Source organism: Tachyglossus aculeatus, chromosome X3, assembly GCF_015852505.1.
Source record: "Tachyglossus aculeatus isolate mTacAcu1 chromosome X3, mTacAcu1.pri, whole genome shotgun sequence".
In the NCBI taxonomy this organism is placed as follows: domain Eukaryota; kingdom Metazoa; phylum Chordata; class Mammalia; order Monotremata; family Tachyglossidae; genus Tachyglossus; species Tachyglossus aculeatus.
In genome coordinates this window covers 27,715,502-27,859,680 of record NC_052099.1, presented here as the reverse complement: position 1 = coordinate 27,859,680, position 144,179 = coordinate 27,715,502, and positions in this window count along the sequence as shown.

Here is a 144,179-nt window from a genome sequence, read left to right as displayed (position 1 = left end):
AAGTTGACAACATTGGTTCCCATCTGGTAAATATGGGTAAATTTCTCAATCTAAGCACCCAACCTACACTATTTTCTTACCCTTTCTACAATCCATCCAACAGATGTCAGGCTATTGCAGCCTATAATAATAATAATACTAATAATTATAATAATGATGGTATTTGTTAAGCACTTACTATGTGCAAAGCACTGTTCTAAGCACTGGGGAGGTTACAAGGTGATCAAGTTGTCTTGGGGGTGCTCACAGTTTTAATCCCCATTTTACAAATGAGGTAACTGAGGCACAGAGAAGTTAAGTGACTTGCCCAAAGTCACCTAGCTGACAGTTGGCGGAGCCGGGATTTGAACCCATGACCTCTGACTCCAAAGCCCGGACTCTTTCCACTGAGCCACACTGCTTCTCATATAATATACAATTATATATTGTCTGCTATGGAGACAATCTCTCAGAACCCTGCTAATAAAAAGTAGACAATTTTTAGTGACTCATTTTTTCCCCTTCTCCCATAGGGCCCCTCTTCATTTAGTAGGGAACATCTCCTGATTTACCTCTTTGGGATTGTGGAGATTTTTCAATTGTTTTGCTTGCTGGCACATCACTCAAATAAAATGTTTCTCATAGAAGAGTCTGGAGTAGCCTGAGGAGCTTCCTTGACTCATGAGGAAATCAGTGCCAAAACAATACCACCAGATTTAAGGGGTTTAAGGAGAAAAAGAGAAACCTGGGAAAAGAAATCTGACTGAAATAACAGCAAAGAGGGAGGGAATTTTCACTGGAAAAGACTAGGTATTTATCGGGCAGAGAAAGGAAAAGAAAAGAAGTATTAATTGTGAGATACTGGGAGAGAGACTATTACGATTTAAAATGATATTTAATCCAACACTAGAGGGGCTTCTGGAGAGAAAACATTTGGAGATTGATGACCTAATTGATTTGCAGGTTCAAGAACCTACTTCTGGAGAATTCAGGTTCCTAGTCTTTTCCTTGGGTTTAAAGAGTAGAAAAAAATATGCTTAGATTTTTAATAAGGTTCTCTTCACAGATGGAAAAAATACACTTTCCCTAGAAATTGCACCTGGTGAGTGTACTGTTTCTTTTCTTTTCATTATGGATTAAAGGTGCAGTAAAACTGGTGTTTAGCTAATCCCCCTCTTTGGTAATTCCAATTCGGGAAAAGAATATTTTTTAACTTTATTAGAACAGCTGATATCATTAAAAAGGTTATTATAATTAGCAAAGGATATTAGTCTTTAGTTCTTTTAATAATCATTGCACACTGAAATTATTTAGATAGCACAGCCTCTTGGAAAAGGTCACTGAACTGGAACTCAGAGGATGTGGCTTCTAGCCCTTGGATAATGCCATCAATTGCTGTAAGATCGTACGCCACTCAAATAGCTCTGTGGACCCAAAATTCACCTAGCTGTCTGAAACAGTATAATAATACCTGCCCCTTAGCTGGACTACATTCCTGACTCAAAACAAATATTGAGTGGAAAGGAGAAACAATCCAATGGAACTGGGTGTTGAGTGGAGTTGGAGGGAGAAGCATTGTGGCCTAATTGAAAGCACACACGCCTGGGAGTAAAAGAATCTGGATTTTAATCCAGCTCCTCCACTTGTCTGTGGTGTGACCTTGGACGAGTAAGTCACTTGACTTCTCTGTGCCTCAGTTACCTCATCTGCAAAGAGGGGATTAAGACTGTGAACAACTTTGTGGGCTAGGAACTGTGTCCAACCTGATTTTCTTGTATGTACCTCAGGGCTTAGTACAGTGCCTGGCAACTACGAAGTAGTTAAATACCACACACACACCCATACACGCACACACACAAAACAATCTGAAGTCATCCTTATTTATTTTACTTGTACATATTTATTATTCTCTTTATTTTGTTACTGATGTGCATCTAGCTTCACTTCTATTTATTCTGATGACTTGACACCTGTCAACATGTTTTGTTTTGTTGTCTGTCTCCCCCTTCTAGACTGTGAGCCCGTTGTTGGGTAGGGACCATCTCTATATGTTGCCAACTTGTACTTCCCAAGCGCTTAGTACAGTGCTCTGCACACAGTAAGTGCTCAATAAATACAATTGAATGAATGAATGAATGAAAAGGAATCTAGAGATGATAAATGAGATAATATATAAATATTTCAGAAGTAAAGTAGTACATATATTCCAATTGTCCCAGTGAGAATACTACTACTGCTACTACTACTAAATATGAACAAAAATCTATTAAATCATCAATCGTATTTATTGAGTGCTTACTATGTGCAGAGCACTGTACTAAGCGCTTATATATATATATATATATATATATATATATATATATATATATATATATATAAATATAACTCCCCCCTACTCTAATTGTGAGCCCCAAGCAGGACAGGGACCTCATAGAACCATTTTATCTTGTGTTATATGGAACACTCGGAGGAGTGTTTGACACATAGTAAATGCTCAACATAAACCATTAAAAAAAAACAACAACCTCACGTAAAATCTTACAAGGATAGTCTAGAGCATAAATAAAGTGATATAAGTATAGGTGTGCCAGAATTTCTTTTTACAAGTTTAGGCCTGCCAGAATTCCTTTCCCTCAGAATCTGTATTTTAATGTTATTTTTAAGAATATAAATTATCCCATTATCCAAACTTCAGACTATTGGAAAGACCCTCCAGTTTACCCTTTTTTGAGAGTTGCAGATGTCCAGCTGAAATCCTAGAACCAGTTTCAGTTCAGCTATCTAGGAATTTTAAGAGTTTTGGTGGAAAGACGAAAAGGTAGTGCTCCAGAGCGAAAGCAAAGCTTTAAGGATGGATTTAGAATATGGTAAAACAGAGTGACACTTCAAAGTACTGTGACCAACCAAGAAGGATGGGAGCCTAAAGAAGGGGGAACAGTAAAGGAGTTAGCTTTTGTCTTTGAACAAGCGAAAGTGCCATTGTACCAGACTGTATCATTCCCACCTATAACTTCACAGACACTGACTAAGGCCTTTCAAACTCATCGAGGAAGTAGAGACAAAAGCTAAGCACTTACTGTGATCTTTCTCTACTTTGAATCTGGATAAAATGAATACAATTCTGGCTTTCTGAAATCTGATTGTCAGATTTAATCCTCTTGGACTAAAAGTTAAATATGGTTCATAGGCACATTCATATTCCCTATCTATTCTTGGGTTTTCCAAGGTTTAGAATCTGACAAGTTTTCCTCTGGTGGATAGTGGATGTGACACAGAGTTCTAATCCAGACATGGAACATGATCATTGTTGGAACTTCATTGTTGGAGGGTTTAATATCATTTTTCCTAAATGTAAAATGACCACAGTAAACCCTACCTCTACCAGAGAGCATTGGGAGTGTTAATCAAGTAACATGTATGACAAGCTTTAATAACTATGTATGCTAAAAAAAGAAATTAGAAAGCTGCAAGTTATTTTTCTGCTGAGAGATACGTAACAGTGGCAGAAATCCTTCCAGAGAGTCCTTTCAGGAATCTTCTATTGAAGGCCATAGCACTGCATTGCATTTGAATGATTTTTAGTATCTGGTATGAGGAAACAAAACCTAAAATACATTGAGCAGCAAAACCCAAATTTGTCAACTAATGACTTTTTATAGAAATAGTCGAGCAAGCACAATATATTCCCTTACAGAATGCATAGTTTTGTTTTAAAATCAGTAAAATTCCATTGAGTATGCAGAGGAACTGGCAGAGAAACACAAATCTCGTATAATACATTCCCTACATTATACACCCAAACCCTTTGGTCTGTAGAATGGGATACAGAAATAAAATTTCCACATCAGCATTTTGAAGAATAAAAAACTTACAAATGAGTTAAGAAATCTCAGTTCAGCTCAAGGAATTATTAAAGTTACTTCTTCCTGTATGTAAAGTACTTGGGAGAAGTAAAATCACTTTTGTAAACTAGTTAACTCTCTGAGCCAAACAATGACCTTCAATGTCCTGGAGCCTTAATTTACTAAATCTTGAAGTAGTAAATTTGGAGTAATTCAGAATGATTCAGCTACATTAAATTGCTCTGTAGTCTATGGATCTGATAAGCAGGATTTAGTAAACTGACTCCTCAAAGTTCATTCAAAGCTCCTGAAGGGCAAGTTTGTGCCTATTTTACTCTCTCAAACACTTCATATGGTGCTCTATGTACAGTAAGAACTCAATAAGTATCAGTGATGACATTTTACAAATGATCAAATTTACAGAGAAATTAGCAGCGTGGAAAATCCACCAAATAACTTTGAGTATAGAGTTTTAAAGAAATCATGCAACTGATTAGGTGAAAATTGATTAGCCAGGGAAATTGATACCAATGGGGAGACTCCACCCCTTGGATTCTTCTCTGGGACTAGGGAACAGACTCAAGGCAGGCTCAGAAACAGTGGGAATTTGGGAGAAGCAGTAGGATTACTAAAGCTCAAAAAAATGGAAGAAAAGAGAGGACAAACAGGATAAGAATTACAGCAGTTATAGACAGAAAAGACAAAATGAGAAAGAGGATCTGCAGCAGAAGTAGAGAAGCAGGATGACCCAGTGAACAGAGCATGGGTCCAGGAATTAGAGGACCTCTGTTCTACTCCTGGAAATGCTACTTGTCTGCTGTGTCACCTACGGCAAATCACTTAACTTTCTGTGACTTGGTTATCTCATCTGTAAAATGAAAATTAAGGCTGTGAGTCCCATTTGGGACATAGATTGTTTAGATTCTGTCTAGTTTAGCACATAATATCTTGCCTGGAAAATAGTAAGCACTTAACAAATACCATAATAAAGGAAGATAGAAGCACAAGGAGAAACCAAAAAAGGTGGAAATGGATGGGTCTGATAGTTGTGGGTTAAGAGTTGGGTAAGTTAATGTGATAGGGAAATGTGATAGGGAAAAGTCAGTTAGAGCAGATAGATTTAGTAGAGAGTGGGAAATAGCGTGAGGTGAAAAGATGCTGGCAAAGAAAGGAGAAGTCTTCACAGGAGGGAGGGTCTTACCAGAAGGTTTACCTTAAGAGACTAGAAGACCAGACAAAACTGAAACACTTAGCGAGACCAAATTCTGAGGGTTAGTTTTCAAAATACCTCTGCATTGCTCCTGTGAATACAAAACTCCACTGACTAAATCTCCTGCTTCTGCAGATGGCTGAATCAGATAAGACACTAGCTTGGTTCACGAGACACCTTCAATGTTAAACGACAGAAGAGGAGTGGTTTGAAGGCCTTTCAGATTTTTTAATGTTATCTAAAGGGAACTCCAAACTCAATTTTTCACCAAGAGAAAAATAGTTTATACTTTTTGTATCAGGACCTTCTCCACTTAGATTTTTCATATGTATTTGTTGAATAAAGGAGAAAGCATTTTACTCAAGTTTAAGGCATCAGGGATTAACTTCTCGGAAAGTGAAACATTGAGGCAATTTCATTTGAATCCTGATTGAGACATTTTGAAGGAGAGGAGGGAGTTATATACCACAAAGTTGGATTAATGTAAATTGTTTTGTCCAAGGTTATTTGTTTAGATAATGGAGGTAATAGAAGGAGGACCCAAGGTCTCAGAGAACTGATGCCCTGAGACATCCCATCCTGTCATCATGCTCAAAGCAAGTTCACATCAGGTCACACTCCATTTAGACAGAGAAAATTCAATTAGGATCATTCCGTGGACTGAAGAGTCCCAGTGGGAATCAGGAGGGCCAATATTCAGATTTCATTGTCTTAACCAACTGTATGGCTTACAAATGACTTTTTTGGCCCAGCGTTGGGCTTCCTCTTGTGTTGTTTCTTACAGTTGTTAATATGAACACCGTTTGGTGAATCAAAAATGCATTTCCAATTTATACTTACATGAGTAACTGCTTTATGAATTCATTTAGGCATATTTCGTTGCAACAGACATTTATACATTCTATTTTTCACTTCATATCTTGATCAAGGAGCGATAATAAATGGCTCTCAGGACACCTTGGACTTTTTACAAGTAAAATAGTCTTAAAATACTTCCTCTTAAGACAATGAACAGTGTTTCAGGGAGAAAGAATACCTACACCTAGTGCTTCAGCTTTAGCACTTTTGTGTTTTGTGGTCCCAGTGGCCAGTTTGGCTGGGTCATTTTTTTCACTGAAATCTGTATTTTTGATTGGAAAATGTCTTAATATAGTAATGTTTAAAGCTGGCTAACCTGGGTACAGTAATGTAGTGGTAGTAGTGGTATTTATCAAGTATTTACTATGTGAAAAGCAGTGTTTATAAGCACTGGGGAAGAAATATATGAATGAGGGATAAATAAACTTGGCTACCAAGGGGCTCACGATCTAAGTATGAGAAGGTGAGGGTGGATGATAGTGACTCAAGGCACATAAGGAAAGGAGAACAAAAACACAAAAGACAAAGATGCCGATGTATGTGAAAGGAGCATCGGGATTCCGGTCTCCTCACTGCTCGGATCAACATTCTACAAATGGAGGAAGCCTCCTGCTACCTCCAGCCATGTCCTTCTCTAGATGAAGCAAGAGTTGATGGGAATTCCAGTGTTACACTGTTTTCTTTTCCCTTTGGTAGCACCAGGAAAGTTTGGCAGCCCTCTCCCCTCTCACTCCATCAGCACCAATGACCTCTTCAGTTGGGCAAAGCCTCGGTTTCTCCCTGGGGTAATCCAAGCCTGCTGCAGTCACCTCATGGGTGCTGAGTAACTCTTTCACCAATGGCACTGTAGGAGAGTTAGTGAGCACAGCAGCATGATTTTCATACAATGTTCACCCCAGGTGCGGAGACTTACGCAGAACTGCTCCAGTCACAAACAGGAAAGAACATTTCTTTGCCCACTCACTCTGGATTTACTGGGAGAATGCATGGTGGATTAGGGTTCCATAGCAAGGAATGAAATGGCTCCTTTCCTCTAAACTCACGGTATCAAAATATTTAATAATGAAAATATTTCCAATCCAACAAATGGGTCTCAATGGATCCCAGTGAAATTTTACTACTGGCACATAAACTGGCTAATATCTTGGCTGGAAACTGTTGCATGGCTTATTTTTGCAATCTTTATTCTAACAGTTTTCAAAGGGGGAGGCAGCATGGAATGAATACAGGACTGAGACTCAGGTAACTTGGGTTCTAATTCTGACTCCACCACTGCCCTGCTGTGTGACCTGGCCTCTCTGGGCCTCAATTTCCTCATCTGTGAAATGGGAATAAGAAAGGGGAACAATGTTTGGGACAGGAAATTTGTCCAATGTCATAATCTTACATCTACCCTAGCACACAGCACAAGTGCTAAAAATATTTTATTTTGTGGTGCATCTACTGTATGGGCACTGGATGAACATTCTCACTAATTGTTGGAGAAGGCCCATAAAGGAAGTACTGATCTGATAGTCCATCCATATGCATAATGGCTGGGTTAGAAGTAGACCAAATCAGTAAAACACAGATATAAAAACAATTGGCATGCTCACTGGGTAATTTATAGATTTTGAGAAAAAAATGACCCAGGTTATTCATGATTATTGTCAGTTTCTTGGCAAAAATACGAAGTCAAGAAACAAAACTTGGTTAGAGGGAAAACATTAAACTGGTGCCACTAATCTTTGTGGAGAGACATACGGAAAATCGGAAAGCTTTAAAAACTGTAAACCACGTTCAAAAACAATTATGTCACAATGAAATATCACTCAAAGGCCCTAGAACTGAATAGGTCAAATATTACACAACCTTTGGGAACATTCTGATTTTACCCAATGCACTTCGTAATTTCAGACATTTGGAACATTCCTGACTGCTTAGGGGAGACTTTCTTGCTCAAGTCCCTGTTTAATATCTATGTTATGCCAATTTCTGGCTTGTTTTATGGCCAAGAAGTTCTTCGCCTTTCCTTGAGGCTTAATTCACTTCCTTTGATAGACTATGCAGCAGTTCTTTCTAATATTACATCAAATGTTATTTAGTTTCCAATTTTTAACTAAGTCCATATCTCTAGATCTGGCTTCTGGTTCTTAGTGTTAAATTAAACCATCATCCCCCAACAACTGAATTTTTTTCCAAGATGTGACTTGGCTTATAGAATTTTTGATTTCCTAGTCTCCCTGAATTACCATTCATTTGTGACAACCAATGGCAATTGGATTGCATTGATAGAGCACAAGAAATGTTCTCAAAGTTTTTCATTACAATTATTACAATAATAATAATTATCAACTTGCAGTAAGCACTTATACTCTGCAGGACCCTGCAGTCACTACTAGAGAAAGGTCCTCGTTTTGGGGGGAGAAAATGTCTACCAATATAACATGTCTGTTATACTGTACTCTCCCGAGTTCTGGGGGGACAAAAACTCAGATTATGCACAAACACATTGCATCTACCTTTATTTCCTGACATTAGGACAATATAAGAATATAAGAAATGGAAAACTAGGTCAGATAAATGATCTACTCAGCCTACCATTCTGTATTCACCACAAGATACTTGGAGGAACAGCATGATGGATGAGCCTTGCCATCCATCTTCATGGTTAGGATACTTTCTAACACCTTTCTCTTTTCCCTCCTAATATCACATAGTTCCCTATTATGATTCTATCTAAACTCATCTAAAGCCAATCATTCCAGTTGCAAAGTTGGCAGAGATCCACTCAAATCTTCCATTCCTCATTCCCCAACTTCTAGCTGTCTTAACCAACAGCAAATTTTATGAAAGTCTACATACTCTTGGTTCAGTCTGGGCCTCTCTTTCAGCATCCCTGCCTGTTGACAAGGGGACCCAGCGAAAAAGAAACCATGATCACTTTGAAGTCATCCCTAAAGCTGATATTGCTTGTGACACAAAGTTGCTTCTTCCCACCCCATCCCTTTACAAAATGAGTTCGCTGGTCCCCAGGTCAGAGAATGGTCCCATGAACCCAGCCCAAACAATGACAAAAATCTTTGGTGGGGGTGGGAAGAGAAGAATAGATGACTATTAAAGACCCAGTTTCCAAGAACACCTTGGGTCAGGAACATCTCTTTTGGCCAGTCGAACTCCACAGTCTATTGATAAAGGGGATAGTGCCCAAAAGGGAAGCCAAAGACAAAATGGCTCTTGATTTGGGAATTTGAGATGTCACAGAGGGAAGAAACTGTCCAAATGCCATTCAGCTGAGGTTTCCAACTCCCACTAAGGCAATCTCCCTATGCATACCGTGTCCTAAAACAGCATCAACCCACCTGCTGCAAAAACATTCAGAATCTCCCGGCAGGTGTAAATTCCCATGAAAACCCAATATGAAGCGAATCAAAAGAAGTGACAGAATACGTTCAATTCCTTTCAGGCTCATGACCTGATACTCCTTGAAGCCATTGTCCTGTTTTCATTATTCCTGCTCTGATTTCCTTTAGGCCTTGAGCAAGTTGTCCAGTGTATTTTCATGGCTGATTTAGTAATACCAGCTTAAATGTCTGTCAAAATGACAGCTTGCAAGTTCATCATTAAAATTCCAATTCTCCTTTTCAATCCTGTTCAAATACGTTTATGTCCTAATCATTTTCTTGGAAAAGTTTCTTGGTGACCCATTTGGGTTTTTCTTGCTTGGCAGCTCTCTACATCTCATCATTTTCTTTGAGTGCCATTTTCTAATGACTGGAATTCTCATTACTGAATTTAATATAAGTGGTTTGTTATGATTAGCAATATTTTTGATGTAAACATTAGAGAAAATTCAATATTTTTCCCAATCCTTTGTGCGTATAAGTATGCACGGTTATGAAATGGTGAATGATGTCACAAAACTGAGTACCCTAAGTTGGCACTATACCAATCCTTTGGCCTTTGTGACATCCATTACTATGATACTGAATTATGTTTCAGAAGTTGGGAAAGTGGAATGCTGACGAGTTGAAAATTTTAGAAAAAAAAGTAACTATAAAGTCAGTTTTATATTAATGAAAAACTTTAAAAGTTAAATCAGCAGGCCTCTTACTGATTAATTCTGGTCACATCAGCATAGAAAACACTTTTGGGGAAGGATGGTTAAGTTAGGGAAGGCTAATGGTTAATTTGGGATTATCTAATTATATCTGCTTCCATCCAATGCCATGTAAACCAAGAGGAAAAGGAACAATGGCCATTTTGTCATACATCTCATTTTAAAAATCTTTTAAGAGAAACTTTGTTTGGGTTTAATGTTCCATTTAATTTATGAGTACAATTTTTCTTTAAGACAGAAGGGTAGTCTCCTTTGCCCAAAGTACCCATTGAATTTAGAACACAGAACTAGAATCTACCATATGTGATGGGGTAAGAGAGAAGTAATCTACTCCAAATAGTCTTGGCCATGTATCCTGATTTAGTTGAATAGTCTCCCATTCTGAAACGAAATCAATAAATTGATTGATAAGTGCTCAATAAATATGACTGAATGAATGAAGGGGCATCACCAAAAATGAAGCTGAACTATAACAAAGAATATGTTAGCATAACTTTGTGTCTGCCTAGTACTCTTAGGGACTACAGTAAGAACTGCCACTGATTGATTCAGCTGCCCAGGAGGTAGCTAATGAGGCATGTAAGTGTCTGGAATATTCCTTCATTCGAACATATTTATTTAGAGCTTACTGTGTGCAGATTAGCAAAGTAGATCAATTAATCAGTGGTATTTATTGAGTGCTTACTGTATTCAGAGGGAAAGCACAATACATTAGAGTTGATAGGCACAAAACCCGCCTTCAGTGATTTTGCGATCTAATCCAGGGAGGTTAGGTTTAGGGCATAGAGGATGTCACATTTTTAAAAAAATGGGGGCGGGGGGAAGGAAACAGGGTCTTAGATAAGGAAAATCTGAGACAATGAAAGACAAAATGTGTTTCAAGAAGTGAATGATGCGGTGATGGAGCTTAGCATTCCTAAGTGACTTTCGGTAGATGCCTAGACATATAAAAGTAAAGTCTTTTGTGAAAAACTGTAGCCAATCCATATTTTAACAGCAGATCTATATTTCATCAACCTGACTCAAAACTTTGCTAAAACTTCACCAAACTATTGAGAGACTATTTATTTTCACTGATGAAAAGAGATGAAGTATAACTTAAAGACTCCTTGGTCTCACACCAGGAAATCCAAAAACAGAAATAAGGTACTTTGAAAAGAGTTGAGGGGGTACATCATTTTTCTTGCTGCCAGCAGAAATGATATAATGACCTTTGCATTTCTACAGACAATAGGCAAGTCATTCATTCAATCGTATTTATTGAGCGCTTACTGTGTGAAGAGCACTGTACAATTGATCAGAATTGTTCTCCCTTCAATTTAGGTCATGAGCCCCATATAAGGAGCTGTGTCATATCTACCTTAGTGTTTAGTACTGTGCTTGGACACTTAACAAATACCACGGTTATCCTTATTAATTGATCCTTACTAAAAAGAAGATAGTTCTTCTTGGAAAATGATACAAACCTGAATCTGAAGAGCTGAACAGGAGTGCTTAGGAACTAGCTGGGGATTATTCATTTATTCAATGGTATTTATTGAGCACGTACTTGCATGCAAAGCACTGCTCTAAGCACTGAATTACTGGGCAATCATGAGAGTGGGAATTTCGGGGTGTTTGGGAAGTCTCAAAATTGAAGAGGATAACATCTAGAAAGGTAATAAGAGTTAGAGAGAAGCAAAGATTATTTAGTCTTTGGCAATAAAATAAGAAGGCCAGCATGTCCTTCAGGAGACTCAGAGAGAGATTGGCAGAATGAGAGATTACGTTTTGGATCAAACTGAACGTCTATAGAATTGTAGTGCTGTCGCTTTCTCATTGGCTCTCACTGCTTGAATAAGACCATCAGTGTGGCTCAGTGGAAAGAGCCCGGGCTTTGGAGTCAGAGGTCACGGGTTCAAATCTCGACTCTGCCACTTATCAGCTGTGTGACTTCGGGCAAGTCACTTAACTTCTCTGTGCTTCAGTTACCTCATCTGTAAAATGGGGATGAAGACTGTGAGCCCCTGTATTATCAGCTACATCCACCTTCTATCCTCAATATCAAATGGCCAGATAGTATCATCACAATGGGGTCCAAGAAAGAAATCACTGTACCAACACCGAAGCTATGCTCACATAGACAAGAAATGCTAGGCAAGAAATGTGTGTCGAATTCATTCATTCGATTGTATTTATTGAGCGCTTACTGTGTGTAGAGCACTGTAATAAGCACTTGGGAAGTACAAGTTGGCAACATATAGAGACGGTCCCTACCCAACAGTGGGCTCACCGTCTAGAAGGGGGAATAACAGCAGGTAACCCAAACAGCTACATGATGATGGACTGAAATAGAGCACCTGAAAGCTTGGACAACAGAGGAAATGTTTAAGGATTCAGTGAAGCATAGCCTCAGACATCGTAGCATAACAGCTAAATGTTGAGAATTAACTGTGACACACAGGCCAGCCCAATGTGGGCAAGGATTGTCTCTCTTTACTGCTGAATTATACTTTCCAAGCACTTAGTTCAGTGCTCTGTGCACAGTAAGGGCTCAATAAATACGATTGAATGAATGAATGAATGAAGGGGCATCAGCAAAAATGAAGCTGAACTATAACAAAGAATATGTTAGCATAACTTTGTGTGTGCCTAGGACTCTTAGGGTCTACAGTCAAATACAAACGGTTGAAATAATTTTAATTCATGGATTGATGGTATCTTCCATTGATAGACTGCTGGGAAGACTCTCCAGATGAATTACCCTGCACTTCATTAGTGAGCTACAACTCTTTAACGTAGTCCACCAGGGCAGAAAGTGACACTTCCCTCACCTTTGCGTAAAGTGCAATGGTACCTTGATATAAATACTTTCAAATGAAGGACTTTCTTTATTGATTCTTTATTGAGCCATGGTGTCTGGAAAGATATTTTCTGACTTTAATCTTTTCCTCCCTTTCAGCTGAATGTAAGAAGAAAAGCTTTATGTCAATCGTTCTAATTCATTTTTTTTTAAATCTTAAATTCACTTAATAAAAGTACTGTGTGGAGTTTCAATTGTGTTCTGGACAGTAGCACTGTTGGGTCCTATTCTAAGTGGTGGTATCTTGGTAGCTAGCATAATCACAATTAATCCCAATCAAGTGTCTGAAATTCACCCTTAGGAACATGGGAATAATAATGATGCTTTCTTAAAATCCTAAATTTGAAATACTTTGGGAGTACAAAGTATTATTCATGAAGATTATAAATCTAATCAATACCTCATTCTCTTGTAGAAACTTCCTTTTGAGAATTTTGAATGAAGATGACAAACTACTTTTTGTGGTTCTAAAACTGCCGAGAAATTAACAGATACAGAAGAAAATTCACAGTACAAATATACTAAATGTAGTATGCTGAACTCATATTTAGCTTTGGTCTTCAAGGTTTTCAATAATTTTTCCTGATATCACCAATAGTTCACGTCTTTAACTAGATCCATAAATTACATTTTAAATGGAAGAGATTGGGATGCTGCAGGGAGGGGAGTTTGGAAAAATTTATCTCGGGTCAGTTGCTGAATAAGAGTCTGCAATGAGTTGTTATTGAAACGGCTAACACAGAACTAGAATCTACCATATGTGATGCAGGAAAAGGGAAGTAATCTACTCCAAATAGTCTTGGCCGTGAATCCTGGTTTAGAAGAATAGTCCCGCATTTCTGAAAGCTGATTATACTCTACACAGTGCCCAGTTATGCTCATGAAACATTCAAAACCATGTGAAGAGGAACACCTTAACTTATGATTAGAAGAAGGTCAAGAATTTAAGGTTGTTTAACCTAAAGATCAGAAGGCTATGAAGGTGTCTTAATAACAGTTTTCAAGTCTGTGAAGGGTTTCCTGGGAGAAGACTGAAGAGTCATTCTCGACATCTTCTGAAGACAGAGCAAGAAGAAAGGGGCTTAAGTGAAAGCATTGGATGTAGTTGAATATAAGGAAGAACTTCTTGACTATCAGGGTGACAAAACACTTGGAGGAGCTACTAAAACGGTTTTGGAGTTTCTATCTCTGGAAAAATTTAGAGATAGTAGCCATCCATGCAATAGGGAATGGAGGATTATTCTGAAGTCTCAGGATTGAGGTTTATTTGCCTTTCTCGAAGCGAGACTACTTTCAGAGAGCAGAGAGCAGAGAAATTTTCAGGAGCATGATGATGATGATGATGATGATGATGGCATTTGTTAAGCGCTTACTATGTGCAAAGCACTGTTCTAAGCGCTGGGAAAGATACAAGGTGATCAGGTTGTCCCATGTGGGGCTCACAATCTCAATCCCCATTTTCCAGATGAGGTCACCGAGGCACAGAGAAGCGTGCATGATGTAGCTGAAGTTTAATTTAATATTAGGCTTACCAAATAGCATTGTCAATAAACAACTCTGGAAAATTAGTATGGATAATCAGGAAATGCACTGTCACGGCCATCCTGAGCCCTAGTTAATACTCAGTTATTTGTGGAATGCTGGTGTGGATCTTTATTTACCATACGGACGACTAGGTAATGAAACAGTGTTATGGTCATAAAGTGTGAAGGTTAAGGCTATTGCACTTCTGATATGTAGGTTAATTTAAAAGGTTACATTAGCATTATCCAGGGGCAGCGCTGATTTGTGCCGCAATCATTTTTACCAGCTGCCTGGATTTTTCCTGGCAATTGACTTCACTGGGGCCTTCCCAGCATTTCCATTTTGATTTCATACACCTCCTGCTTGCAATATACAAATTTACAGAGGATTAGCAGATCGAGAATTTTATATCGGATAGTCGTCTTTTAAATGTTCAAATCTTTTGGCTAGGGTACCGCAGAGCAAAACGTGTAGCGTTGACAAAGAGAATCCATGGCTGGTGAGCAGCTAACGGTACCCACTCCGCAATTACCCCCTTACCCACCCTCTGTCTAGCTGTAGCTCAGTATTCTATTCCTTCTGCTCTAGTGATGCACCAGACCTCTGCTTAAGCTTCATAATTGAGTTATAGCAGTCATCCACATATTAGATTTCAGGCTGAGCCTTGGAAAGTCTAAGTAATAGATTGAAAAATACAATTATTGCTTACCTACAGAATTCCTTTGCTCGGGAGGTAAGGCATATATATCAGAAAAGTTGTTGTGTGTTTTTTTTTCCCCAGGCCTATTCAATAAATGAACGTTACACCAGAATTTTTACCCAGAGTATCTTTGAAATGGGTTTTGTATTGATTTTTGTAACTACCCTGTTAGATGACGTTATCCCTTAGCGTGTCATGTTTAGATGGGTCCGCCCGGAGCAGGTCATTGAGGTGATAACTGTCATTTGGAGGGACAGAAAAGCAATCATAGCTTTTTCATTACTTACTGTTTTCCCCCTGCAAGTGTGGGATCATTTGACATATTATAGCTTCTGTGATTTAAGCTGCATTCTGAAATTAAGTGCTAGAATATCAAGCTGTGGGTTTAGAAAAATAAACTTGATGTCAAAAGCACCACATGCCCTGTAGGTCACTCATAACCGTGATCTAGTGGTCACATCCTGGGAAAAGGGAAAAACAGAGTGGCTGTTCAAAAGCAGTAAAGAACATATATGCTAAACTTTTTAAACGTTGAGAAAAAATACCATGAAAAATAAAAGAATGTGCCACCCAATCACTAGAGGTGAGTTTTAGAGGTGTGCTACTAAATTTAGGGGAGGAATGAAACATGATAAGGTTGAGTCACTGACATAAAATAAATATAGTCTAAACCTGAACTGAGGAATTTGAAAATACCACCAATTTCTGTTTCAGTGGTACCTTGCCTATTAGGATCACATTTTCCCCAACAATATTCATGAGATGAAAGAGCCTTTTTTTAAAACAGACAGAGTTTAAAAAGGCTTATAATGATACGCCTGAAACTCAGAATGCTGAACTCATGCTAGAAAGTCAAATGTTGTTTATCCCGCTAGACTCTAGCCTCATTATGATCAGGGAATATGTCTACCACCTCTGTTATATTGTTACATTGTACTCTCCCAAGCACTTAATACAATGCTGTGCATACAGTAAGCGCTTAATAAATAAGATTAATTGATCTGACCTACCCAAACTGCTTGCCACCCAAGTATAAAGATAGAACTTTAGGGAAAATCCTAAAGCTATCCAAGAACAGTGAGAAGCTATTCAAGAACACTGAAAAGCAGAATTGCCTAGTGGATAGAGTCTGAGCCTGAGTGTCAGAAGGACCTGGGTTCTAATCCTGGCTCCGCTACTTGTCTGTTGTGTGACCTTGGACAAGTCACTTAACTTCTCTGTGTTATCTGTAAACTGGGGATTAAGATTGTGAGTGCTATGTGAAACAGGGACTCTGTCCAACCTGGTAACCTATACCCAGCACAGCACTTAGTACAGTGCCTGGCACATAGCAAGTGCTTAACACCATTAAAAAGAAATAATAATAATAATAATAAAAATGATGGCATTTATTAAGTGCTTACTATGCACAAAGCACTGTTCTAAGTGCTGGGGAGGTTATAAGGTGATCAGATTGTCCCACGGGGGCTCACAGTCTTAATCCCCATTTTACAGATAAGGTAAGTGAGGCACAGCAAAATTAAATGACTTGCCCAAAGTCACACAGCTGGCAATTGGCAGAACCGGGATTTGAACCCATGACCTCTGACTCCAAAGCCCGGGCTCTTTCCACTGAGCCATGCTGCTTCTTCAAATGTGAGCCCACTGTTGGGTAGGGACTGTCTCTATATGTTGCCAACTTGCACTTCCCAAGCGCTTAGTACAATGCTCTGCACACAGTAAGCGCTCAATAAATACAATTGATTGATTGATTGATTTGAAACTGCTTTGTGATTATAAAGCAAAGATAAATTGAAGTGCTGTATACATGGTACACATTATAAAGCCATATTTGAAAACCTCAAACCCAACTCTGTGGAATAGAACACATATGACATCCATCATGAACCTAGCTGGGTGTTACTTCCCCTAGGAGTTGCCCCTGCTTTAAGCAGTAGTTGGAAGGGATTTCAAATTTGTCAGGAAGTAGGCTTTTGTTTCAGCTACAAACACCATTAATTTAAGCCAACAAACAAGAAGAGTCAACAATCTCCTCTTTAAAGTAAACCTGCTCCTTTGAAAGCCTAGTCTTCAGCTTGCCCGAACAACTAAGGGAGATGGCAGTTTAGGAAGGGGAAGCTTGTTTTCAAAGGAATAAAGAAAATAATCTTGCTCCTATGGAGTTGGGGACAGTTTGAGGCATTGGCTGCCCATCCACTTCCCCATCAAACGGCAACTGCTTATCATCGCCTTGAAGGCACTTTATCAGCTCTCTTTCTCCTACTACAATTCAATCCACTGCACAGTTCTTGCCTCTGAACACCAAGATACTCTCTGTATTGTAAAACTGTAAACTTGTTATAGATAGGGAATCTGTCTGTTTTTTGTTGTATCGTACTCTCCAAGTTCTTAGTGCAGTGGCCTGCACACAGTAAGCCCTCAATAAATATGACTGGATGCATGAATATTTTGGCCTCTTCTGTTTTACTGTCAAACCCTTCCCCATATCCTTTCTCTGGCTTAGAAGGACCTCTTTCTTCATTTCAACCCACATTCTCAGCCTTATTAAAATCACAACTCCATCAAGAGGCCTTCCTTACTAGGCTCTCGTTTCCCCTATATACCATCCCTTCTCCATTACTTTTTTCACTTAATAATGGTGGCATTTGGTAAGTGCTTACTATGTGCTAGGCGCTATACTAAGTTCTGGGAAGCATACAAGCAAATTGGGTTGGATACAGTCCGTGTCCCACTAGGGGCTGACAGCCTTAATCTACAATCGACAGATGAGGCAGCATTGCTCAGTGGAAAGAGTCAGAGGTCATGAGTTTTAATTCCAGCTCTGCCACTTGTCAGCTGTGTGACTTTGAGCAAGTCACAACTTCTCTGGGCCTCAGTTCCCTCATCTGTAAAATGGGGATTAAGACTGTGAGCCCCACGTAGGACAACCTGATCAGCTTGTATCCTCCCCAGTGCTTAGAACAGTGCTCTGCACATAGTAAGCACTTAACAAATGCCATCATTATTATTATTATGAGGCAACTGAGGCCCAGAATTGTGAAGTGATTTGCCCAAGGTCGCACAGCAGAAAAGTGGAGTTGCCAGTATTAGAGCCCACAACGTTCTGAGTCCTGAGCCCGTGCCCTATCCGCTAGGCTACACTGTTTTTCCAATCTGAATGCCTTTAAACATTTGGTGTTCAACCCCCCATCAGCCCCACAGGTCGGAAAAGAACATTACTTAAGGAAACTTCTTCAAAACACTGGTGACGTGGATGTCGCGTAAGGGAGATTTTGCCCAATCTCACAATTTGGGGTTACTCCTTCTCTCCATGGGCAGTGACGGTTACCCGTTCTTTCCAAGGTTTAATTATCTGCCACAACTACATTTCCTGTCAGGATTCTGCTTTTAATAACATGAATTGCCATCTATGATATTCTGGAGAATTTCTCCAAGGTAGTTTCCTAACTACAACTACTAGAGATTTCCCACTCTGATGGACTTTTCCTCACGGGAATATGGAACAGAAAGGTCACCAGAATTCAGGTATTGTACCATATAGACTCGGGTTATTATTGAACTGTGGGTACAAACTTTCATCACAGGCTTGTTTTTTTCCTGAAAATTTATTGGGTGGCAAACTCTACTTTGACCCTTTCCTCTTCCTTTCCAGTTTCTCCTGGAAAAAAGCTACCCACACAAGGAATCCACTCAACTAATTCTATATTGCATCACTTTTACACTGTAAGCGCTGTGTGGAGCAGGGACTGTGTTGGATCAGATTGTCATTCATCATTCCCAGCTCCTAGCCCAGTGTTTGGCACAGAATAAGTGCTTAATACATTTCATGATCCTCATTACTGTTAATTATTATTTGACAATACTAGAATAAAAAGCAGCTTTAGTTGGTGGGTAGATGGGCCTAGGAGTCTTAAGGACCTGATTTCTAATGCCAGCTCCAGCATGTCTGCTATGTGACCTCGGGTAAATCACTTTTAACTTCTCGGGTCTCAGTTGCCTCATCTGTAAAATGGGGATTAAGAGTGTGAGCCCCATGTGGGATAGGAACTCTGTCTTACCTGATGAAATTGTACTTACCCCAGTGCTTAGTACAGTGCTTGGCACATAGTAAGTGCCTAGCAAGTACCATAATTATTATTATTTGCCTAAATTGGATCCACCAACTGTGAATTTTCAATAGCAATTTTACTGCATGAGGCAGTGAAAATTCTCCACAGAGCTATTCACTTTCAATGTGGTGTGGAATAAAACAAAGGGAACTGGCTTTTTTCAAGAGCAACAATGAACTCGAGATTGTGTTAAATGCTAAATTATTGCTTTACCATTTATATCATCTATGACATTATATTCATTTCACCCAGGGTTCATTTTGGCCAAATTGACCAAGCAATACCCTCTCCTTGACTTGCTGAGAAAAGTTATTAGCTAGTTGTATTTGCAGAGTATTGCCTGCTGTATAATGAAATTAGGGTTTTCTCTTCCACTAATTAGGAGCTAAATATGAAGGCAAATCCATATTGTTTTTATTAATTCACTTTTTAAGATACCTTTTTTGCATAAGTTCTTTTTTGAACTCTCACCAATTCTTTCTCCTTAAGGGGAAAACAGCAATTGTGACAAGGAAAAGATAACTTCTGACTACTACTGAAAGAAACTTTCTTGCAGGCTTAGAAGATTCATCTTTCGAGTGCAGCTGAGTAGAAACCATTGTGTTTGCTTAGCCATGTGTTTTGTTTCCTGGAATATCATTTTCCTTGCTCTATCTCGGCTCCATTCAAAGAATATTGATTTTCCCAAAATATCACAAAGACTACATCCTACAGCATTCAGCTATTACAAAGCAAACTTGCCTTTACACATAGTCACCGTCTTAGTTCTGCTTAGTGCCAGGGATATTGATTTTTATACATCAAAGAAGTCCAAATAGTTTATTAAGGCCATTCATTTAAAATAGTGTTTTGTTATTGATGTCAATATTTCAGTTTATTTCCATTATACACTGGGCAGTGAGGTCAGTTATAAAGAGCTTCTGTCTCTCTCTTCGTCTAAAGTACAGTCCCAGAAAGCCACAAATGGCCTGATGTTATCTCTTCATTACCCTTAGGAATATAGATTGCTGGAATCTAGCCTAACCCTCTTCATGCATCGCTGAAAATGCATCCTCTCTACAGAGAGACTGCATCAGCTAAAGGACAAACTCACCATCTCAACGCAACCTCTGATCTAGTCTGTCCATTTGTGAAATCAGTTCTGCACTGGCCTTCTGCAACTTTACTTAAAATGAAAAAAAAAAGGCTCTGAAACTGACCATCAAAGCTAAGCATTTCAGGAATGGAAACAATTCATTTAGATCCAAAGCAGTTAAGTACCAATCACCATTGATGACTAGATGGCTCTGGTTGAGCATCACACATGCCAGTTCCATTTTAGTTGTCAGATTTTGCTTTCCATTCAATACGTTGTTAGATTTCCCTTGAGCTCATTTGGATCCACCCATCAGTGTATTTTGAGGGATTTCCCCAGATTGTCGTATCAGCTAAGTAAAAATAAGAACTAACGAAGGATGGTTTGAGGCATCCTTAGCATGTAAGTGAGAACCGTGTCCTTTATGAGCTGTAGATAATGATTCTCTACCACCACTGGTATACAAGCAATGTTGCAATAGTGTGGGGCAGAATTCCCCATTTGACACACCAAACAGTCCAAGCATGTAACCTTGCCACATGTCTGCTGCAAGTGGATGATATCTGCTGCAAGTGGATGATATTCCTGCTCCCTCTCTCCCAGGGAGCCTGTTTAAGCTTCACTGGGTTGTTACTGGAAAGAGCACTGGCCTGGGAGTAAAAGAGGTGTTCTTATGCCACTTCTGCCACTTGCTTGTTGTGTGACCTTCCTCATCTATAAAACGGATTCAATTAGCCTGTTCTTCTCTCCTGCTTAGACTTTGCACCCCATATGGGGCAGGGACTGTGACCAACCTGATTATTCTTAACTATCCCAGTGCTTGGCATATAGTAAGCACTGAATACCATAATAAATGAATAATTAATGAGCTGCGCTAAGGGATAAGATCTGATAGTGTAGTGCTACTCACCTTCCTGTGAGTCCCTCTTCCACAGTGGCATGAACTTTAGTGCACACGCTATTTCGCAGTATTGTGCAGTTATTAGCAAACATGAAACATGAAATACTTATTTTTAACATCCTTGACTGGATGGCTATCTTTAGAAATTAATATGTGGATGGAAAGGTTCAATAAAGAATCAGAATCTCACTGCTGAGATGAACCTGGTGGTTAAGGTTGGGAAGGGTATGAATTGTTAACCATGGTTATTCCAGTAAATTTGGCATTCCCAAAGGCAAGTGACTGGGGCTTGGACTATCTATAGTTCCTGAGAAAATCAATCAATCAATCAATCAATCAATCATATTTATTGAGCGCTTACTGTGTGCAGAGCACTGTACTAAGTGCTTGGGAAGTACAAGTTGGCAACATATAGAGACAGTCCCTACCCAACAGTGGGCTCACAGTCTAAAAGGGGGAGACAGAGAACAAAACCAAGCATACTAACAAAATAAAATAAATAGAATAGATATGTACAGGTAAAATAAATAGAGTAATAAATACGTACAAACATATATAAATATATACAGGTGCTGTGGGGAAGGGAAGGAGGTAAGATGGTTACATTGGGTTCAGAATGCTGAAACCTAACAAGCACTGAACAGTGCAGGGAATCTGGTTAGCTGTCTTTGGAAAGACACAGTCAAATGGGAATAAACAATCAAGCCAATACTAATGAGAAAATAATTAGGAGTCTGTACTGTGTGGAAGCATCATAATTTCAGTGGAGCTTTCTGAGCAGCTACTTTACAGATTTCCCTCCATCTCGGTGTTCTTTCTCTAGTACCTTACCAGAGGGTGTCTGAAAAGGCTGAAAAATGGATAAAATAACTGTAATCTGAAAGAATTTGAATAGGTAGTTAATAATAATAATAATAATAATAATGGCATTTATTAAGTGCTTACTACATACAAAGCCCTGTTCTAAGTGCCGGGGAGGTCACAAGGAGATCAGGTTTTCCCACGGGGGGCTCACAGTCTTAATCCCCATTTTACAGATGAGGGAACTGAGGCACAAAGAAGTTAAGTGACTTGCCCAAAGTCACCCAGTTGGCAGTTGGCAGAGCTGGGATTTGAACCCATGACCCCTGACTCCAAAGCCCGTGATCTTTCCACTGAGCCACGCTGCTTCTCTAATGTTTTCTTAAGAAAACACATAGCGTACCCTTCAGTGACAAAAGGTTTCTCACATAATTGCACATCTCTACCTGAAAATGGTCAGGCGATTTTCTAGTTCCACATTGCTACTTATTTCAGTATATTTGTAAGTATTAAATCAATCAATCGTATTTATTGAGTACTTACTGGATGCAAAGTACTGAACTGAGCACTTTGGAGAGTACAATATAACTGAGTTGGTAGATAACCTTGACAACTTGTACTTCCCAAGTGCTTAGTACAGTGCTCTGCACACAGTAAGCGCTCAATAAATACAATTGAATGAATGAATAAGCTCCCTGTGGAAAGTAAAAGTACTCATATGACATGTTAAGGGGTTTTACCTTTTTTGTTTTTGTTTTTTTGAGTGCTGATGGAACATAAATGACTGTGAAGTCTTGATCCAGTTGCAAAGATTTTAGGACCAAACAAAGTTCAGTGAGCAAATAGGAAGGCTGAGGTTTGGCAGACTGCAAAGGGTCTGAAATAATTTTAGATATAAAACTCATTTATGACCAAAGCGACTACAGCAGAGTGTTTATTCTGCACTGTAGCTACTCACAGAATCAACTGGTTTCCAGGATAGCTGCCTCAGTGGCCACTGGAGCACTCTGCCATTCATGTTATCCAACTATTTTCAGGATTCATTCTGAGCTTGTCCACCTTCTTCGATTTTAATCCTGGCTCTGCTACCTGTCTGTTGTGCAATCTTGGGCAAATCATTTCACCTCCTGTGTCTCAGTTACCTGATCTGCAAAATGGGGATTCAGACTGTGAGCCCCATGAGGGGCAAGGACTATGTACAACCCCATCTTCTGGTGTTCACATCAACACTTAGTACAGTACCTGGAACATAATATATATGTATATTATATATGTATATATGTTTGTACATATTTGTTACTCTATTTTACTTGTACTTATCTATTCTATTTATTTTATTTTGTTAGCATGTTTGGTTTTGTTCTCTGTCTCCCCTTTAGACTGTGAGCCCACCGTTGGGTAGGGACTGTCTCTATATGTTGCCAACTTGTACTTTCCAAGTGCTTAGTACAGTGCTCTGCACACAGTAAGCGCTCAATAAATATGATTGATGAGAATAAGCACCTAAATATCACAGTTATTATTATTAGATATAGTCACCACTTTCAGTATAGCCCTGGATGATAAATCTTAACTTCTGCCTGTTTCAGTCCCTTCCCCTAACCAAGGTGAGGAGTGTGTCAAACTTTTTTTTTGTTTTTCTAGTAGACAAATAATCCAAAGGTATTTGAACATTTCTATTTGAGGAATATTTCCCTTCATCTATTTCCTCTTGGGGTGAAATAACAATGAGAAGCAGCATGGCTTAGCGGCTAGAGCATGGGCCTGAGGCAGAAGCCCTGGGTTCTAATCCCAGCTCTGCTGCTTGTCTGCTGCGTGACCATGGGCAAGTCATTTAACTTCTTTCTGTGCGTCAGTTACTCCACCTGTAAATGGGGATTAGGACTGTGAGGTCCATGTGGGACATGGACTGTGTCCAACCTGATTATCTTGTATGTACTTCACCACTTAGTACAGTGCCTGGCACATAGTAAATGCTTAACCAATACCATTTAAAAAAACATTTTTAAAACCATGAGGAACTAAGGCTTGGCTATTCAGGAGATCCTTACTTTTTCTTTCTAATCTCTAAATTAAGAAAAAATAGACTAAAATTATAAAAACTCTCTTAGGATAGTATTCTCAAATTAGATTATAAGAAACAGTGCAAATATATTGCAGATTCTTTCAATGCAAAGGACAATTGTGAGACTTTTTCTCTATGCCCACCAAGACTGTGAGCCTGTTGCTGTGTAGGGATTGTCTCTGTTGCTGAATTGTACTTTCCAAGCACTTAATACAGTGCTCTGCACACACTGAGCACTCAGTGAAAACGATTGAATGAATGAATGAATGAATGAATGAATGAATGAATGAAAGAGTATATCCTGAGCTATTGTGTCCTTTCATTCTTCCTTTTGTTTAAATATTTTCATATTTTCCGCAGTCATCAACTGACGGAGAAGCAGCATGGCTCAGTGGAAAGAGCAAGGACTTGGGAGTCAGAGATCATGGGTTCGAATCCTAGCTCCACCACTTGTCAGCTGTGTGACCTTGGGCAAGCCACTTAACTTCTCTGTGCCTCAGTTACCTCAACTGTAAAATGGGGATTAAGACTGTGAGCCCCACATGGGACAACCTGATCACCTTGTATCCCCCTCGGTGCTTAGAACAGTGCTTCACACATAGTAAGTGCTTAACAAATACCATTATTATTATTACTATTATCAACTGTTCTTCAACGATGGAAATGTAGAGGCTGAGTCGAAAAATATGTTTACTTATTCTAAAACCATCATGTTTGGATGGCTTCAGATGCTTTACGGTTCTGAGTTTCACTCTGGAAGTATCTCCAAGGCCATCACTGGCTCTTGTCTTTGACAAGCTGATGCTGAGGAGACTCAAAGAATAATTACATTATATTTTCTCATTAGGGTCAGAGCAATGCTGAATACTTTCAACTTTTCCATCACTTTTCATTGACAGGCATACCCTCAATTTTTGGGGTAAAAAATGCCTTTATAAGCCAGAAAATTATATGTGTATTTCAAAATATTTCATATGAGGGTTACTTTTCATATTCATAGTAATAATAAAGCAATGTTCTCCCAGGAAGATTCCTCAAAGGAGCAGGCTGACACCTATGTACTATCTAACTAGAAACAAATTGATAAACTTCTGAAGCGTTCTTTGAAAATGAATGCCAGTACACAAGACTTCCCATAACTGCTTTTACACCTCATCTAGGAGCTCTGGAAATCTGCTGTCAAGCTCCATTTTATTCCATGTGGGGCCTGACAGTTCTAAGGTGGAAGTGTATCCTAATTCCTCCAAATAAATTAGATTTCTGCCATTTTTTAATGAAAACACAGCCTCTTGCCGAAGTCATAAAGAGACCCCATTGAATAAAGTATCAACACAGGCTCACACTGTTATCTATAGCACAGGTTCTGAACTGTAAGACAGCAATAAGTTAATCATATCTCTGTAGTCTCAGTAATGTGAATTAATCAGCAGTCAAATAGAATGTGAAAGTGGATTTATTCTACAGAAAGTGTATCACATTTTTCTATGAAAACACCAAGGGTTTACTTTGGAGACGGAATAGAAATGCAAGTTTGGGGCGAAGAAACGAAGAATTACATCAGTCTAATTTGACACTGAGTCAATAATCACGAGTTATTTTTTAATAAATAACACATTCAGCAGGGGATGCTTCCCAATTATTTCCCAACCTCCTCTTGCAATTGATGTTCCTTTGTTATGCCTAGATCTATTTCTATGTATATGCCGAATGTATAAAGTGTTAGATGCCAGGGTGAGAGAAGGCTGAGGTATGAAAACTTCCATATGAAAGAAGTAGTCAGAGAATCTTTTCCGTTTGTCTAATGAATGTTTGCGGTTTGAAAAAAACTTAACAAAGGATATTTAACAGAACATAAAAATGAATCAAACTTGTGATTGCAAACTGAGAAGTCCAAGTAAACGTTCTGAATACTCTGATATGTGCTTTTGAGAGAGCCAAAGTGCTTTTTATTCAAAGAGGCAGCCAGCCTGGGTAGCTTAGGCAAAATAGTACAAATAAAAGAAAAAGGTTGTGGATAAAGGTTTATTAGCCTCTATGGCTTTAATCATTTGACCTTTGATAGTTACTCAATAAAGATATTGTTAAATGACGAGATATGAATCAATTTTCCAATTAAGCCCTAAAAAATCCCAAATAATAAAAAAGATCATTTCTTCTAAGTGCAGATGATATAGCATGTCTTTTACACTTCATACATTCCAAAAACAACAGTTGCAGTTATAAAATAGAGTTCATGAGTAAACTATCTTTCCCTCTCAAATCAAATCAAGACTCTTGCCCCAGAATAGAAGCAATAGCTACAAAGAGATACAAACAGCTTTGTTTGATACCAGCCTTGATCTGTAAGGAATGAAAATTTAAGTTGAATCTCTCAGATATCCTGATGGAATAAAGGGAGAATGGTAGTCAACATGTCACGACAGAACCATCCCTTGAGGCTTTGCTCCACCTCTCCTAACAGTCGCAAGGGAGACCGAGGGAAGATGCAAGATAGTTTGGAATTTGCAAAAATCAGTTAGTCATGTTTGAATGGTAACCCTACAAAATCTTAAGGAGAGGTTTGTCTAGAATTTATGCTTAAAATATTTCTCTTGATACCAAAGAATATCGAGTTCGTTTTACCTTCAAGCCCTCTTCAAGTGGACTCATGCATTTCATGCCTTATTACTTATCTACTTTTCCTCTTTTAATATATATTGTCTGGCTTCCCGAGATTTAGAGTGGAAAACAGAATGATGGAACTGGAAAGAAACTTAAGACATCACCATGGCCAGGCAAGCAGGACTGCCTCTAAGCATACCTATGACAAATAGTTGTGAACCAAAGAAAGGTGATGAAAATCTCCATTGGAGACTATAGCAGTATTCAACCCTTGCTGTCGGGAAGGAATTTCTTTCGGATCTGCTTCCTTCATGTTGTGATCTGCTTCCTTCCTGTTTCAAGTCAAGGAGTTTTCTTCTTGATCTAGTGTCAGTGAAAATGGGCAACTTGTCCACTTTATAAACTCATGCATGCTGAGGGATTATCACCATGTCATGAAATTGTGGAGAAAAACTGCGCATTTTCCAGTTTGGGCATCAGGTCAGGCCACATTCTGACCTGAAAGAAGCAGCATGGCTTAGAGGACGGGCTTGGGAGTCAGAGGTTGTAGTTTCTGTTCCCGGCTCTGCCACTTGTCAGCTGTGTGACTTGGGGCAAGTCACTTAACTTCTCTGTGCCTCAGTTACCTCATCTGTAAAATGGGGATGAAGACTGTGAGCCCCACGTGGGACAACCTGATCACCTTGTAACCTCCCCAGCGCTTTGAACTGTGCTTTGCACATAGTAAGTGCTTAACAAATACCGTTATTATTATTATTATTCTCATGTCCCTTTTGTATGGAGAATTGACCTAATCTTCCTCCAGTGTCTTCCTGCTTCCAGGCCAACTAATGAAAAATATATGAATCAATGTGATATGAATGAATACTATAAAGTGGTATGATATTTTCTTTTTAGTTATATACATCTTCATCTCAAGGAACTAAGACACTTTGAAATTTTCCTATCTTCATTCTCTTATATATTCTGAGAGTGAACGACATAAAATACTGCATTTATTCCTAGCATCTGGGCCCCTAAACAAAAGAGTTTCCTGTGGGGCAAATTTTATACCAAAAATCACCCCATAATCTTCCCGGAGGAAATATATTAAAAGCCAACTGTTCTCCAAGAACTTCTACCCATATATTATATTTGTGGAACCTGGGGATTTCACATAGTTTTGAATATACGTGACAGCCTGTTCAGTACAAATGATATACATATATATGTGTACTTTGTGGTATTTAAGCACTTACGACATGAGAGGCACTGTACTAAGCACTGGGGTAGATAAAAGCTAATCAGGTTGGACACAGTCCCTATCCCACATGGAGCTTAATCCTCATTTTACAGATAACAGGCTCAGTGAAGTTTGGTGAGTTGCCCAAGGTCACACAGCCAACAAGTGGAAGAGCCAAGATTAAAATTCAGTCTGTGCTCCGGCCATTAGACCACACTTGTTCATAGATCGATATGTAAATGTGTAAACTCCATGAGTTCAAGATCCAAATGCAATTCACTCTGCCTTCTTACTACTCTATAAAGCCCTTTTTTATCCAGTGCTCACCGTCATGATATATGTCAGGCATGATTGGGGCCAATTAGATTTTTTTTTTAGACACATGCAGGCCCAAGATCGTGGCAGTAATGCTGCACCCTGATTTAGAATTACAACTGATATAAGGAAAAGAAACATCTGATAAGGCCCAAAGCCACGTAGTAATCAGTTGTCATCATTTTTAATCATGAAAAGGTAAAATGTTGTCCAGGATGGCAGAAGAAATGTTAAGAGAACTCACAATGTAACCATATAACTGCCAATAGAAATCTTCATTGTTTTTGAAATAATTGCTTCTTTGAAAAGAAGAGCCCTCCCAAAATAAGACAATTTGAAAAATCAGGCAGGCAAAGAGATTCAGTGTCTGGAAGAAGCGCTATGGAAATGAAATTCACATTTCAATGCAAAGTCTCTTTAAAGTGTCGTTCAGTGTTAGAGTATGGTAACAGGTCTAGGCCTATGACTTGCAAATAATTTAACATTAAAATGCTGCACACATCTAATTTCTCATGACACATACTCTTCTTTGTGTGTGTACTAGAGGATGTCAGTTTGTGTAATGGCTGACAGCCCAGACCATTACCATTTTTTAAGAGAAAGGTCCATCTAAGTTCTTTTCATTCAGTTTGCATTTTCATTTTTCTGTTCAAAAATAAATGAGAAAATACTTTTTTCCATTCATTTCTGATGGCAGGACCTGTCTCGCTACTACCAAGATTTGGAGTTTCTAGCCATCGTGAAGTAAAGTCATTTATCTGGGTCTTTAAGTTTTCTCACATATTACTCCCCCCGGTATTTGAGAGCTGACCATGTGTAATATGGCACTGTAATATGGAGAAGCAGCATGGCTCAGTGGAAAGAGCATGGACTTTGGAGTCAGAGGTCATGGGTTAAAATCCTGGCCCTGCCAGATATCAGCTGTGTGATTTTGGGCAAGTCACTTAACTTCTCTGTGCCTCAGTTACCTCATCTGGAAAATGGGGATTAAAACTGTGAGTCCCCCGGGGGTCAACCTGATCACCTTGTAACCTCCCCAGCACTTAAAGCAGTGCTTTGCACATAGTAAGCACTTAACAAACATTATTATTATTATTATTATTATTATTATTATTATTATTATTATTGTTACAGGCTTGGGAGAGGACACAACAGAGTTAGTAGACAAAATCCCTGGCTACAAGGAGCTTGCAGTTTAGAGTTAGTACTTGAATAGCCAAAGAAAATACAGGCACAAATGCAGAGAAGCAGTGTGGCCTAAAGAATTAGCAAATGACTGGCAGTCAGATATTCGGGCTTTGCCACTTATCTGCTGTTAACTCAGTTAACTTCTCTGCATCTCATTTCTCTCATCTGTATAAATGGGGATTAAATTTCTGTTCTCCTTCTCTCCATTCAACTGTGAGCTCCATATAATGATGGTAATGATCATATCTGTTTGGCGTGGGCAGTGGAGGAGAGGGGAGGAGAGAAGAGGAGAGGAGAGGAGAGAAGAGGAGAGGAAGAGGGAAGCTAGGAAAAGAGGTTTATACTAGCTCTAAGTTAAGATCACCACTTGTGTTCCCATAGAATTCAAATTACAAGCCCAAGCTTCTTTTTCCTTTAAATTATAATTTTTTGTACATGTTTTTACACATGGAAGCCTTGATAGCATCTTCTGAGAGAGCATCCTAGAATCTGTTAAAGTCTTTGGTGAAAGGCATTGCATTTGAAGACCTAATGTTAGTCTAAGGATACTAATGAGAAAACAAAAGATAATTATTTCATCATATACATCCAAAAAAATCGAACTACATAGAGGTAACAGTGCAGCTAGTTTCTGCCTTTTGAAAGGGAGTAATTAAGAAAAATATGGTTCTGAGTAATTTTTCTGGAAAGTGAACTTTTTATCTTAATTAATCAGAAGATGTTCTCTTTTAATGCAAGTCAATAGCTCAGTTAAGAGGCAACAAATGAAAGGGCATGCTAACAAAATCAAGAAAGCTGCCTAATTCTCAGAGGGAGTATAAAATATGTATTACCTGCAATATGGCCTGTTCTCATATAAGATTTGCTAGATCAAAAGACCATCCTATTTAAGGCACTTTTCTTGTGTCTAACACTATTTAACTGGTGAAATCAGAAGCTTTATCACTTCCAATTTCTTCAAGGAATAAAACTGACACACAGGCCAACTATCTTGGACCACTAAATAAGCTAAGAGTGGAGGAACGATGAGGCTTCTGACTGCCTTTACTCAGCAACAAGCCCAACCTCCACAATTCTTCCATAAAGTAGCCAGCCTCATTAAATTAGGGTTTCTGAGGGTTTCTCTAGTCCTCAGAACTTAGAATAATAGCTTCAAATGATGGATTTAAACTGGTGAGAATACCATTATTAATATCATTTGAGAAATATGTTGGATTTATCAACCCAATTCATTCCTTTTATGAAGTAGCGGAGTAAGGAACCACAACTGAATTCTATGGCACAAAGGTGTACTTCTCTCACAGATAAAACAATAATGTTTTGGACAAATGGAAAAGATTTTACATGATACTACCTTAATAACCACGATATGGATTTTACTTCTAAAATTTTTGTTGCTAACAGTTTCAAAGGGAATTGAGCCCTTCAATATACAACAGCAGTAATGCTTAATTTGGGCGAATAATTGAGCAAAGTGATTTCTTAAGTCCTTACACTAATTTCTCTCCAAGCCAAAAATCTCTCCACATTGAAATTTTTGATAAGGCTTTTTTCACAGCATTTTGGCTACTGACAAGAGACAAATATATCCAAAAACCTTTCTAGGCTAGAAATACTTTTTCTGTTATGAGGCATTTATGCAGAAACATCTGCCCTTCTTCCACTGTCGGTGTGTATCCCATAATTATGCAGTAGATATTATTAATATCTAGAGAAGCAGCAGGGCTTAGTGGCAACAGCACGGGCTTGGGAGTCGGAGGTTGTGGGTTCTAATCCCGGCTGTGCCACTTGTCTGCTGTGTGATCTTGGGCAAGTCACTTAACATCTCTGTGCTTCAGTTACCTGACCTGTAAAATGGGGATTAAGACTGTGAGCCCCACGTGAGACAACCTGATTACCTTGTATCTACCCCAGCGTTTAGAACAATGTTTGTCATATAGTAAGCACTTAACAAATACCATTATTATCATTATTAATCATATACTCAAAGTAAAACCAAGTCAAGGAACAGGTGGGATTCTACAAAGCTATGTTTTGGCCACAACAGTCGCTGAGGAGCCCAAATAAGTTGGAGATGTGATTTTAGGTAAGCACATGCTTACTTAATGGTTTCTTTAATACCAAAAGGACTCAAGTTGGATCTCTAGTACTGTGTATTTGAACAAGGTGTGCTTGTTCTTCCAAGGGTAGACCAATAATTCAAGGTAATCAGCAGAGTACATTACAGAGGAAATTCGGAACCAACAAGCTGTACAAACAGAATAGCAATCAGAAGATTTAATGCATTTCTGATGTACATTTAAGGCCCTGACACTGGGCCACAGATGTACATGTGTTGTGTTTTATATTGCTGAGATATGGCCTGTGAGAACCTATTATAGCATATCATCATCCACAACTACTAGGCCTCGGAAAGGAAAAATTCCATCACACATTACTCCTGCAGATGTATTAGAGAAACAAATTGTACTCGGAATTGAAAAGTCACAGGCTTATTCTGTCTTAATAAATTCCTGCCAAAAGGCTAAGTGTAAGACTAGAAATACTTCCCAAATGTTGTTACTGTATTATCATCTTTGACATCTCAAGGGCTGTTCCGGGGATCATCCTGATATCTTCAGAGTTCTCACAATAAATTTGCTTTTTAAAAAAAAAAACAAAACTGTGCTTGATTTCACGAAGTCATTTTGCATTGGCAGTAGCAGAGATTTAAACATCCTTTTTACTGAAGACAAGAGTTCTTTGGCATCAAGAGTTTTCCCATTTTGACAGCCTTATTGCACTAGTTGGACTACACATAATTATAACTGCCAAGTTTTATTTTAATTTGATTTTCCTTTAAAGGGATACATGGTTTGGAGTTACAGCTAAGAATGGACAATGGCAGTACTAGTCCAGTTTCAGCCTCTGAGACAGGACGTATCAAAAGCTTCAGGTGAAATCATTAGCCACAAACACTCGATCTTCAGTTGTTAACTGCAAGGCTTTCATGAAAACACCATTCCTCAGGTTGGTTTCAGAGTAAGAATGACAAATAAATTAACCCGGCCCCTACCCCTTTTTTAAAATCCTAAACTTTTGCTCAAATAATGTTGATCTGTTATCTTTGATCTGAAATTAGGGAATAGAGCTTCTCTAGCCATTGTTTTGGGGGCACTAGTTGGTTGTTAAGTTCAGGCTTATTATCCATATCATTGGATTTGCCACTTTAAACATTTAAAGCTGAAAAACAATCACAGGGTCTGGGAAGACTGACATCAGAATGCCAAGACATATGTTGGCTGACCTCCTGCCTCCTACATCTTCCTTCTAGGTCTATACTTCACTCTGCTGCCTGGATCATTTTCCTAAAATATCATTCAGTCCATGTCTCTCCATGCCTCCAAAATCTCCAGTGGTTCCCCATCCATCTCTGCATTAATCAGAGTTAACAGTTATGAGAATAACCACTGGCCCTTGTATTTGTACCCTAAATGGAACTGGTATAGCCTGCAAGGAAATAAAAATTGTCCTTCAAGGCTGTGAGAGGTTTAATGCACTTGACCTTACTATTATTTTTCTTTGTTTTTGTTTTTTTCTAACAAATTTGCATTAATGGGAAAAGGAAAACTCCATGTACCTGCTGTAGGCAAAGGTTCATGTTCTAATAATAACTATGACATTTATTAACAGCTTACCAGGTCCTAATCACTGAGTTAGATACAAGGTTAACAGATTAGACCCAGTCCCTGTTCCACAAGGATCACAAATCACCTTATTTGGGGAATATGGCAAGCAATTGCAGACTTTAGAATGATGTAGAAAGTAGCCTTAATAAATCAATCCATTAATTGCAGTGTTTACTGTGTGCAGAGCACTGTACTAAGTGCCTGGTAGAGTACAATATAGTTGAGCTGGTACATTCCCTGCTCAAAACTAGCTTGCTTACAGTCTGCAGGAGGAAATAAATATATATGGACAGTATGAAATTTGGACACAACATTAATACTGGCCCAATAATTTTTGAAATCCACTTATAAAAGGACATATATATTCCCACATATGCATATATGTGGAATATAATTTAATATGGTTTCCAATATTAATCTTGTTGTCTCAAATGCCAATAATAAAAATCTTAAAAGTGGAAAAATTTACAGAAATCACCTTCCTAGAGCACTACATTAAATCACTTCTTAGATGAATCTTGATAAACACAATTATATCCAATTACTGTCTGCAAGCAATATTGTACAAAAAAGAATGCTAAAGGAAACAACATTAATCTGGACATAGATGAAAGGAAATTCTGAAAAGTAAGTGAAGAGCATTACACTCATAAAGAAAATGTAATCAACTCTTTGATGCTATCAACCTCATGTTATTATTATTATTGTTATTATTTTATTATTACAATAACAATAACGGTGACAATAATTGTAGTAATTGTTAAGTGGTCACTGTATAACAAGCACTATTATAAGCACTGGGGTAGATACAAATTACTCATGTCAGACGCAGTCCCTGTTCCACATGGGGCTCACAATCCAAGTAGGAGGGAGAACAGGAATTAAATCTCCATTTTATAGATGAGAAAACTGAGGCACAGACAAGGTTAAGTGACTTTCCAAAGGTCACATGGCAGGCAAGTAGGGGTGCTAGGATTAGAACCCAGGTCCCCTGAATTCCAGGTTCTTGTTTTTTCCATTAGGCCACGATATTTTGTATATGGATTACAACAGTGAAAAAAAGAGTGGCAAAACAGGTCCCCTGAATTCCAGGTTCTTGTTCTTTCCATTAGGTCATGATATTTTGTATATGGATTACAACAGTGAAAAAAAGAAAGGCAAAAATAAAATGTAAATTGCTTAGCTTATAGTCCTCAATTTATATCTCTTTGTGAAGTCTCAAATACCAGTACAGTGCTTTGCATAGTGTAGACATTCAATATATGAGAAACTGCATGGCTCAATGGAAAGAGAATGGGCTTTGGAGTCAGAGGTCATGGGTTCAAATGTCGTTCCGCCAATTGTCAGCTGTGTGACTTTGGGCAAGTCACTTAACTTCTCTGTGCCTCAGTTCCCTCATCTGTAAAATGGGGATGAAGACTTTGAGCCCCCCGTGAGACAACCTGATGACCTTGTAACCTCCCCAGGGCTTAGAACAGTGCTTTGTACATAATAAGTGCTTAATAATAATAATAATAATAATAATAATAATAATATATGCTACTAATGAACGAATAATAGTAATATATGCTGTCCACCCACTTTGTGCAGTACACTGCATGTACTAGGCCCTTGAAAAATACTGAATAAAGAAGTCTAACGGTGAGACAAAAATATTTACAAGAATGGTCAAAATGAATAATCAATGAAGCAAGAGTTAGGGTTATAGAATATGCCCTTGTTCAGAAAGGGGCAAACAATTGGCGCTTTTAAAAAGCAGCTTATTTTCCAATCCCACTCTTGTTTTTGAAGACAGAGCTACTGATGTTTCAATCCTGCCCACGTGGATGGATGTGGCTGAACAGTTCTACTGTTAGAGGGTCCTGTTATTTTATCTCAACATTCTTCTGTGGCACTACTCAAAAGCCCAATGGCCTTCTCTTTTTGACTTTAGCTCCTATGAGTAAGGTTAATGGCACATGTCATATCTGTTCACTCAGTGAGAACAGGGCTATCTCGGCAAAGCTCTGCTTCTCGTACTCTGTTGCTTTCAGGAATAGATTTCCCCTTTCCTCTCAATTGCAAAAAGAACCCTGGTCATTGGTATAAAGGAAAGCCTGCAGAAAGCTCCTGAGAGAGAGAGAGAGAGAAGAAGAGAGAGAAAAATACAAATGCAGCCTTGATTCTATCACTATTGTCAGCATCAATATCTGAGAAAGCCCAGAAAACTGACTGGAAAGACAAACACCAGTGGATACTTTCTCAAACGCACTTAAGTCTACGGGGGCCCTCAGAGTTTTTTTTCAGATGATGAAAAAAAAAAGGACTACGGTTAGTCAACTGTTAAGAAACTGGCTGAGAACGTACAACTTGTCAACATAACTCACATCTAGTAAATGAATGAAAAGTAAATTGATCATTAAATTCTTTGATCAAACACCCAAGCAAGACACTCAGGAATCACAGGCCGTATATGTCTTTAATGTACAAGTTTCAAGTAACATGATTTCAGTGCAGACCCCTGCAGACCCCTGTGCAGTCTTCAGATCGTGCACTTTACTGTAGGTCAAGGCTGTTAATCACCAGAAAGCCTCCGGGCAGCCACATACAGCCTTATTTATGGGCAAATCAAGAAACTGAAATACTGAAGCGTGCCTGATTAGCTGCCCTAATATGCTACTTGTGGCTAATTTCTGAGCTGCTTAACTCGCAGGTGTTTGCCCTAGCCAATAAATCATGCCTTCCACCTCCTCTTTGCACTCGTGCTCCTTCCGTGAATATGTGGAGCCTTTTTCAGTGACAGGCAGGAAATAATTGATGGCATACTAAATCACTCGGGTGTTTAGTGAACTGGCTCTCCTTTGAAATCGGCCCTGTTCCTTTCCCTCTCTCCAGCCCATTTCAGATGTTATTGTAACCCAAGTCCTCTGTGCCACTGCCTGAAACCTTTCGAAGGTACAAAGTGTACATTTCCCCATTTTTATTTGTTTTCCTTGTAGAGCACACCCTTTGCATAAGACATGGCCATTAAATTTTCCACAACAGCCAGCACCGCAATGGAGCAGAACAGAATTCCAATGACTTACAAGTTGAAATGAAACTCTCACTGGGAACTTTAGGGAACTATCACCTTCCATTTCCCTTTTAATTTATTTTTTTAAATTAAGGGCTTTCATGGAATGGTGCTAAAACCAATCAAAATGGAGTTTGGATTTGAAGAGCAGGAGATTTATTTTCGACATTTTTTTAACAACCCTGGTTTTCCCAAGGTTTTATGAGTGAATATACTAAAGAGTAGCTACATAAGCTGACCTGTTGCATGTGATCTGCATGCAAATAGTAAATGGAGTAAAAGGCAATATGGTATTTATAACACTTTTGAGAAACCAAGATGTTCTTACTTGGAAAACACTATTAGGGAGTAATATTAATTTACAGGCTCTGGATGAGATTTTATAGATAAATATGAACCTGAGGAAAAAATAAATAGGTGGAACAGAACTTCATAACGTGGTTTCTCTGAATCAGAAAAATAACAAGCAGAAAGATAAATCACTTGTGTCAGTTGTGGTGCCAAGGCAAACCATAGTCAAGGGAGTAATAATAATAATAATGGTATTTGTTAAGAGTGTACTGTGTGCCAAGCACTGTTCTAAGCATTGGGGTAGATACAAATTAATTAGGTTATCCCTCATGGGACTCACATTCTAAATCCCCATTTTACAGATGAGGTACCTGAGGCACAGAGAAGTTAAGTAGCTTGCCCAAGGTCACACAGCTGACATCTCTATATGTTGCCAACTTGTACTTCCCAAGTGCTTAGTACAGTGCTCTGCACACAATTAAGTGCTCAATAAATACGATTGAATGAATTGAATGAATGAAGTGGCCAAGTCGGAATTGCAATCAGACTCCCAAGCTCGTGCTCTTTCCACTAAGCCACTTTTACTCCATTTTCTCTGAGAGGTGGTGAACACTAGGAGCCTTGGAAGCTAGTCTTAATTTCCCACTGCCATTTCTAAAATTGAAAGTGAAATCTATGGGATTTTTTTAACAGGGCCAGTTTCTTTCCTAAAGTTTTCCCTTCCAGGAAGCTATTCCTCAAGGAATGGCTGCAAGAATACACTTAAATTAAGAAATTTATTGCAGAAAGCTATGATTCTTCTCTCCACCCCTGACCCTCCAATTTGCTGCCACCTGGGAAAAAAGAGTGTTCACCTGCCAGTGCCCAAGTGATCACATTTCACAGTTCTAATATGAAGAAGCTACCATGCCCTGTTTTGTTGGATTTATTCTTCAACATTTCATCTTTTTGGATAAACTCATGTGAATGCTCCAGAGTGAATGGCTTAAAGGAAAGTAAAGGATGTGGAGGGAAAAGTCGGGTTTATTAAATGATAGGTGGTGAGATAAAGTGTTCTTGAGTCATGATGTCTCAGGTCTTGGGTCTTACAAAGCAACATTGCCTAGTAGAAAGCATGTGGCCCTGGGAGTCAAAGGACTTAGGTTTTAATCCTGGTTCTGCCGTTTGTCACTTCCCTGTGCCTCAGTTTCCTCATCTGTGAAATGGGGATTCAATATCTGTTCTCCATTCCCTTAGACTGTGGGAGTGACATAGTGTCCAATATACTTGTACTGCATCTACCCCAGGTCTCAGTACAACGTTTGGCAGACAGTAAACTTAAGAAATATCACAATCATTTTTGTGATTGAGCTGTAAATTCTCCAACCACTTTTATTTTTCCATATGATCCCTCTTTCTTTGTGAATTCAGCAGTAGTTTGGTACTGAAGGAAAGAAAAGGGGAATGGGATGGTAGGAAGAAAACACAGGAAAATAACAACAGTATGTTTGTGAAAAGAATCGATCAATCAATGGTATTTACTGAGCATTTACTGTGTGCAGACCACTGAACTAAGCTCTTGGGAGAATACAACAGAGTTGGTAGTCACATTCCCTGTTGAGAGCATAGTCACAACCAGCTGTCTGTAGAGTCATGCATTAATGCAAATAAATTATGGATATGTACACTTTTCCACCTCGGTATCTGAAGTTGTGGAAATCTCTCATCACCCCTAATATTCCATTCTGAAAGCTCTACTAGAAGAAAGGTAAACGAAACCTAAAAAAAAATGTCCCTTTATGCCTTCTTAACTGGACAAATTCCACCCTAAAACTATCCAGAGTCAGACTGAGCATGTCCTCTTCAAGAAAATAACACCCCCGTCCTAACTTCCAGTCCCCAAGAAAAATAGCCCCACTTTTCTATTTTGGCTGCAAGATTCTGGTTTTCTGCTGAGATCACAGTAGTTTGAGACATGGGTCAAGGAAAAAAGTCTGGTCCCGTGGTAGAGAAGCAGACGCAAGCTGGTTGAAGCCATGCCACCCTCTTCGTTTCCCAACTGCCACCGCAGGGAAAAGGCCCTGTCCTACAGGGCTTGGGCTAACAGCTTTCCTAAAAGTTAAAAAAGATAATCTAGACTGGAGTCATAAGGGGATCAGGGAATTATTTCCCTCCTAGGAGTAATGAACTCTTGACTTTACTGTGGTCACAGATTTTGCAATATTATTTCTTACGGGATTTGTCCAGTTACTGTGTCCGACCTGATTAACCTCAGCTTTAGTACTGTGCTTGGCACCATGTGAGTGCTCAACAAATATCACATTCATCATTATTATCATTTCTTTCCCAGGGTGTCAGTCATCTCCTCCTTTTAAACTGTGAGCCTCATGTCTGAGTCAACATCCTTGAACCGTTCCCTAAACTATTAATAACGTTGTGATCACCATCTTCAACGTGATTATTCCTGTTATTATTATTTTGCTAAAACAACACCTGGACAGAGTCCGTGTGCTTCTGAGGTGAGTGCATAGAAACAGTCTGTTCATGACTCTTCAACTCTTTTTTATCTGACCCAGTGATTTTACCATCTGTGCTTTGATTGGCAGAAGAACTGAGTGACACAGTGGATATTTTGGCATAGTCTGTGACCTCTATAAGCAGCCAAGGATTTTGGTTGCCTGTTGAAGAAGCAGAGGTTGCCCATTCTGTTCCATTTTGGTCTTCTGAGTAGTTTTTAAATAAAACCCCATGTGGGGAAGGGCGCTGAGCTTCTTCGGGTCAAGGATAATAATAATAATAATGACATTTATTAAGTGCTTACTATGTGTAAGGCACTGTTCTAAGTGCTGGAGAGGTTACAAGGTGATCAGGTTGTAGCACGGTGGGCTCACAGTTTTAATCCCCATTTTACAAATGAGGTAACTGAGGCCCAGTGACTTGCCCAAAGTCACACAGCTGACAATTGGTGGAGCTGGAATTTAAACCCATGGCCTCTGACTCCAAAGCCTGGGCTGTTTCCACTGAGCCATGCTGCTTCTCAAGGATCATGTCTACCTACTAATTAATGTCCCCTCCAAAGTGCTTAGTACAGCATTCTATGCAGAGTAAATGCTCACTAAATACTACCAGTTGGGTGAGGATAGAAAAATAGGCTTGAAAAAGGGTCTGCCTCTTTCAAACCAAACCAGCCTAACCAGTAGATTGCAACCAATGAACTTTGTTATAGTATTTGTTAAGCACTTACTAAGTGTCAAACACTGTTTTAAGCACCAAGGTAGAAATGAGTTAATTTGGCCGGCACAGTCTCTGTCCTACATTGAGGTTCACAGTCTAAGTAGAAGGGAGAATAGGTAGTGAAGCCTCATTTTACAGTTGAGGAAACTGAGGCACAGAGAAGTTAAGTGGCTTGACTAAGGTCACACAGCAAACATTTTGGCAGAGCCGGGATCAGAACCTAGAACCTATGACTCCCAGGACCATGCTGTTTAATAATAATAAGGATGGCATTTATTAGGCGCTTACTACATGCAAAGCACTGTTCTAAGCTCTGGGGAGGTTACAAGGGGATCAGGTTGTTCCTTGAGGGGCTCACAGTTTTAATCCCCATTTTACAAATGAGGTAACTGAGGCCCAGAGAAGTGAAGTGACTTGCCCAAAGTCACAGAGCTGACAATTGGTGGAGCAGGGATTCGAACCCATGACCTATGACTCCAAAGCCCGGGCTCTTTCCACTGAGCCACGCTGTGGCTCTTTCCACTAGGCCATGCTGCTTTATTCTTGTGCTAAAGCCTAGAAAAGATTATAGCAATCCAAAATACAAATCTTCTTAGTAATAGCAGCATGCAATGAAAATAGCCCAGGAAGAAGAATGGCACTTGACTACATAGCAGTCAACTTTATAGTTCTGAGAGAATCGAGAATTCCTGGTGGACAGAACACTTTCAGCTACCGGATTCATCTTCTTCTGGAGAGGTCTTCCATTCTCCAGAGTAATGACTTCTAAGATGTTGGATTTGCAATCAGAAAATGGCTTCTCTCAGGTCTCCAAATCTGCCCCAAGGGACGTGAGAACTAATGATTCCATATCTATCTTAGGAACAAATGTGCTTTGCTGCTATCGACCTCGTCATCATCACCCTCAGAAACGACAAGCGCAGGAGTATTCGCTAAGCATCTATCGGGGGCAAAGCACCGTTCTAGGCATTCGGAGAACCTATAACAGAAGATGCATTCCCTGACTACAAAGAGAATGCAATTTCATGGCAGGAGCAAGCAGATAAAAATGACCAACTAAACCGTAAGCAAAAGAAAAGATATGAACATATGTAAGTAACAGAGAGATAAACTGATAAACACATGAATTCTAAGTATCTTCACAGCAACTGCATTCATCAAATAAATGTGAAATAAACACTTGTAATAAACTATCATGGATCTCAAAGTAATCTAGTGTAGCTCATGAGACTGGGGGGTCAGAAAACCTGGGTTCTAGCGCCAGCTCCAGGACTTGCTTCCCATGCAATCTTCTGCACCTTAATTTTCTCATCTCCAGAATGGGGATGAGGCTGATTGTAAACTTCAAATGGGACAGGCCCTGTGTCCTGTTTGATTGTCAGGAATAAACCAGAGAACTTAGCATGGCGTTCGGCATGAAGTATTAGATTAATAAATACCATTATGCTTTTGTTTCAGGAACTAGTCACTGAATAATTCTAACCATGGGCTCCCGTAATCACAAATTGTCTTTAGATTGCAAAACGTAGCACATTTTATCTTCGGTGTGTGTCAAACAGAAGAGAAGTTCGTGTTGTTTTCAGGATCTTACAAAAGGGTCTAAATCTTACAAGTAGACATGAATTCCAGATAACATTTTGTAAGTGTGGCTATTCAGTGAAATTCATCGAGATCAAATGGGAAGTGGTTCCAACTCAAGGGGCTACATTTGTCATCATAAGCTTTACTGGCGGTCACTACAGAGCATATGAAAACAACTGCTCTAGAGACACACAAACAAGACATGAAGATGATTTAACTACATTGCAATGGGCAGCACACCAGTGCAATGTTAATACCTTTGTAATCAGCTGAGAGGGTTTTTATCAGTGTTTCCAGATCTTCATAATGTTCTATGCTTTTTTTTTAATGATATTTGGCAAACGCTCACCATGTGCCAGGCACTATACTGAGCGGTGGGGTAGATACAAGCTAATCAGGTTGGACACAGTCCCCATCCTACATAGGGCTCACAGTCCTGATACCCATTTTACAGATGAGATAACAGACACAGAGAAGTGAAGTGACTTACCTAAGGTCACACAACAGACAAGTGGCCGAGCGGGGTTTGGAACCCAGGTCTTTCTGACTTCCAAGCCCAAGCTCAATCCACTAGGCAACGCTACTTCCTTTTCAAAGCAAATTCACTTCATTTAACTTGTTATCATTGCCCAGGTTGGATTATTTTTGAAATTATTACAGCAATGTAACAGTAGCAATGAACTGTTGTAATACTGGTGACTGGCATACTGTTCACTGTAACAGGGTTAGCCTGAGTCAAACTGTGGCAAGAACACAGTAAAGGCTGCCAAGGGATGACAATTGTTTCAGGATTTTTTTTGTCAGAAGTCTTGCCTAAGCAACAAGGAGTGAGTTTCACATAGGTTATTATGACCTCTGCCAACATTCTAGTGTCTTTGCAGCTGTGCCATGTTTCACTGAAGAGTTAGTCTTTTTACTCAGAGTTAAGTTCTATGGACAATGATAAGCCTGAAGAAAAACCAAGGAAGTAGACCAGCAGGCTCCAGAGAAATCCTATGCCCATAACCAATATTTCATCAGCAGGCTGTTGTTATGGTTTTGTTGGGCACTGGGTGTCAAACACTTCTGTAAGCACTGGGGTAGATACAAATAAATACAAGACTACAACTGATTTTCTCATTTATTTTTTGGTTCTGTGCTTGCAGTGACTTGGGTAGCAGCCTGACTTGTAATGCAGGGACAGATTAAGAAAAAAAGACAGATAATTGGATGATTGTTGTTATTATTATTAGGTATTATACTTGTTAAGCACTTGTATGTCAAGCACTGTTCCAAGAACTGAGGTAAGATACAAGTTAATCAGGTCAGACATAGTCCCTGAAAATAGGATCACGAAAGTCAACACTTCCTTTGAAAGAAGGATGGTCAGAGTGGGGCATGATATGAAATAAAATTCTAGGATAAAGGTCTTTAGAGAAATATGTATAAAAGCCCTCTATATTCTTGTGTATATCAGTGGATATTTCATCTTAGTTCCTCAACTGAAATGTACCGAAATTTGAAAGACCACTGTGTCTTATAGGCCAAACTGAAATGCTCACATCACAAAAATCTTTTCCTTTTCGGTCTTATTCACATAGATGAGTAAAACTCTCCCACAGTTGCATAAGAGGAATATGAATATGACAAATGTGAAAGAAAAACATATGTGTATGGATGAGTTAGATGAGATATTCTTGACAAATGCTTTTTAGGTGACAAAGTTGCATGGCTTTCAATTAAATGTGCTTCTTATAACAGTGACGCAAATTTATCCTAGTACATTTATATGCCAACATATCAATACATTTTATTTTGCAGAGTACATTAATACTGGACTTCATCCTAACAATGAGGAGGGGTAAATGGATCACTTTTCAAAAGTGCAATAATTCTTTTTGGCCACGACATTACCATAAAGTGCATTGGAAGTGGTAATTAACTAATTATCCTCTAGTGGCCTAAGCAAATTAATCTCCAAAAGGAAAGCTATTTACTCCCATATTACTGAGGTCACAAGTGGGGAGGGTGTTCAAAATGTTGATTCCTAGATTTGTGAGTTTATAGCATTGTGGAAGATCACTGAGACTATTAATGTCATTTTATGCGCTCTAATGTGCACTGGAATTTGTTTCAGATGTAAAGACAAAATATTGGACTGTTTTTCTCTATGTATCTTTGTAAGTCAATGTCTATGTTGTAGTAATTGAAGGAGCTAATTGAGCACACTGATTTTTCCTGGCTCTTTTACTCCTGTTTCATCACTCAGCACATGTCTAACCTTTTCTCAAATCTCTCCAATCACTGGTTATTCCCATCTACCTCAAGCAAAGACACCTTACCATTGGCTATAAGGCTCTCCACCACCCCTCCCCATATTGCACATCAGGTTTCCTCACCAGCTATTATGAGGAAATTATTTTGCACAGGATCTTGGTCCTGAAGTCTCCGGGACTGGATCTTCTAGACTGTTCCTCCATCTCGTCTATGTCGCAGCCTTCCCTCATGCCCACATCCTGCTTCTGGCCTGGAAAGTCCTCCCTCTTCATATCTGACAGACACCCCACCTTCAAAGCTTTATTGAAGGCACATGTCATCTAAGAGCCTTCCCCTGACTAAGCCTTCATTTACTCTTTAACCACTCCCTTCTACATCGTTCTGATTTGCTCCCTCAGCTCCACAACACCTGCGTATATATCCATTATTTATTTATTTACTTATTTACATTAATGTCTATCTTCCCCTCTAGACTGTAAGCTCATCGTGGGCAGGGGATGTGTATACCAGCTCTACTGTATTGTACCTTTTCAAGTGCATAATAGCAATAAGAATGGTATTTGTTAAACACTTACTATGTGCCAGGCACTGTATTAAGCACTGGGATGGATACTAGCAAATTGGGTTGGACACAGTCCCTGTCCCACATGGACCTCACAGTCTTAATCCCCATTTTACAGATGAGGTAACTGAGGCACGGAGAAGTGAAGTGATTTGCCCAAGGCCACACAGCAGACAAGTGGTGGAGCCAGAATTAAAAGCCATGTCCTTCTCAGTCCCAGGCGCATACTCTCCACACAGAAAGCACGCAATAAATCAAAGAATAATTGCCCTATATTTTTCCAAGGATTTAGAAGCAGGTGTAGTACTAAGTGGGCACTCAGTAAATCCTGATACTTCTCTTAGTCCCATTAGTGATGATGGTCTCTCCAATTGCAAAGGATGGATGAGCCTTGATCCATTAATTCATTCATTCAATCGTTTATTGAGCCTTTACTGTGTACAGAGCACTGTACTAAGCACTTGGGAAGTACAATTCAGCAACATATATATAGAGATGGTCCCTACCCAACAACGGGCTCACGGTCTAGAAGATCCAGTCCCAGAGACTTCAGGACTTCAGGACCTGTGCAAAAGAATTGATTTTGGGGCCCAAGATTTGCTCAGAGCCACTCACACACTTTCATTCCTGCCAATCATCTACCCACTGGGTAATTGTGCAGCAAACAAGTAGGTGAGCAAGAGGGTCACCCATTGTGATGTATGTGAAAGAACTGTGTGTACCAAACCCACTACCTGGAAGAGTGACTGCAGCATAAAGTGGATGCCGTTCAGTAGCTGTGTATACCAGCAGGTGGTTCTAAGGTCCAGGCCTCAGAAGATGCTGCACTTTTATCCACCCATGTTAGAAAGTTCTTTTCAGGGTTTCATTTGACCCTCTCCAACGCATGAGATGTCTTAGATGTTTCTTCATTTAGGAATCCACCCCTGAACTGGTCTAGCCACAGCACAAATTCCCGTATTTCTGACAGTTCCAACAATCTACCGTAATGGCATCTGAGTCAGAACTATAGAGGGCCTAAATATAGTAAGAGCCTAAATATAGTATAAATGCTTAGTTATGGGCTTCCCAAATTCCATCACTTAAAAATTAAATTTCAATTTTCAATTTAACTGAGTCCGATACTGGATTCACTGACAGAAGTAAAATGTGCAAAACCTGAAAATGTAGGTGACAGAGTCACCGGTCTTTTTAATCTTGACTAAGGATAGAACTGATTTGGTGAACAAAAGAATCTCTTAATTATGAGGATTATTAAGTATAAAGTTGACTTACTGAAAGAGCTTGCAAATTCTCCTTCTCTGAAGGTCTTTTAAAAAGAAGATGGATTCTCAGCTCTCTGGGATGAGTGAAGAGTGAGGGGTTGGTCTGCATGCATCTTAAAGTCTATTTCGGCCAGAAGACTCAATCACGCGAAGGCCATTCTGCCATTGGCTTGGGAATTGTAATGAAACAACCTAAATGAGAATTGAATGGCATGTGTTAAACTCTCCAGTTGGTATCTCTTTCCCTTTTTTAAGAGGGATTGTACATATATGTAATGTTTTAGAGTGGAGTTTGCATCCCCTGCGATTTGATTTGTTTAGGTGACTAACAAAGGAGTTGCCTTTGGCAAATCAAAAAAAGGAAAAATGCCTCATATAACTCAGTTATGGCAAATGAAAAAAATACAGTCCTCCTGCTCATACTTAAGAAGCAGAGACGTCGTGGGCATGGCATGTATTATATCATAGGCAAGCAGGATAAGGCAGGTATTGGGGAATTAAAAGGGCACCAGCTGAAGCTGTCAAAAGACTCTCTCAAGATGTAGCCCGGAAGAATTATATCACAAAGGTCACGCAGAGAAATAAGAGTGTCACAAAGTTAAGTACATCTAGAGAAGATCAGATAATAGGGAACATCTTTCTCAAAGTTAAAATGATAGATTGCAAAAATGGTAAAGTAAAGCACATGGCAGATATAAAGGGAAATCAAGACGAGGAAAAAATGAAATAGAAGGGTAATACAATATAAGTGAAGCTGTAGAAATCATAAAAGAAATGCTTAGAAACAACAGTGAAACTTATTGAATAAAGTAAAATTTATTCAGAACACTCAGATGGCAAGATTTAGAAAAATAATCCATGAAGTGGCATTCTAGATGATTGCAAGATGCTAGAAGAATACATTTTTAAAATTGTCGTGTGCTTGCCTATAACACTACATGAATAATTTAACAGAAATGCCAAGATACATGAAAATAGTATTATCCATAAAATGTTCATGCCTGCCCCAAGAATGAATTTTTAGGAAATGGATCAACCTCCTCTATTAGAATTTGATATTGACCCCTGCACAATATGACAACTATTTTTAAAACCGCTAGAGTCTTAAATAGGGACTTCCTGTTGCTTGTTAATTCTTGCTTTGACTTATTCTTACAATAATTCTGTAGAATTAATGTTGTAACATAGTAGAGAAGCAGTGTGGCTCAGTGGAAAGAGCCCAGGTTTGTGAGTCAGAGGTCACGGGTTCTAATCCCAGCCCCGCCATTTGTCAGCTGTGTGACTTTGGGCAAGTCACTTAACTTCTCTGTGCCTCAGTTCCCTCATCTGTAAAGTGGGGATGAAGACTGTGAGCCACACGTGGGACCACCTGATCACCCTGTATCACCCCCAGTGTTTAGAACAGTGCTTTGCACATAGTAAGCGCTAACAAATACCATCATTATTATTATTATTACTCCTTAGGTAGGGTGCCATGCCTATCTAATTTCCCCCTCAACATTCTGACCCTTTCCATGATCATCATGAAGCAATGTTTTCCTTGTACTGAACAGGAGACTTCTTCAGGCTATCATCACTTTTGATAGACCATTAGGCAGGCAACTCTCAGCATGACACTGTCAAGGAGAATGGATAAAATGCAGATTTCAGGCTTCCTTCATTTCACACTTTTTTAGCACAAATTTGCCCTCCCATGGATTTCTTTGAACAGGATAATCAATCAGTCCTATTCATTGAGTACTGTGTGCAGAACACTATAATAAGCACTTGGAAGAATACTGGAGAAGCAACATGGTCTAGTGGAAAGAGCACGGAACTGGGAATCAGAGGATCTGGGTTCTAATCCTAACTCCACCTCTTACCCGCTGTGTGTCCTTGAGCAAATCACTTAACTTCTCTGTGCCTCTGTTCCCTCATCAGCAAAATGGGGACTTAATACCTCTTCTCCCTCCTATTTAAACTGTGAGCCCCATGTGGGATCTGCTCTTCTTGTATTTACCCAAGCACTTAGTACACATAGGAAGTGCTTAACAAATACAGCAATTATTATTGCAATATAACAGATTTGGTAGACATGTTCCTGCCCACAAGGAATTTACGCTGTAGAGAAAAGTTAGAGCCACTCTACTTTCACCAAGTTCCCACTCCTCAGCACACTTGGAAGATCTTCTCTTTCCCTTCACATTGAGAATGGCTTCCTAACTGGGGTGAATAGGGCAACGGAATGTATGCCCGTGTTCATTTGTACATGGTCAGTATATGGATTTGTGTGGATGCATAGCAAATCAATCCAGTTTTCCTTAGAAAAAAGTTTCGAGCCCAGCCAGCAGAATTTATCTTACTGGATAAAACTAGATATACTTTTTACTGGCTTCCATTATTTGGATTTTTTTTTCCTCAGGATGCAGCCCTATTTTTAAGTGATAACCAACTGCACAAGAGATCCAATCCTCACGTTCCATAACCCTCTTGTTGGAATGTGGAAGAATTGCATATTAGGATAATAATCTACACATTAGGAGGTGAACAGTGGCTGGCTCATCATCCTTAAAGAACTTCAATATCTGAGTACCAATTACCAGGCATGATTCAGATCTCTGGTTACTTAACAGCTATTACCTCATGCAGAGGTTGCAGTAAAAGCTAAAGATGTACATTGTTAATGAGGAGTACTGATTGTCATCTTTTTCTGCAAAGGACATAGTTTTAGGAAGGGAACATATATCTATACTGTACACAGTCAACAGAAGTCTGAAACTAGATATTCATTCATTCAATCAATCATATTTATTGAGCGCTTACTGTGTGCAGGGCACTCTACTAAGCGCTTGGGAAGTACAAGTCGGCAACATATAGAGACAGTCCCTACCCAACAGCGGGCTCACAGTCTGGAAGGGGGAGACAGACAACAAAACAAAACATATTAACAAAATAAAATAAATAGAATAGTAAATATGTACCAGTAAAATAGAGTAATAAATCTGTACAAACATATATACAGGTGCTGTGGGGAGGGGAAGGAGGTAAGGCCAGGGGGATGGGGAAGAGGGGGAGAGGAAGGAAGGGGCTTAGTCCGAGAAGGCCTCCTGGAGGAGGTGAGCTCTCAGTAGGGCTTTGAAGGGAGGAAGAGAACTAGCTTGGCAGATGTGCGGAGGGAGGGCATTTCAGGCCAGGGGGAGGACGTGGGCGGGGGGTCGATGGTGGGATATGAGACAACGAGGCCCAGTGAGGAGGTTAGTGGCAGAGGAGTGGAGGGTGTGGGCTGGGCTGTAGAAGGAAAGAAGGGAGGTGAGGTCGGGGGGGGGGGGGGGTGGGGGCGAGGTGATGGAGAGCCTTGAAGCCGAGAGTGAGGAGTTTTTGCCTGAAGCATAGGTTGATTAGTAGCCACTGGAGATTTTTGAGGAGGGGAGTAACATGCCCAGAGCATTTCTGCCCAAAGATGATCTGGGCAGCAGCATGAAGTACAGATTGAAGTGGGGAAAGACAGGAGGATGGGAGTTCAGAGAGGAGGCTGATGCAGTAACCCAGTCGGGATAGGATGAGAGATTGAACCAGCTGGGTAACAGTTTAGATGGAGAGGAAAGGGATGGCGAGATATCCTACCCCGCTCCGATGAGACTATGTTATCAAGGTACTGGCACCTCAACCTTGGGTTCGGTCAATCTGAATTTTATGAAACACAGAATATTTATGGAAAGCATTGCCAACTGTGAGCGTTGGGGGCATTTGGACCCCGAGACATTGTTTTACTCGATCTCTTCTTCTGTATTCTTTACTTCAAGCAATGTGCACTGTATTCCATGATTCAAAGAGAGCACCCGCTGACTGTACATTTATATCAGGTCTTTGGAACTCAGACTTCTGTTTAAAAGCAACTGATGTAGCACTGGAAGAAATGGTTCTAAAAGAGTAGTGTAAACTTTCTATTTTTTCCGAGTAGTGTGACCTAGTAGAAAGAGCACACACCTGTGAGTCAGAAGACCTGGGTTCTAATCCTGACTCTGCTGCTTACTTAGCATGTGACCTTGGGCAAGTCATATAGTTTCTATGGGGCTCGGTTTCCTCAATATGTAAAATGGGAGTTGAATGCATGCTCTCTATCCTACTTAGATTGAAATCCCCATGTGGAACAAAAACTGTCTGACCCGATTATCTTCTGTCTCTCCAGGGCTTACTACAAGGCTTGACACTTGAATAAGTGCCTAACAAACACCGCAGTTTTTACTATTAATCTACCTGCAAACTATCCTGATATTTTTGTCTGTGTTCCTAGGAGGAATAAACACATCCTTCCAGAATTTATGTGCTTATAACTCTACTCAGTTGCTTTGCCTACCTGTAATTTATTTTACTGCCCATCTCCCCTGCTAGATTGTATGCTCTTGAGCACAGGGATTGTGCTTAACAATTACGGCATTTGTTAATCAATCGTATTTATTGAGTGCTTACTGTGTGCAGAGCACACAGTTTAGTGTTTACTATGTTCCAGGCACTGTTCTAAGCACTGGGATGGATACAAGCAACTCATGTAGGACATAGTCCCTGTCTCAAGTGGGGCTCTGAGACTCAATCCCCATTTAAAATAAATAATAAAGGCATTTATTAAGCACTTACTATGCACAAAGCACTCTTCTAAGCACTGGGGATCAGATTGTCCCACCGGGGGCTCACAGTTTTAATCCCCTTCTTACAGATGAGGTAACTGAGGCCCAGAGAAGTTAAGTGACTTGTCCAAAGTCACACAGCTGACAAGTGGTGGAGCTGGGATTTGAACCCTTGACCTCTTGAGTCCCAGGCCCAAGCTCTATCCACTTTTCATGAAGCAGCATGTATACTAACTTCACTGTCATTTCTCAAGTGCTTAATATACTGCTGTTCACAGAACACGTGCTCAATACTACTAATAGATTTCCCTCCTCATCCAACTCCTCTTCCTCTCTCTCCCTAACTCGTATTCTCCCTTTCCCGCCCCACCCTACCCCCAACCTGTATTGGTTTTAATATGATGCACATTCTCAACTGAGCATGGAGACTCTTGTGTGCTCCCACCGATTTAATCTGTGCCCTGCTCTAAGGTGATTATTGGCAGTTGAAAGTACCAGCCCTTTAGAAATAAATGCCTCATAGAGCATTACCTAATTTAGTTAATGAAACTTGCATCAAGTCATTCTTCATTTTCCATAAAAGTAGAGCAGTCCAGAAGTAATTCAATTATTTTTACAAGCACTAATGAATAAAGTAAAGGTATAATTTCTAATAAATTACACAGTTATTTGTAGTTTAAAAAATTGTCCACTCAGAACAATTTTTTAAACTACAAAAAATTGTAGTTTAAAAGTCACTTTTATTTCTATGGTGTGATCTTCTGGAAGAGATATTAAAACTCTGCTCACTTTATCCTCAGATACTCTTAAAGAAACTCTGAAAGATTAATTTTCCTTAGAGGAAGCCATGCCGTATTTCAGGCGGGGAAAAAATGTCTTGGAGTTAATCATTCAGGTACTTTACATAAATGTGGTAATAAGAAATGAACGTATGTATGCATAAACACACACACACAATAATAGCACACATGTAGTGTTCACCACTCATATATAGGAGAACCACAGAATGTTTATTTTGAGCATGGAGATGAAAAGAGGGCAGGGAGTTTAGGAAGGGGGTGAGAAAGAAAAACGGTCATGAAGTCACTATTTTGAGTCTTTTCAGTCTTAATCAGAAAATCTCAGGTCTTGATAGAGAACTGGGTTGAGAAAATCTAGGAGTCCAACTCAGAAAACTAAGGGATCATGGTACCTTTCATGCCTAAGTGTGGCCACCTAAGACGGCGGGCATCTATGATCTATATGACCTAAGCCTGAACCCTAAAAGGAGTCTAAGCAACCCATATAAGGTCCCAATGGCTGCTAGAACAAAACATGCTTCTTGACAATTTCCAGTTCTTAATAGCACAATATTCTCTATTCTGCCACCATTTTCCTTCTCATTCATTCTATTGGAGTTTTACCTTGATTCTTAAAATTCTAAATATCAAAAAACTAAGAGTTATTGCAATAAATTACTCGGCTCTTAGAAGTTGAGGAAAACTAAGGAAACATAGTTTTATATCCTAAGATTCTTCAGTCTGTCATTTCAATGGGACAAGTAATTCTATAGGGCATGAACAGTGTGGCTTAGTGGATAAAGCCTGGGCCTGAGAGTTGGGAAAGACCTGGGTTCTAATCCTGAATCTGCCACTTACCTGCTGTGTGACCCTGGGAAACTCACTTCACTTCTCTGGGCCTCAGTTTCCTCATCTATAAATTGGGGATTAAGGCTGTGAGCCCCACGTGGGTCATGTACTGTGACCAACCTGATGACCTTGTAACTTACCCCAGTGTTTAGTACAGTGTTTGGCACAGTGTTAAACTCTTAACAAATACCATAAAAAAGGAAGCCCCCTAAACAGAAATTGCATTGACTCAATTTTTTTTTTCAAAAACAAAGAAACCTCAACTTCAGAATTGTAACAAAGACAACATAACTGGTATTTACATTTCACAAAAAGCATAGAGAGGTTGACCAAAACTATTAATAAACTCCATATATGAGAACTTTGATTTGGCAAGGAGAAGCCAACTGGATCTTCAATTATTTAGTAAGTTTATTTAAGCCTTCCCTGAGATACACATTTTTATATTGTCCTTGGAAATGTAAGTTATTTTCATTTGTGACAGAAAGGGCTTAAAATTCCTTGATAATGTATGGTTTCAAAATAAAATCAGAACAAACTGAACCTTCATAATAATATTTTAGCCAAATAAATTTACCTACTACTTCTGAATAGCTATTTCAACATTTCTTGTATGTCTCATGCAAAGTGTTGAAGAGGGCTAAACTAAGCACAGCTTAATGAACAGTCAGCTTCTATTTGAGTTTTGGCTTTACCTTTCGAGGTAAATTCAAAACAAAATGAATTCTGAGTACAAAACCTTAAAAACCACATAGACCAAATTGTTTGTCAAAGCCCTTGTTAACCACAGTGGCCTAATTTCTCAATGATGTAATCACATCCTTCAAGACTACTACTGCTTTTTCTCTTTCTTGACTTTGCTAATTAACTTGGGGGACTCTGGATTATATTAGGTAAACGATCCAAAGCATTTTATATGTAACAAAAACAGAGCCTTGCCTTCAGCCCTACCCAGTTCAGGATGAAATGAGTGTCAAGATTTTAAAGATATTGTAGATTTCAGATTGCACATGTTACCTGACTTATCTGATACTCAGAAAGAATGCATAAAGACTTACTGAGCCATAGTTGCAAGGGAAGACTTTTTCAAGGTTTTTTTTTTTTTTTACATTTTTACATTTCTAGCACAAGTCAATGCCGTCCAAGAGCTATCCTGTATCTATGGTGGGAAAAGGGTAAGAGAAAAGGTCACATATTCAAGTTAGAGGGGAAAAAAAGTACCAGGGGATTGTGAGCTACAGATACAAATTCAGAGAAAGAGAATGATCATAGGAGATGAACTTGGAATAAACAGGAGAGAAAAGGAGATGATTTTGTATATTAATATAAGATCTCTGAGCAGGAAAATCAGAATCTGACATTACACAACCCCCAAACCACGATCGTGGTGCCCCAGACATGGGACAGAGAAAACTCTGAATAGCCAGAGAAGATGCTATCCAACAGATAGTGACTTTAGGACACTACAAGTCTCTGTATCCTAGAGAGAAAGAGCTTGCCCTCCAAATACTGAGGAGTTGTGAAAATAGAAGGGAAGAGACTTTGGATTATGAGCAGTCAGTGGGAAATTCATTCAGTCGTATTTATTGAGCACTTTCTGAGTGCAGAGCACTCCAGTTCCTTGATTAATAAACTGGAATAGGTGAGTAAAGGTGTTGAGACTGGGGATTTTATAGCATGACTGAGTTTACAGGATTAATTTAGGGAGAAAAGTTGGATTGAAAAGGAAAGAAGTCAGGGAAATGTCACAGAAAGGAGGGCAAGGAGATTTTCAAAAGTCATGGATCCAAAAGGAATGCATATAGAACTCTACAATAAAAGGACCACCTTTTAAAGAATTTCATATATTTATGAAGGATGTCACTCAAAGAATTCTTCATTTCCTGAATCCTCTACTATTTGACATCAGGGAAGCTTTTTTCCCAAAGGCCATTTCATGGGGTGAGTCTCTTCCAGAGGATCTGCTCACCAATAATTGGGGTCCCGGGCTTATGAATAGGAAAAAAACAGGGAGAATCTTAAGGCATGGATCTTTTGTATCTTTGAAAAATGCCATAGGGTAAAGTACACTTGTGCTATCTGTTAATAGCAGAAGGTGCAGAATTACATTTTTATCTTGAGATGCAAAACAGTGTCATGTAGGGACTTCAGCTCTTTGAGCAAAAACAGTATTTCTGTAATGCATCTGTTCCGTTCTTACGTTCATTGAGTCGTTTTGCTGTGTAAGCAGGGTTTGGTTAATTTTTTGACCCAGCTTGCAGCGATGCAGGTTGATGGGATTTTCCATGAAGGATTTCTCGGGCAGGGTTAAAATGGAATATACTTGAGACTCACAGCATGGTTTTAGAAACCCAGCTAAGACTAACTCGGTTTTCTTTGGCTTGTATTGACATTATTTACATGATATGGATAGAAGAAGTCATATCCTATCTGCTTTTAGGAGTCAAAGCATAAATTTTAATGACATAAGATGTCAACTCCATATCTCCATTTTATCCTTTTTTTATGGCCACCCACCTCTCCAGTAAGTCAGCTAAGAAAGTTAAATAGTGCCTGCTTTTTGTATGAAATAGCCATCTACTAAAAACAGGGTGGCAAAAATTCACTCTAAATAGAATATGTCTGTGTGAAAAGTCAGTGTAAAATACAAAAATCCACATGAAAGCCCCCACATGACAGTTGGTTATGACTGTCAATCTACAAACTTAATGAGAACCTCTGCCCAATTTAATGAAGTCTAGTGCTTCACTCAGGCATCATTTTAAACATAACTTGCATACACAACTCTGCACTGTCATTTACAGGCCTCCACTAAGGTAGTTCAGTGAGCTTCTAATGGAAGAACTTTCTCATCTGAGTGACTAACCGTATATAAGCAGTTGCCACTAATTTACTCAGAGAGGGCAGGAATGTGGGTATTCGCATGACTGGTTTGGGGAGACCTTGGAAATGTTTAATCGGGTCTGGAATCATCCTGTGTGTACATTAGCAGGGAGAAGAAAAACAATAGGAAGAAAGAAAAATACTACCCCTCTATGTCAGAGGTGAAAGGAAAATCAAAGGCTAATTGGGTTGAAGTTGAAGATAAACTAACTCCATCATCATGGAGCCATTAGTCCGGCTTCTTTGAGGAGTCAGTGTTTGTGAGTTGGAGCTTAGCCTGGGTATAATCTCCAATTTAGATATCATCTGAAAAAATGCTATCTTCCTTCAGCCTGACTTTAATTCACAGTATGGAGGGAAGGAGGAATGGAATGGCTCACTTTTCTTTCACATATTTCTTTCTCACATTCCTCGTTTTCAAGTGCTAGGTGAATTGAAACAAAAGTCTCCTTGCCTTCAAGTGAAGATACAGAAGATAAACAAATGTCCGCAACTTCAGCCAAATGAATTTAAGATTCACAACGTCTCTCAGAATCTGTGATTGTTGAAATATTTCAACATAAGCATTCAGAAAATTCTCCCAATTAAAAAAGTCCATTTCATTTTCTTTCTTCTCCTTCCCCAGTGCTAAATTCCTGCCAATCTTACAGTTTCCCGGGGGAAACAACTAGGGGCCTGTTTTGCTCAGTCCTAAGAGCCAAGTCTGGGTGAAAGCAAACTGAAGAGTTCAGTCAGTGTCCTGCAGCAAAAACAATGAGTGGAACAAATAATTCAGACAAGTCAACTCCTATAGCTGGAAGCCTGCTATCACCAGACTCAGGCGCAGGCGAACAATGGTGCGGGAACAGGTACTTGTAACGTATCATCAACGAGGGTGACAATAAATTTACGAAAGGTCAAAATAGCCTCCATATGCAAACCTTCCAGTGGGAGTGATGTGGTTTTTTTTTCCGCACAATGAAATCTACTAGGTCTTTGACGATGCTGCCACCTGCTGATACATTACATTCCTCCGAATAATTTTAAGGCCGTGTTTCTTTCACCTTTTTCATTAAAATAATAGAGTCTTTCTTTCTTAAGTAGTCCGGAGCTGTCATTGTTCCTCGCCGTGCAAAGAACTTCGACTTATTCAATCAGCTATTTCAACATTTCCCAGATCTTTTCAGATCATGTTGGGATTCAGGTCTCTTGGGAGGAACTGTTTTAAGATGATCCTGGCTTACATCAGTGGTATCATTTTAGAGAGAAAGAAAATATAAACGATAGACAGACATTACATAATCTCATTAGGCACGTTCCCATGTTTTCAAAAGCACTTCTAATCTAAATTGCCTACAGCTCGCCAGTGTGCTCTGGATCCTCGTCGGCTGAGGTGACTCCTATGCCACAAGGGTCAACTGCTGGATGACTGAGAGCGCTAAAGAAAGGAACAAAATTTAAAATACCTAATAATAAAAAGGGAGAGAACGTATCCTTTGGAAATTCTCTCTTTCTTCACCTTGTGTTCATGAGAATAGTCCTTGGAAAGATGGCACCTACTGGAGAAGTAGCTCTACATTACTGGAAAGAAAGAACGGTAAAGGACCTTCCTTTAGGAATTCTCTTTTCCTTTTTGAGTAATCCTTAATAATAATAATAATAATGGTATTTGTTAAGTGCTTACTATGTGCAAAGCACTGTTCTTATTTCCTTATGTAGGACCCTAATACACCAGTCCTCCACTTTACTTTGAGAAGCAGCTGGGCTGAGTGGAAAGACCGAAAGTCAGGAACCTGTGTTCCAATTCTGGCCAAGCTACTTGCCTGCTGTGTTACCCTAGGTAAGTCCCTTAACTTCTCCGTGTCTCAATTTCTCATCAATAAAATTGGGACTCGTTGCCTGTTCTCCTGTCTCCTTAGACTGTCCCATGTGGGGCACGGGACTGTGCTTGCATTATATTTAGCATATATACTTAGCACGCATACTTAGCACTTAAATCAATCATTGTTATTGACACTCCGCTTATTTATAGTTGAACCCATTACAATTCTAGCTAAAGAAAAGTTTCTGCTTCAAATTGAAGCAGTCTGAGTATAGAACCATTCTTAGAAAGATATAAATATTTCTTTTTGCCCAGTGATTTTATTTCCCAAAGAACTTTCACTTACTTGTATCCGTTCTGTCCTTATAACATCTTAGTGAAATAGGAAGAAAAAAACCTACTATCCCCACATTACAGAGGCAGAAACAGAGGCATAGAGAGATTGAGTGACTTGTCCCAGGGTTACAAATCAGTGCACTACAGAGCTCAAAATCCCTTCATTGATGCTCTTAATTATTCTACTTCTCCCGGGATAAAGGAGGATCTCCAAGCTGTGAGTATGATTAATTTCACTAAGTGGAGACACCAAAAATAGTATTACTGAGCATGCCATTTGCAGACTATGCACTATGCTCACACCTTCTGAGGTCATAGGAGCATTAATAATAATAATAATAATAATAATGGCATTTATTAAGTGCTTACTATGTGCAAAGCACTGTTCTAAGCACTGAGGAGGTTACAGGGTGATCAGGTTGTCCCACAGGGGGCTCACAGTCTTAAACCCCATTGTACAGGGAACTGAGGCCCAGAAAAGTGAAGTGACTTGCCCAAAGTCACACAGCTGACAAGTGGCAGAGGTGGGATTTGAACCCATGACTTCTGACTCCAAAGCCCACGCTCTTTCCAATGAGCCATGCTGCTTCTATATATATATATATATATATATATATATTATAGAGAACATTATAACTAAGGTTTGTTGTTGACCAAGAACCCAAATAAGAAATTGCATTTATGTATGGAAAAAGACAATAAAGGGATAAGGTTGAGTATATTAACAATTCTATATTTAGACTTCAGGCACTTTGGACAGTCATAAAGCAGAATCTCGGGTTTCTGACATTATTTCTCTAAAGTGTTTAATCAGTACTCTGAGTGTCTGACAGAGGCAGGTTTAGGGAGAATAATCACATTAGTAATTAGAGTAAAATTAGTTTGAAATGCCATTTTGTGGAAATAAAAATAGGCCAATATCTGGTTTTCTTAATGACTTTACGTTTCTAAACCAAACCAGTTGCTCTCCTAATTGTGGTATTTGTTAAGCGCTTATCATGTGTCACACACTGTATGAAGCTCTGGGATAGATACAAGATAATCAAGTTATAACTGGTACTGAATCCCCATTTTACAGATGCAGAAACCGGGTGCACAGAGAGGTTAAGGGCACAGAGGAGTTAAGTGATTTGCCCAAGGTCCCACAGCAGATAAGAGGCTGAAACAGGTTTAAAACCCAGGTCCTCTCATTTCCAGCACCATGTTCTTCCCCCCTAGGCCATGCTGCTCTTCCTTTGCTATATGGTCCAATGAATTGTTTAGCTTTTGATTTTAATGCATCTCATGCATTTTAGTCAGTGCTCTTCTGTTGGGTTACTTTATGCCAGACAATGCAACCTCTGCACATATTTCAGCATCCGGGCTCATTATTCAGCATGTTTTCACCTGACGGGAAAACATATTCCCCCACCCTCTTTGAATTACGACTTCATTTCATCCATTTATGTCAACTTGCCTTCACCAGGAGATGCTAAGCAACAAGTGCTACCAACCTTTTATTTTCAGTGTGGGGGTGCCTTGGGGGTGGAGCACTGAGGGGAATAAGAGAAGCTTTCCAGATCCAGGGAAGGAATAAAGGGGGGCATGTAGAAAAAAGATGGAGGGAAAGATCTGGAGAGAAGGAGAAGCAAGGAGAAATTAGGAAAAATAAAAAGCTGGAAGGGAAAGGGAAAGGGAGAGGAAGAACCTCACTGCTGCCTCCATTTTTCTGGCGCATGAGTCATTACTCCCATCTCTGCCCCAAGTCCTTATTGGGAGGAACCATCCACCCACCTTACCTTACCTCTCTCTTCCCATGTTCCACGGGAGAGAGTCACAAGATATAGGATGTGTGGAGGAGTGGGGAGAGGGTTCCATCCCTGCAGACACCTCCTTAGCAGGTACCTATAGGGTCACATACCTAGTGCCTGCTTTCTAGTAAAAATCCCTGAACATAGTAGTGGCTACTTCCATCCCAGAACAAACCAGCTCCACTGTCATGATAGAGATCCCGAATCTAAAGTGTCCGTGCTTGGGTTGTCCAATGGAGAGCTGGACACAGTGATGGCTCTGAAGCTTCAGACACCATCTTGTCCCTGTGGATTCCCCCAGGTATCAATTGAGTCAATTGAGTGAGACTGAGGCAGCGGGATGACTTCATCGAGAGGATGAAAAATTGCTCACATCCAACCTCATTGTTTGAAAGTCAGAAAATCTATCGATCAATCAAACAATCCATCAGTAATGAGTTCAAACTTTCTGTAAGTTTCTGTGCTAGATGCTAGTTGACTTGCCCATCTATACATTTTATTCTCTATATATTTTATTTGGGATAGGGGTAATGGAGAGAGCTCACAGGAAGACAGAAACCATCAGGACCTCATCAACTGGTGAGTGAACTGGTTGGAAAGATTTCACATTGGTTCCCCACTAATAGAAAATATAATTACAACCTTTTCTTTCATTCTTCTTACTTCTCCATGTTTTTCACTAGTCAACAGGTTCAGCTTTTCACGATTTTGTCCTGAATCATTTTGCAAACCTTGCTGTTTAAATATGCCCACTGGGTTACATAGGAAGAACAGGATATGATCCACTACTATATACGGCTCCTTTTTATTCTCTCACAAAGCAGTGTTACCATTTCTATATTGTTTTCTCTTTCTTGAGCTTCCTTTCTATTGCTACATTATTTTGATAATGAGGCACCCCTTAGTCAATAAGCCACTAGCCCAGTGAATAGAAGAATGCTACTTAAACCTTCCTGACTTCACAAAAAAATAACCCATCCAGTGGAGAAGTCCAATCAATTTAAAGAGCTGTCTTGTTTTAACTCTCACCACAGACAGAGGCCCCTCTACTTCAGCTTGTTGCCAGAGGGCTCATACGTAAATACTGCTCAACTTTGAAATCAAAGAAAGGTGAGACAAGGGTTCATATTTTCTCATACTGAAGTATGGGACCTGTCAAGAGACAAGATTGGACTAATAATGGCTGGAATCAGCTTTAGCTGGTTAATAACAGTCCTTGACATCACGTGACAAGATGGCATTTCCTTGGGTTTGTGTCCTCAAAAAAGGCAGCGGTGCTAGCAGACAGTTGAAAGATTTTAATCTCTCCACTAATGAACAATTACAGTCACTTAAGGAAACCAAGAAAACAGTATGCTAAAGGAATTGCAAATATTTTCACTCACTCTAAATCCAGTGTTTTCCTCTGTATGCAAATGATAAATGACAGAGGCCTGATAGGGTTTCTTTTTTTTTTCCAAAGTATTCCCCAATTAAATATTTATTTTCATTTTTACAAGCAAATTTACCTTCCTTCTCCCTTCATAAGTACTGTAACTTCTGTCAGTTCACCTCCAGATTATGCTTTCTAACAAATTCTTCCCCTTTCCTTTTCCCTTCTGTTGTTCAGAATAATCCTTTGAACTTTGGAACTTGCATATAAATCACAATAGTTCATTTTGGAAGAAGCAAATTGGAGATTTTTCTATCCTCCTGTTGCATTAATTTATATATACCAAATAGACATGAATGACCGCATGAAGGTTCTGTAAGACAAAATACAACTTCACTTTTGACACATATTATGAATAATCATGAATAAATACTTATTGAAGGAGTTTATGTAAAGAGGTCAAAGGTTCATGGTCTAGTGGAAAGAGCATGGCATTGGGTCAGGTGACCTTGAGTCAAATCCCTGCTCTGCCACTCGTCTTCTGTTTGATCTTGGGCAAATCAACTAACTTTATGCTTCAAATTGCTCGTCTGGAAAATGGGGATAAACATATCTGTTTCTCCTTCCCTGTTATAGCTTAAGTCCTTTATGAGGCAGGGGCTGTTACAAACTGATATCTTGTATCTACCCTGGTGTTTGGCACATAGTAAGCTCTTAATAAATACCATCATTATTATGAATACACTATGATTCATGACAAAAGCCCATTCTGGAGCTTTCACGTCGGATTTTTCCTTTTGAATTTTTCCAAATTTAGCCCCAGGCAAAAGACTGATAGTTCCATTAGAAAAGAGGCCAGAAATTCTATGATGTAGAATACGGTTTCCTGGGCAGAAAACAAGGAAAATTTCATCAATAAATTTTTCGAATTCTCCTCTGAATGCTTGTGACAATTTCCAAGCCAACAATTTGGTGGTACTCATTTACAACTCTGAAATAATTCCCAAAGACTAGCAATAACCATTTGCCTTAAAGGTTCTAGGAAGAGAAGAGGAAATGAGAAAGTTGCATATAAGTATCTAGCAGTCTAAGCACAAATAAACGGTTTTGTTTACCAAAAGGTAAGTTGTAGAATGTTTCCTCAGACTGATAGAAAGTTTAATTAAAAAAAAATCTAGATTATGAATAGTGCCCATTCAAGTGCAGTTGGAAATATAGGTCACTGAAAAAGTTTCTGCCCTCATTGGGCCAAAGGTGAGAAACAAATTCTCCCCTTGAAAGCACTTGTTCCTAAACTGGAAAAAAAACATCATAAGTGGTAGAGTTAAACTAGTTAAAACCAATGCCTCCCATAATGTCTTTATAAAATTGAAATATAAAATATAATAATAATAATGGTAGTTGTTAAGCACATACTATGTGCGAAGCATTATTCTGAGCACTGGGGGGATACAAGGTGATAAGGTTGTCCCACGTGGGGCCCACAGTCTTACCATTGTACAAATGAGGCAACAGAGGCACAGAGAAGTTAAGTGACTTGAACAAGGTCACACAGCTGACAAGTGGCTGTCAGGATTCGAACCCATGACCAAGACAGATGTCACGCATACCATATATGTATACCATAGAAAAGCAGCGTGGCTCAGTGGAAAGAGCATGGGCTTGGGAGTCAGAGGTCATTGGTTCGAATCCCGGCTCTACCACATTTCTGCTGTGTGATCTTGGGCAAGCCACTTAACTTCTCTGAGCCTCAGTTCCCTTATCTGTAAAATCGGGATTAAGACTGTGAGCCCCAAGTGGGACAACCTGACCACCTTGTATCCCCCCCCAGTGTTTAGAACAGTGCTCTGCACATAGTAAGCCCTTAACAAATGCCATTATTATTATTATTATTATTATTATTATTATTTTTATATACCAAGACAGAAGTCACATCTCCTCCAAGAGGCTTTCCCAGACTAAGCCTCACATTTCCTCATTTCCCTCTCCCTTCTTCATTGCCCTGACATGATCCTTTTGCTCTTCCCCCACCCAGCCCCAAAGCACTTATGTTCATATCTGTAATTTTATTTACTCCTTTGCTCTTCTCCCCCTCCCAGTCCCAAAGCACTTATGTACATATCTGTATGTTTAACTTTATTGATGTCTCTCTCCCCTACTCTGGACTGTGAGCTCATTGTGGGCAAGGAATGTCACTGTTAATCGTTTTATTGTACTTTCACTGTTTATTCTTGTATTGTACAGCATTGCCCACATTAAGCGCTCAGTAAATACGATTGAATGAATTTGTTAAGTGCTTTAATATGTGCCAGACACTGTACTAAGTGCTGAAGTAGATACTGGTTAATCAGATTGGACAGTCCACATCCCACAGGGGGCTTACAGTTTTAAATCTCCATTTTACAGGTGGCATAACCGAGGCACAGAGAAATGACTTGCCCAGGGTCACCCGGCAGACAAGCAGTGAAGTTGGGATTAGAACCCAGGCTCTCTGGCTCTCAAACCCATGCTCTGGCCACTAGCCCATGTTGCTTCTCGATGCTCCTCCCTAGCATGTTCATAAGACTCCTAGCAAATTCCTTCCCAGTCATGGAACTTTAACTTCCTTTTTTCTTCTTCACCAAAATACCTCCCCCGGTAATGCAGAAGGGATCACCGGATGACCCGAAAATTGAGGACGCGGCTACCCACATTCTCAAAGCTCAGTTAAATACAGCTGGTGAAACTACTCCAGTTACCAGAATGAGGCATGGTCATGTACTAACGTGCAGGGAACTGGGGAGAACTTTCACAAGACAGAGACCATTTCAGCCTCAGAGAATCGGGGAGAAAAAAAAAGCATCCCCTTTATAGTACACACATCTAATGTTTTGTTTTGTTAATATGTTTTGTTTTGTTCTCTGTCTTCCCCTTCTAGACTGTGAGCCCACTGTTGGGTAGGGACCGTCTTGTACTTGTACCAACTTGTGCCAACTTGTACTTCCCAAGTGCTTAATACAGTGCTCTGCACACAGTAAACGCTCAATAAATACGATTGAATGAATGAATGAATGAATCTTAATTCTGCCACTGCCGGCCTGGTGGAAGACCATATGTGTCTCTAAAACTGTTCAAGAAATACATGGATATATCAGTTGTGCACAGAATTACAGTGCTCTTGCTCATGGTATAGAAAGGGTAATTAACTGCTCCCAAGTACTGTCCAAGTCAATAGATAACTTGCACAATCCTTTGATCACCGCTCAGGTATAAGTGGAAACAGGTGGAATTACCGTGTTCTGTTTAAACTCATTGAAACAGGAAAAGATAAGGAATCTTATTGACTTTGTGACAGATGCATTTTTTGAAGATGCCTGTGTAAAAAAAAAAAACCCACAATCTTATGTAGGCCTCAAATCTACCCAAGGAAACCTCAGGCTAGGATCACTTAACGTTATTAAGGTTTGTCCCATGTAGAAACAACTAATGGTTTTGGAGTCAGGCAACACTCATCCTGCCTCCAAACCCTCTCAGGGAAGTTGATGTAGCCAAGCACCTGAAAGATAACATTTTGGGTTTTCCCCAGTTGGCTCCCCTTGCTAATATCCCCAGGGGCCTCAGAGAGGTCCCCAGAGTCCAGGCAGAATGGCAAATTGGTTAATCCATCAATGGTATTTATTGAGAACGGTATTTATGGCTACATAGGAGTCTGGGCTGGGCTCACTCTGGCATCTGCTCTTTGTCTCAATCCAGGCAGCAGGCCCTGAAATTAGTCTTATTCCGTTTAGTCTATGACAAGCCGGTTTCATGTCCTGCCATTGAATTTCATGATGTACCCAGTCCCATTGTTTCTGGCTTGGTGGAGGGATTATTTCTGGTTGGGTCCTTTCCTTCTGTTCCTCCATTTCTTTCTTGCAAGCGTATGACAATTCTACATCTAATATTAGTCACGAAAACCTACTCAAAGCATATGAAAATGCCTGTGCTGTTGATTCCCTGTGTTTCTGAAGAAGCAGCGTGGCTCAGTGGAAAGTGCCTGGGCTTTGGAGTCAGAGGTCATGGGTTCAAATCCCGCCTCTCCCACTTGTCAGCTGTGTGACTTTGGGCAAGTCACTTTGCTTCTCTGCACCTCAGTTACCTCATCTGTAAAATGGGTATTAAGACTGTGAGCCCTCCATGGGAAAACCTGATCACCATGCAACCTCTCCAGTGCTTAGAACAGTGTTTTGCACATAGCAAGTGCTTAATAAATACTATCATTATTATTATTTTATATATACATGTATATACTTTATATCTGCATATGTATTTTAATATACAATATAAACTGTGTGTATGTGTATGCATACACAGCTGACCTTTCAGTCTCAAAATAACACTTTTCAGTGTGTGGGGTGTGTGGCTACGAAGAACAGTGATTGACAATGCCTAAATAATAATAATGATGATAACAATGGTACTTGTTAAGTGCTTACTATAATAATAATAATAATAATAATAATAATAATAATAATGGCATTTGTTAAGCATTTACTAAGTGCAAAGCACTGTTCTAAGCGCTGGTGTGGATATGAGGTGATCAGGTTGTCCCACGTGGGGCTCACTTAATCTCCATTTGACAGATGAGGTAACTGAGGCACAGAGAAATGAAGTATCTTGCCCAAAGTCACACAGCTGACAAGTGGTAGACTCAGGATTAGAACCCATGACCTCTGAATCCCAAGCCCGGGCTCTTTCAAATGAACCACACTGCACTGTCCTAAGCCCTGGGTCGATACTAATTAATCAGGCTGGACACAGTCCCTATCCCACATGAAGCTAACAATATTAATCCCCATTTTACACACGAGGTAACTGAGGCACAGAGAAGTGAAGTGACTTGCACAAGATCACACAGCAGACATGGCAGAGCCGGGATTAAAACCCAGGTCCTTCTGACTCTCAGGCTCGTGCTGCATAACAAATAATGAAAACTATGGCACTTGGTAAGCGCTTTCCGTGTGCAGGCACTGTACTAAGCGCTGGAGTGGATATAAGCAAATCAGGCAGTCCCTGTCCCAACAGGGCTCACGCTCTTAATTCCCATTTCACAGATGTGGTAACTAAGGCACAGACAAGTTCATTCATTCAATCGTATATATTGAGCGCTTACTGTGTGGAGAGCACTGTACTAAGCGCTTGGGAAGTACAAGTTGGCAACATATAGAGACGGTCCATACCCAACAGTGGGCTCAATGACAATGACTTGCCCGAGGTCACACAGAAGACAAGGAGTCGAGAGCTGTATGTATACACACACACACACACACACACACACACACACACACAGAGAGTTTATATTGCATGCTAGTCGTATGTGGAACATGTTATACCTGTGTAATGCAAATGAGTGCTAGAGAAATCTTATTCTAAAAGCAGAGGAGAAATTATTCCATTCTCAGATATCTTTGAACCAAATTAAAACAATGGCATCAGAAATAAAAGAAGCCACCATTCACTGTAGTTTGTGATGCTCCGTTGGAAATGTAAAGATATAAATCTCCAAGGTATGCCTAGGGATAACATTGGTTTAGAACTTCCTTTACCTTTGGCATGGTGTGTGGAAAAGTCTGAATTCAATGGGTTTGGTCCTGGTAAATCCTACCTTTTCTATAGCTGAATCAAAGACAAAACTTGCGATTCAAGTTGATCTTCTTTGCAATCAGGATGGCTATGCTTATTTTAATTTATTTTATTTTGTCCTAAGCAATTAACATTAAACTAAACAATCAAAGCCCCGAGCTGCACTTGGAACTAAACTGGAACTTGAAAGGGAACACAATTAGGACAACCAAATGTAGGTGAAACAGAAAGGGAATCGCAATACAAAGCAATTCCTTTAAGCACTTCTTGAAAATGAGACACTTTAAATGACAATTTAATGGGAAAGGACATCTGACATTTGCATTGCTACCAGAATATTGTAACAGTGCCTTACAGTTGGTGTAATTAGAGTCCTCACTCCAAGAGGAAGAAAAACCTGTCATACGGTGGCAAAGCCCCAAGCAAAGCAAAACTCGCAATGTCAGAGCCTTGAATTTCACACTCTGTTCTGAGGTGGATTCCACAGTCTTAAAGCAACTAAACCTTTTCCTCAATTGTGAAAGGCACTAGTGAGAATAATAATTTCAGTACTCTAAAGGGCTTTCCATTACCTATTTTTGAAGTTTGAGATTCATTGGCCTGAGTAGTTACAGTGATAGAATGATTTGTGAAAGGGATGCTGGAAACAAGCTTTTTCTACTAGAGCTAAAACCCCTTAGGATGCTCATGGCTGAACTGGTTCATTTGGCTGGTAAGGTGAACTAAATAAGAGTTTATGAAGAATTTGGATACAAGGGAGGTATAACAGTGGAGGTGACTCTATTATCAGTGATGAATCACATTATGGTTTCTATTGCATTTTTATTTAGTTATTTGTTTTCAATGGCATTTGATAAGTACTTACTCTGTGCCAGGCACTGTACTAAGCGCTGGGATAGTCAGTTTGAACACAGTCCCTTGTTCCACATGGGGTTCACGTTCTTAATCCTCCATTTTACAGATGAGGTTACTGAGGCAAATAGAAGTTAAGTAATTTGCCCAAGGCCACACAGCTGGCAAACGGCAGAGTCAAGATTAGAACCCATGTCCTCTGACTCATAGACCTGTGCTCTTTCCACTGTCATACTGCTTCTCTCTCTCTCTCTCTCTCTCTCTCTCTCTCTCTCTCTCTCTCTCTCTCTCTCTCTCTCTCTCTCTCTCTCTCTCTCTCTCTCTCTCTCTCTCTCTCTCTCTCTCTCTCTCTCTCTCTCTCTCTCTCTCTCTCTCTCTCTCTCTCTCTCTCTCTCTCTCTCTCTCTCTCTCTCATATATTTGTTAGGTATTGACTATGTTCCAGGCACTGCTTCCTCTTGATTCCTTTGGTGATCTGAGTATCTATGGAGCATGGGAAAAACTGTGGCGACTATAAACATCACAAAGACTCCACTGTGTCCTCTTCAACTGCGATCTGGCAAACTAGGATAATAACCAGATAATGTCACACTAAGGAAGAAAACTGCGATCTGGCAAACTAGGATAATAAACAATGTCACACTAAGGAGGAAACACAAACCTGTGTTCACTGGGACACACAGAAGCATAGCTCCATAGACTGCTATTCTTTAAGCTCCTCCTCCAGGCTGTAAGTCATTGTGAGCAGGGAATGTGTCACCAACTCTGTTGTATCATACTCTCCCAAGTACTTAGCATAGTGTTCTGCACAAAGTAAGTAAACAATCAGTACCGTTGATTAACTAAAAAGCATTGGGACCACCTGGGCTATTCGTTATTTATCCGGTATAAGGTGTTTTGTTGTCTGTCTCCCCCTTCTAGACTGAAAGCCCGCTGTTGGGTAGGGCCCATCTCTAGATGTTGCCAACTTGTACTTCCCAAGCGCTTGGTAGAGTGCTCTGCACACAGTAAGCGCTCAGTAAATACGACTGAATGAACGAATGACCAGGGTTTGAGGGGTGGGCATCCTGAGGAGAAAACAGCCCCATTCCTAGGGCAATGTGCCATTCCTATGGCAAGAAAGCTCAACCCTCCCCCTGAGACCAATTTGTGCCTCTTGCTTAAAAAGAAAACAACAATAAAGTTACTGAAATAATGACCAACGTTTGTGCCTCAGTTGCTTTAAACCTGTATATATACATATACATAAGTATATGTATACATATATACATATATATGTATATATACACATATATACCTGTATGTATATATACATATACACACATATATATATATATACCTGTGTGTATATATATACACCTGTATATATGTTTGTACATATTTATTACTCAATTTATTTATTTATTTTACTTGGACATATCTATTCTATTTATTTTGTTAGTATGTTTGGTTTTGTTGTCTGTCTCCCCCTTTTAGACTGTGAGCCCACTGTTGGGTAGGGACTGTCTCTATATGTTGCCAACTTGTACTTCCCAAGTGCTTAGTACAGTGCTCTGCACACAGTAAGCGCTCAATAAATACGATTGATTGATTGATTGATTATCCTCTGTAGTTCAAAGAATTGTCACTGGACTCTCCCAGATGCTCAGCACATGGTGCTCTGTACACAGTAATCACTCAGTAAATACCACTCATTGATTGTTTAATGTCACAGCCACTCCTCGGCCCTCCACACACCACTGTCATTTTGTGGCCGACAGAAAATGGCAGGCTCCTCAACAGGCCAAGTGGAGAAGAAAGAGGGCGTTGACACTATGGTCATTCTCCTCCATGGTGTGGCCTGGAGATCAGGACTGAATAAGTCTACTCAGGATCGTACATTTTAAAATGATTTTTGTGTTTTCTATTCTTACCTCTCTAATGAGCTATTAAAGTTTTTCGATCCCCTTATAAAGACCCCTCTTAATGCAGTCTGCATTCTACACTGGTGATTCAATGGAGAAGTCATATAGTAACTGTAAGCAGTGAAGTTGTTGTCGCCAGTAATAACAATCCTCTGAACTAAAGGGCAGCACATTTTATTTAGCGTGCTCAACACTTCAGCTTTACCAAACAATGTGTGAATGAGCAGGAATTTCACACCCACTTTTGAGAGGAAAAATAAAACGGGAACACTTCTCAAAGTAACATGTCCTTTTGTGCAAAGGAGGGCCAGACCCTGACATAGGACATCGGGAGAAGACTTGGATTATACATTTATCTGCTCCTTTTTACGGATGACCTTGAAAATGCTTAGAGAAAGATAGAGGAAAAAAGCAATTACATTTTTGAAATTACACACCACTGTTCTCATTCATCTTGATAAGCACTTTTAAGAAATTCAAAAGAAAAAAAAAGAAAGGTTAGAATACTGCTTTTATGAGGGTTATGGAGATTTTTCTTCTGCTGGACAGTTTTAAAATAAACTTAGATATACAAAGATGTATCTTTGTGAGGCAACATTAGCCATTTTACAAAACTACTTGTGCTGGTACATGTTTTAAAAGTGGTGTTTTCCATCTGTTTAAAAAAACACTATTCACTGGGCACGATCCTATTTAATCATATATGAATCTAGCTCTCTGCATTAGGCTGTTACATGTGCAATTTAGTTAAGTCAGGGGAATTATTTATCTGAATAGAGTATAAGCATCTCTTTATATGCCATCCACTTTAAGCTCCCTGAGGGCAGAAACTGCGCCCTTTGTTTTTATTGTACGTTTTGATATTCCTAGTGCAGTGCTCTGCATACAGCAGGTGATAAAGAAATAATAAATGATAATGTATCAAGTGCTTACTATATGCCAAGCTCTGTAATAAGTAATAAGATGGATATGAGAGCCAAATCACACATATACCCTGTTCCATACTGGGCTCACGGTCTAATCGGGGAGATCAGATACTGAATCCCATTTTACAGATGAGGAAATTGAAGTGCAGACCAGTTACTGACTCGCCCAATGTCACCTAGCAGGCAAATGGCAGAGCTGGGATTAGAACCCAGGTCCTTTGACTTCCAGATAATAATAATAATAATGGTATCTGTTAAACACTTACTATGTGTCAGGCACTGTACTAAGTGCTGGGGTGGATACAAACAAATTGGGGTGGACACAGTCCCTGTCCCATGTGGGTCTCAAGTCTCAATCTCCATTATCCAGATGGGGTAACTGAGGCCCAGAGAAGTGAAGTGACTTGTCCAAGGTCACACAGCAGACAAGTGGCAGAACCGGGATTAGAACCCATGTCCTCCGACTCCCAAGCCTGGGATCTTGCCACTAAACTATGCTTCTTCCTTTATTACTAGTAGTTCAACAGTACAGAGGAGCTCCAATCAACTTCGGTCAATCAGTCATATTTATTAAACACTTACTGTTTGTGCAGAACACTGTTCTAAGTGCTTGGGAGAGTGCAATATAACACTATTGCAGACCCATTCCCTGCCCACAATGAGCTTACAGCCCAGAGGGGAAGACAGACATTGATATAAATAAATTACAGATATGTGCATAAGTGCTGGGGTTGGGGACAGTGAATGAAAGGAACAAGTCAAGGTGACACAGAGGAGGTGGGAGAAAAGGAAAGGAGAGAGTTTAGTCAGGGAAGGCCTCTTGGAAAAGATGTGCCTTAAATAAGGCTTTAAAGGTGGGGAGAGTAACTGTCTGTTGGAAATGAAGAGGGAAGGCATTCCAGGTCAGAGGCTAGATGTGGGCAAGAGATTGGCGGCGAGATAGACAAGATCGAAGTATGGCGACATTAGAAGAACCAAATATGTGGGCTGAGTTGTAATAAGAGAAGCAGCGTGTCTCAGTGGAAAGATCATGGACTTTGGAGTCAGAGGTCATGGGTTCAAATCCCGGGCTCCACCAATTGTCAGCTGTGTGACTTTGGGCAAGTCACTTAACTTCTCCGTGCCTCAGTTACCTCATCTGTAAAATGGGGATTAAGACTGTGAGCCCCCTGTGGGACAACCTGATGACCTTGTAACCTTCCCAGCACTTAGAACAGTGCTTTGCACCTAGCATTTAATAAATGCCATTATTATTAGTAGTAGTAGGAGAGTAGTGAGATAAGGTAGGAGGGGATAAGGCTGTTGAGTGCTTTAAAGCCAGAAAACCCACACTCCACCTAGATTACCTTCCTTCCCTACTCTTTGAATTGCTATGCAGGGAGAATGCTCATATTTATTTTTATAGTATTTGGTAAGTATTTACTTTGTGCCGGGCACTGTACCAAGCACTAGGGGTAGATCATCATCATCATCATCAATCGTATTTATTGAGCACTTACTATGTGCAGAGCACTGTACTAAGCGCTTGGGAAGTACAAATTGGTAACATATAAAGACAGTCCCTACCCAACAGTGGGCTCACAGTCTAAAAGGGGGAGACAGAGAACAAAACCAAACATACTAACAAAATAAAATAAATAGAATAGATATGTACAAATAAAATAAATAAATAGAGTAATAGATGGAAGATAATCAGGTTGGAAACAGTCCCTGTCCCACGTAGGGCTCACAGTCTTAATCCCCATTTTACTGATGCCGTAACAGAGGTAAGGAGAAGTTCAACGACTTGTCAAGGTCACACAGAAGACAAGTGGCAGAGCCAGCATTAGAACTCAGGTCCTCTGACTCTGAGGACTGTTCTTTCCACTAGGCCATGATACTTCTCTAAACTTCTCTAAACTTTCTTCTAAAGTCTGCATATGAATGGAAATAGAAATGAATATACACAAAAACCCCCACATTTGGTTAAATTTTGTCCAATTCCTTGGAAATAAATGTTAAATTTGAAACTGCTGAAGTAAGAAAACCCAATTTTCCCAGGGCTTAAATTTGTTCTCTGTTAAAAGCCAGGCATTTTAGAAGGAAGCTTAAATATTTCAGCCCACCAGTGGACAGCTTCGTGTGCTAATATTAATATTTGCCCTTAAGGAAAAAGAGGCATTTAATGATTTAGTAGCAGTCCCACAAACATAATAAAGAAACTATGTATTTCAGTTCAAAGATGGAGTCAGCCCTTGAAGTTGGTGTTGAGTTCTTTTCCACTCAAATTAGGAGAGAAGTGTAAACTTTGAAATGCCTGAACCCACACTGAGCATTGTGGAAACTCAACAAACTTCAGCTTCGACTCCAACAGGAAAGTGCGATAGGGACTATATTTGGAAGCTCCTGACAGTTAGCAGATAGAAAGAGAAACTTCAAAAAATCATTCTACTTCTCCGCTGAGGATCCCCTTGGGAGCACCACTGGAAAGAATTCTGTCGATCTGCCACAGCTAATAGTCACTCAGCAACCCAGTATAACCACTATTCCAGAATCAATGTGCTGTAGCTATTCAGTAGTACCACATCTGATACTTGAAAGGATGGAAAACATGGTGTGTGACAGCTGCTTATGAGTGATAGTGATAGGGAACAAAAAGCCTAATGGGTATTGGAATCTTCCCACCCGGCATACAAAAAGCCTGGGAAGTGAATGATAACTTCCAATGGAACTGCGCTACTTTTCAGCAGGCACCTTCCTGTGTGCCAGATTGGCATCTCCAGCCGCTCGACAGCAATTATTCACACGCCACGTCTAGAGTGGAGGTGTGCTTCTCTTCTGCGGCGTCTGCTATCACATGCGGCTTCTGTCTTTACATGAAACAATTTTCACACCATGCTCAGAAGAGGGAAGGGATGGGGGAGAGGGGTTGAGGACTGACTGGACAATACAGAAATGAACATAATCCTGTAGATCTACCCCTCCACTTTGAACATCCTCTCAATGCCTTTTAGCTTTCCCAAATGGATTCTTCATAGATGTGGAAAGAAAATCGTGATTCCATCTTCATGAGATTCATGTTCTTCTCTCTATTTTTCAATGCCTATTCTCTGGCTTATAACAATTTTCAGTGCCAGATTTTCCTGCTTTTTCTCCTTAATCAACTGCCAGTGGTTATCGAACACCTCCCTTGTGCAGAGCACTGTCCTAGAGGCTTAGTCAACATATCCTGACATTTTTTTTCCCCAGATGTCCATACTGTCAGGCATTTGAGGAAAACTGACACTTTTTCCTTCCCAAGAAACCCTATAGAGTGGTCTTGTCATTAATCCAAACTTAAGTGGAAAACCCTTTTCTCATAAACATCCTTTCAGTATGAAGCCAACTGAAGAGGTTTCAGGCATAGGTAATGATTATAAGCTTGATTGTTCTCTCCCGAGGGAATGGAGTTATCTTATGTTCACAGTGGGATCTTCTGTAGAGTGGGGCTTCAAGTAACGAATAGTCAGAGTCACCTGATCACTTCGGAGCAGCCAAACAGTGAGAGATGAGATATGCTACAGAGGGTGTCCCAGCAAAGAGAGATTAGTGGGGAACCCTTGTGGGTGGCAGAAGATGAAACGCAGAGAGCTAGACTGGCGGAGATTATGAATGCCGTTACATGAGACCTCTGAAACGGGGGTAGCCTCTAACTCCTCCAGAGGGCAAAGTAATAGCAAAGTGGTCCAAAATAATAGCAGGATTCAACACAGGGGAACTGGCTTCCGAGTCTAGTCCCAGACCAGACCCACCTTGAAGAGCAATCGTCACTGAAAGACCCAGGACCACAGTTACATGCAGGGGGGCTTCTAGGACAGAGACCAAAGACCAGACCAAGACCAGAGCCACCTATTAGATGGCTGCTACCTCCAGGGGAATTATCCGTAATCACCCTTTCAATCAATCAACCGATAGTATTTATTCATTCAGTTGTCTTTATTGAGCACTTACTGTGTGCAGAGCACTGTAATAAGCGCTTGATCACTTACAGTGTACAAACCACTCAACTGAGATCTTGGGAGCATACACTACAGAGCTGATAGATGCGATCCTTGCCCTCAGCGAGCTTCCCAAGTTGTCCACAGCCACAGGGCCATCCTCGCTCCTGAACAAAGGATTGAAGGTAACTGGGGAACTGAAGCATCACCTGCCACGTTTGTCCCCAGCTAAGGTCTCAGGAATTGGGCAGGTAGCCCGTGGAATGAATTAAAATCATATCTCATGTTTGTGATCCATTGAGCCTCGACTGACTTCCCAGATTTACACATAAAGGTTGAAGCTAAGAGGTGCCAGGGATCCCTAGGGAAATGTGCCTGCCCATTCTTGCCAGAGAAAAGCAGAAAAAAAAAGCCTGCCAGAAAAAAACAACACATGCCTGGAAGTGAGAGGAACTGGGTTCTAATCCCAGCTCCATCATTTGCCTGCTGTGTGACCTTGGGCAAGCCATTTATCAGTTTGGCCCAGAGTTAGCTCTTAGGAATTACCACAGCTATTATCATTAAAGAGGATGTCAGTGCAGGATTACATTATTTTCTTTTCATTGACCCTTAAACTTTAGTTGGGTTGGATTTGCAACCCTGACTCACTAATAAATAATTTACTCTGAACCCAGTTACAGAAGCACACTGCTGAGTGAATGCATTCTCATTCAGGGGTCAATTGGTTCCAGAACCCCCCTTGGAGAGTTCATACATACTCACGGTTTCAGCTACCAGCCCTTCTAGTTGACTCCCAAATCAACTTAACTAACCCTGGTCTCTGTCCTCCAAAATCCCACTTACCTTCCTGCCCCCAGGATGTCTCTACATGAGTGTCCTGTCATCATGTCAGTCTCCGCATGTCCAAAACTGAACTCTTTCTTTTTTCCCTTATTATCCTCTCCTCCGACTAACATTCCCATTCCTGTTGACAGCAACACCATCCTCCCTGCCTCGTCTTATGCCGTCACCTAAAAATGGGGAAAAGAAAGTACTAGCATGGTCCAGATGAGAATAAAAAAAATCTTATCTTCCCTTGAAAAACATCATCATAAGGGAGAAAGGTGGTAGCTCATTAAAGGAAATGATGGCATGGCAGAATGCCATTTATCAGCCCATTTGGGGCCATAGGAATTCTGAAAGTGCTCTACCTGGGATTAGTTCTGGCACCTCAAACTCTGAGTAGATTCCCTGCTAGAAAAGAAGAATGCATGTTATTTACTGTTCGGGTGGAATGCATTTCTTCTTTGAAGGGCATTCATCCCTTTCCAAAGACCAGAAGCCACCTCAAACTCAAAATGCCTGGAAAACCTCACACAGAAATTTGTGCAGTTTAACAAATGGCAGACATCCATTGATGAGTAATTCATCTCTCTTAGAGAAGCAGCATTCCTCAGTGGTAAGAGCACGGGCTTTGGAGAGGTCATGGGTTCTAATCCCGACTACAGCAATTGTCAGCTATGTGACTTTGGGCAAGTCACAATTTCTCGGTGCCTCAGTTACCTCATCTGCAAAATGGGGATTAAGGCTGTGAGCCCCCCATGGGACAACCTTATCACCTTGTAACCTCCCCAGTGCTTAGAACAGTGCTTTGCACATAGTAAGTGCTTAATAAATGCCATCATCATTATTATTTCATTATTATTATCATTACCTCTCAATTAAAAGTCTAAAAAAATGAAGACCATATTATTCTACAAGTTAGAATTATAGTCTTTAGGAACTGGTCCACGGACATTGAGATTGAGATGGACATTGCAGTATTTCAAACAGCCACAGGCTCTGCAGGTGGCTAAGGCACCAGAGCCACCAGGAATTATTTTATGGTATAACCTTGTCATGGCCAGGGATCACATCTTCTTAACTGTCCTCCTCCGTGACCACAGTAAAGTGATCTGCACACAGTAAGCACTCAGTGGCTGCTGACAGCAGTGTGAAAGAGACTGTAGTGGCCCATTGTTATTTTCAGCCACCACCACATACGTGGACACGCTTTAACAGCCAAAGTGATATATTAAATATGAAGGGCACTACCCCATGAAAGGAGAAAAACTGTTGTCCCTAATTTTCAAAGGTGCCTGCCCTTACACAGTAGGAGCAGAGATTTTCTGTAAGAATAAGTAGTTCATAAATACACTTTAACTATCCTCCCTCACATTAGTAGAGCTTAAAAATGTACTGAGGCACAAATGGTTTTGAATTTCCTGATTTCCTCCAGAACTGTGAGGAAAATCACCCATCTGTCTATATTGGAATTATCACTCCGTACATTTATGGAGTCTCTCCCACCGGCTGCTAGACAATCTGTATATACCCTTCTCATTTGGCAATTCCAGAAGTTGTAACAGGAAGTAAATCTTTGGATAAATTGATTAATTTCCCCAGTGATGAGAAGTGCCTTGGGAATTAATTAGCCATCAATGGACTCATCCACGGATACAGTGTCAGGAACTGTCAAATAAGAAGAGTGGGCCTATTTTTCCATCACAAGTTCCTTCCAGAGACTGACCACTAGACCTCAGTTTCTGTCTCTCTCTCTCAGATACTGAGATATTCATAGCAAGTAGACTTACTCTTTTCTCTTCCCTGGCTCCTTCCCTGTGCTTCCTGCACTCATAGCTATGTAAACTGTCCAGGGGCATTGCTATGATTATTGAATTCATTCATTCAATCATTTATTGGGTGCTTACAGTGTTGAGAGCATTGAATGAATACACAGAACACAAGGGACCACAATATTTTGGTCCAAAATATTGTAGGCTATTATAGCCTATTGTGATGAGGCTACATTTCTCATTAAGGGAGCATACTCAGACCATTTTCATCAATATGTAGGCTTCTGGCTCCATTGTTGCTTGCTACCTTCTCTGATTCAACCTCTTGACTCACCTTGAATTCAATGAGTTCTGGGATTAAAGATGAGGTGCCAATCTAGCCTCCAGCCAAAAACAGTTCCTCACTTCCTCTCTACATGGCACATGGGGGGAAGAGATGCAGATGGTAAAACGTAGTTTATAGAATGCAGAAGCAGTCACAGAACGATAAATCAATCAACCCAGGAAGGGTGTAGGCAACGAACAACTTCATGACAAAAGTCAAAAGCTAAATCTGAAAGAGAGTTCCATGTAGAAACAAGTCAGTATGTGAGACCCATGCCTGGGCTAATGAAATCTGGTATCCTGGGGCTTTACATCTGTTGTCTAGGGTTCATATTTTTCTGATCCTCTTATATAGTTTTCACTGGGAAATACTTCGAGCCTCTGCACCTGGGCTTAAAGCAAGATCTCAAATCCACTTATTTTTCATGGCGGTGTGGTGTTGAGAAACAAGAATTCAGTTTTTAAGAGGGAAAGAGAAATCTTGTCCCCTTATTATACATCTATTTTCCAATTAACCCCTCTGGAAGAGGGGTGCCATTATAAGTAAATATTCTAAATACTATAAGTTAATATTATCATAATAAAGATGGTGAAAATACAACAACAGTGCACATTGTTAAATCAGTGGGAATCTGAGGGCATTCAGTGGGTGTTTGTGGAATCTTATTGTAAAGTTAAAGCTGGCCTACATTTTCTGGAATAGGGCTCAGTGGGGTTGGTGGAATGTGACTTCACAGATATTTTCTTGGTCTGCAGGACATTGACCCCAAAAATAATGAGGAAGAGGATATGAAAGATAACACAATGAAAATGAAAGATTGGTATGTGTACACATAATTCACCTACAACAAACTTTTGTATTATTGCAAATATTCACTCTGAGGTCATATCACATTGTGGATTTTATCACTTTAAAAAATATATGTACATTGGGCAATTTTTGGGATCCTTAGGCTGTATCATTGCACTTAACATTATATTCTTTGGGAAACAATATTTCATTTGGGACTCTTTCACTTAATACTCTTCTTTCAGGAAGAATGTTAACTGAGAAATGCTTGTAGATATAATGGATTATAACATACCCAGGTACAGGTAACACACCCCTGCCCAGATATTTTTCTTAGTCCAGGATCTGAAACCTTAACTCTGATTACAACCCCATCTTCCAGCAACTGAGTTTTAATCCAAGTCAGGTAGAAATGGAAAACCTTTATCTTTGCTACCTAACTGATGTATCCTATTGTTCATCAAGTGCTGAAAAACAATAAATTGAATGGAAAATCATTGCTACTAAGGATTCGGTACTCCTGCTTTGGAATTCATCATCGTTTGACAGCAAAGATACATCTGGATCATAATCCATTATTGATAAGCAAACTGAATGAAAATCAATGACAACTGACAAATACACCCAGGTCCCATTTATAAAATGGATTTGGTAATTGATAAAAGCAACTAAAGTCCCAGTCTTTAAACCAAAGACAATTTAGAAGGTATTGGAAAAGTACAAACCTGTATATCTAGCATCTTCATATTTTTTCTAGATTACATTTTATAGACACTAAATAACATCGCCAAAAATAAAAAAACAAACCCGGTGAGAAAGAGTGAAGGCAAGCTCCTTTCCAAAGCAAATGGTCAATCAAAGGTATTTACTTATCATCTAATTGCAAAGCACTGACAAAGTGTTTAGGAGAATACAACAGAAGCAAGCCTTACATTTCTTTCCCTCAAGGAATTCACATCCTAATGGAGGAAACAGACAAAACTGATTGCTTTTCATTCATTCAATCTATTTATTGAGGGCTTACTGTGTGCAGAGCACTGTACTAAACACTTGGAAAGCACAATCCAGCAATAAAGACAGACAATCCCACTCCACACGGGTCTTTTTACCAACAGTAGAAGAAGAGGAGGTCATAATAGGAAGTAATAGAGGTGTATGGGTTGAAATAGATGAATAAATAAGTATATAAATGTACCTAAGTACAAAAATAAAATCAGAATCCAGTCAGCTCTTTAACATTGAAGGAATGCATGTACTCTCACAGCTCTGCTAAGTAGAACATATAAAAAGGCATTTAGACTGCAAACTTGTTATGGACAGGGAAGAGGTCTACTAGCTCTGTTATACTGTACTCTCCCAAGCATTTAGTTCAGTACTCTGCACAATGTAAGTACTCAATAAATATGATTGATTGACTGAAGGTAGCAGGATAGCCAAAAGGTGGCTGGATAAAATATAATAAATAATATATAAAATAAATAAATACCATATAAAATATAATAAAGGAGAAAATATAACTTCATGGCCATTCAATAATATAGTATTTGTTAAGTGCTTATTATGTGCCAAGAACTGTTCTAAGCACTGAGGTAGATACTAGGCAATCAGGTTTGCCCCACTTGGGGCACACAATCTTAATCCACATTTTACAGATGAAGTAACTGAGGCACAGAGAAGTTAAGTGGCTTCCCCAAGGCCACACAGCAGACAAGTGGCAGAGATGGGATTAGAACTCATATCCTCTGACTCTCAAGACAGGGCTCTTTCCATTAAGCCATGCTGCTTCACAATCAATCCTACTAGCAGATAAGTTTTCCATCTTTCCTGCTGTTCCCCAACTCTTGCAAACCAAATTCAACCCTCCTTCTCTATGCTTCTGTCTTTTGAGTCAGAGCTTCCTATAAATTAATGGTATTAACTAAGCCCTTACTGTGGGATAGAATGATATAGTGGATTTATTAGCTGCGTTCCTGCCCTCAAGGAACTTAAAATTTAGTGGGAGACACAAACATTAAAATAAATTGGATTTAGGGGAAAGAATTCTATGTACCCTAATGTTCCAGGGTCATATTCCTGTATTCCACAAGTCACCGAGAGACCCTGCTCTTTACTAAAATACATGTGTAAAAATTAGTTTGTAGCAGGAGGTAGAGAAGGGAAGGAATTTGAGATTTGGAATTGGAAAAGAGAATCCTCTTTGCCAAATAATAATAATGGCATTTATTAAGCGCTTACTATGTGCAAAGCACTGTTCTAATCGCTGGGGAGGTTACAAGGTGATCAGGTTGCCCCTCGGGGGGCTCACAGTCTTAATCCCCATTTGACAGATGAGGTAACTGAGGCTCAGAGAAGTTAAGTGACTTGCCCAAAGTCACACAGCTGACAAGTGGCAGAGCTGGGATTTGAACCCATGACCTCTGACTCCAAAGCCTGGGCTCTTTCCACTGAGCCACGCTGCTTCTCATGTTTAACACAGTCTTTTGAACCTAGTACTCAGATTGAACACTATTGATTGATTGATATTATTATTATTAATTATTTATAAAGTATTTATAAAGCACTTACTATGTGCCAAGCATTGTAGTAAGCACTAGGGTAGATACAAGCTAATTGGTTTGCACACAGGTCTGTGGTCTTTCCATTAGACCATATAATACATGCAGAATGAGGTTAATAAAATGAGCAGGAGGAAAATTCTTATTACAATGAAAGGGGTATTGCCAGGACTTGATGAGTCTGATCCTCTTCAAATTTGGGAATTGCAAGGCATTTGGGATCACTACAAGGAGCAGCGTTCCAGAGCCAAGAGTTTTTCCCTTTTCAGTTAGACAGGGTAAGACTCCTCATATGTCACCACTCTCTTGTGTCTGACATCCATGATGGGCAAAACGAGTCACTGGGGAGTCAGAGAGGAGAGAGAAGCATGGTGATGAAGCACGATTTATTCACTCATTCCAACCTAGCACACCGGCTTGATTACTGTGTTTGGCTGATCCACAGTTGAAAGAAGCTACTGTTTCTATTAGGGAGGAGGAGGTCAGGAGGGAAATAGAGGAAAGGCACAAGAAACAGGAGCTTGTGTGATGAGTGAGAATGCACTCATCCTATCTCCTGAGAACACATCACCCACTGAAGCTAACAAAAGGGTCAATTAATACTGAAAAATGATAGCTATTAATTGTTTACTTCAAAACTAAGGTATTCCAGGCAGTTAATTTGCTTTCAAAATTACCAAAAAGGTATCTGGATTTCTTTAATGCCAAACAATTCACAGTTCCAATGGCAGAAGACGTCCAAACAAAGCTTCTCTTCTGTAACCATTTACTACGGGGGGCATTTTTCCACTAAAGTCCTTGTTTGTAATGTCATAATCCTACATTCATATGCAGTAACACGAGCATTATTTATCAGTTTCTGTATTACAGGGTCGTGCAAAATGGTTATTAAAGTTGACTGGATTGGTTTACCCTTGGTTCTATTTGTAAGTGAAAACACAACCTGCAGTCACCGAAAAGGACCTGTTATTTCCCTCATGATACATATTCCTGGTCACAATTTAAAACAAGTCAAAAGTTGAATCTCTACAGCCTTCAAAGTAAACCATAGTCTAGTCAAACTAAATGAGCAAGTAAAAATGTGTAACCTCCATATATTTCCTGTGCATACATGATTTTAGATGTAAAGCTCAGACAAATCAGGTTCTATTTACCGGCATTTTATCTCTTCTGATTTACTCCTACGCTCAGGGTCAAGGGAACAAAAGACTTCTTTCACAGAGAGGAATAGTTTACACCTGGAAAAATAAACTGAAAAAGACAACATTTTCATATCGCTGATGATTTAGTGTCTTGAGAGAAACGCTGTATGCCACTTTTGTAATGTCATTTTTAAAATGGAAATGCTTGGACGTACTTTAGTTCATGACTTCTGAGATTCTCACAGCAATTCTGTGTGAATTTTCCATCACATGATACAAATGGCACCTCTACAATACCCTCATATGCACCAATGCTAAATCCATTTTAAGAATCTGAGTCAGTCACCGCTAAGTGCAATAAAACTAGCAGGGAGACGGATGTGTCAAGGCATAGTGGAAAGACCATGGACTCTCTCCTAGCTACTTCTCCACTCTTTTTTCCCAATACACTCCAAGTTCCAATCTCCATTCCTCTCAAGCCAACCTATTTATTATGCCTGCTCACTGTGTCAGAAGTCAGAATGCCTGAGCTTTAATTGATTTTCATTCTTAGTAAAGCATGTATTCAATGTGAACTGCAAAAGATTGAGATGTTGAGCAGTGTGGTTCAGTGGAAAGAGCCCGGGCTTGGGAGTCAGAGGTCATGGGTTCAAATCTTGCCCCCGCCACTTGTCAGCTGTGTGATTTTGGGCAAGTCACTTAACTTCTCTGTGCCTCAGTTACCTCATCTGTAAAATGGGGATTGAGACCGTGAGCCACATGTGGGACAACCTGATTACCTAGTATCCCCCCCCCCCCCGCCCAGCAATTAGAACAGTGCTTGGCACATAGTAAGCATTTAACAAATGCCATCATTATTATATTATTTGAACAAGAGTGACATTATTCCCTTGGAAAAAGGAAGCTTCAATAACTTTTTTGGACTACTGGGGTGCATTTAATTACTTACTGCTACAGAACATGAGACTGTTAGACTGTGAGCCCACTGTTGGGTAGGGACTGTCTCTATATGTTGCCAATTTGTACTTCCCAAGCGCTTAGTACAGTGCTCTGCACATAGTAAGCGCTCAATAGATACGATTGATGATGATGATGATGAGAAGGTATGTTTAATATGAACTACACTATGTGGTATAGACAAGAAAATTTAGAGAGTTCAATGTTCAACTCCAGAAATTTTATGAGTTAATAATAATGATAGTATTTGTTAAGCACCTACTATGTGCAAAGCACTGGGGAAGATACAAGCAAATTTTGTTGTACACACAGTCCCTCTTCAACATGGCATTCTCAGTCAATCCCCATTTTGCAGATAAGGTAACTAGGAAAAGTCCAGGAAAAATGTGGAAGAATCAGACCAGCAACTAGTTGGATAGAGACTATAACAACGATAACAGAAGAACCATTAGAAATATTGCGGATTATGGCAGAGGACAGGACCTTCTGGAGAAAGTGTATCCATGGAGGTGCTATGAATCGTAAATGACTCGAGTGCACTTAATAACTGAGGCACTAAGAAGTGAAGTGACTAGCCCAAGGCCGCGCAACAGACAAGTGGCAGAGCTGGGATTAGAACCCATGACCTTCTGATGGTGCTCTATGCCATGCTTGCTGCAGGCTAATTAATGGCTTTATCTTTATAATGGATCTCATCATCTTCACCATCACCACTATCATCAACAGTATTGAGTGCCTATTATGTACAGACTTCTGTTCATCTGAAGAGCCTGTTCATAATCTTCTATGTAGCTTCTCCCATACTTCTTATGTGTGGGTCACCGATTTTCTTTACCCTTTTCATCTTTTAAATTGTGAACAGCCGATGGACCAGACTGTGTCTAATTCACCCCGTGTACTCTTTACCATTGCTTAAAACAGCACTCTGTGCTTAGAAAGCACTTAAATGTTATCAATACTATTCAGAAAGGGGTTTGTTTGCTTGTTTTGGGGAGTTTTGGCATTTGTTAAGCCCTTACTATTTGTCAGGCACCATACTAGGCACTGGGGTAGATACAAGATAATCATGTTGGACACAGTTCCTTATCCCACAGACCTGGGGTTTATAATCTAAGTCAGAAGGAGTCCGATTTAAACCCCATTTAACAGATGAGGTAAATGAGGAACAGAGAAAGTTACAGAAGTCCCTTAAGTTCACATAGCTGGCAAGTAGCAGTCCGGAGATTAGAACTCAGGTCTTCTTTAACTCCCAGATCTGTGCTCTTTCCACTAGATCATGCTTTTTCTCTGTTGAAAGAATGACAAGTACTAACATATACCAAATCCAATGACAAAAGCTTAGATTTTAATCTAAACTCTCATAGAGACTGTCTGAATAATTCCAGGTAAATTGCACAGTCTCTCTTCTGTTTGTCCCTAAACCTTATCCTTGGAATGAGCTAAAAATGCCTTAGCTCACAGGGGGAATAAAAAAAAAATTGTAAAAATATAATGCACTGTATAATTGACCATGAAGTAACCTCTACACCATATCCATTGAAAATGAAAGTTTTGGTCCAGAGACAATCTCCAAATCCAGGTATGGTTGTAGATCAAGGAGCTTTGAGTGTCACAATATAAGCAAATGCCCTCGGTGTCAGAACAGAGCTTGCTTTGATCATGTTTCCTGGATATTCTCCCTCTAAAACTTGCCATCTTTGATGTATGAATGTTTAAAACTACTGCGAGGTCCAGAGATGAAAGCAGCTACGGTAACTATTAAGCATTTCTATTACGAATGTCAATCTGGATGTCTGGCAATGCACATACTTTGGAGAACTTTCCTATAAAAGCGAGAAGCGCCTCCCACGCTGTACATTCTTTATGAGATATTTCCGGGAAAGTGAGAAGCAATGCGGCAAAGGGTGTGTATTTCTGCACAGTGACAGACTCAGTCCCTGAGATTTGACTCAGTGAGAGATGCAACAAAACCAAGATAAATCCCACTAGCCACCTGGAGCGTTGAGTCCAGGAGAAAGTCCTTTGTTGACAAAAATATCCTTCTGCAATACATTTGGTTGGTCTTCTTTAAATAAGACCTCATTCATTTCTGACAATCTAAAATGTTCATCCGGCACCTTAATTCTGGTCAGGCAATTCAGTAGATACTGACTTACATACCTGCTATTTAAGCACAGACTCAAATGTATCTACTTCATCTTCCTATCAGTTATTTCAGTGCCAGTCTCTTCAGCTAGATTGTAAAGTTTGTGAGTCTTAAGGATTTGTACTAATCCTATAATAGTCTTCCAAGAGTGGAGTACAGCTCTATGCAGCCAGGAGATGTTCAACCAATACTACTGATTGACTGTTGGATTGGTTGATGATTTGACTGATGTTAAGGGCTTTGACATGTATTCTATTGGAAAATAAACCATGCATACAACACATTCCTGGCCTCGTGTTGCTCACAGAGTAGCAAAATGAGTGGCAATAATGACAGCAATGACAACGATAATAAAAATGAAAATTTACCATGAATTTATGTAACGTATATCTATTTTACCATGTAATTCCACATTAGTTAGCTCATTTTTCCCCTCACAAAAGTGTTATCATCACTGAGAAGCAGCGTGGCTCAGTGGAAAGTGCCCAGGCTTTGGAGGTCATGGGTTCTAATCCTGGCTCCACCAGTTGTCAGCTGTGTGACTTTGGGCAAGTCACTTCACTTCTCTTTGTCTCAGTTACCTCATTTGTAAAATGGGGATTGACTGTGAGCCCACCATGGGACAACCTGATCACCTTGTAACCTCCCCAGCACTTAGAACAGTGCTTTGCACATAGTAAGCGCTTAATAAATGCCATCATTATTACTATTAAGTCATACACTTCACCAGTTTTTGAACATTTTCTTCAGACGGCCTTGTCCCTCCACTTCTCCACTTCTTCATGTGGCATCTGTTGTTGACTGTCTCCCCCTTCTAGACTGTGAGCCCATTGTTGGATAGGGACCGTCTCTATATGTTGCCGACTTGTACCTCCGAAGCGCTTACTTAGTCCAGTGCTCTACACACCGTAAGTGCTCAATAAATACGACTGAACTGAATGACTTCCTTTTCTCTGGTTCAGACTGTCAGGTCTCCTAAATCTTTTTAGAGGCTCTTTCTTTCCATCTGATGCTCAATGCAGTCCAAAGAGTTTCAACTCGGGTTTCCGAGAGGTGAATCTGATGTCAAGACGGCCAGTTGGGCAGATAGTGCTTTTTAGATTTTTTTTTAATTTGGAATGAAGTTTAATCCTTCTCTGACATCCAATTCTGTCTGTGAGATTACCAAAAGACACACCGGATCAGAAATATCATAGTGCTCAACTTAGCAAGAGTAGTAGTTTTTGAAAAGAAATTCCAATTCTGTCTATTAATATGCTTGTATAGGTTTGCATGTGCATAGATAATATGGATACCTGTCTACCTACATGCTTTCCTAGTTTTGACCTTCAAAAGTTTTCACATTATTTTCTTAACTGTTAGTTTCAGTAAAAATGTTCTGACACTTAGGAGAACATTGCTCTATGGCTTCTTCAGTTTCTGAAGTCAAGTCCTCCATAAAGACCAACAAAAACTTCAAACAACATAAGCCTCATTAGAAATTGCTGTAAACATTCAAAGTTGACATGACATCAAAAGCAAAGGTTAAACTCCATAATGCAGCCTTTGAATGTGGCAACAAAAGCTCTTTTTTATCCCTTGATCACTTAAGCTCACCTGTAGGAAATGTTACACCTCTTTATTAAACGAATGAATTGTCTTCCCTGTACAAACTAGAGACATTCTTGACAGGCTTAAAGTCATTAACACCTCTGAGGAATGCTCAGTAGAGCCTATAACAGTGAGCTATGCCTCTACACGTTAGGAACTCTGCAGCTCCCCAAAGTCACAGGAGGACTGTTCTCTTGATACTTGTGTAGCAGATTTATTGAAATGAGTAAATGACTAGCACGTTGGCAGAATTTTCCCCACACAGATGGGCATAATAAAGCATATTTGATGTCTTCAAATAAAGAGCTCCTGCCTTAACTTAGCAAACCTGTTGGATTAGTATCACAGGTTTGCAAAACAAATCATCGGTCACCATTGTCATAACAAATCTCTGCGTTTCTTACTGGTGTCTGGTGAACAAGCTTACCGGAAAAAAAAAATAAAAAAAAATCCCATGAACACATTCACAACAAAACCCCCAGTGAGTAGGAAAGTTAACAGTCAACAGAATACACCTTTGTGCTTTAGTTTAAAGACACTACTTAAAACAACATTTTTGTATTTCATCTAATGCCAGTCATTTAATAATGGATTTTGTTATTTTGAAAAAGATTATTCATTTTCTTTGTATTACAAATATAATTTGTAATTTAGATTCTGCATAATATTATCAAAATGTTTCAGGATTTAAAAATAAAATTAGAATTTAATCCTCTAAGGCCTTTTGGGTTTCGTTTTCTTTTTATCTTTTGTGAGGCAACCAACTCCAGAATTGATCAGTATCGCATAGCCTTGTTTTGGCCTCGCTGTGAACAATTCAGTTCCTTTATCACCTAATGTTTTTGTGGTTTACAGGTTTGATTTGTGTCATCCAAGATCTCTTTCAGGCATGCTTCCCTACAGAGAGACAGGCAAAAGGACTCGAATTGAGAATCGATATATTTTTAGTATCTCTTGCTCATGTTGTTATCTCTAAATACATTTATGAGTCCATTTCATAGACATTTGTTTCTCAGTGAAAGTTGGAATAGCCAAAAATGGTTTATTTCGTAGTCAGAGTACCCAATGGAAATGAAAACCACAATCAGAGAACCACTTCCAACAAAAATTCACTCAACCTAAATAGAAGCAATAAATGCTATGAATTCCAAAGCAGGGCTACTGCTAGGAACTGCTTCCCTAATGGCTCAGTGAGTCACAGCTTAGGCACATAATAATAATAATAATAATAATAGTATTTGTTAAGCACTTACTATGTGCCAAGCACTATTCTAAGCACTGGGGTAGATAAAAGGTAATCAGGTTTGTCCCATGTGGGACTTTTAATCCCTGTTTTACAGATGAGGTAACTGAGGCACAGATAAGTTGGCTGAATTGCCCAAAGTCTCAGAGTGACAGAGGCAGGATTCAAACCCATGACCTCTGACTTTCAAACCGGTGCTCTTCCCACTAAGCCACGCTGCTTCTCCACTTCTCATTTTCAACTCCATGCATACCTTGGCCCAAGCAAGGTGAACATTACTCATCATATAAAAGAATCAGGGTTTCTTAATCCAACGATCTCTCTCAGTCTCTTAAAAGACTGGCCAGATTTCTTGTCCAGGGAAGTTGGAAAAGCCCATGATTACAAGAAAAATGGGATTGTGGCTTGTTGGTTGGGTTCTGCAGAGAGAAGGAATTGCCACTCTACATTTGGAAAAATAGAAGGATTGGATGTAACCTAGTTTTCCACAGAACACAGGTGTTAACAATATAATTTAGACTAGTTTGGGGTTGACTCCTTTTAATTATGCGGGAGACAAAGAATCCAAGTAAGAACCTGTTATATTTGCCTTAACCTGTGTTGCTTAATGAAAGGGTTAGGATTGGATAGGTTCATTTTCTGGGGGGCTCCTTTAGGCTATCCCTTTGGTATGTAAAGTAAATGGTGATAGTATGTAAATGTAAATAATTATAGTAAGTGCTTAACAAATACCATCATTATTATCATTATTAAAGGTAACATATCTATTGCATTGTACTCAACCATGTTCTTAGTACAGTTAGAAGCAGTGTGGCCTAATGGAAACCTGCCCTGGGTTCTAATCCCTGGCTCCATCACTTGTCTGCTGTGTGACCTTGGGCAAATCACATAAGTACACAGTGGCTCAGTTCCTTCTTCTGCAAGAGTTCGTGAGTTCTAATCCTGGATCCACCACTTATCGGCTCTGTGACCTTGGACAAGTCACTTAACCTCTCTGTGCCTCAGTTACCTCATCTGTAAAATGGAGATTAAAACTGTGAACCCCATCATCTGCAAAAATGGGGATTAAGGCTGTGAGCCCCCAGTGGGACAACCTGATCACCTTGTAACTCCCCATTGCTTAGAACAATGCTTTGCACATAGTAAGTGCTTAATAAATGCCATCATTATTATTATTATTAAAATGGAGATTTACATCTGCCCTCCTGCCTACTTAGACTGTGAGCCCCATAAGGACCTGATTATCTTGTATCTACCCCAGCACTTGATACATAATAAGCACTTAACAAATACCACAATTATTATTGCTCTGCACGCAGTAAGCACCCAATAAATATCACTTATTGACTGACTTAGAGACACTGATGTACTCTAAAGCATTGACTTATATAGAAAGGTAATTCCCTAATGTAAAGAAAATAGATAATAATGATACTACTACTAAAATTTGTTAAGAGCTTACTATATGCCAAGCACCATACTAAGATTGGGGTAAATACATTCTAGCCAGGTGAATTATTATTGTTATTGAATTTGTTAAGTGTTTACTATGTGTCAAGCAAAATTCAAAGAGAAGCAGCATGGCCTAGTGGATAGAGCACCAGCCTGAGAGTCAGAAAGTCATTGCCACTTGTCTGCTGTGTGCACTTGGACAAGTCACTTCACTTCTCTGGGCCTCAGTTACTTCATCTGGTAAATGGGGATTAAGACTGAGTCCCATGTGGGATAGGGACTGTATCAAACCTGATTACCTTGTATTTACCCCAGTACTTAGAACAGTCCTTGTTACGTAGTCAGCACTCAATAAATACGATTATTATTAGATATACATTAGTGGTCGAGCACAGTTACTGTCCCACATGGGGTTTACAGTCTAAGTAGGAGGGAGAATTAGGCAGCTTTTCCCATCTTATAGATGAGGAAACTGAGGTCCAGGGAAGTCAAATGACTTGCCCAAGTTCACACAGCAGACAACTTGAAGTCCTCTTACTCACAGGCCTGTGCTCTTTCCACTAGGCCATGCATCTCCCCAGGCTCTATCTTGAATTTTGCTCTATCTTAAATAAAAAAAACCTCACTCACTAATTGATTAACTGGTCTTTGGGATCCTTGAAAGGCCGAAAATGAATGAGGGTGAGTTTTTTTTTATGGAACTTGTTAAGCACTTTCTATGTGACAGGCACTGGGATAGATACAGAGTAATCAGGTTGGACACACTCCATGTCCCACAAGGGACTCACAGTCTTAATTCCCACTTTACAGATGAGGTAACAGGCACAGAGAAGTGAAGTCATTTGCCCAAGGTCACACAGCAGATTAAAACCCAGGTCTTCCTGATTTCCAGGCCCATGCTTAATCCATTAGGCAACACTGATGAGTTCTGGAAGTTATCAAAGAGTAGTGTGTTTGGTAAAGGGTGGGTCTTTGTTCCTTTATACAAGGTTCCTTATTGCTCTCACCGAAGTTAAGTATAATATACAGTCCAGGCACGTGTTCCTGAAGGTTTCAGCAAGAAATAATAATAATAATAATGATGATGGCATTTATTAAGCGCTTACTATATGCAAAGCACTGTTCAAAGCACTGGAGAGGTTACAAGGTAATCATGTTGTCCCACTGGGGTCTCACAGTCTTAATCCCCATTTTCCAGATGAGGGAACTGAGGCACAGAGAAGTTAAATGACTAGCCCAAAGGCTCACAGCTGACAATTGGCAGAGTCAGGATGTGAACCCATGACCTCTGACTCCAAAGCCAGGGCTCTTTCCACTGAGCCATGCTGCTTCTCTAACAGAAAGAACATAGCACTGGAAGTAAAGAGACTTGGGGTTCTAATCTTGTATCCACCACTTGCCTGCCGTGTGACCTTAGTTATTAAAGTTCTTTGTGCTTCAGTTTGCTCATCTGTGAAATAGGAAAAACAAAAATTTCCGTTTTCCCACCCCTTAGACTGTGAGCCCCATGTGTGACAGGATCTGTTTCTGAACTGATTATCTCATACCTACCCAGTGCCTGGAAAATAGTAGGTGCTTAAATATCACAGGTTTTTCTATTATTATTATTATTATTTCCAGCTCCAAAACACCCAAATACCCTTATCCAACCGTGATACCTAGACCACTTGAAATAGCAGCTAGGAAATAGCAACTTGCAGTCAGCTGAATTGCTCCCAAATCTCTTCCCAGCACTGGTGTGCCATGCACAGAAACAGGATGCCTGCTCCTAAAGCAGTAAATTGCAGTCATACCCATCCCCTAGGCAAAATCTCACCCTCACATATATCTTGGAGTATAAAGGACAGGTACATACAACATATGCATACATACATACAAACACACACACACCCTTAAATTGAGAGACAGACACCTCCAGGAATTTAAACAGAGAGTCAGATTGAACCATTGGGTTAGGCCAATTTGATGGGCAGACACAGGGGAAGGAGGTGGGTAATAAAGCGACCAGCAGCTGAGGTTCAGGACTCTGTCAGCCACAGGCAAAATATACATGTTGTTCTCCTCAAATCAGTCATTCAAAGAGTTTCTATGAGGACTTTTTGTGTGTAGACCGCTGAAGTAAGTCCTTGGAGAATACACCACTCTCTCCTCATCCCTCATTTTCCGTTATCTACCTAAGCACTCAGACTGGGGACAGATGAACCAAGTCTAGCTGAAGTTTCTGGATCCAGTTCATCCCTATTCAAGCACCTCTCTCCCATTTCCATGCAGGAATATATTGGGATTCATTGCCCCTATTAGACTCCACCTCTAACCTCCTCTTAAATGGCCACTGTGAAGATATCGGGCCATTACATGCCAAGGCAACGTGAGTTTGTTGAAAGGAATACAGGTCTTCTGTAAGGATGATATGGCATTTTCAAAGCAGGCTCATAGGAAGCTTTAATAATATCACACCACTGAAAAGATCAATTTTATCATTGCGATGATGGTGGTAAATCTGTCCTGTGTGTCTTCACTCCTGACCTAAAGCTCTAAAGATTTTGGCAAATATCTGTCTGCTGATCTTGGCAATCTCTCGACCTCATGGTGGGACCTTGAATTACTCGACCATTTCATAGCTCAGTTTTCTATCTGCAATTGTATGGTGGTGATAATTGCAAGATATCAACCTCATAGGGGTGTTGTGAGAATGAATGATGACACAACTATTAATAATTAAATAAAAACAGGGAGGAATAATGAGGTAATAAGGTCTGTGAAACTGCTTTAGAGTCTTAGATGAAAGGTAATGTAACGTTATAATGTTGTAATAGGCAAGAGTGAAAATAGTCTCAAGAGGAGGGTTGATACAATAATTGAATAGTATGATTTCCACTACTATTCAATTATTGTATCAACCCTCCCCTTGTTTTTACTCCTGAGACTATTTACACATTTGCCTATTATAATTTCACTGCCCTCAAATTTTTATTTGAAGCTGTCTGTGTTTCTCCTAAGTCACTTCTCTGTGAAATGCAAAGGGAAATGACATTTACCTTTAGGAAACTTTCTAATTCTTCCATTGAGGTGCACAAAGTATAACTTGGACCTTATACATCTTCAGCTGGAATGTCTAAAATTTCCTGGAATGTCTTAGCACAGGCTTGGGAGTTAGTGGATTTGGGTCAAATGCGGGTTCTGCCATGAGCCTGCTGTCTTAATTTCTCTGGGTTTCAGTTTGCTCCGCTGTAAAAAAAAAAAATGAGAAGATGCCTACTGTCCCTCTCTCTCAGAGAGTGAGCCCCATGTCAGACAGGGACTGTGTCCAAACAGCTCACAATGTATCTATCTCAGAGAACTTAACAAATACCACACATTAGTATTACTGTATATAGAGCACAGGCCTGGGAATCAGAAGGTCATGGGTTCTAATCCCAGCTCTGCCACATGTCTGCTGTGTGACTTTGGGCAAATCACTTCACTTCTCTGGGCCTCAGTGACCTCATCTGTAAAATGGGGATTGAGATTGTGAGCCCCATATGGGACAGGGATTGTGTCCAATTCAATTCGCTTGTATCAACCCCAGTGCTTAGTATAGTGCCTGGCACAAAGTAAGCACTTAATACTATTATTATCATTATATTTTGGGATGAATTTCTATGCATTTCTGATCTGACTGAAAACTACCCAATGAAAGTCAAGTCAAGAAAGTGACATTAACTATTGTCCCCCTCATTGGTGAAGTACAGTCTTATTCTTACTGAACTATATAGGAAACTCAGCACCTTCATTATTTTGGGAACCTCTTCCTGGTACTTGAGTTTTGGCCTAGTGCTTCCAACAAGCTTCATTTTCAGCTTTATCAAAAGTATCAGCTTAATCAGAAGTTTTTCAGCTTTACATGCAATTTCAGCATGGAAACAGTTAACTTTAAAAGATATATTTGGAGGACATGGTGTTTCTTATACTGTAGTTGTCTGACCCATATCTGATATATCTCAGCTTGTTCCTAGGACTAAAATCTTTTCGCACTGAATGTTCAATGTTACCCCATTCTTTATACATAGTACTAATCACAACATTTGAACCCAGATTATCTTGGGTGCCCCTCATGGAATGCTCAGGACATAAAGACTTTGCATAGAAAGTTAAAAATCAAGGCAATATGTAAATGACTAAGTATCCGGAGTGGAAAATAAATCATGGATAGAGAAAATATTATAGAAATGTGTATATACAGAGATATAGATAACAGGTGTATGTATAGATGTATTGAGAAGCAGCGTGGCTCAGTGGGAAGAGCCCGGGGTTGGGAGTCAGAGGTCCTGGGTTCTAATCCCAGCTCCGCCACTTGTTAGCTGTGTGACCTTGGGCAAGTCACTTAACTTCTCTGAGCCTCAGTTACCCCATCTGTAAAATGGGGATGAAGACTGTGAGACCTACATGGGACAACCTGATTACCTTGTACCTCCCCCAGCACTTAGAGCAGTGCTTGGCACATAATAAGAGCTTAATACCAACATTGTTATTATTATTATGTAGAACGATAGGCAAATAGCCTACACATGTTATGTACTCTAGGTAAAATAGGACCAGAGGGAAGACACTGCAGAGCTTCCTTATTATAAAACACTATTGTATCATCACTATACACTCCTTGAGAGCAGGAATTGTGTCTACTTTACCGTAGTATCCCAAGTACTTAATACAGTGCTCTGCACACGATGAAGGCTCAATAAATACCATGGATCGATGATAATATCAGTGGCCATATTCACTGAGAACCCATTGTGTGAAGAGTTCCAAGCAAGGTGTATAAACTGCCACATTCATATGCATAATGTAGGGGATGACAACTTATATAAACCAGGAGAATTCTAAGTTCATATCCAAATGGACTCACAGGGGATTTAAGCTAGCAGTCCCTTTCTGCTTCCTCAGTTCTGGTAGCAGCCTAACCTATTCCCAGGTTATGCAGCTAGACTGCATAATTCACTTTAAGTCTTGAGCTTAAAATGAGCCAGATTTGCCTACCGGCATGAAATCCAGTGCAATGGCAGGTAAGTGGGAGAAGCAGGAGAGGAAAAGAAATTAAGGAGAGAAAAGGAGAGCGAGAGAGAGGCTAGAGGACGAAGAAGGGAAAGTAAGGGAGGAGGGCAAGAGGGAGGCGGAGAGAAACCCTGCAGCATTTATAAAGTATTCATTCTTAACTACTTATACAGTAGTTGTATATAATTCATTCAATCATAGTTATTGAGCGCTTACTGGGTGCAGAGTACTGTACTAAGCGTTTTGGAGATTACAATACAATGCAATGGAGAAGCAGCACGGCTCAGTGGAAAGAGCCCAGTCACTTTATTTCTCTGGGCCTCAGTTACCTCATCTGTAAAATGGGGATTAAGACTGTGAGCCCCCCGTGGGACAACCTGGTCACCTTGTAACCTCCCCAGCGCTTAGAACAGTGCTTTACACATAATAAGCGCTTAATAAATACTATAAAAAATAGAATAAAATAAACAATAGCAGACACATTCCCTGCCCACAAGTTCACAGTCCATATAGGTATATATACACATATATCATATACACACACAATAATGACTTCTTGCAGGCTACAAATATAACTCCTTGTGAAAAATTCTGATTCCGTTTTCTTTCCACAGTAAAACTGATTGGTGTTCTATCTTTCACACGATTTTCTTTTTCAATCAATCGTGTTTACTGAGTGCTTACTGTCTGCAGAACACTGAATTGAGCACTTGGAGAGTACAATATAACAGAGTTGGTAGACCCGTTTTTCTGGCCACGAGGAGCTTAATCGTTCAATCCTATTGATTGAAAGCTTACCTTGTGCAGAACACTGTACTATGTGCTTGGGAGAGTACAATATAACAACAGACACATTCCCTCCCCACAACAAGCTTACAGTCTGGAGGGGGAGACCAGACATGAATATAAATAAACACAGTAGGGGTATGCACATAGGTGCTATAGGGTTGAGAATAGGGTATGAATAGTGGAAGGCAATACAACAGATCCCAACCTAGCTCCTAAATGCCAGCTCATATGGTCCCTATGAGGTGCATTAATCTTTTAACCCCTTTAGGCATGTTAAACATCGATTACCCTGTGCCGTTGTCCAGGGGTGAGATATGTGAGCTGGGCTGAAGACGGGCTACCAACAGCAGCATCTTACGCGGAGATCATGAACAATCAATCTTTTTCAGGGTCTGGAGGCAGAGCCGCTTTGGAAGGCCATCAGTGCGTACCACTGTATTTGAGTGGATTTGCAGCTGACACTAACTTGTCTCTCAAGTGAGAGCTCGCAAATCACTCTTGACCTTTCTGGCTTTTTGCAATATGCTGCTGCAGAATGCAGGCTGTTAACCAGTCAAGTAAGGATCTACAAAGAGATCTGGGAAAAGGCTTGGTTTACTCTGCCCCTTCCCTCCAGGGCACAAAACTGAAAGAGTGAAGGGGAGTAAACACCCCCGCCTTGTACTGCAAAACATTCTTTTCCTTCATAAATGACCTTCCCCAAAAAGTGTGTATCTCCATTGGCTTTTAATCATAATAATAATCATAATAATAATAGTATTTATTAAGCACTTACTATGTGCAAAGAACTGTTCTAAGCACTGTTCTTTTCTTCTTCAGAGTTCCTTAGAACCTGAGCTAGGTAGTGCTAAAAATTAATAGGTAGGCATTGTATCCACCTGGTATTTCTGCAATATTATGAAAGGTAGTGGATGAAATTCAGGCTAACTGTACAGGCCTGGGGTTTTGAAAAGGTTTAATAAGCCACATGCAAGCTTAAATGCATCCTTTGGAAAGATATTTTTATCTTGTCTGGGATGAGGAACCTCAAAAGATTTCAAACGGTTCTGATAAGGCCTAAAGGGTTTAGTTTCTATAAATCCTGACGGAAGCATTTTGTCTCAGTATGATTTTAGGGAAAGAAAGAAACAGCCTTAAACTTCATTTTCAACTCATAATTCAGTCTGGATCAGAATTCAGAAAGTCTGCTTGCAGCTATGAGTCCCATTTTCACCTCAAATAAAGTAACCTTATTGGCACACGCTATTAACCTCCTTCTGCCACCATCCTGGTTTGTGAATGACACTACCGTTTACTTTAATGAGGCCCAATTCCACACCTATTCCCAAATGTCATTACCTAATGAATGGCCCAACTCTGACCCAAATCAACAGGCATCAGTGTCAAGCAGAGACATAGACATTTTTAATTTTGTTGCAACATATCTACTTCCTTCAGAGTTAATGTTATACATCCTGATTTTAGGCTTAGCAGGCAATCATTGCAAATGGGATCGCCTCATAGGACCAAGTCTGCATAATGAAGTGGGAAAAAGGATGCAAATAGGGCCTTATTCTGTATCCCAGAATTGTCCCTTTGAGGCTGGGAGCATTTCTTTCAATTCTGTTATAGCCTTCTCTTCCAAGTGCTTAGTAGAGTGCTCTGCATGAAGTCAGTGCTCAATAAATATAACTGATTCCACTGTGGTAACCCCTGTCTCTTTGCAAAACAGAGGGCTTCTATTAACCTAGAAATAGTCTTGTACCTAATTATCCCATTAAAAGGCAGGGTGGCATTGGTGATTGTAGCAATGGAAATTATTCTACGGGCAATTATTTTGGGGTTGTTGTGGTAGAGAATGTTATTTTTGAAGAATAGAAGAGAGGAGAGGAAAAAATGGAAAGCATTTACTTTCAAATCAAATAAATATTTAATGTGCTTTGGTGACAGTGACGTTTATGAAATAAAAAATGGGGGTTTTGATTATTATTAATTTTAGTGGAGCAAATAACTGAAGCCACAAAAATCAGTTATTCCAGCTTGAGACCTAGGCTAAAATTAAGGGCTCTCATGGTGCAAATAGAGCATGGGCCTTGGAGTCTAAAGGTCATGGGTTCTAATCCCAGCTCCGCCACTTCTCTGCTGTGTGACCTTGGGCAGTTACGAAAATAATATGGACTCTGTATTTTTATAATATCTTGAAAATTCACACTCTGATTTTCAACTTCATTACAATCCTCCTTGATATACTATATAACATTCCTCTGCTCTGAATGCTCTTTTCATGATGATGAAGCTTATGAAGCAGCTTTGGCAAGAAAAAAAAAATTCTTTTTTTTAAAAATGGTATTTGTTAAGTTACAAGCACTGTACCAAATGCTGGGGAATATACAAGCTAATCAGTTTGGACACAGTCCATGTCACACACGGAACTCATAGTCTTAATCCCCAGTTTACAGATGAGGTAACTGAGGCCAGACAAGTTGAGTGATTTGCCCAAGGTCACAAAGCAAACAAGTGGCAGAGCTGAGATTGGAATCCAGGAATTTATGGCTTCCAATCAATCAATCGTATTTATTGAGAGCTTTCTGTGTGCAGAGCACTGTACTAAGCGCTTGGGAAGTACAAGTTGGCAACATATAGAGACAGTCCCTATCCAACAGTGGGCTCACAGTCCAGGTCTGTGCTCTATCCACTAAGGCATCTGCTTAAAGAAAGCCCATTTCTTTCTTTACATTTTCCTTTCTATTTCTTTTCACCTTTCCTGTCATGTCACTGCAAAATTCCTCATTTCTCTGATTCTTATTTTCTAAAGTTATGTAAATTCTGGTCTTTGAGTCAAGGGCAAAGAGATTTTACTACACAGAAGGCACCACCTTCACTTCCCACAGGTCTTTTCATCTGAAACTACACATCCTTCTAAATAGGGAATAAGGAGGGAAAGTACCGCTGTAACTTTAAAGAATGATCTTCATTTCGCCTGGAGTTTTCCAGTCACTTTTCCCAAATATGACACTGAATATGATCATAAAGTGCCTAGTCAACATTTCTTCAATCAAGTAGAATTTGGGTAATTCATTCATTCAATCGTATTTATTGAACACATTGTGTGCAGAGCACTGTACTAAACGCTTGGGAAGTACAAGTTGGCAACATGCAGAGATGGTCCCTACCCAACAATGGGCTCATAGTCTAGAAGGGGGAGACAGACAATAAAACAAAACATGTGGACAGGTGTCAAGTCGTCATAAAGGTAATCATAAAGGACACTTGATCAGTTACATAATTAAAATACAACTTTCCCAATTCCTACATAATTTAAGACAGCGATTCATAGAACCCCAAGACTAGAGTTTCTTTCAGTAAATAAATCACAGCATCAACTGCCACTCAATTACTAAATTAGCCAAGCAACGGACAATTATAGTTTACTATTAGTTAGGCCAAGACAAAGAGTAATTATGAAGCAGGCATGAAGATTTCTATCCTACTTACTTTATTTTGTTGGTATGTTTGGTTCTGTTCTCTGTCTCCCCCTTTTAGACTGTGAGCCCACTGTTGGGTAGGGACTGTCTCTATGTGATGCCAATTTGTACTTCCCAAGCGCTTAGTACAGTGCTCTGCACATAGTAAGCGCTCAATAAATACAATTGATTGATTGATTGATTGATTGAAGATCTTTTACCTAAGCTTTTCCCTCATCCCAATTAACTTGCACAGCCTGTTGCAGCCAGAGGGCATTTCTCAGAGTGGTTTACCTGTCTCAGCTTTGCTCTTAGCACTCAGTGCCAGGAATACCTAGAAAATTATCTACTAATTATCTAGTAACTATGTTGGTTCATGTCTAAAGGCACAGCTTATCTAATTACAAGTGCCCTTCCTCTTTTCTTCTAAGGAGTGGGTTTAGTTGAGAATTTCTCCAAAGGACCTTGCTTTTAATGTCAGTAATTATGTGCTTTACTTACTTTTGAGGGGTCTTAGCTCAGTAGCCAACAACAACAAACACTGTTATTCAAAAGATGCGTTCAGATAAGAAGGTAAACTGTAAGCAGTAATTATTTTTGACATTTTCAATGTCCTTTTCTCTTTTGACAATTAGCCTTCAGTACTGTCTTGCATTTTTAACATGATCAGAAACATTGGTTGTGGTCTTCATTATTTATAGCTTCTTCAGACATTGTCTATCCCCTGAAGCCAGTAGATTTTTTCTTTCCTCTGCTTCTCACTCCAGGAAGCCAGGTTAAGGGTTCTAATCTCCCTCAAGGTTTTAGTCTCATAGCCTGCAAATGTGGGGCTGGAAGAAGAATGCTCCTTCCAAACTTGCTTCTCCATTTGGACAAATACTCCTACTCCTGAACATATCCTGATATGGAATTTATTGAGCGTCTACTGGGTGAAACACATTGTGCTCAGCACTTTTCAACTATCAGCACTCAAAATAGGGATGGCAATCAGAGAAATTTACCTAACCTTTATACCCTTGGGGCTCATGAGGTGTTAGAACAGGAAAAAAAAGAAGTTAACTACTAATAGTAACTGTGGAATTTGCTTAGGACTTACTCTGTGACAAGAGCTGGATTGACTCAGTGGAAAAAGCATGGGCTTGGGAGTCAGAGGTCATGGGTTCGAATCCCAGCTCAGCCACTTGTCAGCTGTGTGACCTTGGGTAAACCACTTAACTTCTCTGAGCCTCAGTTACCTCATCTGTAAAATGGGGATTAAGACTGTGAGCCCCACGTGGGACAACCTGATCACTTTTCACTTGTCAACTGTGTGACCTTGGGCAAGTCACTTCACTTCTCTGAGACTCAGTTACCTCATCTGTAAAATGGGGATTAAGAGTGTGAGCCCCAGGTGGGACAACCTGATCACCTTGTAACCTCCCCAACGCTTAGGACAGTGCTTTGCACATAGTAAGCACTTAATAAATGCCATTATCAAATATGGGATAGATATAAGATAGCAACAATAATTCTGCTACTTGTTAAGCTCTTACTGTGTGCCAGGCACTGTACTAAACTCTGGGGTGACTACTAATGAAACAGGTTGGAATCACAGTCTTAATCCCCATTTTACAAATGAGGCAACTGAGTCACAGGGAAGACATCGGGTCAGGCACAGTCCCTGTCAATCAATCAATCAATTGTATTTATTGAGCGCTTACTGTGTGCAGAGCACTGTACTAAGCACTTGGGAAGTACAAGTTGGCAACATGTAGAGACAGTCCATACCCAACAGTGGGCTCACAGTCTAGAAGGGGGAAACAGACAACAAAACCAAACATATTAACAAAATAAAATAAATAGAATAGATATGTACAAGTAAAATAGAGTAATAAATATGTACAAGCATATATACATATATACAGGTGCTGTGGGGAAGGGAAGGAGGAAAGATATGTCCCACATGAAGCTCATAGTCTAAGGAGGGTGAACAGATATTTTATCCCCATTTTACAGATGAACAAAACTGAGGCACAAGGAAGTTGAGTGACTTGCTTAAGGTCACCAGGGGGCAAAGTGGTGGAGCCAGGATTAGCACCCAAATCCTCTGAGTCTCAGGTCCGTGCTCCAGCATGGTCTATGGGAAGAACATGGGCCTCGGAGTCCAAAGATGCAGGTTGGAGTTCTGTTTCCACCACTTGCCTGCTCGGGGACCATGAGCAAGTCACTTAAGTGCTCTATCCTCCTGTTTACTTGTCTGTAAAGTGGGGATACAAAACCTGTTCTTCCTCAGCCTGGGGGCAGGGATCTGTTGGGGCAGATGCAAGGTCATCAGGCTGTCCCCCGGTGGGGCTCACAGTCTTCATACCCATTTTACAGGTGAGATCACTGAGGCCCAGAGAAGTGAACTGACTCGCCTAGAGTCATACTGCTGACAAGTGGCAGAGCCGGAATTAGAACCCACGACCTCTGACACCCAAGCCCAGGCTCTTTCCCCTAAACTACGCTACTTACTCTCCTGGGAGTCAGAAGATTGTGGGTTCTAATCTCGGCTCCGTCACTTGCCTGCTGTGTGACCTTGGGCAAGTCACTTTAATTCTCTGTGCCACAGTTTCTTCATCTGTAAAATAATGAAATGGCATTTGTTAAGAGCTTACTATGTGCAAAGCACTGTTCTAAGTGCTGGGGGGGATACAAGGTAATCAGGTTGTCCCACATGGGGCTCACACTCTTAATGAGCCCACTGTTGGGTAGGGACCATCTCTACACGTTGCCAACTTGTACTTCCCAAGCGCTTAGTACAGTACTCTGCACACAGTAAGTGCTCAATAAATATGATTGATTGATTCAGCGATATTTACTGAGCACTCACTGTGTGCAGAGCCCTCTACTAAGCACTTGGGAGAATACAACGAGACAGAATTCCCTGCCCAGAAGGAGCTTGTCTTTACTGATTATTCTGATCCTACCTCAGCTCTTGGTGTACAATGACACTTAATAAATACCAACGTGATTATTAACTCCATCCTGTCCCCCTGCCATCATGCAGAAGCAGAAACTGACCTTCAGAACATTTAAAACTTTGCTAAGGATTTGACATTGGCTGACCTGCACGCAATACAGTTTGAAATTGGGGAGGTCGGGCTGGAGGCTGTTACAGTAGCAGCCTAATGCTGGCAAGAAAGGGAGGCTGAACAAGTTTGGTGGCCGTTTTGATGGCAAGCAACCGATGTGAGAAACGCTGAGGAGGAAGAACAGTGGATTTAGTTATTGATTGGATATAAGAGCTGAAAGAGAGGGAGGAGTCAAGGATATCAAGACTGTGGGCTCCTGGAACAGCAAGGTGTTACTGACAGACATGGACGTCCCCTTGAGTTTAAGTTTCCAGAGTTGTCATCAGCATCTTGGAGCTCACCTATGAGAGAATCAAGTCCTTTCTTGACAAATGATAAAGAGCCTAAAGGAAGATAGAAGGCTTCTAGAAAGTTTGTTGGGTCTTTGGGTGTGATTGCAAGGGTTTGACTGCACAAGACAAGATCTAATATGCCACTCACCTTTACTCAGGTGATAAGAGGGGGAAAAAAAAGCCAAACAAGGATCCTCCCATTCTGCCATGATCAGCCAGAGTTTTTGTCAATCTTTCCAGACTAAGCTCTCATTTCCCCTTCTCCCTCTCCCTTCTGCATCCCCTATGCAGATGGAACTCGATGCTTTGAGTACAGACATTCACCCCACCTTCAGCCCCACAGCACTTACGTGACGTGCTTTAATATCTGTTTCCCCCTCTACTAACTCTACTGGATTGTACCCTCCCAAGCACTTACACAGTATACAGTGTTCCACACACAGTGAACACTAAAATACCCTGATTGATGGACTCAATCTTAAATATTTACTAAATTCCTCAGGGCAACCACATATTTTTAGTAGCTACCAAAACCCTCTAATACTAATAACATCAACTGCTTCCATAAAGCCTATGAGCTTTTTGCAGTCTTTTCTGTTTTTCTTGACCTCTGCTATAAATAATGTGCCACAAATATCATATCTTCTAGATCCCACTGTGATCCAGAACCTCACTGTGATTATAGTGATATTGTATCACTATAGTGATACTGTGATATTACTGTGAAGCAGAGTGGCTCAGTGGAAAGAGCACGGGTTTGGGAGTCAGAGGTCATGGGTTCTAATCCTGGCTCCCTCACATGTCTGCTGTGTGACCTTGGGCAAGTCACTTAACTTCTCTGAGCCTCAGTTACCTCATCTGTAAAATGGGGATGAAGACTGTGAGCCCCACGTGGGACAGCCTGATCACCTTGTATCTCCCCCAGTGCTTAGAACAGTGCTTTGCATATAGTAAGCGCTTAACAAATGCTATTATTATTATTATTATTATTATTGGAGAGTGTGGTTAAGGATGTTATTCAGTAGTCTGTCCAAGAAAGCTCTAGCCAGGCATCGAGAGCAGTGAAATTCTGCAATAGTTTGTTTCCTCAAATTCCTCTCTCCTCTTTCTGCTTGAAAATGATGTTAATGGTGGCATCCTTGAAATCCTTTGCCATTCTCCTACTTGACTGTGTGCGCCATTTGGAACAAGGACTGTGTGATTAACTTATATCTACTCCAAGGCTTAGAACAGCACTTAACACATAGTAAGCACTTAAAAAATACTGTATAAAAGTAGTTTGGCTATTAAATAATAGAAATTGTTACACTCCTATCCCCTTGAGTTCCATATGTAGAAGCAGCGTGGCTCAATGGAAAGAGCACTGGCTTTGGAGCCACAGGTCATGGGTTCAAATCTGGCTCCGCCACTTGTCAGCTGTGTGACTTTGGGCAAGTCACTTAACTTCTCTGGGCCTCAGTTACCTCACCTGTAAAATGGGGATTAAGACTGTGAGCCCCCTTGGAACAACCTGATCACCTTGTAACCTCCCCAGTGCTTAGAACAGTGCTTTGCACATAGTAAGTGCTTAATAAAAATGCCATTATTATTATCTGAAGCCTTCTCTCCTTGTCCACAAACGTCTTCTGTGAACTCTCAGAAGTATACCAAGTCTTTTGCTATTTCTGAAATTGAATACAAAACCTCTTGTACAGTCCAGCTTTGGGACTGATTCTGGTAACCCAGTGCTTTTCTCATCTGGGATAATGGAATGGAGTCTCCTAGAGAGTAAGACACCTGCTCTTACTAAGACACCTGTAATGATGATCCCCTCTCAGTTTCCTATATCACTTTTGGTTATGACCATGTGGTCAGAAACGTTTGCCATTGAGATGCAGGAAAGTGATGTGAAGGCAGAAGGGAAAGGGTGAAATGATGAAAGTGGCATTAATAACATTTAATGTCTTAACTCTTGACAGAATCATGCAAATTAGGCCCTTACTAAGGAAAAAAAACTGAATGTAGCTTTTCCTTTAAAGAACATTCTGGATTCAAATAAAGTGAATTCAGAAATCAAACAATTCAACCCAGGTGAGTGCCTGGAGTTGAATTTCGGGGACACCCACTCTCTCTCCTGCAGGCGGGAATTCACTAATTTTGGAAGTTATAATTGTTCTCTAAGCAGTGGATGAACCTTCACATGATGTTTCAGAGAGTTTTTGTGCGTGTATTTAAGTGGTGATCTGTTATTCTTACCCCTTGGATTTTATTTGAATTTTTTTGTGTTGTTCGATGCTAGCTTGATTGACAGACAGCAGGGAAACAGGCTAAGCAGTTCCAGGCCTCCACCCTCGCCTCCTTTCTGTCAGAAACATAACAAAGGTGCTTTCAAACCTAAATGAAGCAAGTCATAGCATTCCTTCCCTGTTGTCACAACAGATTTAGCAGGCCCTTCTGATGTGGTTTCCAGCTTTCTCATCTCCCTTGCCTTGTCAGAGGGTTGCCATCATTTAGAAAGGTACACAGTATTTTGAAAGGATTAGGGGATAAAACACAACTCAATCCTTTATAAAAGAGAGACAGAGAGGAGGAGGAGGGGGGAGAGAAGTGTCAGATGTTATAGAGCAATTGGACAAGAAATGACGTACACAAAGAAAACCAGCAAATTGATAGAACTCCTGTTCCTGTGAAGCTGTAGCAGGAAAGAACGGATTTTGACAAATATTTACTGCCAAAGAGGAGGCTACTGGAGTGAAAGGCCTGTAAGTGGGTTATGGCAATGTATAAAGCAGGAGGAATGAGGTGAAAGTAAACACTGCCACTGACCATATTATCTAACCAGGAGGTGAGGGCAAAGAATAAAATGAGCCAGTTTTCCTTCCTTTGGAATGAACATCATTTCAAATATCAACAGGTGGAATTATACAAAAGCAGTGGAACTCGTTAAGCTCTTACAATGTGCCAAGCACTATACTAAACACTGGGGTGGATACAAGATAATCAGGCCCCACATGGGACTCACTAAGTAGGAAGAAGAACAGTTATTAAATCCCTATTTTTGCAGATGAGGCACAGAGAGGTTATGGGAGCAGATTGAGGAAAATGCATCACACAGGAATATGTGATATAACTGAAGATAAAACTGTGATAGGGCCTTGGGGATAGCACATTGCCGTTTTCTTTAGGAATGTCATTCTTGTCAAGTGTCCTTCTTCCCAAACGTAGTATCTCCTGTTTTGCTTTGTAGTCAAAAATTTTTTTCCCACAAGTCTTGTTAGAAACAGGGGTAAAACGTGTTCATGCTGGAGATTGCAGAAAATAGTGGAATGATGAAAGTTACATGCTAAATTGAAGGCCAAGCTGGCAAGGGGATCTATTTGACAGGGCTCTGTGAAAAGTTCAAATGACTTTTTACTTCATAACCGCCTGCTTTTTGTTCAGAGAAAGTGTGGAAAGTACCCCATGCTTTCCAGACACTCTTCTTATGTTTCCACATTTCATTTTCCGTTGTTTTTTAAGCCCTAAACTTTCTTCAGTCAACAACCCATCAAGTTTCCCTTGCTGATATCCCTGCCAAAGAATGGTTTCTTTCACCTTCACCTTCCGCCTCCCTCGCCCAACCTTTGAAAATATTTTCCTTTGTTCTTTCTACCACTTTCAATGGAACATCCATATACAAACCTCTTAATCCTAGCCACCTGCTCTCTCACCACAACACCCAGGCATGACAAATGAACTTCATTTTGACAGCTAATTGCAGATAATAATCCTCGTGGAAGTCCACGGGTCTTGGGCTGGGGTTGGGTGCTAGGAGATTTTCGCAAATTATTTTTAAAGACATTGTTTATCCAGAACAAAACACTTTAGAAAATGCCATTCTGTAGAGGGAAGGGCAATTCCCCATTTGGAAACTCTGCTCTGAGTGCATTTCTAGGAGGAGCGTGGAAAGCTTAGGCGGGTAGCTAGAGTTGTCCTACTGATTTACTCAAATGTTTTTTTATTAAAGTTAAGACCCAACATATGTGAGAGTCAGAGAGAGAGCAAGTCAGGGAAAATAAATGAACAAGTATTGACGTGTGTAGATTTGGCTGGAAAGATGAATAGATTGATCTTGGGAGTGTATCCTCAGTATTTTTGATAGGACAAAATTTTCTAGAACGTAGACTTCTTTTTCCTTTGTCCAAAAGAAATTCATTTAGATTACATTGAGGAAATGGATGTGAATAAATCAATGTTGCTTGGCCTACCTCTTCTTGAAAGAGATTTACGTCTTCAAAAACAGTTACATTGTTCTGTCTTTCCTGAAGAGAGTGTATATATGTGTACATATATCTTTTTACATAATATCTGTTACATTGTTCTGTCTTTCCTGAAGAGAGTGTGTATATGTGTACATATATCTTTTTACATAATATCTGTCCTTCATGTTCAAAGAAGCCACTGTCAGTGATCTGAATAGCACTAAACTAAAATTCCTGAACTAATGGATACTACTTGAATCATGGCATGTCCCTGGGACAAATACCTGCAATGAGAGAAACTGGAGGGTTCGATGAATCAATCAATGCTATTTACTGAGTGATTCCTGTGTGCAGAGCAGCTGTACTAAGCACTTGGGAGAGTAGAATACAACAGAATTGGTAGACAAGTTTCCTGTCCACAGAGAGCTACAATCCAGCTTATAGTCTGTAAAAATTAAAGAAATGGGGTTGTGTCCACATCTCACAGATGTGCATACGTTAGCCTTAAACTGTAATACTTTGTATTGTACTCTCCCAAGAGCTTAGTACAGTGCTTTGCACGCAGTAAGCACTCAATAAATACAACTGAATTGAATTAAGGAATGCATAGGTTAAATCTGTCAGTCATGTTGAAACTACACTGCTCTTTCACCAAAGCACACAAAACACAGGTTTTCAGAACAAATCCAACTGCACCAAAAGAATTTTCATATCATCAACGTTTTTGGCTTTTGGAAAGGTATAGTTTTTTACAGAATGGATACCTTTCTATAATGGTAGAGGTAGAGGTATCCATCCCTCTAATATTTGAAGGTTTATTGAAGGCTCATCTCTTCTAAGAGGTCTTCCTGGACTAAGCCCTCATTTTTTCTTCTCCCATTTCCTTCTGCATTATCCTTGCACATGGATTTGCATCCTTTATTTAACCTTCCTTCAGCCCCACAGCACTTATGTACATATCCAAAATTCATTTATTTCTATTAATGCCTGTCTCCCTCTCTAGACTGTATGCTCGTTGGGGTACCAAGTCTGTTATACTATACCTTCTCGAGTGCTTTGTAATAATAATAATAATAATGACTGTACTTGTTAAGTGCTTACTATGTGCCAAGCACTGTTCTAAGCACTGGGGTAGATACAAGGAAATCAGGTTGTCCCATGTGGGGCTCACAGCCTTAATCCCCATTTTACAGATGAGGTAACTGAGACACAGGGAAGTGAAGTGGCTTGCCCAAGGTCACTCAGCAGACAAGTGGCAGAGCCGGGATTAGAACCCATGACCTCTGGCTCCCAAGCCCGGTCTCTTTCCACTAAGCCACGCTGCTTCTCACACTGCACTGTGCACTGTGCTTCTCATGCTGTGCACTGTGTGTACAATGCTCTACACACAGTAAGTGCTCATTAATTATGATGGATTGATCTAATAATAGAAATAATTCTATTTGTCAAGCATTTACTATATAACCAACACTCTTCTAAGTGTTGGGGAAAGTACAACTTAATCAGGTCATATAAAAACCTGTGCCACATGGAGCTTGAAATCTAAACAGGTGGGAGAACAGGTATTGAATCCCCACTTTACATTATGAGGAAACCAAGGCAAAGATAAGTTAAGCGACTTACTCAAGGTCATAAAACAGGCAGGTGGAGGATCTGGGATTAAAATCCATATCCTTTCCATCTCAAACCCACATGTTCTTACTACTAGGCCATGCCCGCTGTGGGACTGTAACAGTTCTGATTGTAATGGCATGCATATCATTCAGGAACACGTAGTTAGAACTGAAATATCAACAAATACTAAGCCTTACCATGAAATGTGCCCAGTCTGATTTTTCACAATGAAATCAAACATCAAATGATTGAGCAAAACCTGGGCTTCGATCCTAACTGTTCTCGAGTTGGATCAAAACATTGAAAATTTCATTTTGACAAAGATTTCAGAGCTTTGAGATATGTAATCATATCGGGTTGAAATGGCACTGCTGCAACCCTGGACACTGATGTGAAAACTTTTTTTAATTCCATTTGATACATCATTATCATAACATAGTCCCCCTTGGCTTTTTTTTTCCCCATTCAGAAATATTTTCAGGCCAGCAAGAGGCGCAAAAATGTAAGTCTTAATTTCATAACTTTGATGGCTCCACTTCTCCTCCTACAGTAACTGATATTGCACACTTCTACTTTTTTACAGTCACGGGGATGCAGTGGACAAGGAAAGCCCGGTTTAAATCTAGCTCTGAATCAACTTTCCAATTACCTTTCAAGGCAACTAGAACAAGGACTCACCCCTGATACTCCAGTATGTCACATTGGTAAGAGTAAAACATTTCCTAAGCAACTATGTTTTACAAGATGGAAGAGTTAATGCCAAGATTGCTTGCCTGGGGACATGGAGAGGTAGATATTAAAATCAGCTAAGGGGTTAGACAGGAGAAATCCGATTGTGGGTGCGTTGGCCACAAGGAGGGCTAAAGGCTAGTATGTTCAAACTCTGCCTGGTGGCAGCAATTACTGGAAGGCAGCCTAGAGCGAGCCAGAGGCATCCATCAAAGCAACAGAAACTCAGTTCTAGAAACAAGTTGTAATGTCTGTTTATCATAGAATGTAATTCCCCAAAGTAGAGGAATAAAGGGAAGTGGCAAAATAAAGCAAATTTTTTTGACATTAGGAAGAGAAGCACGGGCCTAACCTGTTCTCAATGCCATCTCTGTTCAAATAAATGCTCTCCTTGGCAGCTCATTTCACACATCAGTCAAATCCCAAATATTACCACCCAATCATGCCAGGCACTAAAGCCACAGAAGAAACATGGTGACAAAATCGGAGGGGAAGTTACGGAAGGAGGTTTTGGTAACTGAACATGAATCTTGTTGCCGCCTGTGCGGGTTATGTAAGGTTTATTTAGTGAAAAATGATCGTTGGGTCATGCCAGACAATCCCTTTTTTGGTTAAATCTGAGAAAACAGCATGAGAAGATGGGTGAATGCTGCATTCTTCTCCCTTAGCCATCAACCTGCAGATTAACCAGGATGTGGGACGATGCTTTGTCCCTTCACCCACCTTGGTCGAGAGTCAACAGAACCTGTGCCAGAACTGGGTTTCCGGAGTAACCTGGCTCAGGGACACATAAATGGCAAATTTCCCACAAAAATAACCCAGCTTTGACTACAGCATTGGCAGCACTGATAGGGAGGTGAGGGATATTGTTATTAATTCAAATTATAAATAGTACAGAGGATCAGAGTACATAAATATCTCTCCTTTTAGGATACAGGCAAAGGCTCCAGTATGCTGCTTCAACAAAAGTTTTCCTAAAATTAGAGGATAATCACTCATGACTCCACTTTCCTACTGAAACAATACGTCAAGTCTGTTAACAGAAAAGGGACCATAGTGAAAGCTAGATTTTGGAGGACACAGTGTCCTGATTTCTCTTTTTTAGACAAAGCAAAAAAGCAACTCATCTTGATTTTTTTTATTCGTTTGTTTGTCCCTTGGAGGGGTTGGGAGGGCAGGACCGGAAGATAAAACAGAAGAATCTGGATAAAGGGGTTAAAATTTGAAATGTAAAGACCATCAAGCCAGACAATTGGAGCCTTCTAGCAGATAAAACTGAAGCATATACTTTTCAAAGAAATAGTTACAATAATAAGCTGTCAAAACAGACTCTGCTTCCAGCAAAGGACAGTTTTTTTTCTTTCAGCATAATCTTTCTTTCGAAAATCAAATATTGAATTATACATCTGTATTTAGTTCATTGTGTATAATAGCCCAACAGACAATGGACTGTATTCATGCACATGGGTGGGGATGAAAAAGCTTTTCTGTGATTGATACATGACCCTTCCACAGTATCCACATGTCTAGCCTGTCACTTGCTGGGCTGTAACGCTTGCTATTTTTGCACCCGAAAGTGTTTTTGAAATTTTTCCCCTTAAACTGATAATCTTCCCCAAGTCTGTCAGTCAATCAATCAATAGACCAATGGTATTTATTGACCACTTAGCGTGTGCAGAACTCTATATATAAGCATTGGGAGAGTACAATACAACAGAGTTTGTAGACACGCTCCCCATTAAGAGACATCCCTTTCCTGCATGTCAAAACCAGGCTGATAATAATAATCATATTTATAAAGTACTTTCTCTGCGTCAAATACCAGTTCAGACACAAAATAATCGTATTACACACAGACCAGGTCCAGATGGTTCTCACAGCCAAAGGGGGAGAGAGAGCAGATATTTTCTCCCCATTTTACAGAGAAGGAAAAGGATCACTGTGACTTTCCTAAGATCAATTACCACTATCAAATCCCCGTTTACAAATGAGGAAGCTGAAGCACAGGAAAGTTTAGTGATTTGCCAAAAGTTATTGAACAAATACCCTTTCCACTACGTCACATTGTTTCCCCGCTCCTCCCAACCCCTTTTATTTCACACCACTTTCTTACTGCTCTTGTGAGCCTGGTGGTTAATTGAAGGAGGCAGAGGTGGGGGTTAGTGATATCCTCAGTCGATACATGAGTGTGTAGAGAGGCAATGGAGTCAGGATTAATAATAATAATAATAATTTTGGTATTTGTTAAGCTCTTACTGTGTGCCAAGCACTGGGGGAAATACAAGGTCATCAGGTTGTCCCACGTGGGACTCACAGTCTTCATCCCCATTTTACAGATGAGGGAACTGTAGGCCCAGAGAAGTGACGTGACTTGCCCAAAGTCACACAGCCGATAAGTGGCAGAGGCGGGATTAGAACCCACAACCTCTGACTCCCAAGCCCGTGCTCTTTCCACTGAGCCACGCTGCTTCTCTAACTCTAGTGTACACTCCCTTGCCAAATTTGAAGGGTTGAGAAGATGGGCGATGATGTATGAACCAAAGTATCTAATTGATCTGCTAAAGTGCCAATTGGTTTCAACGGCCACCATGTGCCAAAGAAGAGCTGTCCTAATCAATATCCCTTCTGCAGAAACTAAGATGTGGTTCAGTTGCAACGGAATGCCTTTATAAATCTTCATACACACGAACCCTATATGTGAAACTAGAAACATTAATGGACGCTTTTGAGGTTACATAAATATTCTTCCTCCTCTACTTCGAAAACAAGCCTAGAGTTAAAAATGATCAAACTTATAAAGGATAATTAACCCTCAAAACAGAACTCTAAGTAGCCCTAATATCATTACTTAGGCCATTCCTTTGGGCATGTTCGTCTGACTCATTATTGACACCTGTCTACATGGTTTGTTTTGTTATGTCTCTCCCTTCTAGACTGTGAGCCCGTTGTTTGGTAGGGACCGTCTCTATATGTTGCAAACTTGTACTTCCCAAGCGCTTAGTACAGTGCTCTGCACACAGTAAGCGCTCAATAAATACGATTGAATGAATGAATGAATGGTGTTTAAGGAGCCATTTTAGCACTGATGAATGAATGAATGAATGAATGGTATTTAAGGAGCCATTTTAGCACTTATCACTTTGGCACTTACCTAAGTGATTTACGATTATTTATCTGTCTGTTCCAAACAGGAGGCTGTGGTGAACTAACTGCAACTAACTGCAACTGTAAGGCTTCAATTAAAGCTGGTAAATGCAATGCGGATATCAAGGAACTCCAGGTCCAGTACAAAATTAGGAATGGGTTATAGGCCTTGTGGAACCCGTGAAGTAGCTAATCAGACAGGTGCATCTTTCTAGAGATAATCCTCTCTCTTCAAACAAGATCAGTACAGTTTGGAGCATAACTAATTCCGAAGCATGCTCAATTACATTTTCAAAAAGAGAAGACAATTCTAATCTAGAGAGTAAGGGTAACGAGCAAACGCCTGTTAGATTGGAAGCTATTTCACATTAATCTTGAATAGAGTGAAAGCATCCACATCCTGTTTCACTAGGTCTTTGAGCTGACGACTTCCAAGTCGGCAAATCTGGATCAAAACATCTGTGAGCCAGATCCGCACAGCTGTACGTCCGCTGTATTTGCTGTTCTATCTGCAGCATGTGGCACATGCCTTTCACTTTAGATCAGATAGGTTTGGGAGAAATCCATTAGGCAAAGTCTGGAATAGAAGTTTTGAAAAATTCCAGCAGAAATCGGTTCCAACAAAGTAATCTTTTGCAGCAGTTTGAAACCCTATTTGTGGACCCTGCTGGGCATCTTTGATTTCCATTACCCCAGGCTCCTCATGATTTCATTTTTTTTGGGTCAGTATGAGAGTCGACACCCTACTGCCAACTGATCCCATCATATTATTTAACTATCTTGCTCATAAAGAAAAAAAGTATTTTCTTTCTCACTTCTATTCAATGGGACTTTCTCCCTTTCAATTTCATTTAATCTGCATCTGTGTTTCCATATGCTTTTTTTCTTGGTATTTGTTAAGCACTTACTATGTGCCAAGCACTGTTCTAAGTGCTGGGGAAGATACAAGGTCATCAGGTTGTCCCATGTGGGGATCGCAATCTTAATCCCCATTTTACAGATGAGGTAACTGAGGCACAGAGAAGTTGAGTGACTTGCCCAAAATCACACAACTGACAAGTGGTGGAGCTGGGATTTGAACCCATGACCTATGACTCCGGTGCCCTTTCTACTGAGCCACGCTGCTTCTCTATGTCTGCATATGTGTACATATACCTTACATGTGTACATATAAGTTTGGTTTATAATAATAGCAATGATCTAAGTAGGTGGGAAAGCAGGCATTGAACCCCCATTTTTCAGATGAGGGAATTGAAGCACAGAGAAGTTAAGTGACATGTCCAAGGTCACAAAGCAGGTATGAGGCAGATTTGGGATTAGAACCCACAACCTCTGATTCCCAAACCCATGCTATTTCCTCTAGGCCACGCTGCCTCCTGTTTTATGTGTATTTCTTTCATTCCTGAATACAGACCCGAAGACCTTAGCCTCAACAGAAAATCTTCTTAAAATCAGTCTACCTAAGGAGAGAAGCTTCTGGATAGTCTAACAGTGTCATTCAAACAATGGTATTTATCGAGTACCAACACAGTGCCAAGCACTGCACTAAGCATTTGGGAGAATTACAGAATTATTTGGAATTCTTCATCCTTTCACAGAATCTTCCCTATTCATCTTTTTCTTGAGTTACTCTTCCAACCTGAAAGCTTGGAAGTTAATTGTTGAAACAAGAAGTGGGAAAGAATTTTGGAAGAGATAATGAGCAGAATGAATTATGAGATGTTGGCTAATTTATGAATGCTTAAATAAGTGTGTAATTCATATCGTAAAATAGCAATAGTGAACCAGTTACCATCAAAGTCAAATCCTTCTTTCAACCTCAGTTAAGTTTCAGATTACTTAGCATTCTCTTTCGGTAATTTTATTTGTTGAGGATCAAATTGGGAGAACCCTTTGGGAAAACCTGGTTTGGGGAAAGACATTATCTTGTTCTTGAGTTTATATGTATGCTCAATGTGTTTGTTTTTTTTAGGCTCCGATTAGCCAGCAAGGAGAAGTGCTTCTTGGAGGGCTGTTTCCCATGTAAGAAGTCTCACTAATTAATTCTCTGGCAGTTAATCTGTCTCAAGTGAAGAATGGCTTCAGGATCACCTGTGAGCTCCTAGGCCTTCTTGTTACCTGCTTTTAAGTTGCTGCTAACTTTCCATGCTGAAATCTGATATGTCACAGGAAATGATGCATCAGGGTTTTGACCTTCAGAACTTCTCTTCTGTTATGCTTTCTCTCTTTCACATCAATCATTTAATCAATCAGCGGTATTTGCTATATGCCAAGAACTGTGCTAAGCGTGTGGGAGAGTACATACGATGAAGAAAGCATTCAATATAAGCCTATGACCGATTCAATTGTTAAACCGGAGCCCCCATTTAATTTTAATGTGCGCCTTCTCGTCTAGACTGTAAGTGCCTTGTAGGCAGGGAAAATATCTACCAACTCAGTTATATTGTACTCTACCGAGTGCTTAGTAGAGTGCTCTGCACACAGTAACTGCTCAATGTCTCATCGATCCCTGTGCTCAAAAAGTTTACAATCTGGTGGAGTAACAAACAATGGGGCAGTGAGTAGTACATCAAATCACTCTTTCTCTGTTTCAAATCTGCTGAAATAACAGAAAACCTGACCAACAGCTTTAGAAGTACTCAGTCAGCTCACTCTCTCCTACCTGTTATTCATTCTTTCCTCTCACTACATCCCAGCCCCCATTTTCTGTTCCTCACAAGCAAATGTACTTTCTGTGCTGTGTTCTTTCTCTCAGTCCACTGGCCCCTTGCTAACATTATGCTACTCTCTGGAACTCACTTCCCCTTCACCAGGACACTAATGTCTCCATCTTCAAAGCTCTTTTGAAATCCCATCTCCTCAAAGAGCCCTTCCACGTGTACTTTATGAATCTCGATTTATATCCCCCAACTGCCACTTCAGCACCTCTGAATCACCTAAACACTCTCACTTCCCAGTAGTAGTTATGTACATATATTCCATACCCTATTACTTAAGCAGTAAATCATGTACACAGACGTTTTCTTTCTTCCTCCATCTGTAATTTATTTTAATGTCTACCTCCTTCACCAACTTGCCATTAGACACCCCTGGGGCTTTTTCCTCAAGAGATCAAAACTGGGGTCACTAGGCAGCATGATGGCCTAGTGGAAAGTACACACACCTGGGAGTCAAAGCACCTGGCTCATAATCCCGGCTCTGTCACTTGTTCTGCTGTGGGACACTTGGCAGGTCACAACTTCCCTGTGCCTCAGTTCTCTCATCTGCAAAATGGGGTTTCAATACTTCTTCTTCCTCTATTTAGCCTCTGAGTCATCTCTTTTTCCTTATTCCTCCAATCAAGTGGGAGAAGAACCTTGACTGAGCAATAAATCAAACAACCAGTGGCATTTATTTCCTGAGACCAACTGGGTTTAGAGGACTATACTATCCGCTTGGGAAAGTGCAATACAATAAGGTTAGTAGATGCAATACCTGACACAAGGAGTTTACAGTCTAGAGGAGTCGCTGCTAAAACAAATTACAGGTAGGTGAAATAGTAGAGTATAAGGATATGTAATAATAATTATTATGGTATTTGTTAAACGCTTACTATGTGTCAAACACTGCTTTACGCACTGGGATAGATATAAGCTAATCAGGTTGGACACAGTCCCTGTCCCACATCTCACACTCTTAATCCCTATTTTTTACAGATGAGGTGACTGAGGCACAGAGAAGTTAAGAGATTTGCCCAAGGTCACACAGCAGACAGGAGGTGGAGGTAGGATTAGAACCCGTGACCTTCTGAGTCCCAGGCCCAGGCTCTATTCATGCTGCAGTATATGAGTTCTCTGCGGCTGAGTACTATTATAGTGCTTAAAAGCTAAAAAGGGTACAACACCAAGTGCATAGTCAATGCAGCGGGTTGGAAGGATAGGGAAAATGAGGGCTTAGTCAGGGAAAGCCTCTTGGAGGAGATGTGATCGATGGGAGTGACAGTCACGCATTGAAAGTCCTCTAGTTGCTCCTGAGCCTGTCCATGGAAATCAATTAACTGATAGAAATAGTTCCAGGAGGTGGCACCACAAGAGTTGTATTTTTATACATGTATTTGGAAGAGCTGCTGGTATCACTGAGTGATAAATTGATAAATTGACGTGGCATACATTGTGCCTGGTAAGTAGCAACTGAGCAGTGACTGGCAAAACCTTCTTGGAGTTGTTAAAAAGGTAGGATCTTTGGCTGCATTTTGAATAATTTGCTACTTCACCACACCTGTGTACAAAGCCTATTAATCAGATTATTCCAAGAGTAGGGTGGAATGCCCAGAGATGATGAATTAATCAGATGCTTACTGTACTCTTTTTAAAAGGGGAGAGGAAAACTTTAATAAATCACCAAAGCAATTCTAGTTTTCTGGATGAGGTAAGGAAAGGGTAGTTGTTTTTATATGCTTTCATTCTTTCAAAGTTAAGACGGTCTTTCCTCTAACAGGTTTTCTATAATTAGTGGATACATAAGGATTATCATTAAATATTAAAGGATTTGTGGGGAGCCAGATGGCTAACTCAGAGAGATTTAGGAATCTCATTTTTGTCCATCTGTGTCAGTAACAATTTAGAAGTAAAGCCAAGGACTCCAATAGGTACCAGAGAGGACATATACTAGTAGTAGCTTCAATCTGAGGTGACATGGTTGCCACATACAGTTTGCAAATACATTCTTCTCTTTGTTGCTAGCTGAATGAAGGTTAAAGTGGCATGGGGTTGAAAAGAGTCAATTCACCAAATTACACTTAAAAAAAAATTGAAAATGGTTTCCTATTTGACTCATCAGGGCCCCCAGTACAGGCAAGGAATTGCTTTAGAACATTTCTCTTGGTGAGGTAAAGTGGGATGAAGAGACTGCTTGGAAGAGCTTGGAAGTTTTCAAGTTCATTCATATTTGAGTGCTTACTTTGTGCAGAGCACTGTACTAAGCGCTTGAGAAGTGCAAGTTGGCAACATATAGAGATGGTCCCTACCCAACAACGGGCTCACAGTCTAGAAGATATGCCAAGTATTACCTTTAGTCACTTATCTATTCACTTGGGTCAGGTAAGTCCACTGTTTCACTGAGTACACTTGGAAATCTGCTATCTGTCTCCCATGATATTTTGATACTTTGAGAATTAGTGGAATACAGTTGCCTTTTTCTCTAAGTTTAACCCTGACAAATTTGACCACTACCAACATCATTCTATGATAGTCAGGCTAACCTCAGCAGCTGAAGAGCTAGGTGATAGATATTTTACTCAGTTGCTCTAAATCAGATATAGATATATAATAAATCAGCGTGGCCCAGTGGAAAGAACATGGGCTTTGGAGTCAGAGGTCATGGGCTTGAATTTCGGCTCTGCCACATGTCTGCTGTGTGAACTTGGGCAAGTCACTTAACTTCTCTGAGCCTCAGTTACCTCATCAGGAGAATGGGGATTAAGACTGTGAGCCCATTGGGGGACAACCTGATTACCTTGTATCTGCTGCAGTTCTTAACAGTGCTTGGCACATAGCAAGTGCTTAACAAATACCACTATTATGATCTTTCAGAATGTTTTTGATATACTCCTTCAAAAATGCCCAGTTCTTCCTCTGGGAAACGTGCAGTCATTCAAGCAATTTTGGGGAGGACTTAATCTCCCTGTAGTTAGAAAAATCTCTAAGTATTTATCAATCTCTCAACTGTAGTTTTTGAGCACTTACTATGTTCATAGCACTGTACTAAGTGCTTGGGAGAGGTACAATAGAGAATAGAGAATACAATAGAGAAGCAGCATAGCTCAATGGAAAGAGCATGTACTTTGGAGTTAGAGGTCATGGGTTCAAATCCTGACCTCCAATTGTCAGCTGTGTGACTTTGGGCAAGTCACAACTTCTCTGTGCCTCCGTTACCTCATCTGTAAAGTGAGGATTGATGGTGCGCCCCTCTGTGGGACAACGTGATCACCTTGTAACCTCCCCAGCACTTAGAATAGTGCTTTGCACATAGTAAGCACTTAATAAATGCCATCATTATTATTATTACAATATAACATAGTGGGGAGACACATTCCCTGTCTATTTCTCCTATTCATTACATTCCTTTACTGCACAACTAATTCAAACCTTTTGGGATGCTTAAACAATTCTGGTTGAGATAATAATTAAGCAACCAAAGGCTTATCTCTGCTATGTCAATACTCTCATTCTGTAGTTTACCATATTCCACTCTTAAAAGAAGATTGGGATTGGGTCTCTTTGGATTCTCTGAACAATCCCCCCCCCCCCCAAAAAAAAAAAATGGGTGCTGCCATGCTCTTACCACCAAACATGACAGGATACACAGAATGTGAATTTAAAAGCTTCTTGGGAAGAATTATAATTACTTTCCATAAGCTCAATAAAGTTTTGAATTTTTAAATTTTTTAGATGACTAACCACAGATTGACTTTAACATGATCTACTTGTCACCACATATCATTCTTGAGAGAAAAATTCTGGAAGAGGCTGCTTGTCTATCCTTTCTCATGTTAATTCCCTCCCACCCCCAACCACACACAGACACACATACACCCTCACACTCTCAATTGTTTGTCTTGAGCAGACTGTCAGCTGTACTCTTGTCAAAGGCAAAAGAAAACTTCTTTAAAAGGGAAATATTTTAAGCAAATCCACTTGTGGGCCTTTAAAAGTCATAGTTGTTGGTGCTTTTGTTGTTGTGCTATTGCAGTTCTGAAAACTCTCATTATAACAAGCCCAAAGGAACTCCTCCCACATGCCCAGATTCATTATTTATTCTGAGAGTTTTTATAGCTGGGTAAATACTCAAAAAGTTTAGGATCTGTTAAAAGAGCAAAAATGAAAAACCTCCCTCTTTCTTTTTTCTCCCTCTCCTACTCCTAAACTTCGGTATCCTAGAGCTCCAGGACTTTGGTAATGCTCTGGCATTCTAGGCCACTCTGAAACTTGTTACATTCAGGAGACCTTAGTCATTCATGTGTCATTAGGTCATTCTAAAAGCTTCTGTCTTCCTGGGTGAAAAATAAGAGATCGTTAAGGATTCATTCATTCAATCGTATTTATTGAGCACTTACTGTGTGCAAAGCACTGTACTAAATGCTTGGGAAGTACTGCAAGCCCTGATGGTAGGCCTTCGTGGGAGGAGGCTCCAGATGGGATGGAGTGCAGAAGATGGAGGAAGAGGGGGTCAGGGCCATATGAAGCATGTCAGCAATCTAAAACACGACTGGACTGAAGCTCTCTCAGATGAGTAAGAGGTTCCACAAAGTATTAGCAGAACCATGAACAACGATGATGATGGTATTTGTTAAGCGCTTACTATGTGCCACGCGCGTTTTTAAACAATGACCCGTGTAAGAGGCAAAATCCTTCAAGGTGACCCAATAGGAAGTCACTTTATCTTGCCACAACATCCATTGTCTAGGTGTTTTAAGCTCCGTAGTTCCAGCCCAGCAGCAAGGGAATGGAATAGGGAAGAGGTAGAGTTGGGCATTCCATGATCCCTGGCTCTTGCCTCTGTTCTTCCCCACATTCTAACTCCACTTGCTATTTGGCCCAGAACAATAATGTTTACTTCTCTGTTCACTCCTCCCAAGGGTCATTACAGTGCTTCACACATCATAAGTGAATACTAAACATAAGTATATATTTAAAGGATAAAAACAAAAACCGGCATAGGGACCTAGTGCAGATTGTATATCTGCACCAATTACGACCACATCAAATTGAAACAATTGTCATTTTCTGTTGCCTTCCTTGAAGAGGTCCTTATTTCTTATCTCTTTCCAAAGAGAGTTTGAGAAATTGTCTTATTTTGTAATTCCTGCTTTCTAGCAATTTGATACGATTGAATGAATGAATGAAAGAATATTGCTATAATTCTATTTATTCTGACGGTTTGGACACCGGTCTACGTGTTTTGTTATCTGTCTCCCCCTTCTAGCCGTTGTTGGGTAGGGAGCGTCTCTATCTGTTGCTGACATGTACGTCCCAAGCACTTAGTAAAGTGCTCTGCACATAGTAAGCGCTCAATAAATATGAATGAATGAATGAATGAATGAATGAATGAATTAGGTGATTAAAAAAATAATCCACAGGGAGACCATTTTGGGGTCTGCCCATTTAAATTTACAGGAGAAATGAGTTTTTTTTCTGAATTTCATCTATTTTTCCAATGATGCTTTTTTCATAAAGATTTGTGAGCCTTCTTGGTTTGTCATTAAACTAGCCAATATGCTTAATGGCAAATTAGTAGTATTAATAATAGAAAAGTGTTTATTATGTTTGAACCTGGACAATTTTCATTTTTTCTTAATCAGTAGACTCTTCAAATCTCACAGAGCCAAACTCCAATAGTTTCCCATCACTGCACAGCAAATATTTAATGAACAAGAGCAGAAACGAGTTCTCACGTTAGGGATATTTACTCCTCTTCAAGAAATGAGACTTGAGTGTAATTGCCAGTTGCTTAAAATAGCATAAAAAATAATTAAAATGAAATTACAGTCCCCTAGATTAACAGAGTACATTTTGTCATGGAATGTTCTAGATTTTTTTGTAAAATCAGGCTAAAGTTATTTATACATTTGCAGATTGCGGTAATCTGCCATTGGAATGAAATTTTGCCTCGTGGCCAACTTCCTACTCCCCACCTGCCACCCGTTTTCTTGTATGCTTTGGGCAATTCACAAGGAATCAGCCCTCTATGAGGTAAATGCATCATCTTTGATCTGATTCATAATAATATTGATAATGATCATATCTGTTAGCACAAATATGTGCACTAAGCAAGCAAGCACCGTGCCAAGCATCAGAGTTAGTTACAGAATGAAATAAATACATAGTTGACAGGATGGGGGTGTAGGATGGACAGTGAGAAATTAGTCAGGGAAGGCTTTGTGGGTACATTTAGGTACTTATGCATTTCACATTCTCTTTTGCAGTCATGTACATATATATATATATGTATATATGTATATATATATATATTCACTTTATTTTTGTCCTCATTGAAGGGTAAGCTTTCTGTGGGCAGGGACTGTGTCATTTGGTTGGGTATTTCCCAAGTGCAAAGTACGTTGTATCATACCAAGGGAGCTCTCACTCACTCAAAGCTGCTACCACTACTACTATTATGACTACGATTACTTTATAACTACTTCTGAGTGAGGAAGTCACTTGCTATGGTGCAGTCAATACCAATAGCCTCAAGTAACTGCCTGGGGGCCCTCCAGAAGAGGGAACTGTAACAGTTACTCAACTGCACTTTCTAGTGTTTATCCATCTGCCTTTCTCCCTCTATTAGAGCCTATTAACCAGGATTTAACTACAGAAGGCCCCCAAATTATGCTAACACCCAGCAAAAAACAAAAGCAACATATGCATACACACAAACTGCCTTTTTTGCTTCAACAAATTGATCCAGATCAACTGACAAAAAGCACCATGATTATTCCTCTATTTGGGGAGATAAAAGCAAGACTTCAAATGTTTGTATCATTAAAAAGCATGTATTCCTGAGACCATTAATTACTACTAATGACAATTGTGATATTTGCTAAGAACTTACTATGTGCCAAGCACTGTATTAAGCCGTGGGCTAGTTACAAAAAAAATGGCATTAAGCACTTACTATGTGCAGAGCACTGTTCTAAGAATTGGGGAGGTTACAAGGTGATTGGGTTGTCCCACGGGGGGGCTCCCAGTCTTAATCCCCATTTTACAGATGAGGTAACTGAGGCACAGAGAAGTTAAGTGACTTGCCCAAAGTCACACAGCTAACAATTGGCAGAGCCAGGGTTTGAACCCATGACCTCTGACTCCAAAGCCCATGCTCTTTCCATTGAGCCACGCTTTGGGATGGTACAACACCTTTCAGGAAAAATGGTCAAATAGAATCATATTGTAGGGAATAGTCCTTCAGAAAGTGAAACTCAATGAATAATGAGCCTATATGTTATTTTGGGCACACTGGGTAAGATCTTTAAAAACAACTTTGGAAATTAAATAGAATAAACTACATTCAAGTGCATTTATCATCGCCAAAAGGGGTTCTGAAAGATTCTATTTTCGATTCATTCTGAGACAGAGATGGTTGTAAAATTTTGCTTAGGTATCATAACTGCAGTTTGGGGAATTGGAGAATTTCTAACCTTCCCTCCACAAAAACCTACTGGAAGATTTTTTTGGGTGGGTGGGGATGGGTGTGTGTGCGTAACAGAAAGAAAATGAAAGAGAAGAAACTCTCCCTAACATCATGCTGTATATTCTCTACTTGGTGCACTACTGAGCAGTTAAAATCATCTGCTCAACAGTTCCACATCTTGCCTATTATAAAGGCCCTTGATAGGGCAACTCTAGGGGGTGTGGTTATCACGGGGTAATCACACCCCTGGGTATTCGATTCACAGCTGCATCTCAAATCTTGTAACACCCGAGAGGCGTGATTATCTGCTGTCATGCTTTAATTCTTAATTAAAACAAGAACCGGCACTCAAATAGGATTGGTGAGGGGATTATGCTCATTCTTGGTGAGACAAGGGGTGTGTGGGCTTCTTGAGACTTTAAATTCAGGGCCTGGAAGGATCTTCCACTCTACAGTAGAGGGCTTGTGCTATGCAACTAGATCATGTAATGTGGCACTCTATTTGCTTTGATAGTAAGCAAACTGCCTAATACCCCAAAAAACAATGGTTTTAGCCTTCTCAGAGGGTCTGCCCGCTTATTATGACGCTTTGGGCATTTTCTAGCTTAGAACATTTGATCATTGCCAGTCTATTGCTAAATTCTAGGAACCGATTCCAAGCGTACTAAAAATAAGTGGTCTGATTTCTATCATGTTTATTATTTAAAAAGTAGTGTTACTGGCTGTTGGGCTTTCACGCTACGGCCAAAATTATAATCTGAAAAGGAATTTTAAGACTAAGATATAGTAAGTGTAGTATAGATAAGTACGAGTAAGGATTGTATAGAAAGTATAGTATAGACGAGTAAGTATAGTATAGATAAGTATTAATAGTAAAAGGGTAGCGAGGCAAGATGGATAATTAACACGAGTTAAAAAAAGTATTAGTGATTTCTTATTTTATGTTCTTTTTAAACAAATATTAACCTGACTCTCGTTCACTTTTAAAGGTTACATTTACATTTACAAAGAATTTCCAAGCAATTTAACTACAATGAATTTCAACAAGGCAACTTCCTGTCTGCAGCGCTTACCTATTTTTAAATTTTATGAGGCTATTCTGGCAGACTTTTGTACCAGTTAAGATGAAAGTCCGGATGTGTGACATATTTTAAAAGAAAAAAAAAGGAGAAGGAGGAGGAAGAGAAGAGGGTGAAGAAAGGAAAATAATCAATTTGGTATCAAATTTATTCCAAAGCAAAGAAGTGCATTTTTTTTTTCTGATGGTGGAAAAAGACATGCAGAGAGGTCGAAGGTCAAACAAAGAGGAGACAGTATTGTGTAGGAACTGTCACGCATCACCACCTATTTTGACATGCACAGGGGCGTTTGTTGTCTGTCGAACATGCAAATTAAGTGCCTGCTGTCATAGCTGGCCGATATCTGAAAGTGGAAAATGAGACCACCTGTAACCAGTGAATGGAGTGATGGACAAGCATTCAGGGCTCGTCATTTCCAACGCCATTCACACCACCTCCGAATTGCATATGACATGTAAAAATCTTTTCTTAATATTCACACCCGGGAAGTTTGGGGAATTATGGAGGCTTCAACTGCTGCATCTAATGGGTTCTCCAAGCAGACAGCTGTGACTGTGAGCTGGCTTGATAATTAGGTGTCCAGGAAGATTTTATGCTACGAATCAGTTAAAAGGGAGAAAAGAAAAAAGAAAATAATGGCAAGCACCACTCACTGGAATGGAAATCATATTAACCCTTGGATATCTCTCCCCGCAGTAGGCTTGTAAGTTTCCCGTGAACCCGGATTAGTAAAAGCAGATACATAAAGGATCATCTTCCTGGTCCTTGTTCAGGTCTAATTTATAAACATATCCTAGAAAGCGGGATGCTAAATGGTAGTTAATACAGTTAGTGCCCAGGGAAAGACTTGGCAGCGGTAAATACAGCAGCTTCTAAAGCTCTCCAAAGTGTAGGCATGAGAATATTTGCAAAGCAATCTATAGTCAAGATGTGTATCGCATTAAAATTATTGAAAGGTTTTGGGTACAATAAGCACCCACAGGAGATGGTGTCTTGTACCTATGCAAATCAAAGAGCTTAAAGCATAGGGCTTCAATCCTTTTCCGTATCTCTCTTTTCTGAGGATTCCATCCTTGTCTGTTCCTCTGGGGCACCAAAACAGTCTCGTTTTGCACACGGAAGAAAATCTGCTTTGATGAAAATTGCACTGTCCGTGAGCTGTCTTTTAGGTCCGGTTCAAAAATACGGGTGTGAATATGCTGAGTACTCTATGCTGGGATTGAGTTCGTTGAACCCATCTCCAAAACCCTCTACAACTTCCATCTATGCCCAGGAGAAAAATCTTTAATTCAGTAATAGTGTCATCAGTGAATAATAAATGGCCAGATCTCTCCTCAAACGATCCAACTATGCAATTTTGGTATTTTGTCTCTGAAAGTTGCTGCCAGACTGATCTCATTCTCCAAGAAACTGAATGTATGTAAATAATGGCATTTGTTAAGTGCTTACTATGTGCAAAGCACTGTTCTAAGCACTGGGGAGGATACAAGGTGATCAGGTTGTCCCATGTGGGGATTTTACCTATGTAATCACATAGAGGCGCACAAACATACCCACATATCCTTTGAGTTCTTGCACTCAAGTTTAATTTATCTGCTATCATTCCTTCTCAGCAGCTCTGTTTCTTTTTAGGTGAGAACGTTTCTGAGCATAATTCATTGACTTGGCAAGGAGTTTGAAACTTCATCAGGTTTATTTGCGGGGTATAAATGGGTTTGGGTTAGGGTTGTCTTTCAGCTAAGATATTTTCAGGGGAAATGATTTAAGCTTGCTCACACTAGGAGAGAGCGTAAGGGTCATGTTCCTATTATCAGAGGGCAAATACTGTGTACTCCCACAGAAGACTTAGTGAATGGCCACCTTGGTTCATGTAATCTTTTGGGACATGCTAGCACATTAAGTGTTACTATTAAATTACTATTTCCAGTGATCATGGCACAAAGTGGAAATGTGGTAGGGCTTATAGAGTGGCAATCATATCCCAAACACATTTCAGAGATATTTGCAAGAGAAGAAATGCAGTGACAGGATAAATTAATGCCCTACTGGGAATACTGGTGATTAATGAATAGCTTTGGGTGAGGCAAGCCATGAGTTGGTGCTGTTAAGCATTTTTAAGTTGTACGAATACATTCTTGGACTGGGAGATAGACAATGGGTTTTATTCCTAGTCCCATCTGCTGTGTGATCCTCAGCAAATTGAATAACTTCTCTGTGTCTCCATTTCATTATCTGCAAATCGAAGATCATAAGACCTACCCCTTAAGAGTGTTATGAAGATCAATGAGACAGTCTCTCTGAAGTGCTTTTGGTTCCTCAGAGATAGATACTATCTATAACGAGCCACTGCAGCATGCTGATAGATGGTAAAACGTACATCAGTTTTCTCAGGCCACTTGTTGCAGAAATAAGATAATGCAATCTGAACCAGTACATTTATGCTAGATGGAAGTTTATCTTCAGATGAAACAGCAGTTAACATTTGATTTTTATTTAAGGATCGTATAGGATATGCATTTTGATTTATAAGCACTGTATGCAGTATAAGCCAAGTAAGGTAAAATTCTACAGAGACAGAGAATTTAGTTAAATAGGAGCCAGACTTATAAAGGACATTGTGAAATCAATGGCTGTCCATTATCTGGAAAATTTGTTACAATATCGAGGCCAAATATAGTTTTGATATTTTCCATTATTTTTTTAAAAGGCATCACTGTGGTAATTTTCTTATTATTCCTGTTTCTATGTGGAATTAATTCACATTTTCAACGAATCTCAGGAAGGAATTGTAGAATGTTAAATGTTTTTCCTGATCAGCATCACAATTTACCTTTGGTACTGCAGCTGCATCTCCAGTGGATGGCCTAAGTAGGCAGGAGTAGCGAGGATATATTTCCCTGTGGTTAGTGATTAGCTAGTTGTCTTTTGTTGCTTTCATTTGGACAGGTTATATGTCCCTTACCCTGCAGGGCCTCTGATCTCAATTTCAACATTATATCTAAAATTTCACCCTTTAAACCCCACTGCCTTAGCTGGAGGTTCGATTCCTTAGTAGTGTGACCTCATCACTGACCATTATAATAATAATAATGATGGCATTTATTAAGTGCTTACTATGTGCACAGCACTGTTCTGAGCGCTGGGGAGGTTACAAGGTGATCAGGTTGTCCCACGGGGGGCTCACAGTCTTAATCCCCTTTTTCCAGATGAGGTAACTGAGGCCCAGAGAAGTTAGGTGATTTACCCAAAGTCACACAGCTGACAGTTGGCAGAGCCGGGATTTGAACCCATAACCTCTGACTCCAAAGCCCGTGCTCTTTCCACTGAGCCATGCTGCTTCATTATAGACCATAGCCAGCTTTTCTTCACAGATACAATGGCATTAGCCATTGTTTCTACCCCCTTCTTATGTAAAGACCACCAAATAACTGAAAACAAGTACAAATTGCACCGTCAAGAAATTCAAAGCAAAATCACTCCGAGTTATACTCAAATACTCTACCCATTCAAGGTACTGCCCACTTCTTCCAGGTTTCAACCCCTGAGTTTTCACACGTCATTCCTCTGACTGAATTCTTGGTAATACATATTCCCTATATATTTCATCAAGAGAAAATCACTTTGGGCTTTAAGATCTTCATGGAATCAGTGTAGAAGGAAGGTAGCAGCAGTTTACAGAATTAAGGGACATAAAGCATTCAACTGTGGATGCCCATTGCTTTGCTTTCTACCAACCCTTCACATTTCAGAAAAAGGAGTTTTAGCATAGGAACAAAAGACCTGCCATTATGGGTCCAGCAAAGTATTGATCTACTCCGGTAATTTGCTTCAGACAGGATGGACGTGTACACTAGATTTGTGTCACATTCATTCTGTCTGAGTTCTCAGGAATTTCTCTTAAAGTTTCCTCATAGGTCACATATGAGGGAGAGTAAAGTCCAGTAAACCCACTTGAAAAGGCATCCGAACGGCATAGAGAAGCAGCGTGGGTCAGTGGATAGCATGCGGGCCTGGGATTCAGAAAGACCTGGGTTCTAATCCTGCCACTTGTCTGCTGAGTGACCTTGGTCACTTAGCTTCTCTGTGTCATAGTTACCTCACCTGTAAAGTGGGTATTAAGACTGTGAGCCCCATGAGGATCATGAACTGTGGCCAATCTGATTAGCATGGATTTACCCCAGTGCTTAGAACAGTGTCTAGCACATAGTAAGCACTTAACAAATACCACTAAAGAAGAAAAAGTAACCTATGTTGGCGGCCACTTCTTAGAGATGGAACTGGGAACTTAGCCATTTTATGAAATGACATGCCCCTAGAGTTTAACTTTGGTAAGAAGGGTAGATGTGAAAATTGAAGAATCATGAAGCTTTCAGAGGAATGTCAGCCAATAAAATTTACCAATATTTGTTCATTTTTTTTTTATTAACCCAATAAAGACACCATTACTAATTTCAGGCAGTTTAAATGCTTTGACTGGTATGATAAAATGTCAATATTTAGGTTAGCCTAAATTAAATATGTTTAAACTTAATTGACCTTTAAGGTGACTTCTAATTTATTTCACATCAATGATGGTAACCTTTGATGCTTAACATTTAGAAAAAGTTAGGCATTAAACAAAGGTTCTCAACAACTGACATATAGAACCCTGAAGATAAAGTACAAACTGTACTATTTATTTTTTTTACTGCATAGCTCACTGCAGCTACATATATATTAGTAAAGCTGTTATGTGGTTTTTAAATATGTAGCCTATATAAGTATGTATCATATTTATATATGTATCTTTTTTTTAATTAATAAGGTGGGTAGAATGAATTTGGGAAGATTTCATTTCACACTGAATATCCAAGTGGAATTATATCTTTGCTATAGGAAAAAACCCTGACCATTCATCTGTGTTTCCCCACATCTAATAAATTATATTTATTGTGAGCAAATTCTGGGGGGATTCTGAGTGGTCCTGCTAAATCTAATTCTATTTACAAATACACTGTGGATATATTTCAATAGCTGGAAAAGTATTGTCAAAAGCTTCAGAACCTTAGAATTTCATTAGTTTGGTTCTAAATCAGTGAGAGCAAAAAAAAACAGTTTAGGTAATAGTTAGGACCCTCATCCCCATCACTATATGAATATGTAAACACATAGTTTGCAAATATTGTTAGAAATGATAAGCAATAGGTTTCCTGTAAATAGATAGTATTCCCTTTTTATTTGGTGCAAAATGAATAGACAAAGGGTGGACTAGAATTGTTTCAAAGTTAATATTTTCATCCCTTTATATTTCATCATCTTTTTGTGGGATTTTTCAAGATGGAACTTTATCATTAATCAGAATTAGTGCAAATGAGCTCTATTCAGTTTGGCATGCCAAAAAAAAGTACAATTCCCTTTCTGATAATGTCTCTGTCCCCCAATTCTTCATCAGTTTAAGGAATAATGTTTCAGAACAAAAGACAAAATGCTTCGAATAGGGATCTTTAAAATGATTAGTTTAAAATTGTCTTTATAGGACTACAAAAGCCCATTGTCAAGATTTACTGTGAAAATGTGCTTATAGTATTCACAAAATGTCTCCTAATATTCAACAATAAAAACTCTAGCCTTTTCACTTTCAAGTTAATAAGCTTGCTTCAGGTATTTCTCTCTTTTTGCTGTAAAAACCGGCTTTCCTCTAGCACAAAATATATACTTGATCTTCTGAAGGAGTCTTGGTGCTTATGTCTCTGAATTAAAAATTCCTACCCTACCTCTGGGTTTGATAATAGTCAATATTGATAACAAACAATTCATTTAAACACTTCATAACAGGTTATCTCTAGCAGTGAATCACACAGGCATGGAAAAAGGGGCCAAACAGTCATTTACAAACTTTTTCCACAATTTCCCTACTTGGTAAATTCTCCCTTAAATTGTAGTTGAGGATATTTTAATAATAACAATGACTTTTTGGAGCAATAACCTAGCTTAGTTTGGAATGTTCTGTTCAATAGTTCTAGAGATTTGTCAAGCACATATTTTTCAGAAATTTGGAATTGCACTGAGCATGAATATAAATTGTCTGTCACATATGGTAGCAAACTGGAGTTAACTGACCTAAGAGTCAACAAAATAGTAAGCATTGTCTATAGTGATGAAGTCTTCAAATTGGAGTTTCATGATGGCAGCTCAAAGTTCCTTACATGGCCTTGTCTTCCAGAACTGAATGAGCTAGAGACAGCTGCTCCAATTCTGAACAATTAGTCAAGGTCAGGCACTGCAAATGCAGGACATTCACTATTTGTCAAAAGAATAATGGCCAGGGACCTACCCATTCTCAACTGGGAATGACTATTAGAGAGATTCATTCAATGCTTGGTGAAATTCTGGCTGCCCTTTTTTTTGTGTCTAGTGGAAAGGGGCAACCTCTCTGGACAATTCAAGTGTTCGCACTAACAAGGCTCACCCATAATACAAAACACAATCTTGTTTTAACTACAAAAGCATATGTTCATTGACACAAACCAATGTTCGTGACACTTGAAGAAAACAAGTGAAAATAAATATTTTCCAAAGCAAATGGAAACTGAGGCTTTCATACTATGAGTTGAGTTTTGAAATGTTAAGGCTCTGTGCCAATCTAAATACAGAAGGATAACAAGGCATGTATCCTTCTGTATGACTGGCAAAAACACTCAAAGCTATTAAGACAACTGTTGTCAGAGGAAGAGGCTACTCAAAGCACTCTAGAAATGCGTTCCCCAATAAAGACTTCCGAGTCTGTAAGATTGCACTTTGGAAAAAGGCAAAAATTATTCAATTGGTTGAGCATGTTTTAACCCAAAGTAGGAAACCTAAAGCAAAAAAAATTAAGAAGACTGCTTTAGACTGCTCAAGGTGGGGGGACATTTTATAGACACCAGTGTATAGGATAGTGCAATGTCAGTTTTGGCAATACAGTTGGGTTGAAAGACAGTTTTTAAGATATGCGTAAAGTGGATTATTTTCAAATTTGGGTCCACATATTAACGCTGTCCATGAAGTCACAACTAGCCACTTGTACAATGCCAAAACTGCAAGCTTGTTTGCTCTGAAATTGGATCTTTCCATCAATTTCCATCTTGTCCCTGTTTCAATACTGCCCCTTTCCACTCGTGCTACACCGCTCTAAGGGCAGAGAGAGTTGGGACTCCACTAGAGAGCACAGAGTAATTAAATAACATGTCTTTTCTTCTGCCCTTCCAGTAGCCCTGCGGGAGTGTGTCATGATGGTAAGGCGGCGGACACCACAGACACTGATCAGGGCCATCTGGGTTGTGTACTTATGGCAATACCTCATTAGCACGTTCTTGGTGACCGCATTTTCCAGGTGACAGTCTTTCCTTCAGTCTCAAGGCCCTCATTAGTGCCTGGCCTCAAGTCTTTCCGTAAATGAGACTTATCTTGGTCCAGACACTTTACAGCAGTGACCCCTCCCGCAACTGTAGGGTTCCAAGAAATATTTTTAAAACAAAGGTAAGGAAAAAGAAAATCTGTTAGACACAACAGAGAGAGTCATGTTTGCTAAATAGGACAGGAAGAGAGAACGGGTTCACCACCTCTCAATTATAAATCCTTAATGACACTTCATTATCTCATTGTTTACAAAGCAATGCATTCCTGATGAGTCCCCTCATCATCTTTCCATTTTGAACTGAATAAATTAGAGCTACCTGATGCCCTATCACAGAGGCTTTCCTCATTAGACATTTTGCTAAAATGTAGACATAATCCTGTGATTTTTGTTTAAGAAAAAAATATCTGAGTCTCTGCCTGTAATTCCAGTCGAAGGTGCTGTTTCCAGCTCCTTTCTCCACGAGCACAGTGAAAGAAATCGGATCTGAAATCCCACCCTATCTGGGTCCTGGATATTTCTGAGATGAACCTGAGTTCTGTCTCTAGGATTTTGCCAGTTCTAGCTTTTTCCATTTTAATAGCAATTTCACAGGTTTCTGTTAGGGTGTCCCATAGCTAAGAATAACATAGGAAAATCTGCTAATGCTGGGTCTTGGTGATTTTCAAATTGTAGTTAGTACCCGAAATAGGATTTCTGCCAACTCACATAACCTACAAAAGTGCTAGTTTATCAATTTACCCATAATGGTGATAATGTGCCATGCAGCCTTTTCCATTCTCCTAATTGCATCATTAATTATTTTCTCTAAATTATGAAGTTTGTTGTTTTACCTTGAATAATGTTCATAGAGTAATATTGCTGCAGTTCCCTAAAAACCTATTTTTCATAACCCATTTGACTGATAGCGCTCTATTTAGAAGGAACTCCCACTGTGTTTCAGAATTCACCGACTTTTAAAGCGGTTGCAGGTTGTGATGTCTGGGAAAATGATCCTACACAAAACACCTTAAACCATCTGTTGTTTCAATTTAATTTTAAAAAATGGAAGAATTGATAAAGTGTTAATATGATTCAGTATGTTTATTACAGTGCCTGTAGACCTGATTCCTATTTCAGTCACTAGCAAATACAGTCAAAACAGTTTCTAAGCATATAAAACTGGTTCTGTAATTGCTTCCGATTTTAAATGGCTTAACTGATGTAGGTACTATATTTGAAAAACACTTGGTTTTAACTACTCAAAGACAGTCCCCTGTTAAGCATAATAATAATAATAATGATGATGATGGTATTTGTTAAGCACTTACTATGTGCAAAGCATTGTTCTAAGCACTGGGGGATACAGGGTGATCAGGTTGTCCCACGTGGGGCTCACAGTCGTAATCCCCATTTTACAGATGAGGTAACTGAGGCACAGAGAAGTTAAGTGACTTGCCCAAAGTCACACAGCTGACAAGTGGCAGAGACGGGATTAGAACCCATGACAGAATTCAAGCGTAGTGTGGGTGAGATGGACAAAAAACATATCTTCTAGCTAATTGTGATTTTTATAGTAATCATGCAATGCCATAAAAGTATGCTCTGTGTATACTGTCCTCAGTAACATTTCATATTCTGAATCATTTCTGCCATAGGATCAGGGTATTTGCTTGATAAAAAGGGCTACGTCAGGCAGATGAAAAAAGTCACAACTGCCAAAAAGGAGAAAATAATTTCCAAGGGAAAAAAAATACAAAAATGATCCTTGATATTCCATGCAAGTGTTCACTCTTCTATCCTCTCCACCTTTTCCACCCTGAAAAAAGAAAATCCCATTTAAGACTTGGTGTAGATCCTCCCTCCTCTCAGTTCTACAGCTTTTCTTCTCAATCTGACAGTTCAGTTTGAACCTACTCAAACATATAATCAAAAGAAACCCAAATTTGCATGAGGCGAGATGATCCTGAAAAAGACACACACTGAAACTACAGTTTTTATACCTGGACAGTACAACATGTCTGCTTAATACGGCTCAATTTTGCAAATGCTTGTTTCTACCAGAAAAGGGGGTTCAAGTTATGAATGGAGTAAGTGGAGCTAAAATATCTGGGGATTCTAAAGGTCATAACTGTGTTCTGGCTTAGTTCTGAATTTTCAAGTATCTGAAGCGCGAGTGTTGTCGCACTTTGAAAAGCAATCCGTTCTTCATCCGCAAATGCTGGAAAGATAGTTTTAGAGGGTTTTAATAACCTCAACTACTCTCAGGTGATAAAATTGACACTTATGGAGCAGTACTATGGTATATGACAGGGTATTCATTAATAAAGGAATTCCTCAGAGCTCTAAAGCCTAAAAGAATTAATGCATCCCCAAAAGACCCAAGTACATGCTACAAAGTAATTTACATCCAGGAAGATGCAAATCATTTCACAAAATGCATATGATCCTGTAGGAAACACATAAAAAGCAGCCCTTGACTTTTTGCTATAAAATCTCATATTAGTTGCCATTTTCTAGTCCATTAAACACTCTCTACTCTAGTATTATCTGCCCATCCTAACCAAATATGACTCTCTAATGAATTGCTGAAACCATTTACTTTAAAGAATAGAAAGTACGAGACAAAATGTCATAACTGCATGAATGGTGAAGAAATTAGTACAAGTTTCTAAATATATGCCTTCTATTAGTAATAGTTTCTACATATGGGCCATAATTCCCTAATAATACATGTATAGGTATATACATTCCTATACCCACCCTTAAAGATGTTGCTCCACTGGAATCCCACTCAGTGTGACCACCCATAAAATTAAGGTTGCCAACTATCGTGGGTTTTTTTTTTTTTGCTTTTCCTGACAAATTCATGCCAGATTTACCTACTTTGATCAATTGTATTCATCAATAATAATGTGGAAAATGTTGTTACTATTATTATTCATTGTGGTATCAAACACTATACCAAGTCCTGGGATAACCAGACTGGACCTAAGATTGGACATTGTCCATGAGGGGCTCACAGTCTAAGTAGAATAGGTATTGAATCTCCATTTTACAGATGACAATTTAGGCACAGAGCAGTTTAGTGACTTGCTCAAGGTCATACAGCAATCAAAGAGCAGAACCTGGATTAGAATCTCTGTGTCCTCTGACTTCAGTCCCATGTTCTTTCCATTAGTTGGCCTGCATTAGAAGGACTTGAAGGTTATTTCTTAGAATGTTAAAAATCCATACTTAAGATAAACACCACAGGAAAAACAATATGTGGTTTTTACCATGCATTAGAATTAAGAAAATTCCAGCATTATGTTCTTCACCTCAAGTTGAAGGTCAGTAGTTCTTAATACTCTCAATATGTGGGAAATGTTTACAACAGCAGAACCAAGTAGGTATTTGGGTTGAGAGAAGAATAATATATAGTTTCTTTGTTCAAAAGGTCAGTCCTAAAATGGTAATGTAAATTTATACTGGACAGGCATAGGTGAGAATTCTTTCATAAATCCATCAGGACTGAAACCTGTCTCTAGTTCTTTTTTATTAGCTCACTTGATGACTGTAGCCTGAGGTAGCAATTAAAAGGAGTAACTTTATGGCGTTATTAGTGCAAAGAGTGTTCAAAGGTGAGCTATTTGTCATGCCTGATTAGCACCAGGCAAGGAAAAAAAATTACTAAATTGGTAAACCCAATCTCTTATGAAAAATTCTGCCAAATCAATTTGACTTTCCCATGTTCCATTATAGTTTTCTGCTTCTTCCAGTTTAAAAACAATGACATTCTGAAAATTCTACTCTGAAGATGTGTCATTTCCGGTGATAAGACATTTTCTCACTGGTGTTGATTTAAATTTCCCTTATATAATTATCTAAATGCTCATAATATCTTTCATACTTCTAGTGTCCTGGGTTGGGAAGGGCATCCAGTTTGACTGAAGGCAATTTTCAATCTTTGAAATTTATTCACATAGTGCTGATGATGAATTCTTGTGCATATCTGTTCCTTGAAAATAAACTCATTTTCTACGTGTTTTTCATCAGCACCAAAGGAGAATGAGTGATAGAGAGCTGTCTTTTGTTCTCTCCCTCTGGACTGTAAGCTCCTTATGGGCAGGGAACATTTCTAGCAACTGTTATATTGTAACTTACTCCTCTAGAATGTAAATTTCTAGGGAACAGGGAATGTGTCTACCAACTGCATTGTGTTGTACTCTCCCAAACAGTACAGTACTCTGCACATGGCAATTGCTCAATAATAATAATAATAATCATAATGGCATTTGTTAAGCATTCACTATGTGCAAAGCACTGTTCTAAGCACTGGGGAGGATACAATGTGATCAGATTGCCCCACATGGGGCTCACAGTCTTTATCCCCATTTTACAGATGAGGTAACTGAGGCACAGAGAAGTGAAATGACTTGCCCAAGTTCACACAGCTGCCAATTGAGGGAGCCGGGATTTGAACTCATGACCTCTCCATTGAGCCATGCTGCTTCTCTCACTGATTGCCTAAACACCCCCACGTGCTTAGTAAAGTGCTCTGCACACATTAAGCACTCAATAAATGACTGATTGCCAAAATGACCCCCCACTTATGAGAAAGTGTGTGGCTATATAACCCATAGTCCTACCCAGTAAAAGCCATATTATTCTTACTGAAGCCTCTATATTAGCACTGCAATTCCACATAAGCTCATAGCAGATTTAAACTGCTCATGGATATAGATCGTGTCTCTATGAAAATAACAATTTTTTATGATAATAATCATGATTACATATCCCTGTCAAAGGAAGGTTCTCTGCTCTCCAATCAAGACTTGTGACTGATTGTGTTCCAAGATCTTGTTGATGATGTTTCTCCCTTAGCTTTTTGATGGAAGCATGTTCTATAGTTGATTTTGATGAATCAACCTCAAGAAGCAGCATGGCCTAGTGGATAGAGCAAGGGCCGGGGAATCAGAAAGACCTGGGTTCTTGTCCACTGTGTGATCTTTGGCAAGTCGCTTCACTTCCCTGTGCCTCAGCTATCTCGTCTGTAAAATGGGGATAAAGACTGTGAGTCCCGTGTGGGACAGGGACTATGTCCGACCTGATTATCTTTTACCTGCCCCAGCTTTTAGAACAGTGCCTAGCTCATGGTAAGCACTTAACAAATACCATTAAAAAAAAATAAAGTCAGCTCAAGAAGTCAGATGAGGTTTCCAGTTCATAATCATGAAGAAGGTTAAATACTGTAACTGTTCTGAAAGCATTCAGTTTGTCTGGGAGTTTTGATACCAGAGTGAAACCATCCTCTGTCAGTTTCCCCATGATATGCTGACTGGGAACTATGTCTGCATAAACCCGAATCCTCTGCCCTTTTCCAATGATTCTGGTTTCTGCTCTGCAGAAAAACAAGTATTCTGAAGGACAGTCTTAAGGGTTAAGGTTGGTTGGAGTTCTTTATGGGATTGATTTAAAGGTTGGGTTCTTTTGGATAAGGATAGGAATTGTATCATTGACCTCTAGTACATTCCCAAGCAATCATAATAATAATAATAATCATGGTACTTGTTAAGCGCTATGTGCCAAGCACTGTTTGATGTGCTGGGAGAGATAGAAGTTAATCAGTTTAGACACAATTCCTATCCCACATGGGTCTCACAGTCCATCCCCATTTTACAGATGAGGGAACTGAGGCACAGAGAAGTGAAGTGACTTGCCCAAGGTCACACAGCAGGCATGCGGTGCAGCTGGATTAGAACCTAGGTCCTTCCGACTCCCGGATCCGTGCTCAATCCACTTCAGCATGGCTTAGTACAGTGTTAGTCCACGGCCAGTACTATTGATTATGCCACAAATGTGCTGATACCACTAAATCATGGAGCTATGGTGAGCAATAGATAAGAGTAAGGGTTTGCAATTTGCAAAACATAAAGTGCTGAAAACATATGATAATGCCATCTTCCATGTTCTGGAAATGTCTAGTTAAATGAACTATGATAGGCGCAGAAGGAAAAACCATTGACATTCCAAAACTTCTGGAGGACACTTATGACTAACAGGCCTCTGAAATAATGAGTGAACTGACTTAAATAAAAATAGTTTATGCTGATTTCATCCTATAAGTTGGAGACAGCTGGCAAAGTTCCCTGAGTTTGGTGATTCAGAGATGTTCCTAGAGATGTGACAACTGTTCATATTTCATCGTCAGTTGTTAAAACGTAGATTTTTGAATCAGCAAATCTACTAGTTTTTAAGAATTGGTAATACAGATTAAGTGATAAAAATCAAAATTGAGAGCCCAGTCATGAATTGCTCATCCAAATTAATCATATTTAAGACATTTCATTTATAAAGAGCTGACAAGAGATATAAAAGATGAGACATTTTATACTTTTTCAGAAGTCTCTTTAAAGCACACATTTGGTTTGCATTTTTAAGCAATGTCTGCTTGGTTGGCATAAACACTAGAAATAGCATCCAAATTGAATCATTTCAAAAATACGTACTGATGATTTTTAAAACATCATGAAATAATGTGAGGTCAAAAGTTAAAAAATCCTTTGTAGGCTCTAGAAAAGGAAAACACCACAGCTAATCATAAGGCCAAAGAATCAAAGGCCTCATTCCAGACATCCCTGTGAGTAAATAACAATACAACGTTACCAAGTGTAATCCTTTCAGGCAGCTATAATTCATTATAATTAAACAAAAGCAAAATTCACAACATTCTCTCATACACGTTTTCCTCTTGAATGTTGCCTAGGTGGGGGACACATTTAAGAAAAATAATAAGAATCTGTTCTGTTATTTCAGTTTGGGGGGAAGGAGCAGAGATTTCATATTTCGGCCTTTCAAATATAATCTTGGGTATTGTGACACAATGAAAGTTAGGCGTAAATAAATAATGGAGAGTGCAGCACATTGGAACGCTCATTTAACCTATGAATTGCAAGGTTATTTTTGTAGCTGTGTCCTGTCTACCAATACAGCAGATGATTTATGGTTTCCAGCAGAGCTTCATCATCATTGTTCTCACCTTTGTTTCCATCATAGTTAATTAAAGGGAAGGTCATTGTCACCTTATGTTTTAAACCTTCTTAACATAATATATCACCCTGAGCACACTTTAATAAGGGGATCTGTGAAGGAATGGTGTAATAGGAAAAAAGTTTACGGCATAATCCATCCTGTTAACAATTACACTTTGGCTATTGCACATAATGAAAGTTAATAAGTAGACAAAATGAAGGCTATATCTTGGGATTCATTCAACTGTTGATTAATTGGCTTGTGATATAATGGCACAAGCAGATACTCTGGCTTCCTAAACCACAGTCAAGTGTGTCCCAACAAAACCTTATTCAAAGGGCAACTTTCCGTTCCATTTTCCCTCCCACACTTTCCTCAAGAAAACCAGTAAAAATGCAGGTTATGAGGTGCCCAAGGGAAGCAACAAAGTAGCCCCTTTGCCATGATTATTCTATCAGCATACAAAAATTAGCAAGACCCCTTGGGAAAACACTGTGATGGCATGAAAACTGTCAGTAATGATTCGTCTCAGGAATATCTCTCAGTGGAACCTTAAATCCTCTAAACAAAGAAATTCAGAGCTGATGTACCATAACAGTAGTCCCTTAGGCCAGCCATACTTGGCTCTTTTTTTAAAAAAATGATTCTAAAACCAATGATTCGATATCAATTTAAATTTGAGCCGAACCAAACACTCTGGGGACTGCTGTTTGGGCTTGCTCCCGTTCCTGAGTACTGAGATAAATGTAGAGTAACTAACTTAAAATAGAATGACCCATTCAATTCAGCTGGGCATGGATGTGGAGCATAGTTAAAAGTGATTTTTAAGGAGTCTAGGCTAAATTCTTCTAGTCCCCTAAAATCGATGCTTAAAGCCAAGTTACCAAGTCTGCTGAGAACAATCTGAGGAGAAAAGATTAAGAGAACATTGCAGTTGTAGATGTCGTAAAGAGGATATGATTCCTTATATAATGAAAATCCAATATACAACTCATACATGTGGTGGGAATCGTGTCCTTGAATTCTAGGGTGCTCAACCAAGAGCTTAGTACAGAGCTCTAAACTCAGTAGGAGCTCAATGAGTATTATTGTTTGCTTGAATAAAAGCACTGACCATTCATTTTCAACAGTTAAATTCAATTTACATAAATGAAGTAGACAGTTCATTCCACACTGTCTACATCGAATGTTAGTTCCTTTTTGGGCTTGTTCATTTTTGTCAAGTAAGCTTAATTCTGTTTTCAAGCCTGCCTTCTGCTAACCCAGTCATCACCAACCCACCACAGAAGGAAAATATCCGGTCTCCTGATTGCCATCTGCTGTGGCAGTACCCTCTTGAAGCACAGTCTTGAAACTGTGCTTTACCCTGTCTGTAAATCTTTGATTCTACCATCTTGTATTTTGTACATTTTACCTTTCGGCTCACCATGCAAGAAGTGGCCCTGATAGCAGTCACTCAAGCAATAGTATTTAGTATTTCCACCTATGTAGGATCCGAGCAACATCCAATTCCAGGTTTCTCGTTCTTGAGGTGATGGGAGATCTCCAAGTCCAGATCTCCCAGTCTAGTTTCCATGGTGGATTTCAACAATCCTTGCTCTATTTATATGCAAGTGCCTCCACTGATAGAGCACATCTACCAGAGCCTTGGTGATTTACTTACCATACTGATAACTATTAGATTGTGTTTTTTCTGCCATTCTATCACATTGAGTGGACGAGCATGTCTTGTTTTACTTGTCATTATGTTAACATTAGTTTTTCATTTAAAAGAAAATTCATTACCAAATATTTGGACTAATATTTGTCACTGTTCCTTAATAATTATAATTGTGATGTTTAAGGGCTTACTATGTACCAAACCCTGTACTATTTGGCTAGATGAAATATAAATGGATCGGACGCAATTCCTGTCCCCTGTGAGGTTACCAGTCTACAGAGGCAGGAGGGGGAGAACAAAAAATATAACTTCCTCTTTACCACCTAAACAATTACTTAAATCTTTCCTCATGGGAAGTGTTTTTGGTCTCTTTAATCATTTTTACTGCTCTTCTCTAGATCCTCTCCCATTTCTCTTTCACATCCTTTTCTAAGAATGATCATTGAAATTGGACTCAATATTTTATTTAGAGAATGACCATTTGCTGAGCACAGTGGAAGGATTGCTTCCTGGATATTGTTTGTCGTATTCCTGTTAATACACATAAGTACTGTACCAATTTGGCTTTCTTAAATAACTACATCGTTGTGGACATATTTAGGTCATGTTTGGCTATGACTCTCAAATTCTAACTCCTCTACTTGTGCCTTGTCAGCATTTTTCAATCCTGCACTTGAAGTTGTGTTTTACTCCAAATATTAAAACTTCCATTTATCCCTATCGGATTGCCATCTTATTTTCCAGGGTCATTTTTCCAATTTACCTAGCTCTCTTTAAATGTTATTCCTGCCTTAGAAAGTGTTAACTACCCAAAGTAGTAACATCTGCAGATCCAATAAGAAAATTTTTGATTTCTCCATCGAGATCATCAATGAATATATGGATCGTGGATCCTTATGAGACACATTCAATTCATCCCCCAAATTAATACTGAGCCATTGATCTCTATCCAGCTGTTCACCCACCCAACAGTAGGGTCAAGACCATAATTTCCAAGCTTGTTGATGAGATTGTTTATGAGCGACAGATTCAAAAAGCCTTAATGAGATCTAGATAGATTATGTTTATTACCTCTTTCTTGCCTTTATGGACTGACAATCTATCATTGGAGGAAATTCAATTGGCCCAACATAATTTGTTCTTTGAAGCCATATTGTTTCTTTCCTAATACCTCATGCTCTTCTGGGTGGTTGCATATTGATTGTTTGATCATTTGTTTTAACATCTTCTCAGGTGACTGGCCTAAAATTAGTCATTTTTCCTTTTGTGGAAATTGGATAATATTTGCCTTTTACAATCCTTCAATTCTGCTCCTGCCTTTTAAGTTCTCAAAAATATTGATCTGTTCTAACACTTTCTAAGGCAGGAATAACATTTAAAGAGAGTTCGATAAATTGGAAAACTGACCCTGGAAAATAAGACAGCAATTTGATAGGGATAAATGGAAGTTCTAATATTTGGGGTAAAACACAACTTCAAAAAGACCATTACATTTTAGGTTCCTCAAGGGCAAGAACTGCATATTCTATTTTTATTTTAATAATAAAAATAAAGACATGTGTTGAGGGCTTACTATGTGCCGAGACTGCTGTACATAGGATAGATACAAGTTAATCAGATCACACAGTCTCTGGCCTCATGGAGTTCATACAGTCTACCAAGTGCCTAGTTCAGAGCTAGTTCAGTTGAGCATACAGGTCAATAATATTCATGATCAGGGTAGCCAGTTCTTTAACTAGTACTTTCCATTGTCTAGTTCAGCTTCTCCAATCGGTTTTGCCTTGGTCAGTCATTCTATTCAATCTTCCAGAAGTGGAAATAATAAATAAATGTTCAGTCATCTGTTATCAGCTTTCTCTTTCTGTAAAAAGGAAGGGTGACATTTCTTTTACCTATGAAATAATAAACTACTTTGTTATTTTACTGCTCCTTTCTAGTAAAACTTTCCTAATTCCTAATATAGCAATTAATTTATTACCTCACTCTATGTTTATTAAGCAGGTGCTGTGGACAAACCACTGTGTCATGTGCTGGAATTAAACACGGTCTCTGGCTTCTGAAGGGCTCTCAATCTAATAATGAAAAACCTGGGAGGGTTGATAACGGGCACATTAAGAAAGATTGAAATAGAAAAACAGAAGGAAGACATGCAAAAAGGGCCACAATAAATGTAAGATGATCTGTAGAACACAACATAAAGGAGCAGTTTCATACATAATAACAATAATAATAATGACTAACAATTATAACAGACCCTGAGCTCCTGGTGGGGAGAGAAAGTTTCTATGAACTCCGTTGTGCTTAGTACAGTTCTCTGCACACAGGAAGAACTCAATAGATATCATTAATGATTGATTAATATCAATGGTATTGCAACATTTGTTAAGTGCTTGCTATGTGCCACGAAGCACTATACTAAATACTGGGGTAAATACAAGACATTCAGGATGGACACAAATCCTGTCCAGACATGGGGCTCACAGCATAAATACTGTGCTGAATCCCCATTTATAGATGAGGAAACTGAGGCACCAAAGTCTGGTGGCTTGCCCTAGGACCCAGCAGGCAAGTGGCAGAGTCAGGATTAGAACTCAGGTCTAAATGATAATAATTTGTTTGTTATTCATAAATTTTATGTGGGAACATGCAACAGAGTTGATGTTACAGCTAAACAATATGTTAGTTCAGGGACCAGCAGCAGTCCACTTTGCTTAAGGCTGAATTCTGCCTTAAACCTACCCCTCTAATGTAGTGAAGACACAGTCCTGGGACTCAGATGGTCATGGGTTCTAATCCTGGCTCTGCTGTGTGAATTTGGGCAAGTCAGTTCACTTCTCTGTGCCTCAGGTATCTCATTCATAAAATGGGGATTAAGGCTGTGAGCCCCATGTGGGACAGGGACTGTGTCCAATTGAATTTGCTTATATCCACCCCAGCGCTCAATACAGTGCCTGGCACATAAATGGCATTTTGGTAACCACATATCTAAAATGAGGAAACTATTACATCTATCTCTGCTGGAGTTTAACACAGTGCTTGGCACACAGTGAGTGCTTAATAAATATTATTATTATTGTTATTATTACCATACCTATCTCCTATCTGCCTCTAAAGAGTAGGAAAAGAAGTTATGGTTTTTTGGAAACTGTGAATTCCTTCCACAGGGAATATTAGAAGATGAACATTCTTATACAAACTGTCAGTTGTTGTAAATATGGATCTTTTGTTTGCTATAAAGAATACAATGAAAATCACCAGTCTGCTTCATATGTATAATACATAATCTAGTTTGAACTGTTTAGTGAAAAGTAGTCCTTCTGATACTTGCTGCTTTTGTACATGAATGAGCATGCTTGATATAGAACCAGTAATCCTTTCAGAATCTACACCTCAAACGAATGTTGTTGAATTTAACCCAAGAAAAGGAACAGCAGGTTACAGTCCTACCTACATGAATTATTTCATTAGGGATTGGTTCTTAAGAAAAAATCCCCTTCCCTAATCATAAACAAGAGAGCTTTAAAATACGAATTTCAAAATAACTAGTTTCTGATATATAGGTACAGTATTAGTGTTAAGGGGTAATGAATAAGTGTTTGAGTTCTCGTATTTTAATTGATTCCATCTTGTTAAACTTTGATACTTGCAGAGAACTTTTGGTGTGTTTTTGAACTTTGGCTCAAACTGAGGCGGCAGGAATTAACAAAGAGAGATGAACCTTTCTCAAATGGACTGCACAGGACTAGTAAAACAATCATGGGAGTGAGGGAATTTTGTAAATATAAATCTGGCTGAAATTGTCATGATCAATAATGATAATTATAACTTCTAATAATGAGATAAGCGAAAAATAGCAATAACGATTATAAATACAGCAGAAAAGTTAGTCGTATCCTGCTGTCAGAATTCAGTGAGATGGTGGTTTGAGTTTCAGTTGTGTTTAAATAGCTATGAGAAGCAAACGCCTAGAACAAGGAATTTATAATGAGTAGGGTTTTTTCAGATTTTTTTTTCCTTTTTACCTACTTCATTTGTGTTTACCTTTTTTCTTCTGGTGTGTCCAGGGTAGCCAAACAGAAAAATTTATAATGAGAACGGTTTCATCATCAAGGATCTACAAGGCCATTCTCTTAGTAATACAATTCTCAAAAAATAAACAACCTAACATGTTAAGCACAATTACCATTGTTTCAGGGAGGCAAAAGCACCCGATTTTCACAGCACAGTGAAAATGCTACAGTTGAGCAACTAGGGAACAGGGCAACATAGACATGCCCTTACAGACTCTTCAGGCAAGGCCTGTGAGAAGAAAATGTCGTGTTTTGATGTTCCCTCACCCATGATTAAGACAGATTCAAGAGAGCTTAAAAAGATTTTCCAAGCCACATCTTCCCATTTCCATTAAAAAAAAAAATCTCCCATTGAAGGGTAAGATTCATTACTCCCATTAACAGGTCATGGGAATCTTCCAGAGAAGGAAAATTCTACTGATTCCCCCTTCCCCCCCCACCGCCCCTCCTGCCTCCTTACTCGGTGTCTGCCTGCTTTCCTTAAACTGAAAAACAGGGAGCTCTCAGAGATTGATTAACTGATGTTCAAAAAATAGGGATCGCTCTGTGATGACATTACAGTATTTGACATATTGTGATCTGTAAACAAAACTTTATCCACCAGAATGTTCTCTGGATTGGCCATTTAGCTGGAGTAAATTGCTGTACTTAAAGTTCCACCAGATCTTTAACGTTTATGTGGAGGAGACAGACTTAATTTAAAAGGACTCGTCCCAAGCACTACCGCATAATAAACTGACTAGAATTCAAATTTATCTCACTTGTAAGGAGAAAGAGCTGAGTCAGTGCCTAGGGGATTTGAACCTATGGTTACAGGAAAACTAGATGTGTCAAAGCTGATGTTTAAACCACTAAGCCATCCCCTCTGGCTTAGAAGCATTACTAATATGAGCAAACTTCCTTCAGAAGCTAAGTGAGGGTTAGGAGGAAAGGTAGAAGATACGTAAGTGAGAGTGTGAGTGGGAAACATCATTAGATTATTCTTCCTGTAGATAAATTTGCACCCTATTAGATGACAACAGTACTTAATATTTATAGTAGTTTTTCATCTAATGAGCTCAAGGAGCATCTCTTGTGCGTTATCCCATTACTCCTCAAATTCTTAATAAGAAAATTACCCTTACTTTCCCTATTACTGAATTCCAAGCTGGGCAAGACCATTGGACTGTTTTCTCCGGACATTTCCCTGCCTTCAAACGTGATTGTACACCTAGGCTTAGTCTGAGGTAGCATGGAAGAGTGGATAGAGCACTGGCCTGGGTTATGAGTTCTAGTCCCGGCTCCACCACTTGTCTGCTGTGTGATCTTGGGCTTGTCTATTCACTTTGCTGGGCCTTAGTAACCTCATCTGTAAAATGGGGATTGAGACGGTGAGCCCCACGTGGAACAGGGGCTGGGTCCAACCCGATTTGCTTGTATCCACCCCATAGCTTAGTACAGTGCCTGGCACATAGTAAGTGCTTAACAAATGCCATAATTATTGTTATTATTATTAAATCAGCCGAGAGCAAAGAGTCCACCTTCTTTTCCAAAACCCCAAGAACGGAGATAGAACACAGGCTTTCCAGACTGTCTTTGGGTAGAAATTGTCTCTATCTGTTGCCAAATTGTACATTCCAAGAGCTTAGTACAGTGCTCTGCACAGAGTAAGTGCTCAATAAATATGACTGAGTGAATAAATATGATTGAGTGAATGAATGAATGTATAAAAGGTTTTGAGCAGCCCCAGATTGAATGGCAGGGGGGATGGGAAGTGGCTGGTGTAATTATTAATAGAACCTAGCCATTATAATCTGTATCCTGTCAACTAATCCATACAGCCAGAGACATCTGTACGGATTAATGCCTGGCCACCAAACATTCATATCTTCTCAGGAAAATCAATCAATCAGTGGTATTTACTGAACACTTGCTATGTGCAGATCAGTGTACTAAGGGCTTGGGAGAGTTCAATACAAAAGAGTTCAGTGCTTAGACCAGTGCTTTGCACATAGTAAGTGCTTAATAAATGCCATCATTATTATTATAAAAGAGTTAGTAGGTACATTCCCTGCCCATAAGGAACTTGCAGTCCAGAGAGGGAAACAGATATTAATATATATAAATTACAGATAGTACATAAGTGTTGTGAGGCTGAGGGTGGGGTGAATATCAAGTTCTAAAAGGGTACAGATTCAAGTGCATAGATGATGCAGAAAAGGATAGGGAATCAGGAAAAAGAGAAATTAATCGAGGAGGGCCTCTTGGAGAAGATGCGACTTTGTAGGTGGGAAGAGTGGAGGTCTGTTGTATATGGTGGGAGAGAGAGTATGTGGACAAGGGATCGGCAGCAAAATAACATCAAGGTACATTAAGTTGGCATTGGAGTGAAGCATCTGGTCTTGTTGAATTAAGAAATCAGCAAGGGCAAGTGAGTGGGAGCAAGATGATTGAGCGCTTTAAATTCAGTGGAAGGGAGTTTCTGTTGTGGAGGTGGATAGGCAGCCACTGGAGGTTCTTGAGGAGTGGGAAGACATCGACTGAATGTTTTATGTTTTGGGTTTGTTTTAGAAAAATGATCTGGGCAGCCCAATGAAGTACTGGCTGGAGTGGGGAGAGATGGAAGACAGGGAGGACAGCAAGAAACCTGAATCAGTAGTCAAGGAGGGAGAAGAATTGTGCTTGGCTCAACATAGAAATATTTTAGATGAAGAGCAAAGCGTGGCTTTTAGTGATGTTTAGGAAAGATACTAATACATTTTCTAAAGAAATCTGACCCAACAAATTCTGGACTTCTAAATTTTAAAAATGGCCAAGGACATATCGGCCTTCCCTACTCT